This window comes from Phocoena sinus, chromosome 9, assembly GCF_008692025.1.
Source record: "Phocoena sinus isolate mPhoSin1 chromosome 9, mPhoSin1.pri, whole genome shotgun sequence".
NCBI classification, from domain to species: domain Eukaryota; kingdom Metazoa; phylum Chordata; class Mammalia; order Artiodactyla; family Phocoenidae; genus Phocoena; species Phocoena sinus.
The window spans coordinates 93,507,644-93,643,329 of record NC_045771.1 but is presented as its reverse complement, the minus strand read 5'-3'; the positions used below and the strand labels follow the sequence as shown (position 1 = coordinate 93,643,329).

At 40.0% G+C, this 135,686-nt stretch overlaps 3 protein-coding genes and 1 pseudogene across 4 annotated transcripts in view; all 4 read right to left on the bottom strand.

Moving 5' to 3' along the window:
- Positions 1–4,075, bottom strand: part of LOC116759074 (ATP synthase subunit a-like) — a 7,373-nt gene extending 3,298 nt beyond the window's left edge. Inside the window, 1 exon segment of the mRNA XM_032642411.1 lies at positions 1–4,075. This exon segment is cut by the window's left edge and continues 3,298 nt beyond it. Within this exon segment, the coding sequence (XP_032498302.1) occupies positions 3,364–4,044 (681 nt within the window). The 5' untranslated portion in view covers positions 4,045–4,075 and the 3' untranslated portion in view covers positions 1–3,363.
- Positions 2,583–4,983, bottom strand: LOC116759075 (annotated as a pseudogene).
- Positions 4,984–50,154: 45,171 nt separating this feature from the next.
- On the bottom strand, positions 50,155–127,127 carry RALA (RAS like proto-oncogene A). Of its 2 annotated transcripts, XM_032643303.1 has the most exons (6): positions 126,905–127,127; positions 81,579–81,653; positions 70,499–70,651; positions 67,859–68,067; positions 63,994–64,168; positions 50,155–52,113 (listed from the first exon to the last, which is right to left on the bottom strand). In XM_032643303.1, exons 3-6 carry the CDS (start codon positions 70,610–70,612, stop codon positions 51,991–51,993), a joined length of 621 nt encoding a protein of 206 aa, XP_032499194.1. In that variant the 5' UTR covers positions 70,613–70,651; positions 81,579–81,653; positions 126,905–127,127; the 3' UTR covers positions 50,155–51,990. The 2 variants fall into 2 exon arrangements, with proteins under 2 accessions (XP_032499194.1, XP_032499195.1); XM_032643304.1 differs by lacking the exon at positions 81,579–81,653.
- Positions 127,128–131,793: 4,666 nt separating this feature from the next.
- On the bottom strand, positions 131,794–132,650 carry LOC116759481 (translationally-controlled tumor protein-like). Its single transcript, XM_032643306.1, has one exon. It carries the CDS (start codon positions 132,538–132,540, stop codon positions 132,022–132,024), a length of 519 nt encoding a protein of 172 aa, XP_032499197.1. The 5' UTR covers positions 132,541–132,650; the 3' UTR covers positions 131,794–132,021.
- Positions 132,651–135,686: the final 3,036 nt, after the last annotated feature.

Below are 135,686 nucleotides of genomic sequence, written 5' to 3'. Positions count from 1 at the left end.
GGTTAGTTTAAAGGTGTGGATGGTAATTCAGTGTCAGTCTGAGATGAGTATTTCTTGATTTGTGTGGATGAATATAGTTATGGGGATTAGGCTAATGATGAAGGCAGATAGGGTTATATTTTTCACATAATATTGATAATTATTGTTTTTGTAGAGATTTGTACTAGATGCTATAACAGGGGTGACCAGTATAAGTAGTGCGAGTAAGGTGGAGGAGGTGAATAAGTTTATTACTTTTATTTGGAGTTGCACCAAGTTTTTGGTTCCTAAGACCAATGGATAACTACCATCCTTTAAAAGTTTGAAAAAGCCACATTGTTAGGTGTGGAGAGCATGAATTAGCAGTTCTTGCAGTACTTTTTCGGTAAGTAAGAAGTTTTGTCTTCTGTTTTTAGCTTCACGGACTAATGTTCTTTTTAAACTATACTTACAATAAAGGGGGCCTAGAATGATTTTAGGGTTTAGTGACAGGAGTAGAAGAGGGATGATGTGTAAGGCTATTAAGGTGTGTTCTCGTGTAAAAGAGGGGATAAGGTTGTTAATGGTGGGTATACTTGCCACGTTGTGTTATGATTAATATATATAAGGAATAGAGGGCTGTGATTACGATGTTTGTTCCCATGAGAATGATGGTGAGGTTTGATCATGAGAAGGTTGATATAATTACGAGTAGTTCTCCAATCAGGTTGATGGTAGGGGGTAGGGCGAGGTTTGTTAGAGACGCTAGCAGTCATCAAGTGGCTATTAGTGGAAGAAAGATTTGTAGGCCTCGTGCTAGGATTATGGTTCGGCTATGAATTCGTTCGTAATTTGAATTTGCTAGACAGAATAATATAGAGGATGTAAGACCGTGGGCAATTATTAGAGCGGTAGCTCCTATGTAGCTTCAAGGAGTTTGGATGAGGACAGCTGCGATGACGAGTGCTATATGACTAACTGAGGAATATGCGATTAATGACTTCAGGTCTGTTTGGCGTAAACAAATAGAGCTGGTTATAATTATTCCTCATAGGGATAGTACAAGGAAGGGGTAGGCTATATGTTCTGTTAGGGGGTTGAGGATTGATGTGATTCGTAGTATGCCATAGCCTCCGAGTTTTAATAATACGGCTGCAAGTACTGTTGAGCCTGCAATGGGGGCTTCTACATGTGCTTTTGGTAGTCAGAGATGTAGGCCGTATAGAGGTATTTTTACTAGGAAGGCTATTATGCAAGCTAGTCATATGAGAGTATTAGATCACGAGGTAGGTAGTGGTTGGGCTCAGTACTGTAGTAGTAGAAAGTTGAGGGAACCTAGTGTATTTTGTAAATATGTTAGTGCTACTAGCAGAGGGAGGGATCCTATGAGTGTGTAGAATAAGAAATAGAGTCCTGCATTGAGTCGTTCTGTTTGACTGCCTCGACGGGTGATGATGATGAGGGTAGGAATGAGAGTAGCTTCAAATATGATGTAAAATATGATTAATTCTATGGCAGTGAAAGTTATGATTAAAAGGGTTTGTAGTATAATTAACATTGTAATATAGAGTTTTTTTCGGGTAAGAGGTTCTTTTAGGAGGTGTGATTGGCTTGCTGTTAGTATTAATGGGAGAAGTCATATTGTTAATATTAAGAGCGGTGTAGAGAGGGAGTCAGAGAAAAATGTCGGAGTAGTTGAGGCTATTGTCGTTAAATTGGTTGAGTAGGAGCAGGCTTGTAAAGCTAATCAATAAGCTGTGAGTTGTGGTATTGATCCAAATGAAACTACTTTTTGATAGTCAAGTTAAAGGTATTAGTATAATGGTAGGGATAATAAATTTTAGCATTGGAGGAGGTTAAGGTTTTGTACGTAGTCAGTACCATATGTATTGGAGATTATAACTAGTAAGGCCAGTCCGATAGCTGCTTCACAGGCTGCAAATACTAAAAGGATGATTGGTACTATGTTGGCCAGGGTGAAGTGCGAGTTTAGGATTGTGAGGGCTGTTAGGATGGACAGTGATAGCACTATACCTTCTAAGCATAATAACGCAGATATCAGGTGGGATCGATATATTAGTAGACCCATGAGAGATATAGTAAAGGCTGTTAGAATATTAATATGGATTAAAGACATTTGGTACTTGTGAGTTTAAATCACAGTCTAGTGGGTCGAAATCACTTATTTTATTTTAAACTAAGTATCATATTTGTCTCACTCTAGGCCCTTTTGGGTTCATTCATAGGCCAGGCTAGCTGCTAGTAGGGAGATTAAGAACAGGGTTATAAGAAGTATTAGTTGTTAGGTTATTTGTTTGAATTGCTCAGGGCAAGGGGAGTAGGAGAGCAATTTCTAGGTCGAAGAGAAGAAAGGTAATTGCTACTAAGAAGAATTTTATGGAGAAGGGTAGACGAGCAGATCCTATCAGGTCAAAACCACATTCGTAAGGGCTGGTTTTTTCTGCATACGTATTTAGTTGGGGGAGTCAAAAAGCGATGAGTATAAGTAGTAAGGCTAGGGTTGTATTTGTCAGTAATGTTAGTAGGAAGTTTATTGTTCTTTTTCGGGGTGTACCGAAACTAACTGATTGGAAGTCAGTTGTACTAATTAATACTAAAAGGACTATGAACCTCATCAATAGATAGACACATAGAGGAATAATCATACAACGTCTACGAAATGTCAATATCAAGCAGCGGCTTCGAAGCCAAAGTGGTGGTTTGATGTGAAGTGAAATGTTAGTTGACGTATGAAGCAGATAATAAGGAAGGTTGATCTGATGATGACATGTAATCCGTGGAAGCCTGTGGCTACAAAGAATGTAGATCCGTAGACCCCATCTGAGATTGTGAATGGGGCTTCATAGTACTCTGATGCTTGAAGGAGGGTAAAATAGAGGCCGAGTATAATTGTGATGAGGAGGGCTTGGAGCGTATGTTTGCGGTTGCCTTCCATGAGACTATGGTGGGCTCAAGTAATAGACACACCGGAAGCTAGTAATACAGAGGTGTTGAGGAGTGGGACTTCTAGTGGATTTAGGGGGTGGATGCCTGTTGGTGGTCAGGAACCACCTAACTCAGGGGCAGGGGCAAAACTTGAGTGGTAAAAGGCTCAAAAGAAGCCTGTAAAAAATAGGACTTCTGATAGGATGAATAAGATTATGCCATATCAAAGTCCTTTTTGGACGGTTGGGGTATGGTGGCCTTGGAAAGTGCTTTCTTGAACAATATCTCGTCATCATTGGTACATTGTTAGGGTGTTTGTAAGTAGACCTAAAGTTAGAATTGTTGAGTTGAAGTGGAATCATATGATCAGGCCTGATGTTATAAGGAATGCTGAGAGAGCTCCTGTAAGGGGTCAAGGACTAGGATTTACTATATGGTATGAGTGAGTTTGGTGGGTCATTATGTATTGTCTTGCAAGTATAGGCTTACTAGTAAGGTAAATACGTAAGCTTGGATTAAGGCTACGGCGAATTCAAGGATGACTAGTAAAGTAAGAATAGTGAATGTGATGAGGGCCATGAGTAGACTGATGTTTGTCAATACAAGGGTTGCACTTCCAATTAGGTGTAATAATAGGTGGCCTGCTGTGATGTTGGCTGTTAGTCGTACTGCTAGGGCTAAAGGTTGAATAAATAGGCTGATAGTTTCAATTATTACTAGTATAGGGATTAGAAAGGTGGGGGTACCTAGTGGTAAAAGGTGAGCCAGGGATATTTTTATCTTGTTGCGGAAACTTATAACAACGGTGCCAGCTCATAGGGGGATAGCTATACCTAAGTTTATTGAGAGTTGAGTAGTAGGTGTAAATGAGTGGGGTATTATTCCAAGAAGGTTTGTAGAGGCAATAAATAGGAAAAGTGAAATAAGCATAAGAGACCAGGTTTGTCCTTTGAGGTTATGTGTAATTATTAGTTGTTTTGATGTGAGTTTGGTTAATCATTGTTGAATAGCGATTATTCGATTGTTGATTAGTCGACTTGGTGTTGGGAATAATAAGGTGGGGAATATAATAATTAGGGTGGTGATGGGAATACCCAGCATTATTGGGACTATAAAAGGGGCAAATAGATTTTCGTTCATGTGTGATTTCAAGGGGCTTGTTGTTCTTGTATTTTAGCAAGTGTTGGCTTAGGGGAGGGAGAGTAGAAGTGTTTTGAGATTTTTAGTTGGAGTAATGCGAAGAGGGTAAAGATCATGGAGAGAATTGTGAGAAGTGTTGTGGATGTGTCTAGTTGTGGCATGTCATTAAGAGGAGTGTGTGACTCTCAATCTTTAACTTAAAAGGTTAACGCTAGTTTAGCTTCTTAATGAGATTATAATATAGATGCAGATCATTTTTCAAAGTTCTCTAAGGGTACTAATTCGAGAACGATTGGTATAAAGCTATGATTTGAGCCACAGATTTCTGAACATTGTCCGTAAAACAGACCAGGTCGTGTTGATATTAGGGTTGTTTGGTTTAGGCATCCAGGAATCGCGTCTGTTTTTAAACCTAGAGAAGGGACAGCTCATGAGTGTAATACGTCTTCTGAGGAGACTAGTATTCGGATTGTTATTTGTATAGGTAAAACCATTCGATTATCTACTTCTAGTAGTCGCAGTTCCCCTGGTTTTAGGTCTGAGGTTGGGATCATGTAAGAATCAAAGTTTAGATCTTCATAGTCAGTATATTCATAGCTTCAGTATCATTGGTGTCCTATTGTTTTTACGGTTAAATAGGGGTTGTTAATTTCGTCTATTATGTAAAGAATGGGTAGAGAGGGCAGAGCGATTGTAATTAAGATAATGGCTGGGAGGATGGTCCAAATGGTTTCTACTTCTTGGGCGTCTATTGTGTTGGTATGAGTTAGTTTAGTTGTAAGTATTAGGGTAATAATATAGAGAACTAGGGAGCTGATTAGGAAAACAATTATTAATGCGTGGTCATGAAATTGCAGTAGTTCTTCTATGACAGGTGATGTAGCGTCTTGTAAGCCTAGTTGAAAAGGATATGCCATGGAGATATACAAGGTTTTCACTTGTGACTTAACTTTGACAAGGTTATGTAAGATTTTACTAATATCTCACTCGTAAAGAAAGACATAAAGGTTATGATGTTGGCTTGAAACCGATTAGAGGGGGTTCGATTCCTTCCTTTCTTGAATATTTTGGGTTAACATATACTGGCTCCTCAAATGTGTGGTATGGTGGAGGACATCCGTTCAATCATTCAAGGTTTGTAGAGGTGAGGTCCACTGCTGACACTTCCCGTTTAGATGCGAATGCTTCTCAAATAATGAAGATCATTAGTATGACTGCTGTCAGTGAGATGAAAGAGCCTATTGATGAAATGGTGTTTCATGTTGTGTAGGCGTCTGGGTAGTCGGAGTATCGACGAGGTATTCCAGATAGGCAAAGGAAGTGTTGTGGGAAGAATGTTATGTTTACACGTACGAATATGATCGCAAATTGAATTTTTGTTCATGTTGAGTTGAGTGTATAGCCTGAAAATAATGGGAATCAGTGAACGAAGCCTCCTATAATAGCGAAAACAGCCCCTATTGAAAGTACATAGTGGAAGTGGGCAACTACGTAATAGGTATCATGGAGGATAACATCTAGGGATGAGTTAGCTAGGATAATACCAGTTAAACCTCCTACTGTAAACAGGAAAATAAAGCCCAAGGCTCATATTAGAGCGGGAGATCATTTGATGTTTCCCCCGTGAAGTGTTGCCAGTCAACTGAAGACTTTTACTCCTGTGGGAATGGCAATAATTATAGTGGCCGATGTAAAGTATGCTCGTGTATCTACGTCTATTCCGACTGTAAATATGTGATGGGCTCATACAATAAAACCTAGGAAGCCAATAGAAACCATAGCCCATACCATTCCCATATATCCAAAGGGTTCTTTTTTCCCTGAATAGTAGGTTACGATATGTGAGAGTATTCCGAAACCAGGTAGAATTAGAATATATACTTCGGGGTGACCAAAAAATCAGAATAAGTGTTGATATAAGACAGGGTCGCCTCCTCCTGCGGGGTCGAAGAAGGTTGTATTTAGGTTTCGATCAGTTAATAGCATGGTAATTCCGGCTGCTAGGACGGGTAATGATAATAAGAGTAATACTGCTATAACTAGGACCGATCATATGAAGAGAGGTGTTTGGTATTGGGTCATAGCGGGTGGTTTTATATTAATGATAGTTGTAATGAAGTTAATAGCCCCAAGGATTGAAGACACGCCGGCTAAGTGTAGGGAGAAGATGGTAAGGTCTACTGAGGCTCCTGCGTGTGCTAGATTCCCTGCTAGAGGGGGATATACAGTCCAGCCTGTACCTGCGCCGGCTTCAACTATTGAGGATGCTATTAGTAACAGGAAAGAAGGGGGAAGCAGTCAGAGCTCATGTTGTATAGACGAGGGAAGGCCATGTCAGGGGCTCCAATTATTAAAGGAACTAGTCAGTTTCCGAATCCTCTGATTATGATGGGTATTACTATAAAGAAAATTATCACGAAGGCGTGGGCTGTTACTAGTACGTTGTAGATTTGGTCATCTCCGGGTTGACCTAATTCAGCACGAATCAATAAGCTTAGGCCAGGACCTACTATTCCTGCCCAGGCACCAAATAGTAGATATAAATTACCAATGTCTTTGTGATTGGTAGAGAATAGTCATCGGTTTATGAACATAGGTAAAATGGCCGAGTAGGCATTAGACTGTAAATCTAAAGACAGGGGTAAAAATCCTCTTTTTACCAGGTCCTGTGGTGAGTAATCATTTTGAATTGCAAATTCAAAGAAGCAGCTTCAATCCTGCCTGGACTTCTCCCGCCTTTTTTTTCTCGCGGCGGGAGAAGTAGATTGAAGCCAGTTGATTAGGGTATTTAGCTGTTAACTAAAAGTTCGTGGGAGATGTATCCCTCCAATCTAGTGAGGATTTAGCTTAATTAAAGTGTTTGATTTGCATTCAATTGATGTGAGATATGGTCTTGCAATCCTTATTAAGCAGGGGTTAAGTAAAATTATACTTGCTTAGGGCTTTGAAGGCTCTTGGTCTGATTTAACCTAAACCCCTATAGTAGAATAAAGTATGTTGGTGTGAGAGGTAGGAGTATGGTGGATAGTACAATTGCTGTTGGTAAGAGGGTTATTTGTTTTGTGGAGTGAAATTGTCATTTTATTTTTATGTTGTTAGTGGAGGGGAATAGGGTTAGTGCTGTGGAATAGGCAAGGCATATGTAGAAATATAGGTTGAGTAGAGCTGTGACAGCTATGAGGGTTGGTAGGATGAGGGTGTCATTTTTTGTTAGTTCTTGAATGATTATTCATTTGGGCATAAATCCTGTGAGTGGAGGGAGCCCTCCTATGGAGAGTAGGGTGAGTATGGTAAAGGTTGTTATAACAGGTATTATGTTTCATGTTTGGGATAGTAGTAGTGTAGCGGTGGTGGAATTTTGGATGAGTAGCATAAATATGGTGACGGTTATGATAATGTAAATTAATAGGTTTAGTAGGGTGAGGGCTGAGTTATATAATAGGATAGTGGTTATTCATCCTCTATGGGCAATTGATGAATAGGCTATAATTTTTCGGAGTTGTGTTTGGTTTAGTCCACCTCAGCCTCCGATGAGGATGGATAGGAAAGATATAGTAATTATTAGGTGTAGGTTGATTGATGGTGAGATTTGGTAGAGGATTGAAATGGGTGCAAGTTTTTGTCATGTGAGAAGGATTAGTCCTGTGGTTAGAGGGACGCCTTGTGTAACTTCTGGTACTCAAAAGTGGAAGGGGGATAATCCTAGTTTAATAGCTAGGGCTATTGTTATTAGGATGGATGCCGTTGGGTCGAATAGATTTCTGATAGTTCATTGACCAGAATGTATTAGGTTGATGACAACTGCCAGTATAAGTAGTGTGGATGCTGTAGCTTGTGTTAGAAAATATTCGGCTGAGGCTTCTGTGGCTCGAGGAGTTGGTTTTTTTATTATGATGGGAATGATGGCTATCATGTTTATTTCTAATCCAATTCAGGCGAATAGTCAGAGCTAATTATTACAATCATTGTGCTTAGGATAAGGGCTGTTAGTAGGATGATGGAGATGAATGGGTTAATTAGTATGGGAAGGATATGAACCAACATTTTCGGGGTATGGGCCCGATAGCTTATTTAGCTGACCTTACTATAGATTATGGTGTGATGTGGTAGCACGGAGAATTTTGAATTCTTAAGGGTAGGTTCGATTCCTATTATTCTAGAAATAAGAGGGCTTAAACCTCTATCATTTACTCTATCAAAGTAACTCTTTTGTCAGACATATTTCTCATGTTTATGTTTGAGGAGGGATGCCTGCTGTTATAATGGGTAGTGAGACATGTCATATACAGAGGGCTAGCGTTAGTGGAAGGAAATTTTTTCAGAGTAGGTGCTTTAGTTGGTCGTATCGAAATCGGGGGTAAGATGCTCGAATTCATAGGAAGGGTATTGTTAATAGTAGGGATTTGACGATTAGGTTTATTGTGCATAGTTCTGGCATGTGAGGATTATGGAATGCACCTAGGAATAAGATAGTTGTGAATATATTTATTATGATAATATTAGCATATTCTGCTAGGAAGAAGAGGGCGAAGTTTTGATTTGCGTTTCTCTGATAATTAGTGATATTGAGCATCTTTTCATGTGCCTATTGGCCATCTGTATGTCTTCTTTGGAGAAATGTCTATTTAGGTCTTCTGCCCGTTTTTTGATTGGGTTATTTGGTTTTTTGATGTTGAGCTGCATGAGCTGTTTGTATATTTTGGACATTAATCCCATGTCAGTTGCTTCATTGGCAAATATTTTCTCCCATTCTGAGGGTTGGCTTCTCATTTTGTTTATGGTTTTCTTTTCTGTGCAAAAGCTTCTAAGTTTGATTAAGTCCAATTTGTTTATTTTTGGTTTTACTTCCATTACTCTAGGAGACAGATGCAAAAAAATACTGCTGTGTACACCCAGAACCTTTAATATGCACTGTGCAGTAGATAGGGTGCAGTATCTGCTAAACGAATCTTGTACCTTTCTCCCCAGAACCCTTTACAAACACATTGAAGCACACGAGGGTCTGTCTTCTAAAACGCATCTCTACATGAGTAAATGCGTGTGTGTTGCCACAGAGTGTTCAGGAGGAAACATCAGCTGATACCAATGGTGGCCTCTAGGGAGCCAGGGTGGGAATTAGACTTTCTTTTCACGGGACAGCTTTTGGTGTTCTAGGCTTATGTTTACTCTGTTGCATGTGTTAAGATAGATACAATAAATTTGTGGAAGCTTAGATGAGCCCAAAGCTGGATGTGCAGTTGACATCATATTTAACTGACTCTTTCTTAGGAATGACAGCTGCCACCCTCCCCTTGAGAGCCAGAGTAAGAAATAGCCCTCAGAAACTCATCATCCAGCCTGACGTGAGAGTAACATTGAGGACGCTATAAAATAGAAAAGCAAAAGCGAAAACGAACACCCAAAACTGATTTAACTGCTTTAGTGTGGAACTGGATCCGCCACATTTTTAAAAGCTCTGATGTGCACCCAGAGTTGAGACCCACGGGGACTGAGTGATATTTAAGACATGCTCCTTTGCGAACCATTCCCCTGGGTTGGGCAAGGCACTTGGCACGGGGAATCCAAAAGTGAGTGAGACTCAGTCTCTAACTTCAAGTGGCTCCTGGAGCTGGAAGTTGCTTTTGATCTTAGAAAAGAATTTTCCAGAAAGAGCCTCCTCCCAATCCCCTTAGCTTCACTGCTTGTACTGGGGCTGGGTTTGCCCAGAGAGAGCTGAGCTGAGTGTATCAAGTCAGCATCGGAAGATAAAGAGCCTTGGGTCACCTGGAACCCTGAGGGCAGCTGGGCCCGTCCAGGCACTTCTGAGAGCCTCTGCATTCTAGATCCCATTCTCAGGCCTAAGAACTAAAGGGGGTGCCCTGGCTTGTATAACAGTCAGATCCAGATTTGGCTGTAGAAAAGAGCCAGCCCTCTACAGTTTTTAGCATCCCAGATGCAGATTCACCCAGTCCTTTTAAATTTTTAAAATTAATTTAGTGTAATTTAATTTTTTTATTGAAGTATAGTTGATTTACAGTGTTGTATTAGTTCCTGATGTACAGCAAAGAATCTATGTATTTTTTGTATTCTTTTTCATTATGGTTTATTACAGGGTATTGAATATAGTTCCCTGTACTATAGAGTAGGACCTTGTTTTTATCTATTTTATATGTAGTGGTCTGTATCTGTGAATCCCAAATTCCTAATTTATCCCTCCCCCAGCCCCTTTCCCATTTGGTAACCATAAGTTTCTTTTCTATGTCTATAAGTCTGTTTTTCTTTTGTAAATAACTTCATTTGTATCATATTTTAGATTCTGCATTATAAGTGGTATCACATGGTGTTTATTTTTCTCTAAGTGACTTACTTCACTTAGTATGATAATCTCTAGGTCCATTCATATTGCTGCAAATGGCATTATTTCATTCTTTTTTTTTTTTTTACATCTTTATTGGGGTATAATCGCCCCACAATGGTGTGTTGGTTTCCGCTTTACAACAAAGCGAATCAGCCATACACATACACATGTTCCCACATCTCCTCCCTCCCGTGTCTCCCTCCCTCCCACCCTCCCTATCCCACCCCTCCAGGTGGCCACAAAGCACCAAGCCGACCTCCCTGCGCCATGCGGCCGCCTCCCACCAGCTATCCACTTCACTCCTGGTAGTGTATATATGTCCATACCACCCTCCCACCCCGTCACAGCCTACCTCTCCCCCTCCCCACATCCCCAAGTCCATCCTGTAGTAGGTCTGCGTCCCTATTCCTGTCTTACCCCTAGGTTCTTCATGACATTTTTTTCTTCTTAAATTCCATATATATGTGTTAGCATATGGTATTTGTCTTTCTCTTTCTGACTTACTTCACTCTGTATGACAGACTCTAGATCCATCCACCTCATTACAAATAGCTCAATTTCATTCTTTTTTATGGCTGAGTAGTATTCCATTGTAGCAATATGCCACATCCTCTTTATCCATTTATCTGTCAATGGATAATTTAGGTTGTTTCCGTGTCTTGGCTATTGTAAATAGTGCTTCTATGAACATTAGGGTGCATGTATCTTTTTGAATTATGGTTTTGTCCAGATATATGCCCAAGAGTGGGATTGCTAGATCATATGACAACTCTATTTTTTGTTTTTTTAGGGAAACTCCGTACTGTTCTCCATAATGGCTGTACCAATTCTCATACCCACCAACAGTGTAGGAGGGTTCCCTCTTCTCCATACCCTCTCTAGCATATTTTAATTGTAAATTTTTAAATAATACCCAGTCTTTTTTTAAACTCTGGCAATGGAAAAATCATTTCATGGGTGAAAGCATTCCAGTTTTGGACAACACTAATTCTATCTTAAAATGTTTATCTTGAAATAATTGCAGGCTTATAGGAAACTGCAAAACTAGTCCAAAGAGCCTCCTGTACCCTTCACCTATCTTCCCCCAGTAGTGACATCTTATATGGGTGTAGTACAGTATCAAAGCCAGGTTACCATTCTGGACTACAGGTCTTATTCAGTTTTTATCACTTAAAAACCAAACCAAACCAAACACTGCATTCATTTTTGTGTGTGTATATTCTATGCACCTTGATCACCTGTAGAAACTCCCATCACCATCACCACAATTAAGATACAAAACTGTTCCATTGCTGAAAAAAACTCCCTCCTGCTGCCTTTTTGTATTCGCGCCCACCCCTCCCCCTCGCCTTCCTAGAAACCACTAATCCATTCTCCATCTCTAGATGGAGAATGTTATATAAATGGAATCATACAGTATGCAATCTTTATTTTAAAAGTAACACCTTTATTGACATATAATTCACATACCATGCAACTCATCCATTTACAGTGTTCAGTTCAATGGTTTTTAATACATTAAAAGAGTTGCACAGCCATCACCACAGTCAATTTTAGAAACTTTGCATCACACCCAAAAGAAACCTTATACACATTAGCAGTCATTCCCTATTTTTCCCAAACCCCCAGCCCCCCAACCACTTATCTACTTTCTGTCTCTGTAGATTTGCTTATTTGGGACATTTCATATAAATGGAATCATATAATGTGTGGTCTTTTGCAACTGACTTCTTAGCATAATAGTTTCAATGTTCATCCATGTTGTAGCAACTGCAGGACAAGCTTAAACTTGTCCCACTCTGTCAGTAACAAGATACTGAGTTGTTTTTTAGACAGCAGAGCAAAACCATAAATCATGCAAAGCATGCACAGAAAAAATTTTGACCTCAACACCTGGAACCAAAGTCCTCCCCTCCACCCCCCAGAACTAAACTGTGGGGACATGACTGGAACTTGAACACTGGACCCCTTTCGGAAATGAAGGGTCCATTGCCCAAGAAGATCCAGTGCCAAAGTCTCCTACCGTATCTTCCCATAAATGCCAAGTTCCAAAGCCCTCCAATCGAAACCTGCCCTGCCAGCGCTTCTGCTTACCAATCCATCCTCCCCTAGCTTATAAGAGTTTGACTGAATCCCAGATTGAGGAGATAAATTTGAACCATGGCTCCTGTCTCCTTGCAATAAAGCCTTTTCTTTCCTCAAAAGCCACTGCCACACTATTGGCCTCTATGCACATCCGACAGCAAGCCTTTTGCTCAGTAACACTGTAGCATGTACTTCATTCCTTTTTATTGCTGAATAATATTCCCTGTATGGATATAGCACTTTGTTTATCCATCACTTGATGGACGTTGGGTTGTTCCCACTTTCTGGCTGTGATGAATAATGCTGCTGTGAACCTTTATGTACAAGTCTTTGCATGGATATATGTTTCCAGTACTCTTGGGTATACACCTAAGAGTGAAATTGTTGGATCATACGATCACTGCATGTTTGACCTTTTCAAGAACTGCCAAACTGTCTTCCAAAGCAGCTATACTATTTTACATTTCCACTAGCAGTGTCTGAAGATTCTAATTTTTCCACATCCTCACGAATACTTATTATCTGTCGTTTGGATTATAGCCATCCTAGTGGGTGTGAAGTAGAATCTCACTGTGGGTTTGATTTGAATTTCCCTAATGACTAAATATATTGAGCATTGTTTTTTGGTTTTTTTGGCTTTTATAAAGTCTTTAATTTTATTTCCATCAGAAGTATATGTGACTTGTAGATTTGATATAACCTTGCCAAGCCTGCATATTATATATATGCATATATATGTATATATGTATATGTGTATATATATATTTTAGTATAGTTGATTTACAGTGTGGTTAGTTTCTGGTGTACAGCAAAGTGATCCAGTTATATAACTTTATTACAGGATATTGAATATAGTTCCCTGTGCTATACAGTAGGACCCTGTTGTTCATCCATACTATATATATAATACTTTGCAACTGCTAATCCCAAACTCCCAATCTATCCCTACCCCACCTGACCTCTTGGCAACCACAAGTCCGTTCTCTACGTCTGTGAATCTGTTTCTGTTTCGTAGATGTTTATTTATTTATTTATTTATTTGCTTGCCTGCTCGCTTGCTGCACTGGTGGCTTGTAGGATCTTAGTTTCCTGACCAGGGATCGACCCTCAGCCCATGGCAGTGGAAGCGTGGAGTCTTAACCACTGGACCACCAGGAAGTTTTGTATCATATTTTATTTTTTAATTTAATTTTATTTCTAATGATTATTTTCTGATAAGTCATTCATTTTTTCATCTTTATTGGAGTATAATGGCTTTACAATGGTGTGTTAGTTTCTGCTTTATAACAAAGTGATTCAGTTATACATATACATATGTTCCCATATCTCTGCCCGCTTGCGTCTCCCTCCCTCCCACCCTCCCTATCCCACCCCTCCAGGCTGTCACAAAGCACCGAGCGAATATCCCTGCGCCATGCGGCTGCTTCCCACTAGCTATCTATTTTACGTTTGGTAGTGTATATAAGTCCATGCCTCTATCTCGCTTTGTCACAGCTTCCCCTTCCCCATCCCCATATCCTGAAGTCCGTTCTCTAGTAGGTCTGTGTCTTTATTCATGTCTTACCCCTAGGTTCTTCATGACATTTTTTTTTCTTTAATTCCATATATATGTGTTAGCATACGGTATTTGTCTTTCTCTTTCTGACTTACTTCACTCTGTATGACAGACTCTAGGTCTATCCACCTCATTACAAATAGCTCAATTTCGTTTCTTTTTATGGCTGAGTAATATTCCATTGTATATATGTGCCACATCTTCTTTATCCATTCATCCGATGATGGACACTTAGGTTGTTTCCATCTCCGGGCTATTGTAAATAGAGGTGCGATGAACGTTTTGGTACATGACCCTTTTTGAATTATGGTTTTCTCAGGGTATATGCCCAGTAGTGAGATTGCTGGGTCACATGGTATTTCTATTTGTAGTTTTTTAAGGAACCTCCATACTGTTCTCCATAGTGGCTGTATCAATTCACATTCCCACCAGCAGTGCAAGAGTGTTCCCTTTTCTCCACACCCTCTCCAGCATTTATTGTTTCTAGATTTTTTGATAATGGCCATTCTGACTGGTGTGAGATGATATCTCATTGTAGTTTTGATTTGCATTTCTGTAATGATTAGTGATGTTCAGCATCCTTTCATGTGTTTCTTGGCAATCTGTATATATTCTTTGGAGAAATATCTATTTAGGTCTTCTGTCCATTTTTGGATTGAGTTTTTTTGTTATTGAGCTGCATGAGCTGCTTGTAAAGTTTGGAGATTAATCCTTTGTCAGTTGCTTCATTTGCAAATATTTTCTCCCATTCTGAGGGTTGTCTTTTGGTCTTATTTATGGTTTCTTTTGCTGTGCAAAAGCTTTGAAGTTTCATTAGGTCCCATTTGTTTATTTTTGTTTTTATTTCCATTTCTCTAGGAGGTGGGTCAAAAAGGATCTTGCTGTGATTTATGTCACAGAGTGTTCTGCCTGTGTTTTCCTCTAAGAGATTGATAGTTTCTGGCCTTACATTTAGGTCTTTAATACATTTTAAGCATATTTTTGTGTTTGGGGTTAGGGAATGATCTAATGTCATACTTTTATATGTGCCTGTCCAGTTTTCCCAGCACCATTTATTGAAGAGGCTGTCCTTTCTCCACTGTACATTCCTGCCACGTTTATCAAAGATAAGGTGTCCATATGTGTGTGGGTTTATCTCTGGGCTTTCTATCCTGTTCCATTGATCTATCTTTCTGTTTTTGTGCCAGTACCATACTGTCCTGATTACTGTAGCTTTGTAGTATAGTCTGAAGTAAGGAAGCCTGATTCCTCCAGCTCCTTTTTTCGTTCTCAAGATTGCTTTGACTATTCGGGGTCTTTTGTGTTTCCATACAAATTGTGAAATTTTTTGTTCTAGTTCTGTGAAAAATGCCAGTGGTAGTTTGATAGGGATTGCATTGAATCTGTAGATTGCTTTGGGTAGTAGAGTCATTTTCACAATGTTGATTCTTCCAATCCAAGAACATGGTATATCTCTCCATCTATTTGTATCATCTTTAATTTCTTTCATCAGTGTCTTATAATTTTCTGCGTACAGGTCTTTTGTCTCCTTAGGTAAGTTTATTCCTAGATATTTTATTCTTTTTGTTGCAGTGGTAAATGGGAGTGTTTTCTTGATTTCACTTTCAGATTTTTCATCATTAGTATATAGGAATGCCAGAGATTTCTGTGCATTAATTTTGTATCCTGCTACTTTACCAAATTCATTGATTAGCTCTAGTAGTTTTCTGGTAGCATCTTTAGGATTCTCTATGTATAGTATCATGTCATCTGCAAACAGTGACAGCTTTACTTCTTTTCCGATTTGGAATCCTTTTATTTCCTTTTCTTCTCTGATTGCTGTGGCTAAAACTTCCAAAACTATGTTGAATAAGAGTGGTGAGAGTGGGCAACCTTGTCTTGTTCCTGATCTGATTGGAAATGCTTTCGGTTTTTCATCATTGAGGATGAGGTTGGCTGTGGGTTTGTCATATATGGCCTTTATTATGTTGAGGAAAGTTCCCTCTGTGCCTACTCTCTGGAGGGTTTTTATCATAAATGGGTGTTGAATTTTGTCAAAAGCTTTCTCTGCATCTATTGAGATGATCATATGGTTCTTCTCCTTCAATTTGTTAATATGGTGTATCACATTGATTGATTTGCATATATTGAAGAATCCTTGCATTCCTGGAATAAACCCCACTTGATCATGGTGTATGATCCTTTTTTATTTTTATTTTTTTTAACATTTTTATTGGAGTATAATTGCTTTACAATGGTGTGTTAGTTTCTGCTTTATAACAAAGTGATTCAGTTATACATATACATATGTTCCCATATGTCTTCCCTCTTGCGTCTCCCTCCCTCCCACCCTCCCTATCCCACCCCTCCAGGCTGGCACAAAGCACTGAGTCAATATCCCTGTGCCATGCGGCTGCTTCCCACTAGCTATCTACCTTACATTTGTTAGTGTGTATATGTCCATGACTCGCTCTCGCCCTGTCACAGCTCACCCTTCCCCCTCTCCATATCCTCAAGTCCGTTCTCCAGTAGGTCTGCATCTTTATTCCTGTCTTACCCCTAGGTTCTTCATGACATTTTTTAAATCTTAAATTCCATATATATGTGTTAGAATACGGTATTTGTCTTTTTCTTTCTGACTTCACTCTGTATGACAGACTCCAGGTCTATCCACCTCATTACAAATAGCTCAATTTCGTTTCTTTTTATGGCTGAGTAATATTCCATTGTATATATGTGCCACATCTTCTTTATCCATTCATCTGATGATGGGCACTTAGGTTGTTTCCATCTCCGGGCTATTGTAAATAGAACTGCAATGAACATTCTGGTACATTACTCTTTGAATTTTGGTTCTCTCAGGGTATATGCTCGGTGGTGGGATTGCTGGGTCATATGGTAGTTCTATTTGTAGTTTTTTAAGGAACCTCCATACTGTTCTCCGTAGTGGCTGAACCAATTCATATTCCCACCAGCAGTGCAAGAGGGTTCCCTTTTCTCCACACCCTCTCCAGCATTTATTGTTTCTAGATTTTTTGATGATGGCCATTCTGACTGGTGTGAGATGATATCTCATTGTAGTTTTGATTTGCATTTCGCTAATGATTAATGATGTTGAGCATTCTTTCATGTGTTTGTTGGCAGTCTGTATATCTTCTTTGGAGAAATGTCTATTTAGGTCTTCTGCCCGTTTTTGGATTGGGTTTTTTGTTTTTTTGTTATTGAGCTGCATGAGCTGCTTGTAAAGTTTGGAGATTAATCCTTTGTCAGTTGCTTCATTTGCAAATATTTTCTCCCATTCTGAGGGTTGTCTTTTGGTCTTGTTTATGGTTTCCTTTGCTGTGCAAAAGCTTGGAAGTTTCATTAGGTCCCATTTGTTTTTGTTTTTATATCCATTATTCTAGGAGGTGGGTCAGAAAGGACCTTGCTGTGATTTATGTCATAGAGTGTTCTGCCTGTGTTTTCCTCTAAGAGATTGATAGTTTCTGGCCTTACTTTTAGGTCTTTAATCCATTTTGAGCTTATTTTTGTGTATGGTGTTAGAGAGTGATCTAATCTCATACTTTTACATGTACCTGTCCAGTTTTCCCAGCACCATTTATTGAAGAGGCTGTCCTTTCTCCACTGTACATTCCTGCCACGTTTATCAAAGATAAGGTGTCCATATGTGTGTGGGTTTATCTCTGGGCTTTCTATCCTGTTCCATTGATCTATCTTTCTGTTTTTGTGCCAGTACCATACTGTCCTGATTACTGTAGCTTTGTAGTATAGTCTGAAGTAAGGAAGCCTGATTCCTCCAGCTCCTTTTTTCGTTCTCAAGATTGCTTTGACTATTCGGGGTCTTTTGTGTTTCCATACAAATTGTGAAATTTTTTGTTCTAGTTCTGTGAAAAATGCCAGTGGTAGTTTGATAGGGATTGCATTGAATCTGTAGATTGCTTTGGGTAGTAGAGTCATTTTCACAATGTTGATTCTTCCAATCCAAGAACATGGTATATCTCTCCATCTATTTGTATCATCTTTAATTTCTTTCATCAGTGTCTTATAATTTTCTGTGTACAGGTCTTTTGTCTCCTTAGGTAGGTTTATTCCTAGATACTTTATTCTTTTTGTTGCAGTGGTAAATAGGAGTGTTTTCTTGATTTCACTTTCAGATTTTTCATCGTTAGTATATAGGAATGCCAGAGATTTCTGTGCATTAATTTTGTATCCTGCTACTTTACCAAATTCATTGATTAGCTCTAGTAGTTTTCTGGTAGCATCTTTAGGATTCTCTATGTACAGTATCATGTCATCTGCAAACAGTGACAGCTTTACTTCTCCTTTTCCGATTTGGATTCCTTTTATTTCCTTTTCTTCTCTGATTGCTGTGGCTGAAACTTCCAAAACTATGTTGAATAAGAGTGGTGAGAGTGGGCAACCTTGTCTTGTTCCTGATCTTAGTGGAAATGCTTTCAGTTTTTCACCATTGAGGGTGATGTTTGCTGTGGGCTTGTCGTATATGGCCTTTATTATGTTAAGGCAAGTTCCCTCTATGCCTACTTTCTGCAGGGTTTTTATCATAAATGGATGTTGAATTTTGTCAAAAGCTTTCTCTGCATCTATTGAGATGTTCATATGGTTTTTCTCCTTCAGTTTGTTAGTATGGTTTATCACATTGATAGATTTGCCTATATTGAAGAATCCTTACATTCCTGGAGTAAACCCCACTTGATCATGGTGTATGATCCATTTAATGTGCTGTTGGCTTCTGTTTGCTAGTATTTTGTTGAGGATTTTTGCATCTATGTTCATCAGTGATAGTGGCCTGTAGTTTTCTTTCTTTGTGACATCCTTGTCTGGTTTTGGTATCAAGGTGATGGTGGCCTCGTAGAAGGAATTTGGGAGTGTTCCTCCCTCTGCTATATTTTGGAAGAGTTTGAGAAGGATAGGTGTTAGCTCTTCTCTAAATGTTTGATAGAATTCACCTGTGAAGCCATCTGGTCCTGGGCTTTTGTTTGTTGGAAGATTTTTAATCACAGTTTCAATTTCAGTGCTTGTGATTGGTCTGTTCATATTTTCTATTTCTTCCTGATTCAGTCTTGGCAGGTTGTGCATTTCTAAGAATTTGTCCATTTCTTCCAGGTTGTCCATTTTATTGGCATGGAGTTGCTTGTAGTAATCTCTCATGATCTTTTGTATTTCTGCAGTGTCAGTTGTTACTTCTCCTTTTTCATTTCTAATTCTATTGATTTGAGTCTTCTCCCTTTTTTTCTTGATGAGTCTGGCTAGTGGTTTATCAATTTTGTTTATCTTCTCAAAGAACCAGCTTTTAGTTTTAGTGATCTTTGCTATCGTTTCCTTCATTTCTTTTTCATTTATTTCTGATCTGATTTTTATGATATCTTACCCTCTGCTAACTTTGGGTTTTTTTTGTTTTCTTTCTCTAATTGCTTTAGGTGCAAGGTTAGGTTGTTCGAGATGTTTCCTCGTTCTTAAGCAAGGATTGTATTGCTGTAAACTTCCCTCTTAGAACCGTTTTTGCTGCATCCCATAGATTTTGGGTCGTCATGTCTCCATTGTCATTTGTTTCTAGGTATTTTTTGATTTCCTCTTTGATTTCTTCAGTGATCACTTTGTTATTAAGTAATGTATTGTTTAGCCTCCATGTGTTTGTATTTTTTATAGATCTTTTCGTGTAATTGATATCTAGTCTCATAGCGTTGTGGTCGGAAAAGATACTTGATAAAATTTCAATTTCCTTAAATTTACCAAGGCTTGGTTTGTGACCCAAGATATGATCTATCCTGGAGAATGTTCCATGAGCACTTGAGAAAAGTGTGTTTTCTGTTGTTTTTGGATGGAGTGTCCTATAAATATCCATTACGTCCATCTTGTTTAATGTATCATTTAAAGCTTGTGTTTCCTTATGTATTTTCATTTTAGATGATCTGTCCATTGTGAAAGTAGAGTGTTAAAGTCCCCTACTATGAATGTGTTACTGTCGATTTCCCCTTTTATGGCTGTTAGTATTTGCCTTATGTATTGAGGTGCTCCTATGTTGGGTGCATAAATATTTACAATTGTTATATCTACTTCTTGGATCGATCCCTTGATCATTATGTAGTGTCCTTCTTTGTCTCTTCTAATAGTCTTTATTTTAAAGTCTATTTTGTCTGCTATGAGAATTGCTACTCCAGCTTTCTTTTGGTTTCCATTTGCATGGAATATGTTTTTCCATCCCCTTACTTTCAGTCTGTATGTGTCTCTAGGTCTGAAGTGGGTGTATTGTAGACAGCATATATATGGGTCTTGTTTTTGTGTCCATTCAGCCAATCTGTGTCTTTTGGTGGGAGCATTTAGTCCATTTACATTAAAAAAAATTTTTTTTACATCTGTATTGGAGTATAATTGCTTTACAACGGTGTGTTAGTTTCTGCTTTATAACAAAGTGAATCAGTTATACATATGTTCCCATATCTCGTCCCTCGTGCGTCTCCCTCCCTCCCACCCTCCCTATCCCACCCCTCCAGGCGGTCACAAAGCACCGAGCTGCTCTCCCTGTGCTATACAGCTGCTTCCCACTAGCTATCTGTTTTACGTTTGGTAGTGTATATATGTCCATGCCTCTCTTTCGCTTTGTCACAGCTTACCTTTCCCCCTCCCCATATCCTCAAGTCCATTCTCTAGTAAGTCTGTGTCTTTATTCCTGTCTTACCCCTGGGTTCTTCATGAGATTTTTTTTCTTTAATTCCATATATATGTGTTAGCATACGGTATTTGTCTTTCTCTTTCTGACTTACTTCACTCTGTATGACAGACTCTAGGTCTATCCACCTCATTACAAATAGCTCAATTTCGTTTCCTTTTATGGCTGAGTAATATTCCATTGTATATATGTGCCACATCTTCTTTATCCATTCATCCAATGGTGGACACTTAGGTTGTTTCCATCTCCGGGCTATTGTAAATAGAGCTGCGATGAACGTTTTGGTACATGACCCTTATTGAATTATCGTTTTCTCAGGGTATATGCCCAGTAGTGGGATTGCTGGGTCATATGGTAGTTCTATTTGTAGTTTTTTAAGGAACCTCCATACTGTTTTCCATAGTGGCTGTATCAATTCACATTCCCACCAGCAGTGCAAGAGTGTTCCCTTTTCTCCACACCCTCTCCAGCATTTATTGTTTCTAGATTTTTTGATGATGGACATTCTGACCGGTGTGAGATGATACCTCATTGTAGCTTTTTTTTTTTTAACGTGCCAGACCCTGGTCCAAGTGCTTTTATTTTTTATTTATTTATTTTTTATTGGAGTGTAATTGTTTTACAATGGTGTGTTAGTTTCTGCTTTATAACAAAGTGAATCAATTATACATATACATATGTTCGCATATCTCTTATCTCTTGCGTCTCCCTCCCTCCCTCCCTCCGTATCCAACCCCTCCAGGCGGTCACAAAGCACCGAGCTGATCTCCCTGTGCTATGCGGCCGCTTCCCACTAGCTGTCTACCTTACATTTGGTAGTGTATATATGTCCCTGCCTCTCTCTTGCTTTGTTACAGCTTCCCCTTCCCCCTCCCCATATCCTCAAGTCCATTCTCTAGTAGGTCTGTGTCTTTATTCCTGTCTTACTCCTAGGTTCTTCATGACATTTTTTTTTCTTAAATTCCATATATATGTGTTGGCATAAGGTATTTGTCTCTCTCTTTCTGACTTAATTTACTCTGTATGACAGACTCTAGGTCTATCCACCTCATTACAAATAGCTGAATTTCATTTCTTTTTATGGCTGAGTAATATTCCATTGTATATATGTGCCACATCTTCTTTATCCATTCATCCGATGATGGACACTTAGGTTGTTTCCATCTCCGGGCTATTGTAAATAGAGCTGCAATGAACATTTTGGTACATGACCCTTTTGGAATTATGGTTTTCTCAGGGTATATGCCCAGTAGTGGGATTGCTGGGTCATATGGTAGTTCTATTTGTAGTTTTTTAAGGAACCTCCATACTGTTCTCCATAGTGGCTGTATCAATTCACATTCCCACCAGCAGTGCAAGAGTGTTCCCATTTCTCCACACCCTCTCCAGCATTTATTGTTTCTAGATTTTTTGATAATGGCCATTCTGACTGGTGTGAGATGATATCTCATTGTAGTTTTGATTTACATTTCTCTAATTATGAATGATGTTGAGCATTCTTTCATGTGTTTGTTGGCAATCTGTATATCTTCTTTGGAGAAATGTCTGTTTAGGTCTTCTGCCCATTTTTGGATTGGGTTGTTTGCTTTTTTGTTATTGAGCTGCATGAGCTGCTTGTAAAGTTTGGAGATTAATCCTTTGTCAGTTGCTTCATTTGCAAATATTTTCTCCCATTCTGAGGGTTGTCTTTTGGTCTTGTTTATGGTTTCTTTTGCTGTGCAGAAGCTTTTAAGTTTCATTAGGTCCCATTTGTTTATTTTTGTTTTTATTTCCATTTCTCTAGGGGTTGGGTCAAAAAGGACCTTGCTGTGATTCATGTCATAGAGTGTTCTGCCTATGTTTTCCTCTAAGGGTTTGATAGTTTCTGGCCTTACTTTTAGGTCTTTAATCCGTTTTAAGCGTTTTTTTGTGTTTGGTGTTAGGGTATGATCTAATGTCATACTTTTACATGTGCTTGTCCAGTTTTCCCAGCACCAGTTATTGAAGAGGCTGTCCTTTCTCTACTGTACATTCCTGCCTCCTTTATCAAAGGTGACCATATGTGCATGGGTTTATCTCTGGGCTTTCTATCCTGTTCCATTCATCTATCTTTCTGTTTTTGTGCCAGTACCATACTGTCCTGATTACTGTAGCTTTGTAGTATAGTCTGAAGTAAGGAAGCCTGATTCCTCCAGCTCCTTTTTTCGTTCTCAAGATTGCTTTGACTATTCGGGGTCTTTTGTGTTTCCATACAAATTGTGAAATTTTTTGTTCTAGTTCTGTGAAAAATGCCAGTGGTAGTTTGATAGGGATTGCATTGAATCTGTAGATTGCTTTGGGTAGTAGAGTCATTTTCACAATGTTGATTCTTCCAATCCAAGAACATGGTATATCTCTCCATCTATTTGTATCATCTTTAATTTCTTTCATCAGTGTCTTATAATTTTCTGTGTACAGGTCTTTTGTCTCCTTAGGTAGGTTTATTCCTAGATACTTTATTCTTTTTGTTGCAGTGGTAAATGAGAGTGTTTTCATGATTTCACTTTCAGATTTTTCATCATTAGTATATAGGAATGGCAGAGATTTCTGTGCATTAATTTTGTATCCTGCTACTTTACCAAATTCATTGATTAGCTCTAGTAGTTTTCTGGTAGCATCTTTAGGATTCTCTATGTATAGTATCATGTTATCTGCAAACAGTGACAGCTTTACTTCTTTTCCGATTTGGATTCCTCTTATTTCCTTTTCTTCTCTGATTGCTGTGGCTAAAACTTCCAAAATTATGTTGAATAAGAGTGGTGAGAGTGGACAACCTTGTCTTGTTCCTGATCTGATTGGAAATGCTTTCAATTTTTCACCATTGAGGAGGATGTTGGCTGTGGGTTTGTCGTATATGGCCTTTATTATGTTGAGGAAAGTTCCCTCTATGCCTACTCTCTGGAGGGTTTTTATCATAAATGGGTGTTGAATTTTGTCAAAAGCTTTCTCTGCATCTATTGAGATGATCATATGGTTTTCCTCCTTCAGTTTGTTAATATGGTGTATCACATTGATTGATTTGCATATATTGAAGAATCCTTGCATTCCTGGAATAAACCCCACTTGATCATGGTGTATGATCCTTTTAATGTGCTGTTGTATTCTGTTTGCTAGTATTTTGTTGAGGATTTTTGCATCTATGTTCATCAGTGATATTGGCCTGTAGTTTTCTTTCTTTGTGACATCTTTGTCTGGTTTTGGTATCAGGGTTATGGTGGCCTCGTAGAATGAGTTTGGGAGTGTTCCTCCCTCTGCTATACTTTTGAAGAGTTTGAGGAGGATAGGTGTTGGCTCTTCTCTAATGTAGGATTGTATTGCTATAAACCTCCCTCTTAGAACTGCTTTTGCTGCATCCCATAGATTTTGGGTCGTCATGTCTCCATTGTCATTTGTTTCTAGGTATTTTTTGATTTCCTCTTTGATTTCATCAGTGATCACTTCGTTATTAAGTAATGTATTGTTTAGCCTCCATGTGTTTATTTTTTACAGATCTTTTCATGTAATTGATATCTAGTCTCATAGCGCTGTGGTCGGAAAAGATACTTGATAAAATTTCAGTTTCCTTATATTTACCAGGGCTTGATTTGTGACCGAAGATATGATCTATCCTGGAGAATGTTCCATGAGCACTTGAGAAAAATGTGTATTCTGTTGTTTTTGGATGGAATGTCCTATAAATATCAATTAAGTGCATCTTGTTTAATGTATCATTTAAAGCTTGTGTTTCCTTATGTATTTTCATTTTGGATGACCTGTCCATTGGTGAAAGTGGCGTGTTAAAGTCCCCTACTATGAATGTGTTACTGTCGATTTCCCCTTTTATGGCTGTTAGTATTTGCCTTATGTATTGAGGTGCTCCTATGTTGGGTGCATAAATATTTACAATTGTTATATCTATTTCTTGGATCGATCCCTTGATCATTATGTAGTGTCCTTCTTTGTCTCTTTTAATAGTTTTTATTTTAAAGTCTATTTTGTCTGATACGAGAATTGCTACTCTAGCTTTCTTTTGGTTTCCATTTGCATGGAATATCTTTTTCCATTCACTTACTTTCAATTTGTATGTATATCTAGGTCTGAAGTGGGTCTGTTGTAGACAGCAAATATATGGGTCTTGTTTTTGTATCCATTCAGCCAATTTGTGTGTTTTGGTGGGAGCATTTAGTCCTTTTTCATTTAAGGCAGTTATTGATATGTATGTGCCTGTTCCCATTTTCTTAATTGTTTTGGGTTCGTTATTGTAGGTCTTTTCCTTCTCTTGTGTTTCTTGCCTAGAGAAGTTCCTTTAGCATTTGTTGTAAAGCTGGTTTGGTGGTGCTGAACTCTCTCAGGTTTTGCTTGTCTGTAAAGGTTTTAATTTCTCCATCAAATCTGAATGAGATCCTTGCTGGGTAGGGTAGTCTTGGTTGCAGGTTTTTCTCCTTCATCACTTTAAATATGTACTGCCAGTCCCTTCTGGCTTGCAGAGTTTCTGCTGAAAGATCAGCTGTTAACCTTATGGGAATTCCCTTGTGTGTTATTTTTTTTCCCTTGCTGCTTTTAATATATTTTCTTTGCATTTAATTTTTGACAGTTTGATTAATATGTGTCTTGGCATATTTCTCCTTGGATTTATCCTGTATAGGACTGTCTGTGCTTACTGGACTTGATTAACTATTTCCTTGATTAACTATTCAAGTTATTAATCAATTTCCTTGATTAACTAATCAAGTTTCCTTGATTAACTATTAGGGAAGTTTTCAGCTATAGTCTCTTCATATATTTTCTCAGTCCCTTTCTTTTTCTCTTCTTCACGAGCCCCTATAATTTGAATGTTGGTGCGTTTAATGTTGTGCAGAGGTCTCTGAGACTGTCCTCAGTTCTTTTCATTCTTTTTTCTTTATTCTGCTCTGCAGTAGTTATTTCCACTATTTTATCTTCCAGGTCACTTATCCGGTCTTCTGCCTCAGTTCTGGTATCAATTCTGGTATTGATCCCATCTAGAGTATTTTTAATGTCATTTATTGTGTTGTTCATTCTTGTTTGTTTCATCTTTAGTTCTTTTAGGTCCTTCTTAAATGTTTCTTGCATTTTGTCTCTTCTATTTCCAAGATTTTGGATCATCTTTGCTATCATTCTGAATTCTTTTTCAGGTAGACTGCCTGATTTTGGATCATCTTTGCTATCATTATTCTGAATTCTTTTTCAGGTAGACTGCGTATTTCCTCTTCATTTCTTAGGTCTGGTGGGTTTTTATCTTCTTCATCTACTGTGTGTTTTTCTGTCTTCTCATTTTGCTTTTCTTACTGTGTTTGGGGTCTCCTTTTTGCAGGCTGCAGGTTCGTAGTTCCCACTGTTATTGGTGTCTGTCCCCAGTGGCTAAGGTTGGTTCAGTGGGTTGCATAGGCTTCCTGGTAGAGGGGACTAGAGCCTGTGTTCTGGTGGATGAGGCTGGATCTTGTCTTTCTGGTGGACAGGTCCACGTCTTGTGGTGTGTTTGGGGGTGTCTGTGGACTTATTATGATTTTAGGCAGCCTCTCTGCTAATGGGTGGGGCTGTGTTCCTGTCTTGCTAGTTGTTTAGCATAGGGTGTCCAGCACTGTAGCTTGCTGGTCGTTGAGTGAAGCTGGATGCTGTTGTTGAGATGGAGATCTCTGAGAGATTTTTGCCGTTTGATATTATGTGGAGCTGGGAGGTCTCTTGTGGACCAGTGTCCTGAAGTTGGCTCTCCCACCTCAGAGGCACAGCACTGACTCCTGACTGCAGCACCTAGAGCCTTTCATCCACACGGCTCAGACTTTTGGGAGGTCTGAGGTCTTCTGCCAGCTTTCAGTAGATATTCTGTAGGAGTTGTTCCATGTGTAGATGTATTTCTGGTGTATCTCTGGGGAGGAAAATGATCTCCGCATCTTACTCTTCCACCATCTTCCCCTCGTCTCTCAGTCATCCATTTTATGCACATCAGTGTATACATGTGAATCCCAATCTCCCAATTCATCCCACCCCCACCCCCTGCCGCTTTCCCTCCTTGGTGTCCATACGTTTGTTCTCTACATCTGTGTCTCAATTTCTGCCTTGCAAACTTGTTCATCTGTACCATTTTCTAGGTTCCACATATTATATGCGTTAATATACGATATTTGTTTATCTCTTTCTGACTTACTTCACTCTGTATGACAGTCTCTGGGTCCATCCATGTCTCTACAAATGACCCAATTTCATTCCTTTTTATGGCTGAGTAATATTCCATTGTATATACGTATCACATCTTCTTTATCCATTCATCTGTTGATGGGCTTTTATGTTGCTTCCATGACCTGGCTATTGGAAATAGTGCTGCAATGAACATTGGGGTGCATGTGTCTTTTTTTTTTTTTGCGGTACGTGGGTCTCTCACTGTTGTGGCCTCTCCTGTTGTGGAGCACAGTCTCCGGTCACGCAGGCTCAGCGGCAATGGCTAACGGGCCCAGCCGCTCTGCGGCATGTGGGATCTTCCCGGACTGGGGCATGAACCCGTGTCCCCTGCATCGGCAGGCGGATTCTCAACCACTGCGCCACCAGGGAAGCCCACATGTGTCTTTTTGAATTATGATTTTCTCTGGGTATGTGCCCAGTAGTGGGATTGTTGGATCATATGGTAATTTTATTTTTAGTTCTTTAAGGAACCTCCATATTGTTCTCCATAGTAGCTGTATCAATTTACATTCCCACCAACAGTGCAAGAGGATTCCCTTTTCTCCACACCCTCTCCAGCATTTGTTGTTTGTAGATTTTCTGATCATGCCGATTCTAACTGGTGTGAGGTGATACCTCATTGTAGTTTTGATTTGCCTTTCTCTAATAATTAGTGATGTTGATCAGCTTTTTATGTGCCTCTTGGCCATCTGTATGTCTGCTTTGGAGAAATGTCTATTTAGATCTTCTGCCCATTTTTGGATTGGGTTGTTTGTTTGTTTTTGCAGTACACGGGCCTCTCACCATTGTGGCCTCTCCCGTAGTGGAGCACAGGCTCCGGACGCACAGGCTCAGCGGCCATGGCTCACAGGCGTAGCTGCTCCGGGGCATGTGGGATGTTCCCGGACCGGGGCACGAACCCGTGTCCCCTGCATCAGCAGGCGGATTCTCAACCACTGTGCCAGCAGGGAAGCCCTGTTTGTTTTTTGAATATTGAGCTGCATAAGCTGTTTATATATTTTGGAGATTAATCTTTTGTCTGATGATTCATTTGCAAATATTTTCTCCCATTCCGAGGGTTGTCTTTTCGTCTTGTTTATGGTTTCCTTTGCTGTGCAAAAGCTTTCAGTTGGTCCCATTTGTTTATTTTTGTTTTTTATTTCCATTACTCTACAGGTGGATAAAAAAATATTTTGCTGTGATTTATGTCAAAGAGTGTTCTTCCTATGTTTTCCTCTTAAGAGTTTTATAGTGCCTGGTCTTACATTTAGGTCTCTAATACATTTTGAGTTTATTTTTGTGTGTGGTGTTAGGGAGTGTTCTAATTTCATTCTTTTACGTGTAGCTGTCAAGTTTTCCCAGCACCATTTATTGAAGAGACTGTCTTTTCTCCATTGTATATCCTTGCCTCCTTTGTCATAGATTAGTTAAACGTAGGTGTGTGGGTTTATCTCTGGGCTTTCTATCCAGTTCCAGTGATCTGCATTTCTGTTTTTTGCCAGTACCATATTGTCTTTATTACTGTAACTTTGTAGTATAGTCTGAAGTCAGGGAGTCTGACTCCTCCAGCTCTGTTTTTTTCCCTCAAGACTGCTTTGGCTATTCGGGGTCTTTTGTGTCTCCATACAAATTTTAAGATTTTTTGTTCTAGTTCTGTAAAAAAAATGCCATTGGTAATTTGATAGGAATTACATTGAATCTATAGATTGCTTTGGGTAGTATAGTCATTTTCACAGTATTGATTCTTCCAATCCAAGAACATGGTATATCTCTCCATCTGTTGGTATCATCTTTAATTTCTTTCATCAGTGTCTTATGGTTTTCTCCATACTGGTTTTTTGTCTCCCTACATAGGTTTATTTTTATTCTTTTTGTTGCAGTGGTAAATCGGAGTGTTTCCTTAATTTCTCTTTCAGATTTTTCTTCATTAGTGTATAGGAATGCAAGAGATTTCTGTGCATTAATTTTGTATCCTGCAAGTTTACCAAATTCATTGATTAGTTGTAGTAGTTTTCTGGTGGCATCTTTAGTATTCTCTATGTATAGTATCATGTCATCTGCAAACAGTGACAGCTTTACTTCTTTTCTGATTTGGATTCCTTTTATTTCCTTTTCTTCTCTGATTGCTGTGGCTAAAACTTCCAAAATTATGTTGAATAAGAGTGGTGAGAGTGGACATCCTTGTCTTGTTCCTGATCTTAGAGGTAATGCTTTCAGTTTTTCACCATTGAGAATGATGTTTGCTGTGTGTTTGTAGTATATGGCCTTTATTATGTTGAAGTAGGTTCCCTCTGTGCCCACTTTCTGGAGAGTTTTTATCATAAATTGGTATTGAGTTTTTTCAGAAGCTTTTTCTCCATCTACCGAGATGATCATATGGTTTTTATTCTTCAGTTTGTTAATATGGTGTATCACATTGATTTGCGTATATTGAAGAATCCTTGCATCTCTGGGATAAATCCCACTTGATCACGGTGTGTGATCCTTTTAATGTGTTGTTGGGTTCTGTTTGCTAGTATTTTGTTGAGGATTTTTGCATCTGTATTCATCAGTGATATTGGTCTGTAATTTTCTTTTTTTGTAGTGTCTTTGGTTTTGGTATCAGGGTGATGGTGGCCTCATAGAATGAGTTTGGGAGTGTTCCTTCCTCTGCAGTTTTTTGGAAGAGTTTGAGAAGGATGGGTGTAAGCTTTTCTCTAAATATTTCATAGAATTCACCTGTGAAGCCATCTGGTCCTGGACTTCTGTTTGTTGTAAGATTTTTAATCACAGTTTCAATTTCATTACTTGTGATTGGTCTGTTCATATTTTCTATTTCTTCCTGGTTCAGTCTTGGAAGGTTATACCTTTCTAAGAATTTGTCCATTTCTTCCAGGTTTTCCATTTTATTGGCATAGAGTTGCATAGAGTTGGCTTAGGATGCTTTGTATTTCTGCAGTGTCTGTTGTAACTTCTCCTTTTTTCTTTCTAATTTTATTGCTTTGAGTCTTCTCCCTCTTTCTCTTGATGAGTCTGGCTAATGGTTTATCAATTTTGTTTATCTTCTCAAAGATCCAGATTTTAGTTTTATTGATCTTTGCTGTTGTTTTCTTTGTTTCTATTTCTCCTCTGATCTTTATGATTTCTTTCCTTCTAACTTTGGGTTTTGTTTGTTCTTCTTTCTCTAGTTCCTTTAGGTGTACGTTTCGACTGTTTATTTGAGATTTTTCTTGTTTCTTGAGGTAGGCTTGTATAGCTATAAACTTTCCTCTTAGAACTGCTTTTGATGTATCCCATACATTTTAGATCGTCGTGTTTTCATTGTCATTTGTCTCTAGGTATTTTTTTATTTCCTCTTTGATTTCTTTAGTGATCTCTTGGTTATTTAGTAACGTATTGTGTAGCCTCCATGTGTTTGTGTTTTTTACGTTTATTTCCCTGTAATTGATTTCCAATCTCATAGCATTGTGGTCAGAAAAGATGTTTGATGTAATTTCAGTTTTCTTAAATTTACTGAGGCTTGATTTGCGACCCAAGATGTGATCTATCCTGGTGAATGTTCCGTGCGCACTTGAGAAGAAAGTGTAATCTTTTTTTTGGATGGAATGTCCTATAAATATCAATTAAATCTATCTGGTGTATTGTGTCATTTAAAGCTTGTGTTTCTTTATTAATTTTCTGTTTGGATGATCTGTACATTGGTTTAAGTAAGGTGTTAATGTCCCCCACTATTATTTTGTTCCTGTCGACTTCCTCTTTTAGGGCTGTTAGCAGTTCCCTTATGTATTGAGGTGCTCCTATGTTGGGTGCATATGTATTTATAATTGTTATATCTTATTGGATTGGTCCCTTGATCATTATGTAGTGTCCTTCCTTGTCTCTTGTAACATTCTTTATTTTAAAGTCTATTGTATCTAAGTATTGCTACTCCAGCTTTCTTTTGATTTCCATTTGCATGGAGTATCTTTTTCCATCCTCTCACTTTCAGTCTGTATGTGTCCCTAGGTCTGAAGTGGGTCTCTTGTAGACAGCGTATATATGGGCCTTGTCTTATATCCGTTCAGCAAGCCTGTGTCTTTTGGTTGGAGCATTTAATCCATTCACATTTAAGGTAATTATCAATATGTATGTTACTATTACCATTTTCTTAATTGTTTTGGGTTTGTTTTTGTAGGTCCCTTTCTTCTCTTGTGTTTCATAGAGAAGTTGCTTTGTTGTAGAGCTGGTTTGGTGGTGCTGAATTCTCTTAGCTTTTGTTTGTCTGTAAAGCTTTTGATTTCTCCATCGAATCTGAATGAGATCCTTGCTGGGTAGGGTAATCTTGGTTGTAGGTTCTTCCCTTTCATCACTTTAAGTATATCATGCCACTCCGTCTGGCTTTTGAATTTCTGCTGAGAAATCCGCTCTTAACCTTATGGGAGTTCCCTTGTATGTTATTTGTCATTTTACCTTGCTGCTTTCAATAATTTTTCTTTGTCTTTAATTTTTGCCAGTTTGATTACTATGTGTCTCGGCATGTTTCTCCTTGGGTTTATCCTGTATGGGACTCGCTGTGCTTCCTGGACTCGGGTGGCTATTTCCTCTCCCATGTTAGGGAAGTTTTCGACTATCATCTCTTCAAATATTTTCTCTGGTCCTTTCTCTCTTCTTCTGGGACCCCTATAATGTGAATGTTGTTGCGTTTAATGTTGTCCCAGAGGTCTCTTAGGCTGTCTTCATTTCTTTTAATTATTTTTTCTTTATTCTGTTCTGTGACAGTGAATTCCTCCATTCTGTCTTCCAGGTCACTTATCCATTATTCTGCCTCAGTTAATCTGCTTTTGATTCCTTCTAGTGTAGTTTTTTTTTTTTTTTTTTTTTTATTTATTTTTGGCTGTGTTGGGTCTTCGTTTCTGTGCGAGGGCTTTCTCCAATTGCGGCGAGTGGGGGCCACTCTTCATCGCGGTGCGCGGGCCTCTCACTGTCGCGGCCTCTCTTGTTGAGGAGCACAGGCTCCAGATGCGCAGGCTCAGTAGTTGTGGCTCACGGGCCTAGTTGCTCCGCGGCATGTGGGATCTTCCCAGACCAGGGCTCGAACCCGTGTCCCCTGCATCAGCAGGCAGATTCTCAACCACTGCGCCACCAGGGAAGCCCCTCTAGTGTAGTTTTCATTTCAGTTATTGTATTGTTCATCTCTGTTTGTTTCTTCTATAATTCTTCTAGGTCTTTGTTAAACAGTTTTTGCATCTTCTCAATCTTTGTGTGCATTCTTTTTCTGAGGTCCTGGATCATCTTCACTATCATTATTCTGGATTCTTTTTCTGGAAGGTTGCCTGTCTCCACTGCATGTAGTTGTTTTTCAGGGGATTTATCTTCTTCTTTCATCTGGTACATAGTCCTCTGCCTTTTTATCTTGTCTGTCTTTCTGTGAATGTATGTTTTGTTTCACAGGCTGCAGGATTGTAGTTCTTCTTGCTTCTGCTGTCTGCCCTCTGGTGGATGAGGCTATCTAAGAGGCTTGTGGAAGTTTCCTGATGGGAGGGACTGGTGGAGGGTAGAGCTGGCTGTTGCTCTGGTGGGCAGAGCTCAGTAAAACTTTAATCCAGTTGTCTGCTGATGGGTGGGGCTTCGTTCCGTCCCTGTTGGTTGTTTGGCCTGAGGCAACCCAACGCTGGAGCCTACCTGGGCTCTTTGGTGGGGCTGATGGCGGACTCTGGGAGGGCTCCTGCCCAGGAGTACTTCCCAGAACTTCTGCTGCCACAGAACTTCCTTGTCCCTTGGTGAGCCACAGCTTCCCCCCACCTCTGCAGGAGACCCTCCAACCCTAGCAGGTAGGTCTGGTTCAGTCTCCCCTGGGGTCACTGCTCCTTCCCCTGGTTCCCGATGAGCACACTACTTTGAGCATGCCCTCCAAGAGTGGAGTCTCTGTTTCCCCCAGTGCTGCCAAAGTCCTGCAATCAATTCCCAGTAGCCTTCAAAATCTGATTTTCTAGGAATTCCTCCTTCCGTTGCTGGACCCCCAGGTTGCGAAGCCTGACGTGGGGCTCAGAACCTTCACTCCAGTGGGTGGACTTCTGTGGTATAAGTGTTCTCCAGTTTGTGAGTCACCCACCCAGCAGTTATGGGATTTGATTTTATTGTGATGGCGCCCCTCCTACCGTCTCACTGTGGCTTCTCCTTTGTCTTTGCATGTGGGGTATCTTGTTTTGGTGAGTTCCAGTGTCTTCCTGTCGATGATCAGCTGTTAGTTGTGATTCTGGTGTTCTTGAAAGAGGAAGTGAGAGCATGTCCTCCTTCTCCGCCATCTTGAACCAATCTCTGTGTGTGTCGTATTTTCGATTGCACATATGAGTGATATCATATGCATTTGTCTTTCTCATTCTGACTTCACTTAGTATGATAATTTTCAGGTCCATCCATGTTGCTTCAAACCACATTATTTCATTCTTTTTTATGGCTGAGTAATACTCCATTGTATATACATACACCACATCTTCTTTACCTTTCATCTGTCCAGGGACGTTTCGGTTGTTTCCATGTCTTGGCTATTGTAAATAGTGCTGCTATGAACATAGGGGTGCATATCTTTTTGAATTATAGTTTTGTCTGGAGATATGCTCAGGAGTGGGATTGCTGGATCATATGGCAACTCTATTTTTAGTTTTCTTGAGGACCCTCTGTACTGTTTTCCACAGTGGCTGCACCAATTTACATTCCCACCAACAGTGTAGGAGGGTTCCCTTTTCTCCACACCCTCTCCAGTATTTGTTGTTTGTAGACTTTTTTTTTTTTTTTAACATCTTTATTGGGGTACAATTGCTCCACAATGGTGTGTTAGTTTCTGCTTTATAACAAAGTGAATCAGCTATACATACACATATGTTCCCACATGTCTTCCCTCTTGCGTCTCCCTCCCTCCCACTCTCCCCATCCCACCCCTCCAGGCTGCCACAAAGCACCGAGCTAATATCCCCGTGCCTTGCGGCTGCTTCCCCCCAGCTATCTACCTTACTACGTTTGTTAGTGTGTATATGTCCATGACTCTCTCTCGCCCTGTCAAAACTCACCCCTCCCCCTCCCCATACCCTCAAGTCCATTCTCCAGTAGGTCTGCGTCTTTATTCCTATCTTACCCCTAGGTTCTTCATGACATTTTTTTTCCCTTAAATTCCATATATATGTGTTAGCATACGGTATTTGTCTTTTTCTTTCTGACTTACTTCACTCTGTATGACAGACTCTAGGTCTATCCATCTCATTACAAATAGCTCAATTTCATTTCTTTTTAAGGCTGAGTAATATTCCATTGTGTATATGTGCCACATCTTCTTTATCCATTCATCTGATGATGGGCGCTTAGGTTGTTTCCATGTCCTGGCTATTGTAAATAGAGCTGCAATGAACATTTTGGTACATGACTCTTTTTGAATTTTGGTTTTCTCAGGGTATATGCCAAGTAGTGGGATTGCTGGGTCATATGGTAATTCTATTTGTAGTTTTTTAAGGAACCTCCATACTGTTCTCCACAGTGGCTGAACCAATTCACATTCCCACCAGCAGTGCAAGAGTGTCCCCTTTTCTCCACACCCTCTCCAGCATTTATTGTTTCTAGATTTTTTGATGATGGCCATTCTGACTGGTGTGAGATGATATCTCATTGTAGTTTTGATTTGCATTTCTCTAATGATTAATGATGTTGAGCATTCTTTCATGTGTTTGTTGGCATTCTGTATATCTTCTTTGGAGAAATGTCTATTTAGGTCTTCTGCCCATTTTTGGATGGGGTTGTTTGTTCTTTTGTTATTGAGCTGCATGAGCTGCTTGTAAATTTTGGCGATTAATCCTTTGTCAGTTGCTTCATTTGCAAATGTTTTCTCCCATTCTGAGGGTTGTCTTTTGGTCTTGGTTATGGTTTCCTTTGCTGTGCAAAAGCTTTGAAGTTTCATTAGGTCCCATTTGTTTATTTTTGTTTTTATTTCCATTACTCTAGGAGGTGGGTCAGAAAGGATCTTGCTGTGATTTATGTCATAGAGTGTTCTTCCTATGTTTTCTTCTAAGAGTTTGATAGTTTCTGGCCTTACATTTAGGTCTTTAATCCATTTTGAGCTTATTTTTGTGTATGGTGTTAGGGAGTGATCTAATCTCATACTTTTACATGTACCTGTCCAGTTTTCCCAGCACCATTTATTGAAGAGGCTGTCCTTTCTCCACTGTACATTCCTGCCTCCTTTATCAAAGATAAGGTGTCCATATGTGCGTGGGTTTATCTCTGGGCTTTCTATCCTGTTCCACTGATCTATCTTTCTGTTTTTGTGCCAGTACCATACTGTCTTGATTACTGTTGCTTTGTAATATAGTCTGAAGTCAGGGAGCCTTATTCCTCCAGCTCCTTTTTTCGTTCTCAAGATTGCTTTGGCTATTCGGGGTCTTTTGTGTTTCCATACAAATTGCGAAATTTTTTGTTCTAGTTCTGTGAAAAATGCCAGTGGTAGTTTGATAGGGATTGCATTGAATCTGTAGATTGCTTTGGGTAGTAGAGTCATTTTCACAATGTTGATTCTTCCCATCCAAGAACATGGTATATCTCTCCATCTATTTGTATCATCTTTAATTTCTTTCATCAGTGTCTTATAATTTTCTGCATACAGGTCTTTCGTATCCTTAGGTAGGTTTATTCCTAGATATTTTATTCTTTTTGTTGCAATGGTAAATGGGAGTGTTTTCTTGATTTCACTTTCAGATTTTTCATCATTAGTATATAGGAATGGCAGAGATTTCTGTGCATTAATTTTTTATCCTGCTACTTTACCAAATTCATTGATTAGCTCTAGTAGTTTTCTGGTAGCATCTTTAGGATTCTCTATGTATAGTATCATGTCATCTGCAAACAGTGACAGCTTTACTTCTTCTTTTCCGATTTGGATTCCTTTCATTTCCTTTTCTTCTCTGATTGCTGTGGCTAAAACTTCCAAAACTATGTTGAATAAGAGTGGTGAGAGTGGGCAACCTTGTCTTGTTCCTGATCTTAGTGGAAATGCTTTCAGTTTTTCACCATTGAGGATGATGTTTGCTGTGGGCTTGTCATATATGGCTTTTATTATGTTTAGGAAAGTTCCCTCTATGCCTACTTTCTGGAGGGTTTTTATCATAAATGGGTGTTGAATTTTGTCGAAAGCTTTCTCTGCATCTATTGAGATGATCATATGGTTTTTCTCCTTCAATTTGTTAATATGGTTTATCACATTGATAGATTTGCGTATATTGAAGAATCCTTGCATTCCTGGAATAAACCCCACTTGATCATGGTGTATGATCCTTTTAATGTGCTGTTGGATTCTGTTTGCTAGTATTTTGTTGAGGATTTTTGCATCTATGTTCATCAGTGATATTGGCCTGTAGTTTTCTTTCTTTGTGACATCCTTGTCTGGTTTTGGTATCAAGGTGATGGTGGCTTCGTAGAAGGAATTTGGGAGTGTTCCTCCCTCTGCTATATTTTGGAAGAGTTTGAGAAGGATAGGTGTTAGCTCTTCTCTAAACGTTTGATAGAATTCACCTGTGAAGCCATCTGGTCCTGGGCTTTTGTTTGTTGGAAGGTTTTTAATCACAGTTTCAATTTCAGTGCTTGTGATTGGTCTGTTCATATTTTCTATTTCTTCCTGATTCAGTCTTGGCAGGTTGTGCATTTCTAAGAATTTGTCCATTTCTTCCAGATTGTCCATTTTATTGGCATAGAGTTGCTTGTAGTAATCTCTCATGATTTTTTTTATTTCTGCAGTGTCAGTTGTTACTTCTCCTTTTTCATTTCTAATTCTATTGATTTGAGTCTTCTCCCTTTTTTTCTTGATGAGTCTGGCTAGTGGTTTATCTATTTTGTTTATCTTCTCAAAGAACCAGCTTTTAGTTTTATTGATCTTTGCTATTGTTTCCTTCATTTCTTTTTCATTTATTTTTGATCTGATTTTTATGATTTCTTTCCTTCTGCTAGCTTTGGGGTTTTTTTGTTCTTCTTTCTCTAATTGCTTGAGGTGCAAGGTTAGGTTGTTTATTCGAGATGTTTCCTGCTCCTTAAGGTGGGCTTGTATTGCTATAAACTTCCCCCTTAGAACTGCTTTTGCTGCATCCCATAGGTTTTGGGTCGTTGTGTCTCCATTGTCATTTGTTTCTAGGTATTTTTTGATTTCCCCTTTGATTTCTTCAGTGATCACTTCATTATTAAGTAATGTATTGTTTAGCCTCCATGTGTTTGTATTTTTTAAAGATCTTTTCCTGTAATTGATATCTAGTTTCATGGCGTTGTGGTCGGAAAAGATACTTGATACAATTTCAGTTTTCTTAAATTTACCAAGGCTTGATTTGTGACCCAAGATATGATCTATCCTGGAGAATGTTCCATGAGCACTTGAGAAAAATGTGTATTCTGTTGTTTTTGGATGGAGTGTCCTATAAATATCAATTAAGTCCATCTTGTTTAATGTATCATTTAAAGCTTGTGTTTCCTTATTTATTTTCATTTTGGATGATCTGTCCATGGGTGAAAGTGGGGTGTTAAAGTCCCCTACTATGAATGTGTTACTGTTGATCTCCCCTTTTATGGTTGTTAGTATTTGCCTTATGTATTGAGGTGCTCCTATGTTGGGTGCATAAATATTTACAATTGTTATATCTTCTTCTTGGATCGATCCCTTGATCATTATGTAGTGTCCTTCTTTGTCCCTTTTAATAGTCCTTATTTTAAAGTCTATTTTGTCTGATATGAGAATTGCTACTCCAGCTTTCTTTTGGTTTCCATTTGCATGGAATATCTTTTTCCATCCCCTTACTTTCAGTCTGTATGTGTCTCTAGTTCTGAAGTGGGTCTCTTGTAGACAACATATATAAGGGTCTTGTTTTTGTATCCATTCAGCCAATCTGTGTCTTTTGGTGGGAGCATTTAGTCCATTTACATTTAAGGTAATTATTGATATGTATGTTCCTATTTCCATTTTATATATTGTTTTGGGTTCGCTACTATAGGTCATTTCCTTCTCTTGTGTTTCGTGTCTAGAGAAGTTCCTTTAGCATTTGTTGTAAAGCTGGTTTGGTGGTGCTGAACTCTCTCAGCTTTTGCTTGTCTGTAAAGGTTTTAATTTCTCCATCAAATGTGAATGAGATCCTTGCTGGGTAGAGTAGTCTTGGTTGCAGGCTATTCTCCTTCATCACTTTCAGTATGTCCTGCCACTCCCTTCTGGCTTGTAGGGTTTCTGCTGAGAGATCAGCTGTTAACCTTATGGGGATTCCCTTGTGTGTTATTTGTTGTTTTTCCCTTGCTGCTTTTAATATGCTTTCTTTGTATTTAATTTTTGACAGTTTGATTAATATGTGTCTTGGCGTGTTTCTCCTTGTATTTATCCTGTATGGGACCCTCTGTGCTTCCTGGACTTGATTAACTATTTCCTTTCCCATATTAGGGAAGTTTTCAACTATAATCTCTTCAAATATTTTCTCAGTCCCTTTCTTTCTTTCTTCTTCTTCTGGAACCCCTATAATTCGAATGTTGGTGCGTTTCATGTTGTCCCAGAGGTCTCTGAGACTGTCCTCAGTTCTTTTCATTCTTTTTTCTTTATTCTGCTCTGCAGTAGTTATTTCCACTACTTTATCTTCCAGGTCACTTATCCGTTCTTCTGCCTCAGTTATTCTGCTATTGATCCTATCTAGAGTGATTTTAATTTCATTTATTGCATTGTTCATCGTTGCTTGTTTCATCTTTAGTTCTTGTAGGTCCTTGTTAACTGTTTCTTGCATTTTGTCCATTCTACTTCCAAGATTTCGGATCATCCTTACTATCATTATTCTGAATTCTTTTTCAGGTAGATTGCCTATTTCCTCTTCATTTGTTAGGTCTGGTGGGTTTTTATCTTGCTCCTTCATCTGCTGTGTGTTTTTCTGTCTTCTCATTTTGCTTATCTTACTGTGTTTGGGGTCTCCTTTTTGCAGGCTGCACTTTCGTAGTTCCCGTTGTTTTTGATGTCTGTCTCCAGTGGCTAAGGTTGTTTCAGTGGGTTGTGTAGGCTTCCTGGTGGAGGGGACTAGTGCCTGTGTTGTGCTGGATGAGGCTGGATCTTGTCTCTCTAGTGGGCAGGTTCACGTCTGGTGGTGTGTTTTGGGGTGTCTGTGGCCTTATTATGATTTTAGGCAGCCTCTCTGCTAATGGGTGGGGTTGTGTTCCTGTTTTGCTAGTTGTTTGGCATAGGTTGTCCAGCACTGTGGCTTGCTGGTCGTTGAGTGAAGCTGGGTGCTGGTGTTAAGATGGAGGTCTCTGGGATATTTCCACCGTTTAATATTATGTGGAGCTGGGAGGTCTCTTGTTGACCAGTGTCCTGAAGTTGGCTCTCCTACCTCAGAGGCAGAGCCCTGACTCCTGGCTGGAGCACCAAGAGCCTTTCACCCACACAGCTCAGAATAAAAGGGAGAAAAAGTAGGGAGAATTAGTAGAAGTATGAGTAAAGAAAGAAGGAAAGGAGGAAAGGAAGGAAGGAAGAAAGAAGCAAAGAAGGAAAGAAAGGAGGGAGGGAGGGAGGAAGGAAGGAAGGAGGGAAAGAAGGAAAAAAGACAGAAAGAAAGATGATACAGTAAAAATAAAATAAAGTATAATATAGTTATTGAATTAAAAAATATTTAGAAAAAAGGGACGGATAGAACCTTAGGACAAATGTTGGAAGCAAAGCTATACAGAGAAAATCTTACACAGAAGCATACACATACACCTTCACAAAAAGAGGTAAAGGGGGAAAAATCATAAATCCTGCTCCCTGAGACCACCTCCTCAATTTGGGGTGATTCGTTGTCTAAAGGAGGGAAGGAAGGAAGGAAGGAAAGAAAGAACGAAGGTAAAGTATAATAAAGTTATCACAATTAAACTTAATTATTAAGAAAAAGAATTTTTAAAAAAAAGTCATGGACGGATAGAGCCTTAGGACAAATGGTGGAAGCAAGAGTATACAGACAGGATCTCACACAGAAGCATACACGTACACATTCACAAAAAGAGGAAAAGGGAAAAAAATCATAGATCTCGCTCCTAAATTCCACCTCTTCAATTTGGGATCATTCCTTGTCTATTCAGGTATTCCACAGATGCAGGGTATATCAAGTTGATTGTGGAGCTTTAATCCGCTGCTTCTGTGGCTGCTGGGAGAGATTTCCCTTTCTCTTCTTTGTTCTCACAGCTCACAGGAGCTCAGCTTTTGATTTGGCCCTGCCTCTGCGTGTAGGTCGCTGGAGGGCGTCTGTTTTTTCGCTCAGACAGGACGGGGTTAAAGGAGCCGCTGATTCGGGGCCTCCGGCTCACTCAGGCCGGGGGTTGGGGGATGGGGGTAGGAGGGGCACTACGTGCGGGGCGGGCCTGCAGCTGCAGAGGCAGCGTGACGTTGCGGCAGAGGCCGGCGTGATGTTGCACCAGCCTGAGACCCGCCGTGCGTACTCCCGGGGAAGTTGTCCCTGGATCCCGGGAACCTGGCAGTGGCGGGCTGCACAGGCTCCGCGGAAGAGGGGTGTGGAGAGTGACCCGTGCTCGCACACAGGCCCTTGGTGGCGGCAGCAGCAGCCTTAGCGTCTCCCGCCCGTCTCTGGGGTCCGCGGTTTTAGCCGCGGCTCGCGCCCGTCTCTGGGGTTTGCGCTTTCAGCCGCGGCTCGCGCCCGTCTCTGGAGTTCGCGCTTTTAGCCGCGGCTCGCGCCCTTCTCTGGAGATCCTTTAAGCAGCGCTCTTAAACCCCTCTCCTCGCGCACCAGGAAACAAAGAGGGAAGAAAAAGTCTCTTGCCTCTTCGGCAGGTGCAGGCTTTTCCCCGAACTCCCTCCCGGCTAGTCGTGGTGCACTAACCCCTTCAGGCTATGTTCAAGCCGCCAACCCCAGTCCTCTCCCTGAGCTCCGTCCAAAACCAAAACCCGATCCTCAGCTCGCAGCCCCGCCCGTCCCGGCGGGTGAGCAGACAAGCCACTCGGGCTGGTGAGTGCCGGTCAGCACCGATCGTCTGTGCAGGAATCTCCCCGCTTTGCCCTCCGCACCCGTCGCTGTGCACTACTCCGCGGTCCCGAAACTCCCCCCTCCGCCTCCCGCAGTCTCCGCCCGCGGAGGGGCTTCCTAGTGTGTGGAAACTTTTCCTCCTTCACAGCTCCCTCCCACTGGTGCAGGTGCCGTCCTTATTCTTTTGTCTCTGTTTTTTCTTTTGCCCTACCCAGTTACGTGGGGAGTTTCTTGCCTTTTGGGAGGTCTGAGGTCTTCTGCCAGCCTTCAGTAGGAGTTCTGTAGGAGTTGTTCCACGTGTGGATGTATTTCTGGTGTATCCGTGGGGAGGAAGGCGATCTCCGCGTCTTATTCTTCCGCCATCTTCAAGGTCCCCCCTGTAGACTTTTTAATGATGGCCATTCTGACTGTTGTGAAGTGGTACCTCATTGTAGTTTTGATTTGCATTTCTCTGTTAATTTGTGATGTTGAGCATCTTTTCATGTGACTATTAGGCCGTCTGTTGTCTTATTTGGAGAAATGTCTATTTAGGTCTTCTGCCCTTTTTTTTGTTTGTTTTTTTGATTGGGTTAGTTGTTTTTTTAGTATTGAGCTGCATGAGCTATTTGTATATTTTGGAGATTAATCCCTTGTTGGTTGCTTCATTTGCAAATATTTTCTCCCTGTCTGTAGGTTGTCTTTTCATTTTCTTTATGGTTTCCTTTGGTGTGCAAAAGCTTATAAGTTTAAATCCCATTTGTTTATTTTTGCTTTTTAAAAAAATCTTTATATTGGAGTATAGTTGATTTATAATGTGTTAGTTTCAGATGCACAGCAAATTGATTCAGCCATACATATACATATGTATGGTTAAAGGACACTTAGATTGAAAGAGAGGAGATGGAAAAAGGTATTTCATGCAGATGGAAATGACAAAGTGGGGGTAGCAATACTCATATCAGACAAAATAGACTTTAAAACAAAGACCACTAAGAAAGATAAAGAAGGACAATGAAACAGAGGAGTCCCTTATAGGCAGCATACTGTAGGCTCTTGTTTTTCATCCAGTCTTCCACTCCTTCTTTTGACTGGAGCATGTAGTCCATTGACATTTAAGGTAATTATTGATAGATACGTATTTATTGCCATTTTAAACCTGTTTTCCAGCTGATTTTGTATTTCTTCTTCCTTTCTTTTTCATTTTGTTTCTCCTGTTGCGGCTTGATAGTTTTCTTTTGTATTATGCTTGTGTTCTTTTTGATTTTTGTGAATCTATTGTATGCTTTTGAGTTGTGGTTACCGTGTTTCTCAAGTATGTTAATCCCTTCCTATGGCTACTTGCTTTAGATTGATTGTCATATAGGCTCAAACACATTCTAAAAAAACAAAATCTACATTTTCTTACTCTCCTCCCCAGTGTTTTATGATTTTTGATGTCCTCTTTTACATCTTCATGTTTATCCTTTTGCTGTTCATTGTGGTTATCATTGCTTTCACAAAAGTATTTTTATTTTTAGTTTTTCAATTTGTGTACTGTCTTATTTGAGTGATTTAGTTTCCAATTGTGATTTTCTCTTTCCCATAGATTCTTGCTTCTTTTCTATTTAGAGAAGACCTTTCAATATTTCTTTTAGGGTAGGTTTAGTACTGCTTTATTTCTATAGTTTTTGCTTGTCTGAGAAATTTTTTCTCTCTCCTATTCTAAATTATATTCTTGCTGTGTAGAGTATCCTAGGTTGCATATTTTTCCCTTTTAGGACTTTGAATATGTCTTACCACTCCCTTCTGGCCTGCAACGTTTCTGTAAAGAAATCAGCTGATGTCCTTATGAGGGTTCCCTTGTAATTAACTCTTCTTCTCTTGCTGCCTTTAGAATCCTCTCTTTAACTTTTGCCATTTTAATTACAGTATGCCTTGGTGTAGGTCGGTTTGGGTTCATCTTGTTTGGGACCCTCTGTCCTTCCTGTGCTTGGACATCTGTTTCTTTCTTTAGGTTAGGGAAGTTTTCAGCCATAATTTCTTCAAATACCTTTTTGATCCCCTTTTCTCTTCTCCTTCTGGGCCCCCTATTATACATAGATTGACATGCTTTATATTATCCCATAGGACTCTTATATTGCTTTCATTTTTATTTGTCTTTCTTTCTGCTGTTCTGATTGGTTTATTTCCATTGTTTTATCTTCCAGATCACTTATTTATTCTGCATTATCCAATCTTCTATTCATTGCCTTTAGCATAGCTTTTGTCTTGGCAAATGAGTTCTCTAATTTTTCTAGGCTGTTCTTTATATTTTCTAGTTCCTACGGTAATCTGCATTTCTATGGTAACCTTTCTTAATTACTTCAGTATTTTCATTATCTCCTTTTTGAACTGAGTATGTATTAGACTGAATAGTTTTGTTTCATTGTTCTTTCAGGAGAATTCTCTTGATCTTTTAGTTGGGAGTGGTTCCTCTGCTTCTTCATTTTACTTATATTTCTCTTACTCTATGAATTTAGGAGAAACAGTGATCTACTGTGGTCTTAAAGTGCTGCTTATATGTGGGAGTGTCCCTGTGTGGCCTCCGTGCGTCTAATATTTTTGTCGCGAGGGCTGTTTTTAGTAGGGGTGTCTGCTGCACCTTTCCTCAGTGTGTGCTAGCCATTATCCCCTTGATAGGGGGTTTGACTGGTGTTTTGATGACCACAGCCTGCACTGGCTGTTGAGCAAGGCTGCCTCTTTGCTCTGTGGTTGTCACAGCCCTGTCAGGGGCAGGATCTGTTTCCCAGCTGTTGGAGTAGAAGCCTCCACATCTGTTTCTGAGCTTCGGTTTGAGGCAGGAAGGATTGGAGTGGTCCTGCTGGGACAGGAGCCCCAAGGATTCCTCCGCTGGAGATTTCCACCCGGGAGTATTTTCTGTGCTGTCACCTGACACCTGTTGTGTGGACTTACACAGGATACTGTTGTTCGCACTGTCCTCGGCCTCACCTCTACTGTGGGGATGCAGGCAGTTGGCCTGGGTGTCCCTCAGGTGCTGTGTTCCCAAAGCCACCAGCGCTGATCTGTAGGTGCAGATCCACTGAAGTCAGGTATCAGGACCACAGGAGCCATGCACCTGGATTTGCTGTGGGAGCTGTGGAAACAGCCCAGCACCCAGCCCAGCCTCCAAGTGTGCGCCCACAGAGCCCACAGCTGCTAAGGCCAGACCCGTCCCAGCCGAGGGAGCACCCGTAGTCCACTTGAATGCCCCACAGGCACTGAGCTTACAAAGCTGCTGGTGGTGGCATAAATCCATGGATGGCATGCTGTGGGGAGAGGGCTCAGATTTCAGCCCTGCTTCCTAAGTCATGCGGCCCCTCAGCTCTGATTTCAGCCCCACCTCCACGTGTGGGCCAGCCCCTGGTGCTTGAGTGATCCCAAAGCTCATAGAGGTGGCACCATGCCAGCTGAGAGCATGCTGAGACATAGGCTGCTGTGGAGGGCCCTGCCCCTCCCTGCGTGTGCCCCTTAATAACGGTGCTTCGCTTCTGCCGTGGGCCTGGTTGTCTTCCACCTAAGCCACCAGTTGTGGCCTGTGCCATGCTCTAGCCCCTTCAGGCTGCTTCCATGCAGTCAACCCTGTCCTCTCCCTGGGTCTGTCCTCTGAAGCCAGAGTTTCAGCATCCTGCCCCTGTATGCACCAGCTGATGTGAGTCTCAGGCTGGGGAGTGCAGAGAGGTGGCACAGGCCCTCTGTGCAGGTCTGGCTCTCCTCTGCCTGCCTCAAACCGGCTGTTGCACTCTCCTCCCAGCCTCAGAAGCTCCCTTTCTGTCCTGGCTGATTTGCCTTCCAGTGAAGGGCCTTCCCAGGGTGCAGGAGCATTTCCTCTTTCACACTTCCCTCCCAAGGGTGCACATCCTGTCCTGATTCCTTTTCTTTTCTTTTTCTTTCATTCCACCCCTTATTGTGGAGATTGCTTGCACTTTTGGGTGTCTGAGATATGTTGCCAGTGTTAAGTAGCTGTTCTGTGAGGATTGTTCCACATGTAGATGTGTTGGTTTTTTTCTATTTAACTTTTAAAAATATTTTAATTTATTTTTGGCTGCATTGGGTCTTCATTGCTGCACACGGGCTTTTCTGTAGTTGCAGTGAGCAGGGGCTACTCTTCATAGCCCTTCTCATTGCAGTGGCTTCTCTGGTTGTGGAGCACAGGCTCTAGGTGCACAGGCTTCAGTAGTTGTGGCTCGTGGGCTCTAGAGGGCAGGCTCAGTAGTTGTGGCTCGTGGGCTCTAGAGAGCAGGGTCAGTAGTTGTGGTGCATGGGCTTAGTTGCTTCATGGCATGTGGGGTCATCCCGGACCAGGGCTCGAACCCATGTCCCCTGCACTGGCAGCTGGATTCTTAACCACTGCGCCATCTACAGGGAAGTCCCTGTAGATGTGTTTTTGATGTATTTGTGGGAGGAGGTGAGCTCCACGTCCTTCTAGTCCACCATCTTGATTCTGTCTGTGAGCATCTTTTCATGTGCTTATTGGCCATTTACATTTTTTTTTAGGAAAAAAATGTTTTTGGATCTTCTGTCCATTTTAAATTGGGTTATTTGCCTTTTATTGTTGAGTTTTTAAAAATATAGCCTAGATGCAAGTTCCTTATCAGATATATTATTTGGAAATATTTTCTTCCATTCTGTGGGTTGTATTTATGTTTTCTTGGTGGTATTCTCTGAAGCACAAAACTTTTAAATTTTGATGGTTCAATTTTGGTTTTTTTGGTGTGTGTGTTATAGTGTAGAAGGCTTTGCCTAATCTAAGGTTATAAAGATTTACTTGTTTTCTTCTAAGAATTTTGTAGTTTAGTTCTCACGTTTTAGGTCAGTGATCCATTTTGAGTACAATTTCTTTCTCTTATTTGTGGCTATCCTGTTGTCCCAGAACCATTTTGTTGAAAAACTCTTCTTTCCCATTGAAGTGTCTTGGCACCCTTGTTCAAGAGGGATTGACTATAAATGTGAGGATTTGTTTTTGGACTCTCAGTTCTATTGTTATCTATTTGTCTGTTCTTATGCCAGTACCACAGACTTGATTACTCTAGCTTTGTAGTAAGTTTTGAAATCAGGACTTTTTTTTTTCAAGACTGTTTTGGCTATTCTGAATCCCTTGAATTTATATATAAATTGTTAAATTTTTATTTTTTTGGCTGCGTCAGGTCTTCGTTGCTGTGCACAACCTTCTATTGGTGGTGTGTGGGCTCTCTCTAGTTGTGGCGCACAGGCTCCAGGGCACGTGGGCTCTGTAATTGCGGCACACGGGCTCCAGGGCATGGGCTCCAGGGCACGTGGGCTCTGTAGTTGCGGCACACGGGCTCCAGGGCATGGGCTCCAGGGCACGTGGGCTCTGTAGTTGTGGTGCACGGGCTCCAGGGCACGTGGGCTCTGTAGTTTGCGGCACATGGGCTCTCTCATTGAGGCATGCGAGTTCAGTAGTTGTGGCGCACCAGCTTAGTTGCCCCGCGCCATGTGGGATCTTATTTCTCCGACCAGGGATCGAACCTGTGTCCCCTGCATTGGAAGGCAGATTCTTTACCACTGGACCACCAGCACCTACCAGGGAGGTCCCTGTCATCTGTTAATCTTTTTTCGTGAAGTGTCTGTTAGGGTCTTTGGCCCAGTTTTAAAATTGGCTTATTTTCTTATTGTTGAGATTGCAGAGTTCTTTGCATATTTTGGATAACAGTCCTCTAACAGGTGTGTCTTTTGCAAATATTTTCTCTTGGTGGGAGATTTGTCTTCTAACTCTCTTGATAGTTTATTTAACTTGGCATTTCCCTAATGGCTAATGATGATGAACATCTTTTCATGTGTTTATTTGCCATTTAATGAAATATTTGTTTATGTCTTTTGTCTATTTTCTAATAGTTTAATGTTGAGTTTTGAGAGTTCTCTGTATATTCTAGTTATATGGCCTTTTTTGGCTACATGTAATCATATATTTAAGAAAATTAATTTCAGTTATATGCATAATACATGATTGCATTCCTCATTTAAAAATGAAGATAAAGTTTAAACCCTCAAATCCTTTCCCTTTTCACCATCCTCTCATGGGTAACCATTATTACGTATTTCAGGTATATCCGTCTAGATTAAAAATAGCTTTCTCAAGATAAACTCAGAGCATGTACATGGTGTTGTTTGTATATGGGTTTTGCCAAAAAGTTGTAATGTTTGTATCGTGGTGCAAGATGCATTTTTGACCCAAGAATATTGTAGAGATCTCTCTGTGCTGATAAATATCTCTAGTCTGTTCCTTTGAACTGCTGTATAGCATTGATTGTCTAACTATGTTAGGTTTATTTAGCCATTCCTCAGTTCTTAGACATTTAGGTAGTTCTCAGTGTTCCTTAGTAAATAATGCTACAGTGAATCACCTTGTGCATGACTCTGGGCACATGTGCAATTGTTTCCTTAGAGAGAGAGAGAAAAAGGAAATTTTGTGAATATTGAGGTATGTGCTTTTTATATTTGAGTAGATCCTGCCATATTGCCCCCCCCAAGAATGTATTTTTCCCCCCACCTTGGCCAACAACCACATATCTTTTGACTATAAGACCCACCCACTACTTTGTATCCCAACTGTCTACCAGCTGCAAAGAGGAGGGATATCTGAGGTGGGCCTTGAACAGGAGTGGGATTTAGACATGTTGCTGGTGAGAGTCACACTTATTGAGTGCCTTCTATGTCACAGGGTGTGTACCCAACACACTTTCGGTCCATCTCTACTTATTAGGAATTGTCATGGACTGGAGGGGACTAAGGAGGCATGGAGACTAAGTTCAAAGCGAATTCTAAGGTCCCCTCTAAGCCGACTTCTAGGGTCCAGGAAAACTATCTAAGTAGCTTTCCGCCGAATTGGCGTCCTTCACAAAGATCAGTCCATAAACAACAAACAGATTTGGCATGTGACGGTGCAACACTCAGGGCAACAGCCTGCAATTCCTTGCGCTTCCTCCGTAGAGAAGCCCTCTCCCAGCAAAGGCCCAGAAGTTAGCTCTCATACCTGCTCCTTTCTCTTCCAATTCAACAAGGCTTGACTCTTACTTTTTTGGCTGTTGTGAACATTTTGCCCTTAGGAGCATTTCCTAATTGCTAGGAGCTTGTGAGCACCTAAACGCTTCAGCTGTTTGCTTTCCTTGGGGCTTTTGACAAAAGTGATCTTGTTTTTCTATCAGATTAGTTATGCAAGTTATCACAGGTCTCAGGGCCTCTCTTCAACAGATTGTTTTTGGCCGCGCGGCTGTTGGGATCTTAGTTCCCCGACCAGGGATCGAACCCACGCCCTCAGCAGTGAAGTGTGGAGTCCTAACCACTGGACTGTCATGGCTTCTCTTAAACAGACGTTTGATGCTCTCTGGGCCCCTCTCTCTCCCCATAAATGGTGCTTCTGTAAGGACTGAGAATACAGACGGCTGAATGTCCCTCCCCGCCCACCTCCTGTCTATAGGCAGTTGTCCACAACAGCTGCACTCAGGGCTGCTTGAGCAAAGGACTGGGAAATTATTTTGTAGTTAAAGAAATACGGGATGAAGGTTTCTGGCCTGCCAAAGAATGCTGCCTCTTTACTGATGTTATGGAAAAAGCACTGTAAGGCTGACTCCAGAGCTGAGCTCTGCACAAGGTTTTCCTTCCCACACTTGATCTTTCTCTCAGCAACCAGGCTGTAAGCGCAAGAGGCCTCTTTTGTTCATAGCAACCTCTGCAAACTCTGAAGGCAATCATTGACTAGGTGGTGCAGCCTTGGGGGAATCCTGGATGTTTCCCACAATAGTACGGGCCACTGAATAATTAATTCTAGTCTCCACTCTACTCCTCTGTGCGGTGATTCAGAGCATGGACTCGGGAGCCAGACTTCTTTGCTTCCAATCCCAGTTAATAATTTTACCAGCTTTGTGGCCCTGGGCAAGTTATTCAGCAGCTCTATGCCTCAGTTTTTCCCTCTGCAAAATAGGGGTTAAGGACAGCACCTACCTCACAGGGTTAATATTAGGTTAAAAAATACAGGGAATTCCCTGGCAGTCCAGTGGTTAGGGCTGTGCGCTTCCACTACAGGGGGCCCAGGTTTGATCCCTGGTCAGGGAACTAAGATCCTGCAGGCCGTGCATGGCGCATACAGAATACACACACTGTGTTTGCTATTATACGAATTTACAAACATAACAAATAGGGGGTCTAGCCCCGTGTAAGGAGACCTAGGCTTAATCTCTTATTCTTTAAAAACTTCTTTTCCTTTCCTTATGCATGGAACACATAGGTACTTTCTTCACTGTGAATGTCTGTCCTTCCATCTGTTGTATTCCCAGCAGTGCCCACAGTAGGTGGTCCATAAAAACCTATCAAAAACTAAGGTCATGAAGGAAGACCTCCATTGACCTGCCACTCTTCACTTCCAAAGTAATTTGCTAAAGGGGACTTTGGCTCTCCATTAGCTTCAGGTGCCATTCAGACTCCTTAGCCCATACCAACCCTTAGGACTTCATGAGCTATCTTCCCCTCCTGTGTGGGCAGCCAGGTGAATCTACTCCAACACTGGATTAAATAAAAAGGATTACTTTGAAAAGTTTAGAGGAAGTTTTGGTAAATAGTTTTACTCTTAGGGCAGTTAGATGAGGCTGCCGAATCTTTTTACATCCTTGTCACAGAATTTTGAAAATGACATTCCGATTCACTTTGAGACAACTTAATCTAAGCTTTGTTTGGTACCTAACATCTAACATCATGCCCATTATTGGTGTTAAAAATGGGTCCACACAGTGAGATTTAAAATGATGCCATTTGTAACTTAAATGTGTTCATTCTGGCACTGCTTATGAGTTAAGTAGGAAATTAAAATGAATTGGATTTTGAGGGGTTGTGTTCAGTATTGGGCCAGATCGTTTCTAACCCATAGGCTGTGTGATTAATAGGCCACAATTGCCCAGCAGACATCAAATGAGAGAGAATGGCCTGAAGTGTGATGAAATGGTAAGGGGGTGGTTTCTCCTGCCACAATTTGGAAATTCAAGCATCCCTGGCGCTCATTCTGATTTAGAAAATGAATATAAAGCTGCCACCTACCCACTCCAGCGTGGAGTAGTATTCTAAAAGCAGTGTATACATTTGTGACTTTCAAGACAGCAGAAGAGTGTCTTCCGTGCAATTCTGCACATGGGGCTCCTCCATTTCTGAGCCTTGATTAAACCTAAGCAATGATGATCCTGACTGAGGAAATCTGGCACAGAATTCTTCTCACACAGAAGTCCCTAAACTAATGGCTCAAAAGATTTAGTTGTAGTCAAGTCTCTGGTAAGGATGCCCAGGTTGATAAATCTGAATTTTACATGTTATATTGTAAACATCAAGTAACACCACAAACATTTAAAAAAAGAAAGTTTATTGGTCTTTAAATGGCTCAAATTGCAAATAAACCAATCGGGTAGTGGCATCAGCCTAAGACATGTGATGCATCTTTGTCATTTGGCTTCATAGCACCTCAGTACCCAGGAGAGGAAAGGTCTCAAAGCAAAGTCACAATGTTAGTCGTTAGGACCCCTGGTTAAATGAGACTGCAACAAGTACACACGGAGATCGCTGGGCCCACGGGGCCGCGCTTACATTGGTAACTTTAATTCTGCACATGGCACAGCCTATGAAAAATATGAAAGATGTACATCTCAAACCCTTTAAGGACAAATATTTAATATGACAAGCCGGATGTAATATCTAAAGAGTTCAGTTCCTAAATAGCCTATTTTTGTTAACTTTACCTACACATCTGTCACCTGGAATGCCTGAACACATCTTTGACTTGCTGAAATTAGGACTGAGCAAAAAGAAACAAAAACTTTGTTGAATCAAACTGTCCTAGTCCCATTACAAAGAAAAGAAAAATCTGACAGTGGTAAATCTCCCATTGAAATCATGGCCCTCCAGCGGGCACGCCATACAGTGGGGACACGGCCTACTGTTTGGTGCCAGACATCTTTTCTGCACTATCCTTGGGTTTGGTTGTTCGATGTTAACTTTAGGAAAACGTAGAGACAGTGTTATTCATTACGAACACAGCCTACAAATAATCCCAGTAACTCCCGTACAAACTGTAACCTCGGGAATACAAATTTAGAAGTTACCAGATGGCGAGCACGACTTTTCTGAAGTGTTCCAGTGCAAAACGCATTAGCACCGTCCACGCTTTTCCTGTGCTCTACTCCAAGGAGATCAGAGTCTTACCACATGCTCACCACTTGCAGAAAGGGACTTCCAGGGACCAGCATCTTAAAGAAAGAGGGTTCACTGAGACATAACTGGTACTGAATGCTCATAGTCTAAAATTATCTTACAAGTAGACGCTGGTCCTTTATTTTAAACTACCTTACACTTAATTAAATGCAATCAAGAAGCTCTGGAACCTTACTTTCAAGAACCAGAGTATGGCACACAGTTTAAATTTGGACAGACTCCTACCAGTTAATTTCTCGAGAATCTTCTACACAAACGTTGTCCTCCATCCTGACATATATTCTCTCACCAGGACACATGGGCAATGGGCCCACGGCACAGTGAGGACACACCCAGAATGATGTAAGTGGGTATCTTTAGGTTTCTAAATTAAGGCATATTAAAAAATTTCCATGTACAAGTTTACACCACTTTTCTAAGTTAATCACCGGGTAATTAATGCAGATTCACAGATGAATTTCTCAGTTGAACTATATGCAACAATCATGCCAGTAACTTTTTCTTCTATATTTTGCATAACAATGGTTAAAAAAAGTGGTACAGTTTAACTCTCATGTTCACAACTGTCATTTGTCAAGGCAGTAGAAGACCAAGACATTTTAAAATGATATAAAATTTAAGCTTTATAATAAACCAGAGGAAGTAGCCTTTCCTCCCATTGCCCACCCCCATCTCACCTCTTGAATAGTTCAAGAAAGACTGCCAGCAAAACACAAGTGCCCACGCCACATTCAGGACTGTGATACATGTAGGCAATTATGAAATAAGTTGGACTTTGCTTCTTGGTGAAGCCACATTAATTTCTTTTTTAAGTGAATTTGACTCTCAGTGCAGTTCCAATTCATGCTTTTAGAGACACAACAATTTCCAAAATGTTAAAGTAATTTCAGTCAATTGAGCCTTCAGTGGCAAAGCTTATAAATTATATTTCTTAGTATGGTCAAGATAAGAAAGGAGTTTGGGGCTTTGATTATAAAATGCAGCATCTTTCTCTTATTCTCTTGGCTAAACTTTTCCTCTTCTTTTTCCCATTCTTTTCTTTGCTGTCTTCCATCTTTCTGGCTCGAATTTCCCTCATTAAATCAAAAAATACCTAGAAAGAAGAAAATACGATAAATAAACCAAGTAGATCATATGTGCCTGGAATTTCTCTGAATCACAACAGTAAACCTTGGGAATATATATGAATATTTAGGAGCTCTTGTTTGGGGAGTACAGAGAGAGCAAAGCACCCAACTAATGCCTGCTTCTCCAAGTATACTGAGAAAATGGGAAAAAATGAATTTGGTAAAATGTGTTTAAATAATATAACCTAATCTTTCCGTCTGAATTTTCAAGATAAAAATGAAAAAAGCACTACAAGTGAGGCTAGCTCCAAAGATATAAAACTCAATGGATCACATCTGAGTAATTTATAGTTAGTAAATGTATTTTATCAATTAAATTTTAAAGTAATCTGTGTTTAATAAAATTCACATTTAATAACCTGGTTTTCTTCAACCCTGTTTTAAAAAACAGCTGTGGAAAATGACTGCTTCCTTTATCGTTCTGATACCAGGCACTAGAAAACAATTTTGTTTGTTGCACTATATTTGCGGATTTATCAATTCTTGTTTAATGTCTAGAAATTGGCAAATAATGGGAGATATTAGCATAATAATTTAAAAATTACTACTGTAACAAGTTCAATATCAATAACAAACGTCGAGTACACACTGAAGGGCCTAGAAGGATGTGGGCTCACTGTACACAGAGTGATGAGTGATGAATAGCTTTTATGCATCACACTTTTGCATTCTTCTGGATTAAAAAAATGATTACTTCTAGAATAAAACTTGCTAAGACTAAAAACAAGTTCAAGGAAACTGAAATCATATCAAGCATCTTTTCTGACCACAATGCTTAGAAATTAAGTACAAGAAAAAAACCTATAAAATAACAAACACGTGGAGGCTAAACAATATGCTACTAAAACAACCAATGGATCACTGAAGAAATCAAAGAGGAAAGCAAAAAATACCTAAAGACAAACCAAAATATATGGGGCACAGCATTCTAAGAGGGAAGTTCAGAGCTATGCAAAATATATCTTGTATACAAAATACAGAAAAATCTCAACCTAATCTTACACTTAGAGCAACTAGAGAAAGAAAAACAAACAAAACCCAGTTAGTAGAAGGAAAGAAATAAAGATCAGAACAGAAATGAAATAAAAACAAAAAAACAGAAAAGATCAATGAAACTAAAAGCTGGTTCTTTGAAAAGATAAAATTGATAAACCTTTAGCCAGACTCATCAAGAAAAAGAGGGAGAGGGTTCAAATCAATAAAAGTAGAGACGAAAAAGGAGAAGTTACAACTGATACCACAGAAATACAAAGGATTGTAAGAGACTACTACAAGCAACTATATGCCGGTAAAATGGACAACCTAGAAAAAAATGGACAAATGTCTAGAAAGGTACAATCTCCCAAGACTGAACCAGGAAGAAGCAGAAAATATGAACAGACCAATCACAAGTACTGAAATTGAAACTGTGATGAAAAAACTCCCAACAAAAAAGTACAGGACCAGATGGCTTCACAGGCAAATTCTATCAAACATTCAGAGAAGAGTTAACTCCTACCCTTCTGAAAGCATTCCAAAAAACTGTAGAGGAAGGAACACTCCCAAACTCATTCTATGAGGCCACCATCACCCTGATATCAAAACCAAAGATATCACCAAAAAAATTACAGGCCAATATCACTGATGAACATAGATGAAAAAATCCTCAACAAAATACTCAGCAAACTAAATCCAACAATACCTTAAAAAGGATCATATACTATAATCAAGTGGGATTTATCCCAGGGATGCAACGATTCTACAGTATCTGCAGATCAATCAGTGTGATACACCATATTAACAAACTAAAGAATAAAAACCATATGATCATCTCAATAGATGAATCTGATAAAAAGCTTTGTCTGCAACACTGATTTGTGATAAAAACTCTCCAGAAAGTGGGCCTAGAGGGAACATACCTCAACATATATGACAAACCCACAGCTAACATACTCAATGGTGAAAAGCTGAAAGCATTTCCTCTAAGACCAGGAATGAGACAAGGATACCCACTCTTGCCATTTTTATTCAACATAGTTTTGGAAGTCCTAGCCACAGCAATCAGAGAAGAAAAAGAAAGGGAATCCAAATTGGAAAAGAAGAAGTATCACTGTTTGCAGATGACATGATACTACACATAGAAAATCCTAAAGATGCTACCAGAAAATTACTAGAGCTCATCAGTGTTCAGTAAAGTTGCAGGATACAAAATACACAGAAATCTGCTGCATTTCTATACACTAACAACAAAAGATCAGAAAGAGAAATTAAAGAAACCCATTTACCATCACATCGAAAAGAATAAAATACCTAGGAATAAACCTAACTAAGGAGGCAAAAGACCACAACTGTAAGAGGCTGATGAACATAATCAAAGAGGACACAAACAGATGGAAAGATACCATTTTTCTTGGATTGGAAGCATCAATATAAACTCAAAATGGATTAAAGACCTAAATGCAAGACTGGATACTATACAATTCCTAGAGGAAAACCTAGGCAGAACACTCTGACATAAATCGCAGCAGTATCTTTTTCCATCCATCTCCTAGAGTAATGGAAATAAAAGTTTTTTCACAGCGAAAGAAGCCATAAACAAAATGAAAAGACAACCCACAGAATGGGAGAAAATAATTGCAAACCATGTCGCCAACAGGGGATTAATCTCTAAAATTTTAAAACAGCTCATGTGACTCAATATCAAAAAACCAAACAACCCAATGAAAAAATGGGCAGAAGACCTAAATAGGCATTTCTCCAAGAAGACATATAGATGGCTAAAAAGCACATGAAGAGATGCTCAACATTGCTAATTATTAGAGAAATGGAAATCAAAACTACAACGAGGTATCACCTCACACCAGTCAGAATGGCCATCATGAAAAAATTTACAACAAATGCTAGAGAGGGTGTGGAGATAGGGAACTCTCCTACACTGTTGGTGGGAATGTAAATTGGTGCAGCTACTATGGAGAACAATATGGTGGTTCCTTAAGAAACTACAAATAGAGGTACTATATGATTCAGCAATCCCACTCCTGGGCATATATCCAGAGAAAAACATGGTTCGAAAGGATACATGCACCCCATTGTTCACTGCAGCACTGTTTACAATACCCAAGACATGGAAGCAACCTAAATGTCCATCAACAGATGAATGGATAAAGATTTGGTACATATATACAACGGAATATTACTCAGCCATTAAGAAGAATGAAAGAGTGCCATTTGCAGCAACATGCATGGACCTGGAGATTATTATACTAAGTCAGACAGAGAAAGACAAATATCACATGATATTGCTTAATGTGGAATCTAAAAAAAATGATACAAATGAACTTATTTGCAAAAGAAACAGACTCACAGACTTAGAGGATGAACTTATGGTTACCAGTGGGGAAGGGTGGGGGGAGGGATAGATTGGGAGTTTGGGATTGGGATTGACATGTACACACTGCTACATTTAAAACAGGTAAACAACAAGGACCTCTGTATAGCACAGGGAACTCTGCTCAATACGATAAGCTAAATGGGAAAGGAATTGGAAAAAGAATAGACGCATGCATATGTGTAACTAAATCACTTTGCTGTACACCTGACACACAACACAGGTAATCAACTATAGTCCAATATAAAATAAAAATTAAAAAAGAAAACAAGGACTATCAGACTAATGGGTTGAGTTAAATGGACGCAGGACCAACAGAAAAGGACACGGATAATTAAAGAAGGGAAAGACTGAGCATAAAAGCTCAGAAAGAATGCAATGTACTGAAACACGCAGGTGACAGTTCAAACCCCATGAATTCTTGCCCCACTTGCTGCAGCTTGACAGCCTGGAGACTGGGGATTTTGCAACACCTCTGCTTCAAGTCCACAGCTGACCAGCCGGGGCAGGAAGCCTCCAAACTAACTACATGTGATTAGCAGAAAACTCCCAGTACTGCTTTCTGATGTGAATACATCACTGCAGAATGGATATTAGAAGATGTGATTTCTAATTTTAGATGAGTGTCTGCAATAAACTGCAAACGAATCCCTACTGGAAACCACCAAGGTCATCTTAACTAGCAAACCCAATGGAAAACTCTTACATCAGCTAACTTAATGAATTAAGGTAAAGGAGGCCTTGTTTCAACTGCCAAGTGGAAGGAAATAAGTAATTTGGAGTAAGAATGAAGAATTGGTTTTGACAAACTCAGACAAATGATAATCCCGAAAGTACAGAGCTTCTTCCAACTTTTTAAAAACACGCTTTCAAAATTTCTGCTCGCCCTCATTTCCTCCCACCCTCTTTCCTCCTGTCCCCTTCTTTCCCTTCCCCCCATTTCCCCCCCTGGCATGTACAGAATTTGACTCTTCTAATTCCAGAGTAGAGGTCACAGGAAATCCCTGTTCTCACGTAAAATGAAAGTGAAACGAAACTAGACACAGACTCAAAATGCTTAGCTCAGAATACTTACAGTTGAAAAAACATATAAAAATTATTAGAAATGACAAACATCTCTCTTAAAGCATCATAGACCGTTAGCTTTAAATGTAAACCTTTGCCTTCACCAGTTTCTTCATTTTATAAGTACTTAACAGCCCCTAGTTCACAACACAGACAATACTAAATTTTCAAAAGGATTAAAGATCTACTATAAAGGCCAACACGAAAAGGAAGCAAAAATTATACGTTAACTGTTTTTCTTTTTTTAATTAATTTTAATTTTTGGCTGCGTTGGCTCTTCGTTGCTTGCGTAGGCTTTCTCTAGTTGCAGCGAGCGGGGGCTACTCTTTGTTGCGGAGCGCAGGCTTCTCATTGCGGCGGCTTCTCATTGTGGAGCACGGGCTCTAGGTGCGCGAGCTTCAATAGTTGTGGCACGCGGGCTCAGTAGTTGTGGTGCACAGGCTTAGCTGCTCTGTGGCATGTGGGATCTTCCCGGGCCAGGGCTTGAACCTGTGTCCCCTGCATTGGCAGGTGGATTCTTAACCACTGCGTCACCAGGGAAGCCCTAGGGTAAGTGCTTTTTAAGTTTAGGATGGGAGAGCTTTTCTAATGAAGCCACAGAATCCAGAAGTCTCAAAGGAAAAACAACAAATTTGACAACATAATCTTTAATGTTTTTTCCATGGCAAAAGGTAAAAATCAGCAAAGTTAAAAGACATGGTATGGGGACTTGCCTGGTGGCACAGTGGTTAAAGAATCTGCCTGACAATGCAGGGGACACGGGTTCGAGCCCTGGTCCAGGAAGATCCCACATGCTGTGGGGCAGCTAAGCCTGTGCGCCACAACTACTGAGCCGGCGCTCTAGAGCCTGCGAGCCACAACTACTGAACCCACACTCTGCAACGAGAAGCCACCGCAGTGAGAAGCCTGCGTACCACAACGAACAGTGGCCCCCACTCGCTGCAACTAGAGAAAGCCCAGGTGCAGCAACAAAGACCCAACGCAGCCTAAATAAATAAATAAATAAATAAGACATAGTATGGAGCAAGTCAATCAGTGTGCTATACCACATCAACAAATTGAAGAATAAAAACCATATGACCATCTCAATAGATGCAGAAAAAACTTTTGATAAAATTCAGCACCCAAACTTATGATAAAAACTCTCCAGGAACTGGGCACAGAGGGAACATACCTCAACATAATAAAGGCTGTATATGACAAACCCACAGCTAACATCATATTCAACGGTGAAAAGCTGAAAGCATTTTCTCTAAGATCTGGAAAAAGACAAGGATGTCCCCTCTCACCACTTTTATTCAACATAGTTTTGGAAGACCTAGCCATGGCAATCAGACAAGAAAGAGAAAAGGGATCCAAATAGGAAAAGAAGAATTAAAACTGTCATTGTTTGCAGATGACATGATACTACACATAGAAAATCCTGAAGATGTTACCAGAAAACTACAAGAGCTCATCAATGAATTCGGTAAAGTTGCAGGATACAAAATTAATACACAGAAATCTGTTGCCTTTCTATACACTAACAACGAAAGATCAGACAGAGAAATTAAAGAAACAATCCCATTTACCATCGCATCAAAAGCAATAAAATACCTAGGAATACAACTACCTAAGGAGTCAAAAGACCTGTACTCCAAAAACTAAGATGCTGATAAAAGAAACTGAAGACAACACAAACAGATGTAAAGATATAACGTGTTTTTGGCTCAGAAGAATCAATATTGTCAAAATGACTACACTACCCAAGGCAATCTACAGATTCAGTGCAATCTCTATCAAATTACCAATGGCATTTTTCACAGAACTAGAACAAAAAATTTTTAAATTTGTATGGAAACACAAAAGACCCTGATAAAGCAACCTTGAGGAAGAAAAATGGAACTGGAGGAATCAGACTTCCTGACTTCAGACTATACTACAAAACTTCAGTAATCAAAACAGAAATATAGATCAATGAAACAGGACAGAAAGCCCAGAGATAAATTGACCATAGGTGCGTGGGTTTATCTGCAACAAAGGAGGCAAGACTATACAATGGAGAAAAGACAGTCTCTTCACAATAAGTGGTGCTGGGAAAACTGGGACAGCTACATGTAAAAGAATACAATTAGAACATTCTTTATCACCATACACAAAAATAAACTCAAAACCGATTAAAGATCTAAATGTAAGACTGGATACTATACAACTCCTAGAGGAAAACCTAGACAGAACACTCTTTGACATAAATTGCAGCAATATCTTTTTGGATCTGTCTCCTAGAGTAATGGAAATAAAAACAAAAATAAACAAATGAGACCTAATTAAACTCAAAAACTTTTGCACAGCAAAGGAAACCATAAGCAAAGAAAAGACAACCCACAGAATGGGAGAAAATAACTGCAAACCATGTGACCAACAGGGGATTAATCTCTAAAATTTACAAGCAGCTCATGTGACTCAGTATCAAAACAAACCCAATGAAAAAATGGGCAGATCTAAATACACATTTCTTCAAAGAAGACATACAGACGGCCAATGGGCACATGAAAAGATGCTCAACACCGCTAATTATTAGAGAAATGCAAACCAAAACTACAATGAGGTATCACCTCACACCAGTCAGAATGGCCATCATCAAAAAGTCTACAAACAGTAAATGCTGGAGAGGGTGTGGAGAAAAGGGAACCCTCCTACACTGTTGGTGGGAATGTAAATTGGTGCAGCTACTATGGAGAACAGTATGGAGGTTCCTTAAACTAAAAACAGAGTTACCATATGATCCTGTAATCCTACTCCTGGGTATATACCTGGAAAAAACCATAATTCAAAAAGATACGTGCACCCCAATGTTCATCGCAGCACTATTTACAATAGCCAAGTCATGGAAGCAACCTAAATGTTCATTGACAGGAGTGGATAAAGAAGATGTGATATATATGTGTATACACACACAGAGGAATGTTACTCAGCCATAAAGAAGAATGAAAGAATGCCATGTGCAGCAACATGGATGGACCTAGAGATTATCATACTAAATGAAGTATAAGCCAGAGAAACATAAATATCATATAATATCGCTTATATGTGGAATCTAAAAAAAAAAGATACAAATGAACTTATTTCCAAAAAAGAAAGAGACTCACAGACACAGAAAACAAACTTATGGTTACCAAAGGGGAAGGGGTGAGAGACAGCTAAATTAGGAGATTGGGATTAACATATACACACTAGTATATATAAAATAGATAACCGGGAACAGTGCTTAGAGCTTTGCTCTACGCAGTTATAATCCTCAAATTTGGCTTGAATAAAAATTTCTATTTCTCTTGTAGGAAAAAAAATAAAGACAACTAACAAGGACCTACTGGATAGCACAGGGAACTATACTCAATATTTTATAATAACCTATAAGGGAGAAGAATCTGGAAAAGAATATACATACGTATAACTGAATCATTCTGCTGTACACCTGAAACTAACATGATATTGTAAATCAATCAACTATACATTCAAAAAAAAAGATAAAAACAGATATGGTATGCATTAGGAGACACTGTCCCAAACGGATATAGTGGACAAAGGGTTAATGTCCTTAATATAAAGCAGGCTTATGAATCAAAAAGATAAACCCCCCATTAGATCAATGTAATTTCAGCGTTCACAGAAGATCTACAAATGGCCAATGAATCAACTACAAGCTGCCCAGCCTCAGTAGTAATCAGGAAACACAAAAGAAATGATTTCCCCATCTTGTTGGCGACATTTAAAGGCTCCTTTAATTGACACTGGCAAGTAGTGGGGAAAGGGTTTCCTCACACTGTTGGTGGGAGTGTAAGGCAGCCTCTCTGGAGGGTGACTTGTCATTAAAATTTAAAATGCACCCTTGCTTTCGGTCTTGTGTGGGTGCACGTTCACACAGTTCACTGTGTTATGTTTGTAATAGCACTGCAGACAACCTAAATGTCACTGGTAGGCTTTTTTCATAATTCAGCCATTTTCCTAACTATGGAACATTTTGTAGATTTTAAAAAGAATGTGGTACGTCTATATGCAACAACATGGAAAGAACTACGGGATCTATTTACTGTGAAATTTAAAAAGCAAACCACAGAAATACACTATACATACACATATACACACACACAAATCCTATTTATACAGGTAGAAAACAAGCAAATACAACCTTTCCCTAAGGTTCTTTTTTTTTCTCCCTTAGATTCTGTATGCCTGTCTTTAAAGGCAGGTAAATGTCTGGAAAGATATACACGTGTTAGCAGTGGTTACCTACAGGTAAAGGAGGTGAGTGGAATCTGGGTGGAGTGACAGACTCACTTTTCCCCCTTATACTTTTTCCTCTGTATCATGAATTTTTCTTTATACAATGAGCATATGTTCATGTATTATTTGTATAAAGAAAAAAATTAAGAACATTTTCAAAAACAAGATACTACATTTCTAACAAAATTCTTTCCCCAACATAAAATTGGCTCTCTTGACATAATAAATCATACTTTCATTTTGACATCTACTTGCCTAATTTCTTTCCATTTCCCCCAACATGTTCCTTAAAATTAAGAGCAACCTTGGAGTTGCGATTTAAAGAGCCAGAGCATTTAGCTAGAAGGGTACTACAAGGTCATCAGATGACCTGGCACCCAGGGGACCCAAGCAGGTTTCCCAGATGGTCCTCTAGCCTCTGAGTGATTCCTCTGAGACAGGCCAGGCCTCAGCTCAACAATTCTGATGGTCGTGAAGCTTTTTCACAGGGTAGTTTTAAAAATCTGCTTCTTTGAAACTTCTACGCAGTGGTCTATTTGGAATCCTGGTAAGGATAAGGCATGGGCGTTTAAAGTCTGGCGGGAGCTAGTATTTGTTTTCTGTGACAAGACACCTCTCAATTTAATAGAAGGAGACACTGTTAACACTTAATCCTGCAAAATCTGATCAGACTCCTGGGAGTGGATGACACACAACGTGGGAGATGCCACAGGTATTCCAACCATTGTTTTAAGTAAAATAGACAGGGAAGAACATTGGCTCCAGAGCTGGCCACACCCAGAGCCAGCAGATGCCACTACGACATGGTGACCTTGAGCCAGGTATGTAATCTCTTCGCACCTCAATTTCCTCACCTAAAAAGGTGTCATGAGAGGAGTATCTATGCTTCATAGGGTTAAAGATGAAACAGTGAGTGCTGGCCACAGCGCCTGGCTCTTCAAGCACTAAAGAGTATTATTAGCTCTTATAACTGTATTACATCATTGCCTCAGCAAACAAACCCAAAAAACAAATATAATCCCAACGTAACCAAATTTAAGAAACTGAAGAGTTGCTGCAAGTTACTTTTCCTTAGCCACTGAGGTACGTTATCTGGTAGCCACTCTTCAGGACACAGCAGTGAAACATGCATGTCTGTGACTTAGCTCTCTGGTGGCAACCACAGGTACTAGAATCGTACATATTCCCGATATATACATACATGTGCGCTTGTGTGTGTTTGTTTGAGTATGTTTCAAACACAGATGGCAGCAAACTAGACGCTGTTCTGTACTTTACTTTTTCATTTACTGATGTTGAAGATCATTCCATATCAGCACATAGCTCTACCTTCATTTCTTTTCAACAGCTGTACAGTATTCCATGATATGGACGCACCATCTGTTACTGGACACTTGGATATTTCCTGTCTTTTGCTTCTACAAATAATGCTTCAAGGACTACTGCTGAACATACACTTACGCATGGATGTATAATTTTATCTGTATAATAAATTTTTAGAACTTGAATTGCTGGGGTCATAATTTTGATAGATAATTGCCAGACTGCCCTTCCAAGAACATATGAGAGTTCCTTTTTTTCCCAACAGTATTATTATTATCAACCTTCTTGCCCTTCTCCAATTGACAGGTAAAAAAAATTTCTTTTTTATAAGTAAGACTCATAAGCCTCTTTGCAAGTTTAAACACGATTTGCATTTCTTTTCTGTGACAGGGCTATCTGTTTTTCGACCATTTTCCCATTGGGTTGTTGGTCTTTTTCTTACTGTCTGGTGATAGCTCTGATAATGCACACTACCGTATTTTCCCAGGGCCTCTGATGCCAGCAGGTGACACTACAGGACTGCTTCAAGCCTCAGAGCTTGGACAGTTATTGCTCCCCACTCCCCTTAGATCACGATGGTTTGTTCTATAACCTGCTCAAGACGTCAAACAGGAGGAAACAAAGTATACATATGCTATGACAATCTTCACTGGTGCCTTTCAAAACCCCAAACGTGCTGAACCTTAAACTGTATTTCATCAGTACTTTAAATTTGCCATAACTTTAGAGGAAACTGGTCTACTCAGTAGAAATCTTACAGCAATTTGTACAGATGTCTTGGACATAAAGGAATCTGACCGTGTGACTAAAAAAAAAAATTAGTTTAAGACAGTAATAACACTGTCTTAAAACCTACAGTAACGGGCAGAAAGAATCTCTAAATTTTTAACATCATGATTTCTGGACCAGGGCTGCGAATCTACAGCCACAGCAGACGAGCTCACAAGCACCTGCGGCCACCTAGGGCAGTTACTCCAAGTGTGCCGCACCGCCCGTTTGCACATCCAGGAGCTAGCTAGATAGGCAAATTCTCAGGCCTCACCCCAGACCAAGCGAATCAAAATCTCTGGCGAAGACCCAGGAATCTGTGTTTATCAGGCTCTATAGGCAATCCTCCTGCACGTTAGTTTTTGAGAGGCACTCAGTAGAGCCTAGATACGCGGGGGCTGAAAAGGCCCCTCAGAACCTGTGCTGCCCCAGCGCAACCGGCAGGCTTCCTAAATGCTGATGATGGCGTCCCGCAGCAGGATGAAAAGCACCTGGGAAGGCTTCTAGAAACGAGGTAAGGGTGTTCTGCACCTGGTCTCCAGGAAGGGCCAATCTGAACACAGTGTGAAGATGAGGGGAGAGGACACAGGAGCTCCCCTTCCACTTGGGGGAGAACAGAGGCTGAGGGTAGGGAAGGCAGCTGTGGTGACAGATTTCAAAATCCTCTCCCCCCGGGGTCTGGGAGAACTTAAGTGAGGCTGGGCAGATGTCAGCTCAGAGGACTTACACTGTTCCTTCTAGATTCTCCAGCCAATCAGGATAAGGAAAAGAAAAAAAAAAAAAAAAGCAGGGATTCAGGTCAGGAATCTTTCAGTGCTTTAAAAAAAAAAAAAGGTACATCTAGCTGCAGTGTCTCATGTTTTAACGCCTCTCGGGAACCTATAAGGACAAAGTGAAGTAAATGCCTAACGCGCTGTACTTGAGCATTCAGGGCCATAAAAAATCAACACGTATTAAACCTCTATTTGAAAGTCTCACAGAATCTCTAGACTAAACAGAGCCGAGTTAAAGCACATCAACTTATTTTTAACATGACGTAGCAGTAGAGCCACCTTTTTACCTTGTCAACATTAGCTCGCGTTTTAGCAGATGTTTCCACATAGTTAACATTCCACTGATCGGCTCTGGTTTTTGCCTCTTCTACAGAAACCTGCCTTTTATCTTCCAAATCTGATTTGTTTCCAACGAGCAGAAATGGAACATTCTCATCTTCTTTTACTCTTAAAATCTGCTCCCTGGATAAGAGAAAATGAGCAAGAAATATTAATGTTATCTCTACATGTTAAAATAACAAAACATGCAATTAGCATTTATGTTTCTAGACAGTAACAAAAAGCTCACTTATCACCCAGTAGGAAACAAGCAACACTTCTTCCTTTTTCTACCATCAATGATTTGAGCTCCACATTCACTTCATTCGGAAAAATACACCGAAGAAGAGTATAAATATGGCAGTAGACGTACGAAGTGAATATCAAATGCAACTTCCTCCGAAATGCTTTTTTAAAAATAAACTTTTTATGTTAGAATGATTTCAGATTTACAGAGAAGTTGTGAAGATAGGACAGAGAGTTCCCATATACCCCACATCCAGTTTCCCCTACTGTTAACATTAATGTGGTACGTTTATCACGGTTGATACAAGTATACCTTGTTCACTGCAATCTGCTTTACTGTGCTTTGTAGATACTTTTTTTTTTTTCTTAACAGACTGAAGGTTTGTAGTCACCCTGCATCAAGCAAGTCTATCAGTGCTATTTTTCCAACAGCATTTGCTCACTTTGTGTCTCTGTGTCACATTCTGGTAATTCTCGCAACATTTCAAACTTTTCCATTATTATTATATTTGTTATGGTGATCTGTGATCAGTGGTTTCTGATGTGACGATTGTAATCGTTATTGGCATTTTTGCTTAAAGTGATGCTCCCTTTAAATAGAGTTTGAGAGGCTACTACAGAATTTTAGAATAGGAAAGCACCTTTACAAACTGGTCCAACTTCATTCTTATCAGAAGGAAAGTGAGAATGAAAAAACGTAACAGAGCTTTCCAATATTTCTATCAAACACTTAATAAGCACTGCAAGTTACAGGCCAGCAACTGTGCCAAACAGGGGTACTAGAGACACTGAAATGGATAAGAAGAGTTTTTACCATATCAGGAAAAACACATATAAATCAATCTCACGTAAGAGTGCGGCGAGTGTGCTGCTGCAGCTGTGGTAAGCATACCGCACACACACATGAGGAAACGACGGATCCTGCCTGGGTGACGGGAGGCCCAGGAAGGCTAAAGGGAGGAGCTGACAATCGGAGAAATGCAAATCGAAACTGCAATGACGTACCACCTCTCACTGCTCAGAATGGCCATCATTTAAAAGTCTATAACAAATGCTGGAGAAGGTGTGGAGAAAAAGGAACCCTCCTACACTGTTGGTGGGAGTGTCAGTTGGTGCAGCCACTGTGGAGAACAGTCTGGAGGCTCCTTAGAAAACTAAAAAGAGAACTACCATATGACCCAGAAATCCCACTCCTGGGCATATATCTGGACAAAATTCTAATTCAAAAAGATACATGCACCCCTACATTCACAGCAGCACTATTCACGATATCCAAGACACAGAAGCAACCTAAGTGTCCATCGACAGATGAATGGATGAAGATGTGGTATATATAGAGACATGTATAGATATATATACACACAATGGAACACTACTCAGCCATAAAAAAGAATGAAATAATGCCATTTGCAGCAACGTGGATGCAACCAGAGATTATCATACTAAGTGAAGTCAGAAACAGAAAGATAAATACCATATGATATCACTTATATGTGGAACCTAAAATATGACACAAATGAACTTATCTATGAAACAGACCCACAGACACAGAGAACAGACTTGTGGTTGCCAAGGAGGAGGGGGTTGGGATTGGCAGATGAAAGCTTTTATATACAGAACAGATAAACAACAAGGTCCCACTGAACAGCACAGAGATCTATACTCAATATCCTGTGATAAACCATAATGGAAAAGAATATGAAAAAATAATGTATATATATGTATAACTGAATCACTTCACTGTACAGCAGAAATTAACACAACATTGTACATCAAATTATACTTTAATAAAAAGAAATTAAAAAGAGAGGAACTGACATTGTGCTATACTTTGCAGGTCAGACCGTGTGGAATGCCTACTATAACCATTCAGATGATCTCAAAAATGGCTTTCCTATTGCTGGTCAGTTAGTAGGAACACTTTTTATTTATGGGAGGGGCAACACACTGGAGGTACAACAGACGAGTAATGAATGATTCGCTTATTTTCTGTAACAGCAACAGCCCGAGATTCTTTCTCTTGGCATAAAAATACCTCACTCCCTTGAGATACCACTTTGGCTTTGGTGGCTATGGTGACAAACTGTATTCCATTACTTAGTACAGAACCTGCTACATAATAAGCACTCAAAATGTTTTTTTGAATGAATGAATAATCACTGACACTTACATAACTTTCAACATGTCTCCCAAGATTACAAAACTCCCTTTGCACTTTATCACATACAAAACTCCTTCCTTATAGAAGCCAACAAACAATGTTACAAATAAATTTATATTTTTAAAGTTTCTCAATGACATGCTTTTTTGCAAAGGAGGTGCTTTTAGAATCTTTTAAGTTCTTGAGAGTTTCACCTATACATAAAAAGGAATGCTTTGTGTAACCCTTGCTTCAGTTTCTTGCTCAACCACCAGGAATGACCTCCTTCCTCATCTGTGGAAATCCTTCTTATTCTTCAGGGTTATCTATCTCTTGAAGGCCTCCCAGCTCCTCTCCTCTCCTCTCCTGGATCCTCTGTAACCATCACTGGCCACATCTTCTACTTTGTCGCTAACTTCCACTTGGTTTCATGACTTATTCGACTCAGCTGCGTGAATCTTGAAAACAGAGGATATATCACATGCTGCCTTGGTGTGCCCCACGCCAAAGCAGACAACGCAGAAATAAAAATATACAAGTAAAGAATGCTTGTGATTAAGCATGCCGTCTTTTTTTTTTTTTTTTTTTTTGCGGTACGTGGGCCTCTCACTGTTGTGGCCTCTCCCGTTGTGGAGCATAGGCTCTGGACGCGCAGGCTCAGCAGCCATGGCTCACGGGCCCAGCCGCTCCGCGGCATGTGGGATCTTCCCGGACCGGGGCATGAACCCGTGTCCCCTGCATCGGCAGGCGGACTCTCAACCACTGCACCATCAGGGAAGCCCTAAGCATGCCGTCTTTACGAGACGACTCAAGAACTTATTTATGCTACATTTCTCTCAAGTACGGAGAGAACCCCTCTCCCCTTTACCAGGCCCCCGGCCCCCCTGTCCCAAACCAAATGGAGGACAGATTTTGATTACACAAACAGTAAATAAGATGTAAAAAAAATACTGTATGACAAAACCTAGTGTGCCAATCTATGGTGGTATTATTTCTACTAAAAGTTCAGTCCGTGCTGTCAGTGAGGTGGATGGCAATGTGCCTCCTGGGCACGACACAGGTGCTGAGACACCAGTGACTAACACAGAGCATTACAATCTGGGCCAGAGATCCATTACGCAATGCAAGCGTCTACTCTTATGGCAGCAGTAGTACTGTACTTCAAAGGGAAATACTTCAGAAACGCATGCGGAGAGTCTGGGTACGGATGCTGCCACAAACTCAGGCTCCAGTGCAGCTAGCACCGGCAGAGCTGGCTGTGGGATTACGCAGGGTGCGCCGAGGATGTGAGTGCAAGCATGCAGCGGACAGAGTCACACTGATGTCACAGAGGGAACAAACACGACTAGACGCAGAGGGAAAGGCGATCAGGTAAGAGCCTCCAGTGGTCTGCTTGTTTCTGGGGAGCAAGCTGTTCTGCGGTGTAACGGCACGACTCCCTGACATACCTGAAGTCGGCTGTGGCCGCGAAGGACTCCATTTCCGTAATGGAGAAGACACAGAGGAAGCCCTCGCCGCTCCGGAAGTAGTTGTCCCTGATGGCGGCGTAGTCCTCCTGCCCGGCTGTGTCCAAGATGTCGATCTGTACTTCCTCCCCGTCCAGCACCACCTTCTTCCGGTAGCTGTCGGCCTTGGTAGGCTCGTAGTCCTCCACAAACTGCAAGAGGTGAAAGCGCATCCCCTTGAGGATTATCCTTACTTTTCAGAGCCTCTTATTTTGAAATATAGATCCACATGAGGTTGCCAAAATAGTACTGAGAGGTCACATGTAGCCGTCATTCAGTTTTCCCCAGTGGTAAACACTACATTCACTTAAATTTCCATTTCAGGCAATTTGGTGGTGGGGACTGAACAGCTGACGGCTTGAAAACCGTGCCTTTTTTCTCACTTAGAACACTACACCTGCAGAAACTACTACACAGACATTTTATCAAATGTTTAAGAACCCTTTCTGACTCTAAATATAAATTTTCATGTCAGAATTGTGGAAATAACTTGAAAGTAAGTTAATATTTAGGTAAGCATTGAAAGCACAGTTAAATCTTTTCTTTCTCCAAAATGAACCATGTCAAGAAAGTGGCTTATACTACCCTGTAAAATGCCAAATCTTGAACTTTGAAATTTCTCCCCAAACTTCCAATTTCTTAAAATAGTACAGTTAAACAACTTTGCAGTCGTACTTCTATCTTTTACCCCCTAAATCTCACCTCAATATTTTTGATCAGTGTATCATTGTTGGCATATGGGTATGTATACACACATACTTCAGTGGGTTTTTTTATTAGTTCCTGTAAATATTTTCATTATCTGATATTTTCTTATTTATATGCTCAATGTCTAAATCCCCCTATTAGAATTCAACCCCTGGGGGCAGGGACCTTGATTAGTCTACTCATCACTGTATCTCCAAAGCCTGGAATATGCCTGGTACATGGAAGACACTCAACAAATATTAAAAAATCAAGCACAGTGTATTTGTAACTGTAAAAGCCATAGAACATTCTGTGACAATTACATGCTAATATTTTACAAATATTAAATATTTATAAATATTTATGAATATTTAATAGAAATATTCAGATAGCATATCTGATATTATGAATATTAAATATTTATAAATATTAAATGAAAGTGTAACCATTCCTCAAATGTCAGACATGAACATTCTTACTTTTGACCTCCTATTGTCAAGAAGGGAACTGATTTGAGGATTAGTTTAAAGAAAAGCAGCTATTAAGGTGAATAGCATGAAAAACAGAACTGAACAGATAAATTAGCAATTTCAGTGAAAGTACCATTTCAATTTCCCCCTCTCTGAATTATAAGCAACACAACTGATGGATGTAAGAGTTCTGTGTGTGTGAAAGAAATGCTGATGAGCAGGCAATGAAAAGAGACCTTAGGTGGTAAAAGTCCACAGGATTTTTTTCTTAGAAGACTAGGTTTAATACTTAGTTACTCATCAGAGATCACTCCTCTTGGGCAGGTTGGGAAACCTCTCTGAGGTTCTGTTTCCTCATCTGTAAGATGGGGAAACCACTGCCTACCACACAGGATTTTTTTGAGGATTAAGAAAGAGTAACCATAAATCTTTGCTTCTATTTGGGAGGAAGAAGAATTGAGGATCAATGCCTAAATTTGATTACCAACTCTTACATCATTTAGCCTTATTAATAGTCCTCTAGGGAAAGAATGTATTGCTGTATATAGGCTGAGACCTTACCTCTGGGACAATAAAGTCTGATACAAATACATGCACAGAAATCTGTAACCTGTCTAGTAATTTTATTTTAGGGACAAAGCCTCTTCCTGCTTAGTGTTGAGTGTGGTGCCATGCCAGTACACAATAACTGACTTTTTCACTGAAGTTATTAAAGGACAACTTATGTATATTAATGTCAAGTTTCAATTAGGTACTATATCCACCAGTTCTATTAGTTCAAGGTGGGACTCACCATTAAAAACACTAAAAATAAAAAAGCCAGTTAGATTGCTCAAAAATAGGTACTGTTTCCAGGGTTTTTTAAAAAAATTAATTTTTGGCTGCATTGGGTCTTTGCTGCTGCATGCGGACTTTCCCTAGTTACGGCGAGCGAGGGCTACTCTTCATTGTGATGCATGGGCTTCTCACTGCGGTGGCTTCTCTTGTTGCAGAGCATGGGCTCTGGGTGTGCGGGCTTCAGTACTTGTGGCACGTGGGCTCAGCAGTTGTGGCTCGCGGGCTCTAGAGCGCAGGCTCAGTGGTTGTGCTGTGCGGGCCCAGGTGCTCCGTGGCATGTGGGATCTTCCTGGACCAGGGCTCGAACCTGCGTCCCCTGCACTGGCAGGCAGATTCTTAACCACTGCGCCACCAGGGAAGTCCCTGTTTTGTTTTTTAAAAGCATAAGAATTTTAAGGACCTTGAGTTCTTGCCTTGTTAAATCGTATACAAATGTTGACTCTGAACAGGAAAAAAATGATCAGTAGCTTTCAAGAATTCAAGGAATCCATCCAAAACAGCACCACATCCAAAACAGCACCAAAACGAAGCTAGAGAAATATTCTCTGAAAGCCCCAACTTTGATATCCATGATAAAATCAGCACTTACCTCATCGTACATGAACTGCAGGGTCAGAGCAGACTTGCCCACACCACCACTGCCTACCATGATGACTTTGTGTAAGGCCAAAGAATTCTGACCCTTCGGCTTATTTGCAGCCATGCTGTGTCACCGAGTTTTCACCAAAGGATTAAGAAGAATCTGGAAAGAATGAAAGAACAAGTAATGCTCGATACATTCTTCTGCAGAATTCCAGTGTAGGAAAGAGAGATGATGTCCTTAGGCGTCAAGGTATTAGTTTTCATTCTGCGGTGATTTTAAACAGATGGCAAATGAAGTATGCTTATTTGGGGGAAGAACCACTTATCAGAGAACACCGTGGCAATAAGACAAGTACATGACTCAAGGGCATTTCTCTTACAGTAGTTTTCAGTAAGGAGCTTGCTGGCCGAAAGTGAAAACTTCCCAGTGCAACCACACGCTGACAATAACGGAATATTAGTTGTATTAAAATACGGTCACACAGATTACAAAGCAGGGTGAACGATCACTCTGTTTTCCTATTAACCTCTATTGGCAATAATTAAAGAGATGTTTCTTCTAATTTCAGTAAGAAACAACTGATGAAAGAAAGAAAGTGGGGGGGGGAGAGGAAGAGAAGAGAAGAGAAGATGGAGGGAAGAAGGAAAGGAAGGACGGAAGGAAGGAAGGAAGGAAAAACCCATCCCAACTACTTGCTGGTAGAAATATAAATAGAACCGAACACCGTATACCCCAACTCCCAAGTATCGTAGTACTGGAACATCTGTATATTTTGGGGTGGATGGCTAATCTAACTTAAACACCTGAATCTAGTGTGCCCTCACTTTCGTTTACTACATTTATGTGCTCAGCGTGGAAAGACCAGGTTCCCCCAGAGGTTGTAGTGGTGATGCACACTAATGGCACCCGGTTACCTTGGCCATGGTGCCAGGCCTTAGAAAAAGAGGCGGGAGGTCACAGCAAGCACTGCGTCTGTGTGGAGGCCCAGGAGAGGAGACTTGTTTTTAGAGGCTCAAGGGGGCTGCACCTTCCTTCTCAGCATCTCTGACCTGTCTCAGTCACAGCACACCTTTCTCAAGCTGCAACTTACAGAACACCCCCGCCCTGCCTACTTCTGTATTTCAGGCCATCTCTCCCAGCCTGGCCGCATCAGCCCACACTGGTCTCCTGTGACTTTTCACACGCTCTTCTCTGCCTCTTGGCCTTTCCCATGCAGCTTCCTCCGTTTGGCATATTCTTAATTTGGCTAACTCCTCTCAGTGTTGGGGTTTCAGCCTCACCTGAAACACTCAACCTGAATTAGGCTCTCCCCTGCCCTGTGCTCACATAGTACGTGATACTTTTCTTTCATAACCATTATCACAAGTCGGAATTGCCTGAGAGTGTTAGTTGTTTAATATGGGTCTTCTTCCTAATATACCAGAAGCAACTTGGGTACAGGCGCCATATCTATTGGTTTACTTCATGCTTAATGTAACTAATATGCCTTGGCAAAAATCAGCCATTCAGTACGTGTGTGTGGAATGAACAAATAAATGTTCGAGTCTGACTTAACCCTGGGAGTGCCTTAGAGTGTACTGGTGTAAAGCAGCTATTGCTACTAGAGGTTCCATCACAAGCTTATTAGGCAAGGACAGTCTGCTGTGGGCTTGTGCACCACACACTGGCTATGCAGGGCACCCAAGAGCTGGGCACTGCTCAGGCCGCCCCAGAACTCATGCCCATAAGCCTATTTGCCCAATACAGAAAAGTCATAAGAAAAAAAAAAATCCCATAATCTTGCTATCCATTTAACAACACGAATACATTATACTTTGTTTGTGACAGCTTCAATCTGCATGGAGCATAACTGAGATCACACCATATATGTGACTTTTGATCCTGTTATTCTTACATTATGTCAAACACTGTGGTAGAGGCAGCTTAAGCTGTGCAGCATATGGTAAAGAATCCACATTTGGAGGCTAGATGTTCAGTGTAATTCAATAAACAAGGATTGAGCCCCTCTTTTTCCTGGATACCAAGGAGATGATCATTGGATTCTGATGATTACCACTGCTGAGGAAAGTAATAGTGTACTTCAGATAAGTAACTAAAAGTCGAAAAGATACCTCGTCTACGCGTTTATGGAGCATGCTGTTGCTGGCGTCCCTAAGTAAGGCAGGAAATGACTTCTTTCTCACCATTATGACCCTTACTTGTTGGCAGCTGTAATCACTTCACGGCTACCCAACTACTGTTTTATATATATATATATATATATATATATATATACACACACATATATATATATATGTATACATACACACACACATACATATATACATACATACATATATACATATACATATATATATATATATTTTTTTTTTTTTTCTGCAGTACGCGGGCCTCTCACTGTTGTGGCCTCTCCCGTTGCGGAGCACAGGCTCCAGACCCACAGGTTCAGCGTCCATGGCTCACGGGCTCAGCCGCTCCGCGGCATGTGAGATCCTCCCGGACCGGGACATGAACCCGTGTCCCCTGCATCGGCAGGCGGACTCTCAACCACTGCGCCACCAGGGAAGCCCTACTGTTATATTTTTAAAACAGTTAATACCACAGGAGCTCAGGGTGTTAACATATCAATTAATACTCTAAGAGTTCAATGTGTGCGTTTTTAAAGCAAAACATTTAGCAGTTACACCAACTGGGTTAAAACACTTTCCCTTCCAGAACCATTTACAATATAGTCTGTGACTTAGAAAAGGCAGAGATTCCCAGAGACATTTTTCCAAAGTGCAGACTTTCTTCAATAACTATTAGCTGCACATCCCATACTTTAAAGAGGCTCTCCAGGAAAAGAAGCTCCCGCCAAGGAGACACTCACTCCTCTGCCCCACTGCAAAAACTTGGCTTTCCATAACTGAGGTCCCAATTCCTAGTCTAGATGTTGGAACTTAAGACAACATACATGTAAATAAGAAAATTCCATTAGTGCTAAGTGCAATGAAGAAACTAAGGGGCACCGGGATAAAGAGTGGGGAGGGGCTACTTCAACCAGATGGTCAAGGGTGACTCCTTTGAAGAGGCAGCATTTGAGCTGAGACCTGAATTTTATAAAGGAACCAGCCAGCTCTGAGGGAAGAACGTTCTAGACACAGGGAAGAGCAAGTGCAGAGGCCTAAGATGGGTGGTTTGCCACGTTCTAGGGGCCAGAGGAAGGCCAGAGTGGATGGAGGCTACGAGTATCAGGGAGCGTTAACAGGAGGTGAGACTGAGAAGCAGGAGAGGCCAAATCATAAAAAGCCTTGAAGGCCGTGGAAAGGTGCTCGAATTTTATTATCATTGTAATGGGAAGCCTCTGGAGAGTGTGTAAGCAGGACTGTGACATAATTTCATTTATGTTTTTAAAAAGATTACCATGGCCAGTGTGTGCAGAATGAATGGTAGAGGTGCAAGAGCTGAAAGCAAAGGAGTCCATCCCATAGTCCATGACTAGGTTTGGCAGATGGAGGCTGCCAGTGACCTTGGGAAGAGTCACCTCACCAACGAGGTAGGAACCACAGCCTGAATGGGGTGGGTTGAGGAGAAAACAGAAGGTGTAGAAATGGACTTGACTCTGAAGACGAATGGAGAAATGGGGCCATAGATGGACACAGTTTTTTGTTTGGGTCGCTTTTTAATTATTCTTAAGGGATGTTTGTATGGTAAGCATCTAAAAGAGGCAGAAATTAATGATGAAGAAGAGAAGGTGCCTCTAGGAGGAGACCAGGGAAGAAGAGACCCAGGGCACACAGGAGCAGGGACAGCTCTTTCTTTGTAACAGGAGGTGAGGTAAAGCAAAGCACAAGGTACAGGTGCAGGCTGCAGACAGATCTGGCTATTTCTTTATTTAACTGCATCTATTATTTCCTCCATGAAATATGATTCACACAGCAGTTTAGTGAGGAGTTGGAATTCAAAAGCACGCCTGTCTAGATCAATGGAACAGGATATACAGAAATAGATCCAAATACATACTATAGTTTAGTGTGTAATAAACGTGGCATTTCAAATGGAGGGTCGGGGAGGGAAGCATAGAGGATAATTCAGTAAATGGTTCTGGGACAACTGGTGAGCTATCTGGGAAAAAATTAAGTTGGACCCATTCTCCTCACACCAATACAAATTGTAAATTTATAAAATAAATTTATATAAATCTTTGAAAGTGGATCAAAGATTTAAATGATAAAATGAAATCACAAAAGCACCAGAAAAACCCACAAAATTTTTGTTTTATAATCTTAGAATGGGAAAGGCATAAAGTACTATCTAAAACTCAAGTCATAAAATAACTTTGATAAATTTTACTACTCAAAACAATTTCTACATGGCAAAATCTTCTATAAGCAAAATAAAAAGATAAAACTGAGGACAATATTTGTGATTCATTTCAAAGAGAAGAGGTAATTTCCCTATATGAAAAGTTACTATAAATAAAATCAACAACTCTAAGAAAATGGGCAGGGCTTCCCTGGTGGTGCAGTGATTGAGAGTCCGACTGCCGATGCAGGAGACATGGGTTCGTGCCCTTGTCCGGAAGATCCCACATGCCACGGAGCGGCTGGGCCTGTGAGCCATGGCCGCTGAGCCTGTGCGTCCGGAGCCTGTGTGGAGGCCACAGCAGTGAGAGGCCCGCGTACCGCAAAAAAAAAAAAAAAAAAAAAAAAAAGAAAGAAAGAAAATGGGCAAAAAATACAAATAGTCACAGAAAAGGAAATACAAAGGGCTCTAATATGCTCAACCTTGCTGATAAGAGAAATACAAATAATATTAGATTGGATCTCAATTGTTTTACCCATCAGATTGGTATGAGTATGTTTGCGAGGACCAGTAAACTATAGCCCCCTTGGCCTGCTTTTTGTATGGCCTGTGGCTAGGAACGGTTTTGTGTATTTGAAGGGTTGTAAACAAAACAAAACAAAACAAAACCAAGAATAAGATGCAACAGAGAATGTACATGGCTCACAAGTCTAAATAATGATTTCTTCCCACCCTCTACAGAAAAAGCTTGTCCCTCCCTGGTAGACAAACAGGCACATTCCTTCACCACAGTGGAAGTGTAAATTGGAAACATGGACTAATTAGCGACCATAAAACAACAGATGTTCTTTACCCATTGATATGGAGGGAGGTAAAACATATTGTTTTTTTTAATTAATTAATTAATTGGCTGCCTTGGGTCTTCGTTGCTGCGTGTGGGCTTTCTCTACTTGTGGCGAGCGGGGGCTACTCTTCGTTGAGGTGCAAGAGCTTCTCATTGTGGTGGCTTCTCTTGCTGCAGAGCATGGGCTCTAGGCGCGTGGGCTTCAGTAGTTGTGGCATACGGGCTCTAGAGCACAGGCTCAGTAGTTGTGGTGCACGGGCTTAGTTGCTCCGTGGCATGTGGGATCTTCCCAGACCAGGGCTCGAACCCGTGTCCCCTGCATTGGCAGGCGGGTTCTTAACCGCTGCGCCACCACATATTGTTAAAGTGAAAAAAGTAAGCTATAGAGCAATATAACTTGTATGTTATGAACTGCATAAAAAGATGAGAAAAAGGGGATTTAGAGGTTTATTTGTTTATATACCAGAAACGATATAAAAAATGGTAACACAGGGTTGCCTGTGAGGATGGAAACTAAGTCACTGGTGGACAGAAGCGGGATGATGGCTTTTTGCTAACTACCAGTTTGATTTTTGTATAATGTGAACATATAACTTGTTTTTAAAATTAAAATTAGTCATAAATAACGTTACCCTGTTTATTTCCTGCACTCACTTGGTAAAAATACAATTAACTACTTTCCTGGCACTTATACAAACTAGGAACTGGAGGACTGAACCTGAATTTTAATTGAAATACTTCTCTATGTATGTGTATGCATTTGTGTTTTCAAGTAATGAGATAGGGATCCTTGAACTTCAAATTGTTTGGTTTGTAGGGTTCCTCAGTTATTTTCTATCTTCTGCTGTTCAAACAAATATTTTTTAATTACACAATGGCCTCCTCCCCCCTCCCCCCCACCTTTTGGGTAACATTACATCCCTGTGACTTACTTATTTTATAGCTGGAAGTGTATGTGACCCCCTTCACCCATTTTGCTGCCTCATCCCCAACCTGGCAACCACCAGTCTGTCCTCTGTATCTATAAGCTTGGTTTTCTTTCCTTTTTTTTAGATTGCACATATAAGTGAAATCATATGGTATTTATTGTTCTCTGTCTGACTTATTTCTCTTAGGATAATTCCCTCAAAGTCCATCCATGTCACAAAGGGCAAGATTTCATTTTTTAATGGCCGAATAATATTCCATTGTACATATATGCCACATTTTCTTCAACCATTAACATGCTGATGGACACTTAGGTTGTCTCCATGTCTTGGCCACTATAAATACTGCTACAATGACATGGGGGTACATATATCTTTTTGAGTTAGTGTGGATCATATGGGAGTTCTATTTTTAAAAAGTGATGTCCTAGAACAATACTATAAAATCTATTTGGTCATGGGTGGGCTTCAAGTTTTCAACCTTACTGTTTTTCTCCGCTTCACCCAGAAGCTAGACACCTACACCATGCTCACCATGTTGATTTAATCAAGTTATGCATTACCTGATATATTCTCCCTCTTTCCCTCCCATCCTCCATTAACAAATATACTGTGCCTTATTATGTAAGGCACAGTTCTAGGCACTGGGGTATGGAGTTGAATTCCATAGGCCTAGGTCCCTGCCCTCATATGTTTAGTTAACATGTACCCATACTGTACGGTTTCCTGTTGCCGCTATAACAAACACTATAAATTTACAGGGGCTTAAAACAACACAAAATTTATCATCCTGTTGTCAGAAGTCCAAAATGAATCTTAAGAGGCTAAAGTCAAGATGTCAGCAGGGTGGGTTCCTTCTGGACACCCCAGAGGAGAATCTGTTCCCTACCTGTCCCCCTTCTAGAGACTGGCTTTCCTTGGCCCCTGGTTGCAACACTATCATCTCTGCTTCCGTAGTCAGACCTCTCTCTGCCTCCCTCTTATAAGGAGACTTGTGATGAGGAGACTTGTGATTACATTTAAGGCCCACAAGGATAATCCAGAAAATCATCCCCCAATCCTTAATCACACCTGCACAGTCCCTTTTGCAATAGGAAGTAACATTCAAAGTTATGGGCATGAGGACATGGTTATCTTGCCGTCGGGGCGTTAATCGGCCTACCACACACGGGAGGAAGTGGGCCAAGGAGCTTCAGACCACAAATCTCCAACCCAAACTCTAGGCTCTCTATTTTAAACTTTATGAAAATTTCTAAGAAGTGATCAATCTAGCTCTCCAGTACTTAATAAGGAATACTCTACCAAGTAAGATCTCAAACACTCCCTGTCCACTAAAAACAATAAACCCAATGATCTTTATATTTCCAGAGTTCATTATTAACTTTTTTAGACTTTCATAATAAAGACACTTACTATTAGGCTGTAGTTTAATAAAACTAATAGCTGGCAGAAGTTCCTACTGAGAGATTCCTTGTTAATAAGGAGATAAATGGAGCATGCCTCTCCCCTCCAATTTGAATAGCGCATTAAAGGCTAGGATCACTGAAGTTCAGTTTCTGTCAAAGCATTATAAACCACTACTAAGCACAAGCAGGTAGAGGCCACAGTAGTGACTCATCCTTCAAAATGAAAAACAGTTCATATGGACAACGCTCAAATGACACTCCCTATCTGCATGAAGAATACCTGCTCAATAAAGGAACTTAGTATAAAATGAACAATTTTAGAAGAGTCAGAATATACCTGACCAAGAAAGCAAGATACACAATTCTATTCTGAAAGGGATTTGAGATATTTCAGTTTATTACTAGGCTCAGATACAGATAATATCACTGGCATATTTTTCCAACCATTTAAAGAACAGGTATTATTAATACTATTTAATGTTTTGCAACATAGAGAAAGCCTCCAAATTCTTTCTTGAGAGCTAGCTTAACATTGATGCAAAGTTCCTAACAAAGAGAGACTAAAGGGAAAACAGACTGACTGACCTATCATGTAAATATGGTGCAAAAATTCTAAATAAAAAATGTTAGAATCCAGCACATTAAAAGAATAAACCAAAGTAACCAGATGGGATTCAACCAGATATGCAAGAATGTCTTTATATTTTAGGAAGTCAATGTAATTCTTCATATTAATAGAAGAGAAAAGTCATAGATTACATGATCTGGAATGATATTTGATAAAATTCAAAGTCCACTGCTTATACCAATAATGATTTCATACTTAGGCCAAAGGAATCAACTGAAAAATTACTATAAACAAGAGAGTTCAAAGATAATGGTTATATAATCAACATATTATATAAAAAATAAATTTCTTTTCAAATAACCAGTTAGAATATATAATGGAAGGAAAGACTCAATTTACAACAAGACTCACAAAGAATACATAATTAAGAATAAAATTAACACGAACTGTAAGATATTCATGAAGACAATTCAATAATGATTGAAAGGGTGACTTTATGAAGATAAATGAAGGTAGATCCTGTTCTTGGGGACAAGAAGGTTGTATACTGGTAAAGGCACAAAACTCTGATAATAAGAAAGACTATTAATTTCTAACATATAAAAATCTCTTCACAATAAAAAAAATTTTTGACCACTGAGCCAAAAGACAAAGGACTTGACTTTGGAGTCATCTGATCTATTATCGCCTAGTTTTCTCTACCCTTAAATTTGTGAAGATAATTTCTGATGTTGAAAACTGGCTTTAACTTTTTCTTTAAAAGCAGGTTGATTTATATACAATAAAATCACCCTTATAATGAGTTTTGATAAAGGTATACAGTCATATAACACCACCACAATCAAGACACAGAATAGTTCCATCACCTCCAAAGGTTTCCCCTTACTCTTTGCAGTCAATCTCCTCCCATCACCCCATCCCATGGCAGCCACTGATCTGATTTCAGTGCCTATTGTTTTGCCTTTTCCAGAATGTTATATAAATGGATCATATTGTACATAGCCTTTGTGCCTGTTTCTTTTCACCTAGCTAAGGCTTTTGAGATATATTCATATAGTTACATGTATCAGTGGCACGTGCTTTTTTTTTTTTTTTTTTTTTACTGTTCACTAGTATTCCGTTGTCTGGAAATAGCATAATTTGTTTATCCATTCACATTTATTTGGGGTGTTTCCATTTTTACAATTTTATAAAGAAGCTATAAAGAGTCGTGTACTGGTCTTTCTATATATATATATATATATATATATATATATATATATATATATATGTTTTCATTTCTCTTGGATAAATACCTAAGGGTGAGACTGCTAAACTGTACAATAAGTGTGTGTTGAAATGTTTTTCGAAGTGGCTATACCTTTCTGTATTTCCACAATGAATGCGATTACCAGTCGCTCCACATCCTGGTACAGTCACAGCCACAGTCTTTTCATGCTAAGCGGTCTACTGGATGTGTAGTGGTATTACACTGTGGCTTTAATTTGCATTTTCCTAATGACTAATCACATTGGGCATCTTTTAGTGTGGTCATTTACCATCTATGTGTCTTGGAGTTCAAATCTTTTACCCATTTTTAAAAATTGGGTTTTTAAAAGTGAGTTTTAAGAGTTCTTTAGGTATTCTGGAATCAAATCCTTTATCAGAGACATACCTTGAAAATATTTTCCCCCAGTCTGTGGCTTATCTGTCCATTTTCTTAACAAGTTTTGTGAAGAGTAGAAGCTTTTGATTTTGATGAAGTGCAATTTATCAATTTTTTTTTTTATGTTTCAATGCTTTTGGGGGTCCTAATCTTTGACAAATTTTAAATGACGAAGAAGCTACTGTAATTTGAATATTTATAAACAAAACCTTACTATTTAGTTATTAATTATTAAAAATAGAAAATGGAAGGAAGTCCAGGTGAAACATAACTTGTAACTAACATCCTGAACTCTTAGAAGGTCCTCCTTTATTTCAAGATATGCAATCAGCTCAAAAGGATGAACAGTCAAAGCCAGAAAGTCCCCGAGGCAATGTTTTACTTCTAAAATGTAATAACTTAATATTTTCCAATTACCCAGACTTCACTGAATAAGGACAACACAAAATTATAACAGAGACTGAGCTAAAGAAAATAATGTTCTGTTTTAAGGGTACAATAGTTGAAAGCTGCTTAAAGATGGCTTAACAATTTGCCTGGTCTGCATAATAAAATTTATTTATATGACTTGCCAGACATGTTGTCAGACATCAAAGCACAGACTTTTAAAATCATGGGAAGGCTCAAATTACTTTTCCTCTTTGGGTCTCGGCTTGTTTGTAAAACTAAGTTTAAGATGAATAATTTAGCACATGGAAGATGTCTAAATACACATAGTAAGTACGGGTAATGTAAACATTCAGGCATCTTTTTAGAAGACCCTACCTTTATATGCAGCATATATGCAGTCCCCAGTCAGTGCAAAATTATTGATATTACCAGCAGCACAAAAGTAAAGCCCTCACCACAGTTAAAACTAGCAAAACATTTCTAGAACTCAGGAGGAAGTCATGACTAAACTGAGACTTGAAAGACAAAGCATTTTAACAGACCAGGTGAACCTGGGGGTGTTGGTGAGAGATGAAGGTGTAAGAAGTAAAAAGGGCCAGAAACAGACGTTTACATGCCAGCAATTGAGATTTTTTTTATCCTTAGAGCAAAGAGAATTACCAGGAGTTTTTAAGTGAGAGATTATGACTCAGAAGGCAGGAAGAGCAGCCGCAGGTTACAGAGCAATGGTGACTAGGGAGAAGATGGGGATGGATTTGAGACATTAAGAAAAAAGCATCAACCAAATCTGGGGACAGATTAGATATGAGGGGTGAAGGGACAATTCAAGCCAAAGTACCCAACTTCCTGGCTTGAGTGGATATGGGTTAGGAAAGGAAGAGGAACAAGCAGCATTTTTAGGACGGGTGGTGGTGAAAAGAGTTGGTGCAAGGAAATGATGGAAATCTACACCGATTTTTTAATGGATCAAAATATTTTAAAAGAAGAATCTAAGTATAGCCTAAGTATAAGCAGTTTTCTTACCCCAGTCACAGAGGTTCTGCTACCACACTATGACTTGACTTCAGCAGTGTTGAGAAATAAGCAACAGGGCGGAACCTGAAAGGTGGAAGATAAAAAGACTGATAAACTACTATTTATAGCTATTTTAACATTTTTCTTTGAACTCCTAAATGTGCTTTTAAAATAAGATTATATAGAAAAATATTTAATAATTATTAATTATAAAGAATATACATTTTGCTTCTGTATTCCTATGCTAACTATGGCAAGACACATAACAATAATCTTTTGAATTTTGAACCATGTGAGTCTTTTACCTATTTGAAAATTCAATACATGTTATTTACTGAACATACCAGCTACAAAATTGGATGAAGTAATATTCAAGCCTGAATTTAACAGTACTAAAAAAGTATGATTTATGTAATTTATACCTGCTTTAGAGTCTACTGCATCCAAGCTATAAATTAGGTGTATAAATACTGTTATTTTGAGTTTCTCTTATTGATATATTTATAAATCTGATATTGCCTGTGAAAACTCTGCTGATTTAAGAAGCAGAACCAGAAAAAAATAATTGAATTAACCATGCCTGGGGCTTCCTTGGTGGCGCAGTGGTTAAGAATCCGCCTGCCAGTGCAGGGGACATGGGTTCGAGCCCTGGTCTGGGAAAAGCCAACATGCCGCGGAGCAACTAAGCCCATGCGCCACAACTACTGAGCCTGCGCTCTAGAGCCCACGAGCCACAACTACTGAGCCTGCGCTCTAGAGCCCATGAGCCACAACTACTGAGCCCACGTGCCTAGACCCCATGCTCTGCAACAAGAGAAGCCACTGCAACGAAAAGCCCGCGCACCGCAAGGAAGACCCAACACAGCCAAAAATAAATAAAATAAAAAACAAACAAACAAAAAAAACCCATGCCTGAATGATCCAACTTAAAAATGAACAGGGCATTTCATTAACTGAATAAGACATATCAAACTACATATTAGAAGAAATACTGACAAAAAGTTTAACAGTAAACAGTCATTAGCAAATGAAATATTTTAAAAGAATCTAAGTATGGCCTCTGGTTTACATGAAGACATCTGTTAAATCCCATTTTGGGATGCACGTTTCATTTAAGTTAGCTCTCTCTTTGTATAGTGGCTTCCCTGATCTTTTGGTCTGCTTTTGGATTTCCTTTGTTTGTTTCTTATGCCCATATTCTGAGTCAACATATATTCATTAAGAGTCAGATACTGTGCTAGGCATTGGGGGGGGAGGGGGAGGGAAAAGGGTGGGTACACAGATGAGCAAGTCAAAATCCCTGACTTTGAGATCTTACAACAAAGTAAGAGAGATGTGGGGGAGGACGGTATTAAGTTGTAACACGCAAGTCTGCCTCCTGCATCCCTTTCCACTTAAGTCATGCTCTTTCTATGTTGTTTTGTTGATGTCATAGCTTCAATTTTTATTTTTTAATTTAATTTTAATTTAATCATCCTGTAGATGTAGAGCAGTCTATTTACCAACTCTTGTAATAAAAGACATCATAGCTGTTTGGAGTTCTTCTAAATTCTAAATGGATAACCATCTGTTTCTATATTTAAAATGCTTTTCATGAGGTAGATTTTAAGGAATTGTAATGAATGAACGGATTGTTTAAGGTTTATTAGACATATTGTCTGATGCTTTTCAAAAGTGCTATACAACTGTTCACGACATTCCTATTAGCAATGGGCATTCTTTTAAAAAATCTAATTATATGTTGGGGAAAAGATCTCATTTTTTCTAACTACGTCTTTGATTACATGATGAGGGTGACCATTTTTTCCATGTATTTATTTTGTGAATTGTTAATTCACATCCTTTACTAATCTGGCAATAGTATCTCATATTATACTTTTTATACTTTCATGTCACCATTGGCTAGGCTTTCTTTCCTCTTGCTTTCCCAGTCCACTGTAGCAGGTTTCTTCTGTTGCTGGGTAGATCTACTTCCCATGACAGATCTGGAGAGGTAACAGACTATGCTCACTGGCATTTTAGTGGATGGGCTTTACTTCAGGGTTCATGGGCAAGGAACAGGTTGACAAGGTAGGATCTTTCTCCAGATATCAAAATAAGGAGTGTACTCGCTGGAACACTAACTCTTGCATTAGGACGCCTAGTCCTCCTCAGGCTGAGAGTTTAAAAACAAGGTTGTTTTGAAAGTAGATTTCCAAAATTAGCATGGTAACCAATGTAGTGTAATCTTTGTATGGGCTGAGTGAGGGCAGCATATCCAGTGAGCTCTTGATATGTCCTCCTTTAATTACTACCATGTCCTATCATCTCTTCTGTTCTCTGTTGCTACTGACTCAAGCTTAGAGTATCTTCAGGACTCTAAGGGGAAAAATAGATGCCACGTGCAGTTTCCCTCGTGGGTATGCTGGGCTGGGGCTTCCTCCACCCTGGTTCAGCCATCAACGCCATCTGTTTTCAGTCTTCTGGAACCTGGAAGTGTCTGCTTTGCTGATGGTCACCCCATCTGTTCCCATTCTCAGTTATGGATTTACAAATTTCCGCCTCTAAGTTTTTTTCCTCTCTGTCATTTCACAGGGAGTCGGGGCTACAGAGGAGTAGGACACATTAATTTAGTCTATTGGCTTTCCCTGTAGACGAGTTAAAATCCAGAGCTGACTTGATTTGGAATGCCAAAATATTTCAGACTTAGAAACTATGAAAATCTCTATTAAAGAGATCTAATTTTAAAATTAGCCTCAGCTTTTTTGCACAGCAAAGGAAACCATTGACAAAATTAAAAGACAACCTACTGAATAGCAGAAAATATTTGCAAATGATATGACCGATAAGGGATTAATATCCAATATATATAAATAGCTCATACAACTCAATATAAACAGCTCATACAACTCAACATCAAAAAAAGCAAACAACCCAATTGAAAAAATGAGAAGAACTGAATAGACATTTTCCCAAAGATGAAATGCAGATGGCCAGGCACAGGCACATGAAAAGATGCTTCACATTGCTAATCATCAAGGAAATGCAAAACAAAACCATAATGACATCACCTCACACCTGTTAGAATGGCCATCATCAAAAAGACAACAAATAGAGGGACGAGAGGAAAATGGCTGAAGAGTAAGACGCGGAGATCACCTTCCTCCCCAGATACACCAGAAATACATCTACACGTGGAACAACTCCTACAGAACACCTACTGAACGCTGGCAGAAGACCTCAGACCTCCCAAAGGCAAGAAACTCCCCACGTACCTGGGTAGGGCAAAAGAAAAAATAAACAGAGACAAAAGGATAGGGATGGGACCCGCACCAGTGGGAGGGAGCTGTGAAGGAGGAAAGGTTTCCACACACTAGGAAGCCCCTTCGCGAGCGGAGACTGTGGGTGGCGGAGGGGGGGGAGCTTCGGAGCCGCGGAGGAGAGCACAGCAACAGCGGTGCGGAGGGCAAAGCGGAGAGATTCCCGCACAGAGGATCAGGGCCGACCGGCACTCACCAGCCCGAGAGGCATGTCTGCTCCCCCGCCGGGGCGGGCGGGGCTGGGAGCTGAGGCTCAGGCTTCGGTCGGAGCGCAGGGAGAGAACTGGGGTTGGCGGCGTGAACACTGCCTGCAGGGGGTTAGTGCGCCACGGCTAGCAGGGAGGGAGTCCGGGGAAAAGTCTGGAGCTGCCGAAGAGGCAAGAGACTGTTTCTTCCCTCTTTGTTTCCTGGTGCGCGAGGAGAGGGGATTAAGAGCGCTGCTTAAAGGAGCTCCAGAGACAGGCGCAAGCCGCGGCTAACAGCGTGGACACCAGAGATGAGCATGGGACGCTAAGGCTGCTGCTGCCGCCACCAAGAAGCCTGTGTGCGAGCACAGGTCACTCTCCACACCTGCCCTCCAGGGAGCCTGTGCAGCCCGCCACTGCCAGGGTCCCGGGATCCAGGAACAGCTTCCCCGGAAGAACGCACGGTGCGCCTCAGGCTCGTGCAACGTCACGCTGGCCTCTGCCGCCGCAGGCCCGCCCCGCACTCTGTGCCCCTCCCTCCCCGCGGCCTGAGTGAGCCGAAGCCCCCGAATCAGCGGCTCCTTTAACCCCGTCCTGTCTGAGCGAAGAACTGACGCCGTCCGGCGACCTACACGCAGAGGCGGGGCCAAATCCAAAGCTGAGCCCCGGCAGCTGTGAGAACAAGAGAAAGGGAAATCTCTCCCAGCAGCCTCAGAAGCAGCGGATTAAAGCTCCACAATCAACTTGATGTACCTGCATCTGTGGAATACATGAATAGACAACCAATCATCCCAAATTGAGGAGGTGGGCTTTGAGAGCAAGATTTATTATTTTTTCCCCTTTTCCTCTTTTTGTGAGTGTGTATGCGTATGCTTCTGTGTCAGATTTTGTCTGTATAGTTTGCTTCCACCATTTGTCCTCGGGTTCTATCCGTACGTTTTTGGTTTTTTAAAAAAATTTTTTTCTTAATAATTAATTTTAATTATTTTATTTTACTTTATCTTCTTTCTTTTCTTCCTTCCTTCCTTCCTTCCTTCCTTCTTCTAATTCATTCTACTTGTTCTCCCTTTTATTCTGAGCCATGTGGATGAAAGGCTCTTGGTGCTGCAGCCAGGAGTCAGTGCTGTGCCTCTGAGGTGGAAGAGCCAACTTCAGAACACTGGTCCCCAAGAGACCTCCCAGCTTCACATAATATCAAACAGCGAAAATCTCCCAGAGATCTCCATCTCAACACCAGCACCCAGCTTCACTCAACGACCAGCAAGCTACAGTGCTGGACACCCTATGCTAAACAACTAGCAAGACAGGAACACAACCACACCCATTAGCAGAGAGGCTGCCTAAAATCATAAGTCCACAGACACCCCAAAACACACCACCAGACGTGGACCTGCCCACCAGAAATACAAGATCCAGCCTCATCCACCAGAACACAAGCACTAGTCCCCTCCACCAGGAAGCCTACACAACCCACTGAACCAACCTTAGCCACTGGGGACAGACAACAGGAACTACAAACCTGCAGCCTGCAAAGAGGAGACCCCAAACACAGTAAGATAAGCAAAATGAGAAGACAGAAAAACACACAGCAGATGAAGGAGCAAGATAAAAACCCACCAGACCTAACAAATGAAGAGGAAATAGGCAGTCTACCTGAAAAAGAATTCAGAATAATGATAGTAAAGATGATCCAAAATCGTGGAAATAGAACAGACAAAATGCAAGAAACATTTAACAAGGACCTAGAAGAACTAAAGATGAAACAAACAATGATGAACAACACAATAAATGAAATGAAAAATACTCTAGATGGGATCAATAGCAGAATAACTGAGGCAGAAGAATGGATAAGTGACCTGTAACATAAAATAGTGGAAATAACTACTGCAGAGCAGAATAAAGAAGAAAGAATGAAAAGAACTGAGGACAGTCTCAGAGACCTCTGGGACAACATTAAATGCACCAACATTCAAATTATAGGGGTTCCAGAAGAAGAGAAAAAGAAAGGGACTGAGAAAATATTTGAAGAGATTATAGTTGAAAACTTCCCTAATATGGGAAGGGAAATAGCTAATCAAGTCCAAGAAGAACAGAGTCCCGTACAGGATAAATCCAAGGAGAAATACGCCAAGACACATATTAATCAAACTGTCAAAAATTAAATACAAAGAAAACATATTAAAAGCAGCAAGGGAAAAACAACAAATAACACACAAGGGAATCCCCATAAGGGTAACAGCTGATCTTTCAGCAGAAACTCTGCAAGCCAGAAGGGACTGGCAGGACATATCTAAAGTGATGAAGGAGAAAAACCCGCAACCAAGATTACTCTACCCAGCAAGGATCTCATTCAGATTTGATGGAGAAATTAAAACCTTTACAGACAAGCAAAAGCTGAGAGAGTTCAGCACGACCACACCAGCTTTACAACAAACGCTAAAGGAACTTCTCTAGGCAAGAAACACAAAAGAAGGAAAAGACCTACAATAACGAACCCAAAACAATTAAGAAAATGGGAATAGGAACATACATATCGATAATTACCTTAAATGTGAATGGACTAAATGCTCCCACCAAAAGACACAGATGACTGAATGGATACAAAAACACGACCCATATATATGCTGTCTACAAGAGACCCACTTCAGACCTAGAGACACATACAGACTGAAAGTAAGGGGATGGAAAAAGATATTCCATGCAAATGGAAATCAAAAGAAAGCTGGAGTAGCAATTCTCATAGCAGACAAAATAGACTTTAAAATAAAGACTATTAGAAGAGACAAAGAAGGACACTACATAATGATCAAGGGATTGATCCAAGAAGAAGATATAACAATTGTAAATATTTATGCACCCAACACAGGAGCACCTCAATACATAAGGCAAATACTAACAGCCATAAAAGGGGAAATCGAGAGTAACACGTTCATAGTAGGGGACTTTAACACCCCACTTTCACCAATGGACAGATCATCCAAAATGAAAATACATAAGGAAACACAAGCTTTAAATGATACATTAAACAAGATGACTTAATTGATATTTATAGGACATTCCATCCAAAAACAACAGAATACACATTTTTCTCAAGTGCTCATGGAATATTCTCCAGGATAGATCATATCTTGGGTCACGAATCAAACCTTGGTAAATTTAAGAAAATTGAAATTTTATCAAGTATCTTTTCTGACCACAACGCTATGAGACTAGATATCAATTACAGGAAAAGATCTGTAAAAAATACAAACACATGGAGGCTAAACAATACACTACTTAATAACGAAGTGATCACTGAAGAAATCAAAGAATACCTAGAAACAAATGACAATGGAGCCACGATGGCCCAAAACCTATGGGATGCAGCAAAAGCAGTTCTAAGAGGGAAGTTTATAGCAATACAATCCTACCTTAAGAAACAGGAATCATCTCAAATAAACAACCTAAACTTGCACCTAAAGCAATTAGAGAAAGAAGAACAAAAAACCCCCAAAGTTAGCAGAAGTAAAGAAATCATAAACATGAGATCAGAAATAAATGAAAAAGAAATGAAGGAAATGATAGCAAAGATCAATAAAAGTAAAAGCTGGTTCTTTGAGATGATAAACAAAATTGATAAACCACTAGCCAGACTCATAAAGAAAAAAAGGGAGAAGACTCAAATCAATAGAATTAGAAATGAAAAAGGAGAAGTAACAACTGACACTGCAGAAATACAAAAGATCATGAGATTACTACAAGCAACTCTATGCCAATAAAATGGACAACCTAAAGAAATGGACAAATTCTTAGAAATGCACAACCCGCCAAGACTGAATCAGGAAGAAATAGAAAATATGAACAGACCAATCACAAGCACTGAAATTGAGATTAAAAATCTTCCAACAAACAAAAGCCCAGGACCAGATGGCTTCACAGACCAATTCTATCAAACATTTAGAGAAGAGCTAACACCCATCCTTCTCAAACTCTTCCAAAATATAGCAGAGGAAGGAACACTCCCAAACTCATTCTACAAGGCCACCATCACCCTGACACCAAAAGCAGATAAAGATGTCACAAAGAAAGAAAACTACAGGCCAGTATCACTGATGAACATAGATGCAAACTTCCTCAACAAAATACTAGCAAACAGAATCCAACAGCACATTAAAAGGATCATACACCATGATCAAGTGGGGCTTATTCCAGGAATGCAAGAATTCTTCAATATACGCAAATCAATCAATGTGATACACCATATTAACAAATTGAAGGAGAAAAACCATATGATCATCTCAATAGATGCAGAGAAAGCTTTCGACAAAATTCAACCCCCATTTATGATAAAAACCCTGCAGAAAGTAGGCGTAGAGGGAACTTTCCTCAACATAATAAAGGCCATATATGACAAACCCACAGCCAACATCATCCTCAATGGTGAAAAACTGAAAGCATTTCCACTAAGATCAGGAACAAGACAAGGTTGCCCACTCTCACCACTCTTATTCAACATAGTTTTGGAAGTTTTAGCCACAGCAATCAGAGAAGAAAAGGAAATAAAAGGAATCTAAATCGCAAAAGAAGAAGTAAAGCTGTCACTGTTTGCAGATGACATGATACTATACATAGAGAATCCTAAAGATGCTACCAGAAAACTACTAGAGTTAATCAATGAATTTGGTAAAGTAGCAGGATACAAAATTAATGCACAGAAATCTCTGGCATTCCTATACACTAATGATGAAAAATCTGAAAGTGAAATCAAGAAAACACTCCCATTTACCATTGCAACAAAAAGAATAAAATATCTAGGAATAAACCTACCTAAAGAGACAAAAGACCTGTACGCAGAAAATTATAAGACACTGATGAAAGAAATTAAAGATGATACAAATAGATGGAGAGATATACCATGTTCTTGGATTGGAAGAATCAACATTGTGAAAATGACTCTACTACCCAAAGCAATCTACAGATTCAATGCAATCCCTATCAAACTACCACTGGCATTTTTCACAGAACTAGAACAAAAAATTTCACAATTTGTATGGAAACACAAAAGACCCCGAATAGCCAAAGCAATCTTGAGAACGAAAAACGGAGCTGGAGGAATCAGGCTCCCTGACTTCAGACTATACTACAAAGCTACAGTAATCAAGACAGTATGGTACTGGCACAAAAACAGATAGATCAATGGAACAGGATAGAAAGCCCAGAGATAAACCCATGCACATATGGTCACCTTATCTTTGATAAAGGAGGCAGGAATGTACAGTGGAGAAAGGACAGCCTCTTCAATAAGTGGTGCTGGGAAACCTGGACAGGTACCTGTAAAAGTATGAGATTAGATCACTCCCTAACACCATACACAAAAATAAGCTCAAAATGGATTAAAGACCTAAATGTAAGGCCAGACACTATCAAACTCTTAGAGGAAAACATAGGCAGAACACTCTATGACATAAATCACAGCAAGATCCTTTTTGACGCACCTCCTAGAGAAATGGAAATAAAAACAAAAATAAACAAATGGAACCTAATGAAACTTTGAAGCTTTTGCACAGCAAAGGAAACCATAAACAAGACCAAAAGACAACCCTCAGAATGGGAGAAAATATTTGCAAATGAAGCAACTGACAAAGGATTAATCTCCAAAATTTATAAGCAGCTCATGCAGCTCAATAACAAAAAAACAAAAAACCCAATCCAAAAATGGGCAGAAGACCTAAATAGACATTTCTCCAAAGAAGATATACAGACTGCCAACAAACACATGAAAGAATGCTCAACATCATTAATCGTTAGAGAAATGCAAATCAAAACTACAATGAGATATCATATCACACCAGTCAGAATGGCCATCATCAAAAAATCTAGAAACAATACATGCTGGAGAGGGTGTGGAAAAAAGGGAACACTCTTGCACTCCTGGTGGGAATGTGAATAGGTACAGCCACTATGGAGAACAGTATGGAGGTTCCTTAAAAAACTACAAATAGAACTACCATATGACCCAGCAATCCCACTACTGGGCATATACCCTGAGAAAACCATAATTAAAAAAGAGTCATGTACCAAAATGTTCATTGCAGCTCTATTTACAGTAGCCCGGAGATGGAAACAACCTAAGTGTCCATCATTGGATGAATGGATAAAGAAGATGTGGCACATATATACAATGGAATATTACTCAGCCATAAAAAGAAACAAAATTGAGCTATTTGTAATGAGGTGGCTGGACCTAGAGTGAAGTAAGTCAGAAAGAGAAATACTGTATGCTAACACATATATATGGAATTTAAGAAAAAAAATGTGTCATGAAGAACCTAGGGGTAAGACAGGAATAAAGACACAGACCTAGTAGAGAATAGACTTGAGGATATGGGGAGGGGGAAGGGTAAGCTGTGACAAAGCGAGACAGAGGCATGGACATATATACACTACGAAACGTAAGGTAGATAGCTAGTGGGAAGCAGCCGCATAGCACAGGGAGATCAGCTCAGTGCTTTGTGACCGCCTGTAGGGGTGGGATAGGGAGGGTGGGAGAGAGGGAGATCCAAGAGGGAAGAGATATGGGAACATATGTATATATATAACTGATTCACTTTGTTATAAAGCAGAAACTAACACACCATTGTAAAGCAATTATACTCCAATAAAGATGTAAAAAGGAAAGACAACAAATAAATGTTAGTGAGGATGTGGAGAAAAGGAAACCCTTGTACCTTGTTGGTGAGAATGTAAACTGGTGCAGCTACTATGGAAAACAGTACAAAGGTTTCTCAAAAAAACTAAAAATAGAACTACCATATGACCAAACAATTCCACTCCTGGGTATATATCCAAATAAAAACAAAATACTAATTTGAAAAGATACATGCACCCCAATATTCATAGCAACATTATTTACAATCGCCAACATACAGAAGCAACCTACACACACATTGGAATATTACTCAACCATAAAAAAGAACGAAATCTTGCCATTGCAGCAACATGGATCGACGTGGGGAGCATTATGCTAAGTGAAGTCAGACAGAGAAAGATAAATACTGTAAAAACAAAACAAAACAAAAACAACGAACTAGTGAATATAACAAAAAGAAGCAGACTCACAGATATAGAGAAGTAGTGGTTACCAGTGGGGAGAGGGAAGGGGGAGGGGTAATATAGGGGTAGGGGAATAAGAGATAGAAGTATTAGGTATAAAGTAAGCTATAAGGACATATTGTACAACACAGGGAATATAGTATTTTAGAATAACTATAAATGGAGTATGACCTTTAAAAATTGTGAATCACTACATTGTATACTTGTAACTTATTTAATACTGTACAGCAACTATACTTCAATTTAAAAAAACAGCCTGAGTTTTAAAGAATACAATTTATTCAGTACCAGTTATGAGAATAAATCCGTTTCCTGATGTCAACCGAAGGAAAATGCACAACCTTAAAGTTGCATGTTATGTTTTATTTGGGGACCTTCCTGAGGATGACAGCCCAGGAGACAGCCTCTTAGCTCTGAGGAACTGTTCCAAAGAGGCAAGGGAGGATATACAGGAGTTTTTGCTGGGGGGAAAAAACAACAACTGCTAATCACAAAAACCAGACATCTCAAGTTAATGATTTTGGTGCTTTTCTATGTATGGGAAGATGCAAGAGTCTGGGCTCACTGAAATTATTCCTTAGACATGCACCTTAGCTATCTAGGGCCAGTATCGTGTTTTTCTCCACCCTGAATTCCTCTCAGGGCGCACCGTCGGGGTGGCCACAGCGGCTGACAGCTTGATGGTGGGCAACTGTCTACCAGGATGGCAATCTTTGTTTACTGAAATGACAGGCAACTCTTTTCTGTCCCCACTGATACGGGTGACCAAAGAATCACAAATAAGGAAGCAGCTAGGACTAGGCAATATCTGGCATAAAAAGGAGTTAAGAGTGAGGCACAAGTGGGAGAGAAGAGAAAGGAGAGCCAGTAGTGTTCGTTGCTATAGAGAAGGGTTGAAATGATTTATCTTTAATGTTTTCTTTACAGCATTGGGACTGGTTAGCTAAAACTCAATTTATAAGGGAACATATTGATCAGTCATGGCCCTGCAAATTAAGCACTGAAACCACTTTAACAAACCAGGAATTTAAGGCTAAAGTTTAACTCCACAGCAACAAAGAAAAATTCCCTTTGTACCAATTAAGCTTTACTACAGCTCTTTCACAGACGACCTGCTGAGTTTCTACTTTGTGGAATTGTGGCTGAACAGCCAATCCTTTTTTTTTTTTTTAACATCTTTATTGGGGTATAATTGCTTTACAATGGTGTGTTAGTTTCTGCTTTATAACAAAGTGAATCAGTTATACATACACATATGTTTCCATATCTCTTCCCTCTTGCATCTCCCTCCCTCCCACTCCCACTAATTTTCCTATCCCACCCCTACAGGCGGTCACAAAGCACCGAGCTGATATCCCTGTGCTATGGCGGCTGCTTCCCACTAGCTATCTACCTTACGTTTGGTAGCCAATTCTTTTTAAAGGAATAAAAAGGAGCTCCTCCAGAAAGAAAATATAAACTAGTAACCTTTGAAATTGTGACTTGCTATGCATGGCACCCCGTACCACTCCAGTCAGGTTAACCTGTTATGTACTGTAAGATGCTCACTGTTAAGTATGGCATAGCAAATATACAGAAAATATCATTTTAAATTAAAAACCTCCTCTGACAATGAATATATTATCTGAACTTACATTTAATGACAACTTGAATATTATCAATTAAACTCTCCATTGCAAACTTGTTTACCAAGGGTTCACTTCCAAGGGCTATGCTGAATGCTGCTGAATAGTCCGAATCTTACGGTTAGTGTTGATCACCACGCCATGCACGCATGCATGGGACTTGAGCTCCCTCCCCCCTCAACAAGTTTTCATGATCCTAAAAGTAACATGTGCTCATCGTATATAATGTGGAGAGTAAGGAGAAGAGGGGAAAAGTCACCTGTGTCGTCCTATCAACCACTGTTAATATTTTTGAATTTTTATCTTCTTCTAGGACTAACTTATACAAAGCATTCAACCAGTCATATGGTTCAAGAAACTGGAGAAAAATTCTGAGGAGAGCAGAAAAGAAGAGAAAAAAGGAGATTTAAAAAATCATAATACCTGGAGATGGGACAAAAACATTGGAGGAAAATAAATAATATTTTCATTTATTGAGATACTTTTTCAACTACTGATTATCTCATGAAACTCTCAAGGCTTCTCTATAACTATTATCCACATTTTACAGGTGAAAAAATTGAGCCACACAGAGCTTTTTAAAAGGTGCCCCAAATCACACTGCTGACGTGGAGCCAGGATTTTAAAAAATCCAGATCCTAAGTGTTTACCACCTAAACTTTACTACCACTATGGAAGAAAATGGTTAAGAATGAGCTTTTTTACAAGGCTTAGGGCACAGATGGCTTTAGACGCAATTTCTTTTAAACATAAAAAGATAATTCTCAAGGGTGGCACAGAAAGGCTACACAAATCATTTTATTTAAGTAATAACACCCTAAATGGGAAAAGAATTTGAAAAAATAAGAAAAAAGAATAGATACATGTATATGTGTAACTGAATCACCTGAAACTAACACCCTAAATGGGAAAAGAATTTGAAAAAAGAATTTGAAAAAAGAATAGATACGTGTATGTGTATAACTGAATCACCTGAAACTAATACAACATTGTTAATCAACAATACTCCAATATAAAATAAAAAGTTAAAAAAACAGTCAGTGGTACTGAAAGAGCAATAGTCATACCAAAAGAAGCCATATTATAATTGCATTTATGAACACAGAAATTTCATAAAATACAAACACCTGAATCTTACTTCTTAATAAAAGAATAATTCATTAGAGTTAAATGTGTTTTATCCCAGGAATACAGTAATAACTTAATATTAAGAATGCTATAAAATAGGGCTTCCCTGGTGGCGCAGTGGTTGAGAGTCCGCCTGCCGATGCAGGGGACACGGGTTCGTGCCCCGGTCCGGGAAGATCCCACATGCCGCGGAATGGCTGGGCCCATGAGCCATGGCCGCTGAGCCTGCGCGTCCGGAGCCTGTGCTCCGCAACGGGAGAGGCCACAGCAGTGAGAGGCCCGCGTACCCCCCAAAAAAAAAAAAAAGAATGTTATAAAATAATACAATCACATGATTAGGCCCAATGAGAAAAGCGATATAATCAACAAAAGAGAAAAGAAAAAGGCATCAGAAAAATTCAATACTCCCTCCTGATAAAAATCTAAGTTAGACACCAGAGGCTGCCTGCTGTTCGTGTATATACGTACTTCTAATGAAATGCTTCACAGATTTGAGAGCCATTCTTGTACACGAGCCACACTAAACTTCTCTGTGTTTTAAAAAAGTATATATGCCACTAAAGCAAGCGCATTTCATGTGTAGGGAATGCAAATTAGAGAGACGGTGATAGCGGGAGGAAGAAAAATAGCTCTGAATTCTCTTTTCTGGGTTTTAATATTCTTGTCCATGGCTGCCAATGAATGAAGCGAAAAATTCTGCTCATAATTTTGGGCTTATCTAGCACCTACTTACCCAGAGATTTCAAAACACTGGTTAATAATAAAAGCACAACACACAAGTTAACATCAGCAAAGGGAGATAGCTACTGTTCAAAGAAACTGCTCCCATTTTCTCTCGGCTACATTAAAATTATGAATCATGTAGGTAAGCTGCATTGTGAGTCATGGTAAGTTAATACTGAACTGTAGCCAGCTTACTACTGTTCATTCTCTTCTTCATGAAAAGGCAAAAGTGTATTTAAGAAGTACAAAATTCTAAGTTTAAGTTATGTGAAACATAATGTGAAGTTACAAACTAGGAGAGGAAAAAAAGACTGGAATTCCGTAAAAATCATGAAAACATCTTGTAGCACCTAGATTTTTCTTCCCAAGATTGAGTACTGATAAATCTTAATATGAGATTTGATCATATCTTAAAGTTAAAAATGACAGTAATTTGTAGAGTCATAAAACTAAAGTTTCAGTTCATGACCAGACAACGGACTACACAGAAAACATACAAGTCTGTATTAAAAACAAAACAAAACTTCTACGGTAAAAGAAAAATGACCTGAAGGGAAGATCTTCTCCACAGGTGGTTTTAAGCAGGAATTCCGATTCATTGGTCTAAGACGGGGACAGTGTCTATGTATTTTGTAAAAAGCTGCCTAGATAATCCTAATTGCATCCTGGTTAGGAATCATCACTCTGTATGTATATCTATAAAGTTGAACCATATCAAACTGCCAACATGAGATTTCCTTTTTTACATACAAAAAAAGCAATTTCATATGATTCACCTAATAGAAAGTGGCCAAGGATTAAAAACAGCGAACACTTACTGAATGCTGCATGACTTTGTACCAGGCACTAAGTTCTTTATACCTGTTGTTGAAAGTCTGATAACACCAGGCAACAGGTGGGCAGAAATAAACCTAGACTCTGTATGGGGAGGTGAGGGGGACAGAGAGGCAGCTGAGAAAGAGGAGGAGCTGAATCAGGGGTGATGCCATAGGGCAAATTATTGTTATGCTTGGGATAAAGACCACTGGGGGTCACAGATGGATTGATGGTGGCAGAAGAGATTGGAGAACGTTAATTTAAAACAAGTTCCGCATTTAGCAATTTATGCGGTCAAGGAAGGGACCACCCTTCTGAGTAATTTCCAACAAGTCTTTAACTGCAGGAAAACGGATTAGAACGCAAGTCCTATTCCTCTGAGAGGGGGAGGTGTTGGGGGTGGGGGTGGAGAGAAAGGGAGTGCGCTCTCTCTTTAAGGAGCTTTCTGAGTACAGTCATGGCTCGTCAGGAATGGTCAGGAATCGTAGGCTGGGCAGCAGCCCCATGCACGAGGAAACCTCCAATCTTCTCAAACTGTATCACTAAACACCCCAATCATACCTCTAAAATTAAAACATTAAACATGCGTACCTAAATTCAAACCAGTGGTTAGAAGCACAGTTGTAATATCTCAATATCATTTAAGGTTACAGGCTTCAGCTAATATAGAGGACAACTTCATGATCAAAGAGAGAACATTTGGAAGGTCCAGGCCCCAGAGAAAGTGAGATTTTCCTCGAGACCTCATCCAATACAATATCCTTTGGTATACTAGTCTATTTCTTCCAATTTTACATGTGATACGATTTTAACAAGTTACTTTCATTTTTACCTAAAAGTTTTACCGCAAGATATTTTTTAAAGTCAGGTAAATATAATGCAACTGAAGAACCACAGAAGTCTTAATAATAACCCAGCCCTCTTATTTTTCAGATGAGGAAACAAGGGCTTGAGAAGAGTTAAGTCATTTGCCAGAAATTCAACAGAAACTTGTGGTAGAGTTAAAACTGGAACTGACCCAGGATGGTATGATCCAGCAGATTCTACGTATCTGTGCCAGTGTAGTTAGACCAGATGTGAAATCACAGTGTACTAGCAAATGACTTTTGAAGCAAATACCCCTTACCCACTCTGTTTTGCTCTATCCCCAAATCCAGGGTTCAGTTCAAGGGATGGGCTGAGCATGTTTGCTCTCCTTACTAACTGGTACCCACTTGTCAGTCTCCACACCCACCAACCCACCATACTGGAGGGCCGTTCAACTAATGGAGTCAGTTTAACTTCAGTGTGATCAAGTAGTTTTATGTTACGCCAGGTGTTCAAAAATGTGGTCTTGGTTACGCAGTGACAGGTGCTGAATGAAGACAAAGAGACCTGTTACAACAGACTCTCTGTAACAACAAAGCATTCATAAATCACCTTCTTTCCTTTTTGGGTTCTTGCTGTCATCAAGAATCAGTAGTGGCCTCACAGAGGTTATATATACAGTTATGGTTATAACTAACCAAATTAGTGAACCTTAACTCTAAAGGTTTGAAAGGAAAAGAAAAAAAAATTAAAGCTCTTACATGCTATTTTATAAGATTTCTTATTGAGAAACAGCCAGCATGAACAGATGAGGCCTGTATTTGTTTAATTCCAGCAGACTAAATTCTTAGGCCTAAATATAGTTGTCATTCTCATAAAGCCAAGAAATACAGGCAAGAAAATTCAAGTAGTTCTGAACTATGAATTGCTAGTTATATTTTGGTTGACAGGATGCAGCTATAATGTACAAAGCATGAGAACAAATTTAAGATATCAGAATAGAGGTTTTGATATTGCCGTGCCCCCCCAAAGCTATATACATACGAACTAAAATACCAAAGGGACTGACATGAATCCCCTTATTATTAACACTGCCTGCCTTTTATATAAGCACCACCTACCACAATAAAAAGTAAAATCAGTTTGACATGGCTTACTTAAAATTCTTCAGACTCCATATTGCTCTTGGGTTAAAATTTAAATTCCTTAATACTGTCTACCTATGTTATCTGCCCCTTTACTACGCTTGTCCCTTAAACCTTATATACCTCAATCCTGATGCATTTTTCAAACTCCACTAACGAAATATGTGTAGACAATTTGGGGAAGTTTGGATTAAATGATAACAGGTAAAGTGGATTTGTGGGTAGTTGAACAACGTGGTACCAAGGAAGGTTAATAGACTCTATAGGAACTGGCATAACATATTAATGACTTGAATATAGAAATAAAAGCTATGGTTGAAATGAGTTTAGTCATCACAACATTTTCTGGATGCTATGTTCAGACCCACACATCTGTTTTCAAATAGGAATAATAAACTGCAATTACAACATGAAGAAAAGATTAAGGAATGGGAAAAGAAAAACTCTGGCTATCAAAAGTTTATCTAACTACTGTGTTAGTCTATATACTTTTTAGAATTTTATTTGTAACAGCTTTGAGGTATAACGTAATAAACCGCACATATTCAAAAGTCTGCCCCATTATAATCCCCTCTCTTCCACTCCCTCGCCAATACATCAGTCTGCTTTCTGTATCTATAAATAAGTTAGCATTTTCTAGAGTTTCTAGAATTATGTAATATGTACTCTATCTGGCTTCTTTCTCAGCATAATTTCGAGATGCATCCCTGTTGCTGCTGTATCAAGAGCTCATTTCTTGCACTGTTGCACAGTATTCCATTGTATGGATACACTACACTGTTTATCCATTCACCTGCTGATGGACATGTGAATTTAGTTTTTGACATCTGTTGACAAAGGTGCAAAAGGCAATGCAGAAAAGAAGTGTCTGTCAACAATGATACTGGGACAACTAGATATCCATATGCTAAAAAAATGAACTTAGATCCATAACTTGCACCATATACGAAAATTAAGTCAAAATGGACCATTCTTATATATAAAACCTAAAACTACAAAACTTCAAGAAGAAAGCATAGAGTTAGGCATATGATCTTGAGTTAGACAATTTTCTTAGATATAATACCAGAAGCAAAATCCAGAAGAACTGGTACTAAACTACACTACCTCAAGTACTAGTTTTTTTGTTTTTTTTCTGTCTGGGTAATTTGGATCAGTACCAGTTTAGTTCTGTTGTTTAAATTTTTTTTCTTGTGTGTTTAAAAGCAAGGCATGCTTGTGATGACTGTAAACCGACTAATTTGGATTGCTGAAGCTGGTTCTGCTCTGGAGAGGAGTGGGGTTTTTCTTCCTTTTCTTGATTTTGGGGGGAAGGAGGAGTATGGGGTTTGTTTTTATTTATTTATTTATTTTTTAAACGATTGGACATGGGCTTCCCTGGTGGCGCAGTGGTTGAAAATCTGCCTGCTAATGCAGGGGACACGGGTTCGAGCCCTGGTCTGGGAAGATCCCATATGCCGCGGAGCAACTAGGCCCGTGAGCCACAACTACTGAGCCTGCGCATCTGGAGCCTGTGCTCCGCAACAAGAGAGGCCGCTATAGTGAAGAGGCCCGCGCATCATGATGAAGAGTGGCCCCCGCCTTCCGCAACTAGAGAAAGCCCTCACACAGAAACGAAAACCCAACACAACCAAAAATAAATATAAAAATAAATAAAGATTACTATAAAAAAACCCAAAAACGATTGGACAGCCTTTAAGAGGAGGACAGATAGATTCCACATTCCACATCCTAGATCTACTTTAGAAAACGTGTTCTCCACCTGGCGCTCTTAGAAAGAAGTATAGGAAACGTTGTATGTAACACCGTCCTTTTTTTTTTTTTTTTTTTGCGGTACGCGGGCCTCTCACTGTTGTGGCCTCTCCCATTGCGGAGCACAGGCTCCGGACGCGCAGGCTCAGCGGCCATGGCTCACGGGCGCAGCTGCTCCGCGGCATGTCTTCCCGGACCGGGGCACGAACCCGTGTCCCCTGCATTGGCAGGCGGACTCTCAACCACGGCGCCACCGGGGAAGCCCACACTGTCTTTTTTGAAAGTTGCCTCTTCTCCCCACCCTCGAGTAGGTCCAATATTTGATGAAACTCATGAAAACTGGTGAAACTTGACTAGCCTCTTTTCTAGGACGCATTCTCTATGTGACTTTCAAGAAAATGTCTGCCATTTGATGATTTTTTTAAGTTAATTTCTAACTTCTTCCACCAATAAATGAAGAAAAATATTGCGCCTTTTGAAATACATCAAATCGATTAAGTTAATAATTTTTAAAATTTTCCCTGTCAAAAAGAAAATGGAAGGTAAGCCACAGACTGGGAGAAAATTTTTAGAATTTAAGACTAAAATTACTGAGGAAAAGAGAAAGACGATTTTGGCTCACTGGCAGGATCTCAAAAATGAAATAAACTGTCTGCAAGCTCCCATCAAACAACTGAAACAGAGAAAGAAAGGGAGGTGGTAGAGACTGAGCTGATTAAATTTAAATTCCTTCTTAATCTATAAATACACATTTTAGCTATTTCTAGGATGACCGATTTAATCATATGTGATATCATATTAAATCAATGGTGAAAGAAGTTCTTGATCCATACAACTCAATAAAAACGTCTTCAGTTAAAACATTTTGGCTTAATAGGGTGACGTAAACGTGTAAGGAAAGAATGCTACCTAAACAGAACCTTTTTTTGGGGGGGGGGCACGCCACTCTGCATGTTCCACTGACCAGGGATCAAACCTGCGTCCCCTGCATTGGAAGCACAGTCTTAACCACTGGACCGCCAGGGAAGTCCCTAAACAGAACCTCTTCTGTGTAGCATTCCCAGCCTTCCGACTGCTATCCAGGCCTGGGTAGGTAACTCCTCGTTGGTTCCAGAGCATTTTGGACAAAACTTCTTCCAGTGCTTCTCATCACATTAATTATTGGGAGCTTTTCAGTAGCGAAGAGCTTCCCCCCTCCCCCAATTCTATAATCCCACCATTTAGCACAGGATCTAGCAGATAACTAGTATATACCTACACATTTGAAAAAGAAATTAAACTCTTCAAAATGACTTTGGAGAACAGGTAATCGGTATTGATAAAATTCTGAGGCATTCCTGGAGGAAGAATAGGAACCCCAGTTAAGAATTGTTGATTGGGCTTCCCTGGTGGTGCAGTGGTTCAGAGTCTGCCTGCCAATGCAGGGGACACGGGTTCGTGCCCCGGTCCGGGAGGATCCCACATGCCACGGAGCGGCTGGGCCCGTGAGCCATGGCCGCTGAGCCTGCGCGTCCGGAGCCTGAGGCCACAACGGTGAGAGGCCCGCATACCACAAAAAAAAAAAAACAAAACTGTGGATTGAGGGGATGGGCAGGGAAAGGAGAGACAGCAAAGGAGACAGGCAGACTGCTCCCATATCTGATAACGCTTTGTTGTATTACCTGGAATTACAATGTATTATGCATTATGGACAAATTGAACACTGGTCTCAGAGGCTAAGTTAACTTTTACGAGACTAATGTTGAAAAAGAAACCCTGAAAAAAATAAAATGGAGTTGTCAGAGATAATTCTGCTGAGCTGAGCTGATACTTCATGCAATTTTCTTAATAAATTAATGCGACCATGTCAATGTTATATAACATTTGGCTACAAAGAAATTTAATCTTCTGATAATAGGGTCATTTACTAAAATCACTATAGCAAGTTGCAAATCTCTACAAAACTTTTTGCTTCTTACCGTATGTATTAAAAGGTTATATATGTATTAGACGTGCTCTGTTCTTATACCCAGCCCAGTAGGTTTATTTATGTAAGCTATGTTTATAGTGACTGAACTATTCTCACAAATTAACCAAGGACATAAATATCCCAGTCCACTTTGAGAACCTGATAAAGTCCATGGACCCTCAGTACAGAAGCCCCACCATGGTTCTAGTTAAAAACTAATATAGGGCTTCCCTGGTGGCGCAGTGGTTGAGAGTCCGCCTGCCGATGCTGGGGAGGCGGGTTCGTGCCCCGGTCCGGGAGGATCCCGCATGCTGCGGAGTGGCTGGGCCCGTGAGCCATGGCCGCTGAGCCTGTGCGTCCGGAGCCTGTGCTCCACAGCAGGAGAGGCCCACGTACCGCCAAAAAAAAAAAAAAAAAAACTAATATAAATGCTATAAAGCTATACCTACAGTTATTGCTTTTGCTGGGTTTTTTTTTTGTGAATTATTAGTAAAAACCGATATTTGTTTTAAAAAATGGTTAACATAACCATGGTTGTCATAGAGAATTAATGACAAGGATATTTACTGTCACATCCATAATAATAAAAAATGAAGGATTAAATTATGAATAACCATATAATGGAATTACAAAGCAATCATTAAAAAGTGACACTGAGTACTGAATGACACTGAAAAATGTTCACAAAATATGCGAAGTAGCTTACACACAGTATTTATGTATGAACTTTTTAAACAGATATGTATTAGTACAAACAGGAAAAACGTAAGATAGCAATACAATTGAATAAGAGTAATCTAAACAGGGGAACATGAAAAATTAATTTCCAGGGCTTTTCATTTATCTCTATTCGTAGTATTTTATTATGAAGATTACTCTTGTAATCAGAAATGAAAAGCTTAGTAAAAAATAAAAAATATTTAAAACAGTGTGGATGGGCTTTAATAGAATCAAACTGTTGAAAATTGCTGTGGGCAATCGGGAAGACACTGGTCACACACAGCCAAGCTGGAAGTACACAGCATAGTGCACAGGGTTCTGTAGACACTCAAGTGGGTCTGTGGTAGTCAGCCTCCAGGCTGAGTCCCAACAGCCCCCTCCCCCCATATTCACACCCCCGTGTTGTCTTCCTGTATTGTACCAGCCTTGATCTGTGTGATCAATGTAATCAGCAGAAATGAAGGCCTGTTCCTTCCTAGAAAAGGTAATGAAAGACTGAGAACTGCACCCTGGACAGACGCTCTCATTACTGTCTAAATGGAAAACCATGCCGTGAGCAGTCCTATGTGAGAAGCCCACGTGGCAAGGAACTGAAGCCACCTACCAACAACCATGTAAGCAGGATAAGGAAGCTGACCCTCTAGCCCTAGACAAGCCTCAGGTGCCCGCAGTCCTGGCTGACACCTTGATTACAGCCTCATGACAGACTCTGAGTCAGAACCATCCAGCTAAGCTACTTCTGATTCCTGTCCCACAGAAACTGTGAGATAATAAATGTTTGTTGTTTTAAGGTTGCAGTGATTTGCAACGCAGCAATAGCTGACTATGTACAGCTTACAGCTTTGGAGACTAGAGCCCTTTTAAGAACCTACCTTAGGGAAAAAGCACCTAGGCTATAACTCATTTTGCTCAAATTCAAGATTCTGATTTCCTTCTTGGTCTGACCCAAATGAGAAAAGATATTTGAATACCTTTGCAAAACATTCAGTTCCTTAGATATGCCTTCTACTTCTTCCCCCCTCCCACTCATATTTCATCCCATCTTCTCTTTCAGTCATTGTAAAGCTAGGGTCAGCAAACTCCTGTAAAGAGCCAGATAGTAAATATTCTAGGCTTCTCTGGAGCAACTACTCAACCCTGCTGCTGTAGTTTGAAAGCAGCCATAGACAATATCTAAATAATTGGGCATGGCTGTGTTCCAATAAAACTTTATTTCAAAAACAGGCAGTAGACTGAATTTGGCTCCAGAACTGTGGCTTGCCAACCCCTGCTATAAATGAAACTGATCAAGACGCTAGTAAGCTCGTGCAGTATATCCCATTCCCTCTAGCTGACTCAACAGATACTGTTCCAGAAATCCCCCACCCTTCCATGCATCAATTTGTCCCTCTCTACTGGATGCAAACATGTTATTCTCCTATCTTAAAAAACAAAACAAAAATTCTCAACCCTGCTGCCATTTCTTGAGCTCTCTGTATCAAACTCTGCTTCTTTCCTCTCCTAAGCCTGCTCTTATCAGGCTTTTGTTAAGGTCACCAATGATCTTCAAATCACTAAATTTAACCATCAATTCTCAATCTTCATTATACTTCACTTAGCAGCAGCAGTTGACCCAGATGATCACTCCCTCTTTCTTAAAATAATTTTTTTTTTTGACTTCCAAGATACCTTGATCACTTTTGGGTTTTTTTTTTTTTTCTCTTTATCAGTAAATGGCAACCCATTCTTCGAGTTGCTCAGGCCAAAACCACTGGAATCATTCGACTCCTCTTTCACAGGCCACATCTGATCTGCTGGCAAATTTGTAGGCTCTACCCTCAAAATATATCCACTCCTGAGAATACTCCCCATGTTACTCGGAATAAAATTCTTACAATGGTCGATAAGGTCCTAAATTATCTTGCTATTCCTTCTACTAGAAGATAAACACATGGCTCACTCCCTCATATCCATTAGGACTCCCCTCTGTAGAATATAAGATCCATGAAGACAGGGAATTTTTCTTTGTTTACTGTTACATCTCCATTAACTTAGTACCTGACACATAGTAAGTCCTTAAGAAATATTTGTTGAATGAATGAGTTAACTGTGAAAAGAGACCAAAAACAAACCCCCCCAAAACAAACAAAAAACCCCCAAACCAAGAAACAAACCATTTTCAAAGTTGATGGGAAACTTATTAGCAAAACAAATTGTGTATATTAACATTTTCCTCAATTTCCATTTTCATAGTGTTTGTAAAACATAATCAAAGCCCCTGATAACTTACAGCAGAAAGACTGGAATACAAGTCAATGCACCTGGATTTTGCCACATACTAGCCTCTAAAGACTTTAGTTTTTTTTTTTTTTTTTTTTTTTTTTTAAGACTTTAGTTTTTCTGACACTTACTAACCTCTGACGACCATGGTTTTCAGATCTGTAAAATGAGGACGGAACCAGGAGTCTTGGACCCCTTTAAAATCTACAAACTTCCAAAATTTTACATATAATTTCAGAGGCTTACGAGATGACAGATGCTCCCCAAACCCACAGGGATCTGACCACAGCTTCCATAAAGGTGTGTTGATAGGGAAGTACAAGTTTGACTTCCTGGAAAAAATCACGCTTTATAGAAGTGTCATACCAGCTGATAAGCTGGTGACACAGAAGTGAAACAAACACTTATTTAAGGGCTTAAAATGTCCAAGGTGTTATGTTAGATATGGAAAAAGTTATCTTCTGGTCTCCAACAATAACAATAGAAACTAAGTAGGAATTTTCATCTTTTCAGATTTTTGTAGAAGACTATGTAAATGAGTCCCTAAAAGTTATGTAACATGTATAAGGTCACACAGCTAATAAATGGCTGAGCAAGAATTCAAATATACATCTATGAAACCCCAAACCTACACTATTTCCAATGTACCATATACCACAAGTTTTAGTTCAAGGACACAACATCTGAGATTGCCACAGAAACTGAAGGAATCTTAATTAGACAGACAACTAGCTGTACTCTACCTCTAGTACAGTTATAAAAAATCATCTTAATAGCTGAGTCATAGGTCGTTATGAAGGATATTTCCAGAATTCACAGGTAAGTCCCATAAAAGCAGAAGCTATGTAGACTTCCTACTAGAAAGAATCTGCTCATAAGCTAATAGGAATACTCAGTTATATTTCTGAATATAAACTAATAGCTATTCCTGCATATTTTTTAAAGGAAAAGATGCTAAAATTTGTGGATGAATGCCTACTGTATTCTAATATTTTATGGTATTTATCAAAATGATTCTATAAGGCAGGCATCAGATAGATTAAGAAAAACAAGACTCGGGCTTCCCTGGTGGCGCAGTGGTTGAGAGTCCGCCTGCCAATGCAGGGGACACGGGTTCGTGCCCCGGTCCGGGAAGATCCCACATGCCGCGGAGCGGCTGGGCCCGTGAGCCATGGCCGCTGAGCCTGCGCGTCCGGAGGCTGTGCTCCGCAACGGGAGAGGCCACAACAGTGAGAGGCCCGCGTACCACAAAAAAAAAAAAAAAAACAAGACTCAAGACTGAGCAAGGCATTATGCATCTTGAATATTAACCAGCTGAGTAGAGATGTGAATAGAGCCCATCTGCTTCCAACTGCTGCCGCTCATATCCACTTGGATATTCAAAGAGAACCCAAACTCAAAATGATTAAAATAACCTGTTCTTTCTCCTATGTTCCTCATTTCAGTGAATGGCATCATCATCCACTTGGGCTCAAGAATAACTGATTAACTTCATACCTATTAGGATGGCTGCTACTACAATCCCCCCTCCCCCAAAACGAAAAAACAAAAACAGAAAATAACAAGTGTTGGTGAGGATGTGGAGAGACTGGAACCCTGTGCACTCTTCTTGGGAATGTAAAATGGCACAGCTACTATGGAAAACAGTATGGTGGTTCCTAAAAGAATTAAAGATAGAATTAGCATATGATCCAGCAATGCTACTTGTGGGTATATATACCCCAAAGAATTGAAAGCAGGGTCTTACTCCCTGCCACCTCTGCCAAAAAAAAAGAAAAAAAAAAATAGAAAAAAAGAAAGCAGGGTCTCAAAGAGGTATCTGTACACCCATGTTCATAGCAGCATTGTTCATAATAGCTAAAGCATGGAAGGAACCCAAGTGTTTATCAACGGATGAACGGATAAGCAAAATGTGGTATATACATACAATGGAATAATATTCAACATGAAAAGCAAGGAAATTCTGCAGTCTGTTACAACATGGATGAACCTTGAGGACACTGGGCTAAGTGAAATAAGCTAGTCACAAAAAGACAAATACTGTACGATTCCACTTGTATGAGATACTTAGAATAGTCAAAATCATAAAGACAGAAGGTAGAATGGTTGTTACCAGGGGCTAGGGGGAGGGGAGAATGGAGAGTTATTGTTTAAGGAATACACACTTTCAGTTTTACAAGATGAAAAGAGTTATAAGGATGGACAGTTCGTGGTGATGACTGCACAACAATGTGAATGTATTTAATACCACTAAACTGTACACTTAAAGACGGTCAAGATGGTAAATGTTATGTTAGTGTATTTTACCTCAAAAATAGTGGGAACAAACAAAACGGTAATTACATAGAATTTAAAAATTAAAAAACAATGTACATATCTATACTAGTTATCTATTGCTCCATAAAAATTACTCTAAAACTTAGTGGTGTAAAATAACAAACCTTCATTATCTTAGAGTTTGAGCAGCTTAGCTTAGCTAGGTGGTGCTAGCTCAGGGACCCTCATGAGGTTGCAGTCAGGATGCTGGCAGACTGCAGTTATCTGAAGGCTTAAACAGAGCTGGAGGCTCTGCTCCCAAGAGGGCTCACTCACGAGGCTGTTGGCGGGAGGCCTCGGAGCTCCTCACCAGCTGGGCCTCTTCACTGGGCTGCTTGAATGTCCTCATAATATGATAGCTGGCTTCCTCCAGATGGATGACCCCAAGACAGCAAGGCTGAAGCTGCAGTGTCTTTTATGATCTAGTCTTGGAAGTCACACACTGTCATTTGGTCAGTCTTATTCAATGTGAAAGAGAACCATATACAAAGGGTGTGTGTGAATACCAAGAGGCAAAAATCTCTGGTGGGCATTTTAGAGGATGACAACCACAAAGAACTCTGCATAGAAAACTACGAAACATTGCTAAGAAAATTTAAAGACGACCTAAATACTGCTTTAGGTCATATTTATGCACTGGAACTCTCATTACTGCAAGAATGTCAATCCTCCCCAAATTTATCTATAGAGTCAATGCAATTCCAATAAAAATCCAAGCAGGGTTTTTTGTGGAAATTGATAAACTTATTCTAAAATTTGTATGGAGACAGGCACACCAAGAACATACAAAACAGCATCAAAGTATGCAGGAGCCTGTCAAACTAGATTGCCTGTTTTGTTTTTTTTTTCCTGGAACAAATCTATTTTATTTACTTTTAATGATATATATATATATTTTAAAATGTCGAAACAGTCTCAAATTTATAGAAAAGTTGCAAGTTCAATACAAAAACATTTTTTCCCTGAGCCATTTGAGAGTAAGCTGCTGATAGTGATACTCGGTCTCACCTGAACACCTTTGCATTTATTTCCAACAAACAAGGACAATCTCCTACAAACCATAATATAGCCATCAACATTGGGAAATAAGCTTTAACACATTTCTACCATAGAATCCTCAGACCCTATCCAAGATTCTGCATTGGGTTAAAATCACGTGTTGCATTTAGTTGTCACATCTCTTTGGTCACCTTCAGTTTAGAACAATTCCTCAGACTTTCTTTGACTTCCATGAACTTGACAGTTTTGAAGATTACTGGCCAATTATTTCGTACGTCCCTTAATTGAGTTGCCTGATGATTAGATTCAGGTTACACATTTTCAGCAGGAAGAACAAAAAAGTGATGCTGTTTCTTCTGCTTTTGTTTCTTTTTAATAGATTTTATTTTTTTAGAGCAGTTTAGGCTCACAGCAAAATGCCTCTTTTTGTAAATAAAGTTTTACTGGGACATAGTCACTCCAAATTATTTATGTATTGTCTATAGCTGCTTTCTATTTACAATAGCTGAGGTGCGTAGTTGTAACAGACCATCTGGCCTGCAAAGCCTGTAACATTTAATGTTTGGCCCTTTAAGAAAATGTTTGTTGACTCCTACTTAACTGACTAGGAAGACTTATTAGAGAGCTACAGTAATTAAGACAGTGTGGTATTAGTGAATGGATACACAAGGAGTTGGCAAGCTTTTACTGTTATAAATGTAAATGTGCCCACCTTAAAAAGATAATCTCACCTGAACACCAATTTGAAAATTAATTCCTAACCTGTTTAAAACTGCAATTTCACTGGATTTTGAAAACATTTATTAAAAATACACACACAAGGGCTTCCCTGGTGGCACAGTGGTTGAGAATCTGCCTGCTAATGCAGGGGACACGGGTTCGAGCCCTGGTCTGGGAGGATCCCACATGCCGCGGAACAACTAGGCCCATGAGCCACAACTACTGAGCCTGCGCATCTGGCACTTGTGCTCCACAACAAGAGAGGCCGCGATAGTGAGAGGCCGGCGCACCGCGATGAACAGTGGCCCCCGCTTGCCACAACTAGAGAAAGCCCTCGCACAGAAACGAAGACCCAACACAGCAAAAATAGATTAATTAATTAATAAAACTCCTACCCCCAACATCTTCTAAAAAAAAAATACACACACAAAAGAAGGGAAGACATTTTGATGAGTTTCAAGAACTGACATCAGGGAAAAAGAAAATTAGCAAGACGTATTTCATAAAAAATCTGTTTTAATTAACTGCTGGATAAAATTGAAAACTGAGGACAATTATTAAGAAAACACAACCAACAACATAATTCTCCCATTTTGATCTATATACTTTATAAGGCATTTATTTCAACTATGACAGCCATTAAAACAAATATAAAACAAACTCAACCCTAAAACCAGGCCTTTGAAACCCCATATCACAAAGTGTTAACCTATGCTAGAAAGAAGACTCCATGTGTGCAGGGAGTTTTGTATATATTATGGTCTGGCAGCATCTGGAAGAGGGCCTAGATAATTTATTCTTTATTTAATTTTTCCAGCTTTATTGAAGTATAATTGACAAACAGAAATTGTATGTAGTTAAAATATTATATATATGATGATTTAATATACTAATTATTTGTTTTACTGAATGAACCAAGAAAAGCTGTAACGAAGCATATTCAACTACACTGCTCTCACTAAACAATATTTTGGTACAAAGTATATTTTTACTAGTAAAAATAAAACTTTTTAATTTAAAGTAGCTCATACAATCCCTTTGTATCTTTGCATTTATGTACAGTGTACAGTGCATATCATATAACTGCACAGTAGTACATTATATGATTTAAAAGTAAATACACACACGGGAGTTTCTAGAATTCTGTACTGATGGGGTACATGATCAAACACAGATTACTCCTCTGCAGGAGAGGCGCTCAAAGCATAACCAGTTCATGCATAGGAAAGAAAAAATTTGAGAGTATACATTTAGAAACTTATAGAGGAACTTGACAGAGTAATTTTATGCTTGCTCAATTTACTTTTTAAAATGGGCTTGTTTTCTCTTTTTAAAATTTCATTTTTCTAGTGATTTATTTTATTTTTTGGCGGTACACGGGCCTCCCACTGTTGTGGCCTCTCCCTTTGTGGAGCACAGGCTCAGCAGCCATAGCTCACGGGCCCAGCCGCTCCACGGCATGTAGGACCTTTCCGGACCAGGGCACGAACCCATGTCCCCTACATCGGCAGGCGGACTCTCAACCACTGCGCCACCAGGGAAGCTCGGACGTGTTAAGTTTTATCACAACTTGACTAGCACATTCTGGTTCACTTCCCCTGCCATCAGTTAAGTATTTAAAGAATATTGTTATTAGGCTAAGTGAAACATAATTTAAATTTTCATATAAAAATATATGTGAGGGCGTTACTTCCTTATTCTTAATGGGTAGCCGTAAGTTTCCTCATCTTCTACCTCATAGGGTTGTGTTTGGATGATTAAATGGAAATAATGAATCAAATTGTTTGGGTCAGGGCCTGGCCATGGAAGGAAATCTACAGATTCTAGTCATTTCCTCCTCCCTCTTTAAGTGCATTTCATATTTCAAGCTGTAAAATTTGACCTCCAAATAAGTGAATGTTACTGTATTATTTTTAGAAGCTTGTGATCAAGATGGTTAGGGAACTAACTAAAGACATGAAGGATGTGTCTGAACAGGCAGACACTGGGGAAGCTGGCAAGGGAGTTGTCTGACTGCCATCTACAATTATTTGAAGAAAGGTATATGTAAAAATGACTATTTGTAATTCTGTCAACAGATGCACTGTTTAACAAGGGCTCAAAAACATATTTGTGCTCGCATAAGTGCTTCTCCAGAGAAAACAGGAATAAAGAGAAGTCACAGGATAATAGACTGCAGTTCAAAAGAAGGATGGAATTTTAATTTAAAACATCCAAAAATAACACAGATTTCCACACTATCACTACAAGTTTTTAAGCAACGGCTAGTGGCCAGGTAGTTTTGAGGGGATTTTTGTGAAAGGTGGAAGAATATATTAGCTGCCCTTTGAAGGCCCGTTCTAACTCTATAAGAGATGATATATTTTATACAGATAGTCCAAAACCAGAAGTTCTTGTTTCTGCATTTAATTTTCACACTAAAAAATAAATCCTGGGGCTTCCCTGGTGGCGCAGTGGTTGAGAGTCCGCCTGCCGATGCAGGGGACACGGGTTCGTGCCCCGGTCTGGGAAGATCCCACATGCCGCGGAGCGGCTGGGCCCGTGAGCCATGGCCGCTGAGCCTGCGTGTCCGGAGCCTGTCCTCCGCAGCGAGAGAGGCCGCAACAGTGAGAGGCCCGCGTAACGCATAAAAAAAATAAAATAAAAAATAAAAAAATAAATCCTGAAGAATACTGGAAGAGTATGGAAGCAACCCAAGAGCCACGCAGTATCCAAAGTTCTTTGTTCAACTTAATTATACAGTAGTACTTACATATCAGTTGTATCTGTCTACAAAGAGTTTAGATTAGAAACACTCCAGGTGATTAAAAGTATTTTCTTTTTTGTGCAGGAAAATCACAACTACATCAATAGCATCGTCACCATCACCATACACACTTGATGTCATGAAAAGGAACTGGGAACTAGCCTTACTTTTTAAAAAAATCACTTCAAAGATGAATCATATAACATATGGACACTGACAGAGCTTGAGAATCCAAGTAAATGAAAGAAGAGAGGAAGGAAACTAGTTATAAAAATGGGTTTCAGCAATCTGCAGGAATGTAGGAACTCCAAGACAGCTGGCTATGACCCCCACTCACAGAGCTAAAGAAAACTACATAAAAGAAAGCTCAAGAGGAGTACAGAAAAATCGGCCAAATTACCAAGTTGTTACCATTGTTAATGTCGGTCCGCCCCTCACTTGCATGGGAGGTAGGAAGAGGTACGTGGAACGTTTTAGCTTAAACCAAATATCACCTGTGTTTGTTTAGGTAAGAAAAGTGCTACTAGTAAAGGCTAATTTAGAGTTAAAATTAATCATAAAACAAATGTGATCTCCCCCCCCAAAACTCCAGATATTAATCTCCTATTACTTTTGGTTTAATTTCATAAAAGTGGGCAAAAAATGACCCAGTGCCCCTAAAGAGGTATACATATGATTTGTCTGCCAAACTTCTTCTTCTAGTGGGAAGCACCCTCTCCTACTGCATTACAACAGGACTATAAATCAGGGCCCGACTATAAAGCAGGACAAGAGACCCAGGCTGGCCAGAGTACTCTATTCCTTAAACTAGTGGGGAAGATTGGCTCTGATGAATCTGGAGATGAAAGTGGCCACCACACAAACAGTCTGCCAGTTTAAAAAAAGAAGCAGAGCTGGGGAAGGAGAGAAAGCCAGCACGTTTCTGTTTCACTTAAGGTAGCCTCAACTGGATTTCTGACTCCTATAATTGAAAGAACCCTAATACCTATAGGTTCTCTATTTGCTTGTTGTGGTTCAGAAAGGAAGAGCTTCTCACTGCTTAACCGCAGAATGAAGATGAAGGTGACTACACGGTCTTTAATTAATTAGTCTTTAATTAATCTAGTACTTCAGTACTAGACATGTGAAAGAATTACGAACAGAAGATTTAGCTTTTATTCCAACCCTCCAAAAAAGCCCCATATGGCAAATTAGAGAAATTAAGCAAAGCTCATGGTTAACATCACTACCAAAAAAATAGCACTCTGAGAGAAAATCTCTGCAAATCACACATCTCATTGACTTGTATCCAGAACACACAAAGAACTCTTATGACTCAATGAGAAGAAAAATAACCCAATTTTTAAAAGATGGGCAAAAGATTTCAGTAGACATTTCAAGAGAGAAAACAAGTCAAAGACTTATTAATAAGCACATGAAAAGGTGCTCAACACCATTATTCATTAGAGAAATACAAATTAAAACCACGAGATACTTATTTATATCCACCAGAATAGATATAAATTTTTTTTTAAAAGACTCTAACAACTGCTGGTAAAGATGCAGAGAAATGAGAATCCCCAAACATTGCCATTGGGAATGCAAAATAACGTATAGCCACTTAGGAAAAGTTTGACAGTTTCTTAAAAGATTACACATAAATCTACCATAAAACCTGGAGATTTCACTCCATGATACTCACGAGAAATGAAAACATGCGTCCATGCAAAGACTTGCACATGAATGTTCATAACAGGATTATTCATAATAACCAAAAAGGGGAAGCAATCCAGATGTCCATCAATTGTAAAAGGAGATGCAAAATGTGGTATATCCATAGAATGGAGTACGGGGCTACTGTCCATCCATAAAAAGGAAAGAACTACTGACACATGCCACAACATGATAACCAAAAAATATTATGCTAAGTAAAAGAAACTCAAAAGGAATACATATTGTATATTTCTATTTATACATAATGTCCAGAAAAGGGAAATCTATAGAGACAGAATATAAACTAACGGCTGCCTGGGGATGGGAATGGGAATTAACTAAGAAGGGGAATAAGAGATTTTCTACTGAGGTGATGAAAATGTTTTAAAACTGGATTATGGTAATGATTTACACAAGTCAGTAAAGTTACTAAAAATCACTGTAAACCTAAAATGGGTGAATTTTATGATATGTAAATTATGCCTCAAAAAAGTTAATTAGAAAAAGTGAAATAAAAGAGACTAGAGAAGACATAATAAGCAAGCAGAGATTATGAACCTTGATTGGATCCTGGATTGGGGGAAAAAACTGCTATTAAAGACAACAGGCGACAACTAACGAAATCTGAATTTGGACTAGATATTAAATGATATTATGAAACTATTGCTGATTTTCTTAGGTGTTACAATAGTATTATGGTTATACAGGAGAATGTCTTCATTCTCAGAAGATGTCAGCTCAGGTACACAGAGGTGAAGTTTCATGACTCCAACCTTCTTTCAAATAACTCAGAGAAATAAAAGCATCTGTACTTAGAAAGTTAAAGCAGGGACTTCCCTGGTGGTCCAGTGGTTAAGAATCCACCTTCCAATGCAGGGGAGGCGGGTTTCATCCCTGGTCTGGGAACTAAGATCCCACATGCTGCAGGGAGCCCCGTGCGCTGCAACTAGAGAGCCCGCACGCCACAACGAAGACCTGACGCAGCCAAAAATAATAAACAAAACAAAACAAAAAAAAGATAAAGCAAACATGGCAAAACAATAATTGGTAATTGGTTAATTTAGGGTGATTAGTAACTACCGGCATTTGATATAATACTCTTTTTAAGTTTTTTGTAGGTTTGAAACATTTCAAGGCAACAAGGACATACTGTATAGCAGAGGAAACTATAGTCAACGTCCTGGGATAAACCATAATGGAAAAATATATATATATAAGAATATATATATGTATAACTGAGTCACTTTGCTGTACAGCAGAAATTAAAACAACGTTGTAAATCAACTATACTTCAATTTTTAAAAAATGTTTCAAAACACAAAGTTACGGGGAAAAGAGCACTCCTTTTATTGTCTCAAAAATGTTTTAATTGAGGTAAATATTGGTTTACAACATAAGTTTCATGTGTACAACTTTATACTCCTACTTCTGTACCTACAATATGCTCACCAAAAATTTACTTTTTATCTGTCACCATACAGTTGATCCCCTTTATCCATTTTGCCCTCCCCTCTGCCCCTTCCCCTCTGATAACTACTACTCTGTTCTCTGTATGTATGTATTGTTTGGTTTCTTCATTTTTTCTTTCTATATTCCACATATGAGTAAAATCAAAAGGTATTTATCTTTCTCTGACTTAATTTCACTTAGCATTAATACCCTCAAGGTCCATGTTGTCACAAATGGCAAGATTTCATCTTTTTTATGGCTGAGTAGTATCCTGTTGTGTGTGTGTGTGTATGTGCGTATGTGCGCGTGTGCGTGTGTGTGTGTGTGTATACCACATCTTCTTTACCCATTCATCTGCTGATGGGCACTAAGGCTGTTTCCAAATCTTGACTCTCATAAATAAGGCTGTGATGAACACAGGGGTGCGTATGCGTTTTCAAATCAGTGTTTTCACTTTCTTTGGATAAATACCCTGAAGTGCAATGGCTAGATCATAGGGTAGTTCTATTCTAGACTATTTAAGAAGCCTCCATACCGTTTCTCCACAGCGGCTGCACCAACTTACATTCCCACCCACAGTGCAGGAGGGCCCCTTTCTCCACACCTCGACAACACTTGTTGTTTCTTTGCCTTTTTGATAACAGCCATTCTAACGGGTGTGTGAGGTGATACCTAATTGCAGTTTTGATTTGCATTTCCCTAAAAATTGGTGACGTTGAACATCTTTACATGGCGCACACTCATTTTAAAGTGTAACCAAATGTGAAAGGACTCACCAATGTAGTTCTCAGCACATTTCAGAAAGAGGCACACAATTGAGGTTTAAAGGCTGTCATGTCTTTGGTCTATGACTGTTAATACACAGCAAATAATGGAGGGAAGAAACAAAAACTCAAAGTATGAAATAATTATGTACAGACTCAGCAAATTAGAGCTTTCTAGAAATGCTACTGCCAACTAATACTTTTTGAAGTAGTCATTTAAGACAAAGCAACATAGTTATTAGTTGGTGCAGAAATCTTTAGTTATATAGCAGTGCCTGAGAAAGCATTTTTGAATGAAGGTCAATAAATTTTCCCACCTGAAAGAGCACCCATTCCCACCTATATCTCTTGGCTGATATAAAGATCAAATGAAACCATATACACAAAAGTGCTAAATTTTGATTTAAAAAAATTTATTCATTTATGGGCTTCCCTGGTGGCACAGTGGTTGAGAGTCCGCCTGCCGACACATGCCGCGGAGCGGCTGGGCCCATGAGCCATGGCCTCTGAGCCTGTGCATCCGGAGCCAGTGCTCCGCAACGGGAGAGGCCACAACAGTGAGAGGTCCGCGTACCACAAAAAAAAAAAAAAAAAAAAAATTATTCATTTATATTTTGTACCTTCCTAGTAAGAATAGGAATAAAACAAAGATTAAGCCTAGCATCATATTTGGTTACTCTTGTCTATAACTGGATTTCCTCAATTTTGTAGTCAACACTGCACTAACAATTCTTCAAAGCATTGCCAGTGTTCATTATGAATAATTCTCTTTCACTACTCTAACTTGGGCACTTTGTCTTACTACTTAACTATGCCATAATTTGTTAACAGTGTACTTTTGCTGTTGGTGGTGGGTGTTTTTGTTTTCGTTTTTACATATACATGTATGTATTCTTTTTCAAATTCTTTTCCCATTTAGGTTGTTACATAATATTGAGCAGAGTTCCCTGTGCTATACAGTAGGTTCTCGTTGGTTATCCATTTTAAATATAGCAGTGTGCACATGTCAATCCCAAACTGCCCAACTATCCCTTTCCCCCAGCTAACTCAACGGTGTACTTTTGTTGTTGTTGCTTTTGGCCATGATCCTAGTTCCCCAACCAGGGATCGAACCCGTGCCCCCTGCAGTGGGAGTGTGGAGTCAACCACTGGACTACCAGGGAAATCCCTTTAATAGTGTACTTTTTTAAAAAATAAATTTATTTATTTTATTTTTGGCTGCGTTGGGTCTTCACTGCTGCGCGCGGGCCTTCTCTAGTTGAGTCGAACGGGGGCTACGCTTCATTGCAGTGCGCAGGCTTCTCATTGCGGTGGCTTCTCTTGTTGCAGAGCATGGGCTCTAGGCACACGGGCTTCAGTTGTGGCGTGTGGGCTCAGTAGTTGTGGCTCGCAGGTTCTAGAGCGCAGGCTCAGTAGCTGTGGCACACGGGCTTAAGTTGCTCCACTGTATGTGGGATCTTCCCGGACCAGGGCTCGAACCCATGTCCTCTTCATTGGCAAGTGGATTCTTAACCACTGCGCCACCAGCGAAGCCCAACAAGTGTACTTTGAGCAATTTATAGTTTTAACAGCTTAAACTCATCAGACACACTAATGTAAAACAGGAATCTTGTTATGAATCAAAAGGAACGTTCACCTGGAAGTTCAAACAAAACGTCACATTTATAGTTTTTACAATAAAGAAAACATTCTTGGAATTGGACCTTGAAACAAAATATCTAAGAAGAAAAAAAGATATGCTAAGATGTACATAGGACAGCTTAGACAAAGTATTCTAGCAGATGGCAGAAGACAGAAATTGTACCCACTATGATAGCTATAATCAAAAAGAGGGACAGTAACATACACTGGTGAGGGTGTGGAGAAACTGTAAACTGACCGTGGGGATGTAAAATGGCACAAGTACCTCCGAAAACAGTTTGGCAGTTACTCAAAATGTTAAACATGGAGTTATCACGTGACCTAGTAATTTCACTCCTAGATATATACCCAAGAGGAATGAAAACACATGTCCATGCAAAAACATGTACATCAACGTTTATGGCAGCATTACCCAATATAAGCCAAAAAGTAGAAACATCCAAATGTCCATCAACTGACGAAAGGATAAACAAAATGTGATATATCCACTGAATGGAACATTATTCAGCCATGAGAAGGAATGAAGAACTGATACATGCTAGAACATGGATGAACCTTGAGGCATTATGTTAAATGAAAGAAGCCAGAAACAGAAGACCACATATTGTATGATCCGTTTATGGTATCCAGGAATGACCAGAATGGGCAAATCTCCACAGATGGGAAGTAGATTTATAGCTGCCTGGGGCTGGGGGGTGGAGGGAATCAGGAGTGATGTTAATGAGCGTGGGGTTTCTTCTGGGGGTAATGAAGACGTTCTCAAGCTAGATAGAGGTGATGGTTGCACAACTCTGCGACTATACTAAGAACCACTGAATTAATACACTTTAAAAGTAAATTTTATGGTATGTGAATTATATCTCAACAAATCCGTCATTTAAAAAAAAATCCAGAGGGGCTTCCCTGGTGGTGCAGTGGTTGAGAGTCCGCCTGCCGATGCAGGGGACTCGGGTTCGTGCCCCGGTACGGGAAGATCCCACATGCCGCGGAGCGGCTGGGCCCGCGAGCCATGGCCGCTGAGCCTGCGCGTCCAGAGCCTGTGCTCCGCAACGGGAGAGGCCGCGGCGGTGAGAGGCCCGCGTACCGTCAAAAAAAAAAAAAAAGGCAACATGGGTCCCAGGAAAAGTGGAGATGAACAACTGGCCACAGACCAAGAGTACTACCTGGTGAGTGAGAGTTCCTCAACCTAGAGACCTACCAGCATTTATGGGACAATGGAGAGGGACTATAGTTATAGACTGGGAGTTGTACGACTTCTAGGGAGGAGCTCCTTGGCATAAGGGACAAGAAATTAATACATATCATACCACCCAGCACTCCTGGGAAAGGAAATATTTAGAATGACTGAGACAGAAAACGGGGTGTGGACTGGGAATTTACAAAATGGACCTAGATAACCTTGAAATTATAAGAATCTACAGAAAATATGCTACTTGAACTTTCTGGGTGAATTAGATGGCAGTGAAATGAAAATACTCTGCAGAACATGGGAGACTGAGCACAGGTGAGTGTCTGTAATTGCCGTGTGGAGGGAATGTGTGCAGGATGCTGGGCTACAGCTGATTCCACACCAACATATACCACCAGCCAGAGGACTAAATCTTTATAAATGAATTCTGGAGAAAGAACTGCCTCAAGGCCAGATGGACCCAGGCCCTACAAACTTGTCTAGAACTATCCCATATCTGTGTACCACGGGCCACCCCATCGATAAACTCATCTAATTACAAGCCTGACTTGCTACGTGACCTACAGACACAAGGACTCAAGCCATGATCGCATCAATACAAGGTGAGCCTAATTTACCTGCAAAGCACAGAAACCACTTAAAGACTATGAAAGCCTAGAAGGAAATAGATTTTCATAGACCTATGGCTGCTTTAGCCTAGAGGAGAAATGGAGGTCACCCCGTGGCACCCACGTCTGGCTGAGTAAAGATTACAATGAAGTTTGGGAGAGGCAGGAACAAAATTCAGGAATGGTTGTATGAACTGGGAAACTACGGATCAATACCCTATCTTGATTATCATTATATCAATACTTTGCTGCTGCCCAATAGGAAATTCAACCTTCCTGCCTCTTACCATATCTATCTCTTACAGAAATAGTGAAGGGCTTCAGTCTTTGAAAGGTATTTCCCCCGTTAAATTAATATCTAGTACAATGTATATCCACAGAGAAGATAATACAATAAAACAATCAGCATCTCTATTAAAGATACTGTTATATTACTATTTAACATTGTTCTGGAGATAGTAATCCATGCAATTAGATAAGACAAACAGATGCAAAAACACTGGAAAAGAAGACGATAAAATCTCTATTTACAGGTGACATAACTGTATATCTGGGCCACAGAGAAGCAATGATAAAAGTACTGAAATAATAAAAGTACTTAAACAATAACAATAATTCAGCAAGGGGGACATCCCTGGTGGTGCAGTGGTTAAGAGTCCGCCTACCAATGCAGGGGACATGGGTTCGAGCCCTGGTCCGGGAAGATCTCACATGCCGCAGGGCAACTAAGCCCATGCACCACAACTACTGAGCCTGCTCTCTAGAGCCCGCGAGCCACAACTACTGAGCTCACGCACCACAACTACTGAAGCCCGCATGCCTAGAGCTCTGCAACAAGAGAAGCCACCTCAGTGAGAAACCCGCACACCGCAATGAAGAGTAGCCCCTGCTCAACACCACCACTAGAGAAAGCCCATGCGCAGCAAAGACGACTCAACGCAGCCAAAAATAAATAAATATTTTTTAAAACATGCAGAAATTAGCAACATACATGAATAATAATCAGTTGGTAAATATAACTAATAAGAAAATTCATTTTATAATAGTAACAACAAAGGATAAAATACACAGGAATAAACAAGAAATGTTCAAAACTTATATGAAGTAGATATAAACCATTCTGCAGAGACACAAAAGTAGATTTAAGAAAATGAAAAGACATCGCTTGTTCTAGATTAAGATGTTCCAACGCCATCAAGAGATCCGCCATCAAGAGATCAGTTCTAAGTTATACAGTAAGTTTAATGCGACCTCAATAAAAATAATAGTGAGCCTTCTAATGGACTTGGACAAACTGATGCTAGAATTCATACGGAAAAATGAAACACGCAAGACTAGTACGGAAAACACTGAAGAAGAGGAGCAATAATGGGGAACCAGCTCTACCAGATATTAAATCATATACAAAGCCTCTATGATTAGAACAGTGTAGTACTGGTACATGAATAGTCAGACCATCCAAAAGTATAAAACATACCCAACTACATATAGAAATCTAGTATATGATAAAGGGGGCCAAGATTTCTTTTTAATTAAATGGTATCAGGACAACTGGACAGCCATGTGGAAAACATAAAATTAGACCCATTCACACCATATATAGAAATGTACTCCAAATGGATCAGAGGACTGAATGTGCTCTATATTATAAATGAAACTGTATTAGTACTAGAAGAAAGCATGGCTGAATTCCTCTATAACCTGTGGGAAGTGAAAGGCTCTCTAGGACTAAAAATCCAGATGCAATAAACTTAAGATTAATATACTTGACTACACAGAAACAAACTTCTGCAAGTCAAAAAAACACACACCACAATGCCAAAAGATAACTGGGCAAAGTATTTGCAATATATATCAAAGTTAAATGACTAATATTCTTAAATATAAAGAACTTTTAAACTCTGAGAGGAAAAGACCAAAATTTATTTAGAAAGTGACCAAATAACATGAACACTTTAAAAAATGTAAAAAATGGCCCTGAAACATAGGAAAAAAATGTTCAATTCACTTGTGATAAGAGCAATACAAATTAAAACTAGGCTGAGATACAATTTCTCACCTATTAGATTAGCAGGAATTCAGCAGCTTGACAACATGCTCTGCTGCTGAAGCTGCAGCACGCATACACCACTGGTGGGAATTCAAAATAGTGCAACCCCACAGGAAGAAAAATGTGGCAGATCTAACAAATCTTCTATATACGTTTATCCTGAAGATATACTTCCAACAATACAAAGAAACAAAGATTTGCATTGCAACACCACTTGTAATTGAAAAATATTGGGTATTACTTAAGTGTCCAAACACAGGAGAAATGGTTGAATAAACCGTGGAGTACTATGTAGTTAAAAATTAAAGTTACTCAATTTGTGTATTACTTTTTTCAAGTAGTTACTAAATTGTCAGTACATAAATACGTATTAAGTTGTTTGGACCTAAACTAATAAATTAAACCATCAGGTGTTTCTCCTGACCTAGGGATGCTGTGAAAAAATTACTGATATAATAAGGATGTAATGAACTGAGAAAGTTTGGGAACTTCTGATAAAGTCCTGTGAAGACTTTTAAGAGCGCATGTGTACCTAGAGATACGCAGTTACTATAGACTGTGGTCAACAAAATTTACAATAGGCTAATGAAGTAACTGTCCATAGTAGTAAGTGCTATCGTAGATTTTATGGCAGCTCACAAGGGGAGCAACTAGCTCAGTCTTTTTTTTTAATTTATTTATTTTTGGCTGCGTTGGGTCTTCGTTGCTGCACGCGGGCTTTCTCTAGCTGCAGCGAGCGGGGACTACTCTTCATTGGGGTGCCCAGGCTTCTCATTGTAGTGGCTTCTCTTGTTGCAGAGCACGGGCTCTAGGCGCATAGGCTCAGTAGTTGTGGCTCATGGGCTCAGCAGTTGTGGCTCGGGGGCTCTAGACCGCAGGCTCAGTAGTTGTGGCACACAGGCTTAGCTGCTCCGCGGCATGTGGGATCTTCCTGGACCAGGGCTCGAACCCGTGTCCCCTGCACTGGCAGGCGGATTCTTAACCACTACGCCACCAGGGAAGCCCTAGCCCAGTCTTGAAAGTTGTTTTTCTTGTTGTTGTTTTGTTTTTTTGAAAGGATGGAGTTGAGAGAAAAAATCAAATCAAGATACAATTTTTGGAGAGTTATAAGCTAAACTGAGTTCTGAAGGGCAAGTAGGGATATATTAGGCTAGGGGAAGGAGGAGTGGTTAAAAATCACAGGAAGAGGAAATGAGGGACTGAAAAAACGCTAGCATTCCAGAAGCCTGGATTGCTGGAACTGAAGACCCTGGAAAAAAAGAAATGAGGCTACAGAGTTAGGTAAGGAGCAGACTTTAAAAGTTTTTTTTATATATGAAATTAAGAATAAAAGGAATTTGGGGCTTCCCTGGTGGCACAGTGGTTGAGAGTCCACCTGCCGATACAGGGGACACGGGTTCATGCGCTGGTCCGGGAAGATCCCACATGCCACGGAGCGGCTGGGCCCGTGAGCCATGGCCGCTGAGCCTGCGCGTCTGGAGCCTGTGCTCCGCAACGGGAGAGACCACAACAGTGAGAGGCCCGCGTACCGCAAAAAAAAAAAAAAAAAAAAGAATAAAAGGAATTTGGATTGTATTAATTAGCAAGAAGGAGCTGTGAAAGGGTTTTAAGCAGAGGAGTATGGTGAATACTCTAACCAAGTGTGGAAAAAAGATTGGGTGGGGGGGACCCAACCAGAGGCTAAAAAGCTGCTACAATAATCCAGAATAGATCTAGACAGGGCAGCTGAACTAAAGTGTCTGCAATCACTCAGTAGTGGGGCAACCTCACTTTCAAGGGATTACTATGCTAGCTTCTCAACCGCAAAAGAAAGCAACAGATCCCGTGGCTTCGAAGACGGCAGTCATGATCTTTGTGGAAACTGGGGATCTTTGCCCCATCTTCACAATGTGTCTGGGAGTACAAGTCGTTTCATAATCTTGCTGTGTTTTATTCTCCAAGATGACATTGACAAACCCTGATATTTAGTTTCAATAAGTGAATTCTGCGATGAAATTAGATCCCAGACTTCAAGGAGATTATGTGTGTCAAGCGTTATGTCTGTCTACTGAACCTAATACAGGCCTCTAGCTGTGAGGGCCTCTAAGAATACTAACATGTTTTCTGGAAGCTTGCTTCTTGGCTTGTACAGAATGCCCTCTTGATGTCGAGGAATAAGTTTTCACCTTCAGGTATAATTAAATCAAAGATGCAAATTCTCTTCTAAAACTTACTCAAACATCTTTTAAGAACTCACAGAGCTTTAACTGAATTTTTTCTATATTGTAACCAAATCCTTATGAGTGCAATAGGGTAGTAAGAAAGGTGTTTTAGAGCTAAAAAACAAACAAACAGAAAAACACAAAGAATAACTGTTACTAATAGGGGCTGGAGAATAAGCTATGTTTAACTTGAGCTCTACACTTCTTTTTTAAACCAAGAGATGAACACATCCTTAGAATTAGGCCCACTGAAAAGAGCATTTTTTTAAAAAATAGTGCACAGCCTTGGGAAGAGTGAAGAGAATTCTACTGGAACCGAAGAGCAGTTAGACCCTTACAAGAATTCTGCCACCTTTAAGCCTCCATACTAAACCCAAAGAGAAAATAATATATGGTCTGAAATGGTAAAAACAGACCCATGTCTACACCTCTCCTTTTTTTCCACTCTCCCACAACCTCTCCCCCATGTCCTTCAGTCCAAGAAAGAACTAAAAAAACAACAAGATTGCAGGAAGAGTCACTACAAACAGGTGGCCAACAGTCCTCTCAAATAGGGACTATTCAGGTACTTGAAAGGTAAAAAGTAATAATCAAACACCAAAGTTGAGTTCCTTATACTCTACTCTCCCAGGACACTTATACGAACAATGCCCATGCATTTTTCATCGTGGCACATGCAGAAGGTGATAACATGTGGAAGGAAGGTCATAAACGGAAGACTGGCTGCTATCTGAGGCCACCTGGCCAGGGTCACTGGTTACCCCAGGCCCCATGTGATGGCCAAGAGTACTGAGGAGATCAGTATCTTTGCTTTCTTAAAGCTCAGCTCAATCAGAATTGAATTCTTTTCTCAGTCTTTTAGGATTAATTGCAATAGCCAATGTTCTCAGAAATTGTTACTTTAAAATCCAGACCCTATTACGTACTAGTGGCCCAGCTTCCAGCAAATAACTTCCCTTAGCCTTAGTAAAGTATGGAAAAACTACCTATCTTGCAGCAGTAGTGTGGAGATTAAAAATTATAAGCTCTTATCACAGTGCTTGGCAGGAAATCAATGTAGGAGGACTGTTATTACCAAGAGAGTTGTTGAAATAAGGGAAATCTGACCTCTGTATAGTGGTTACGTCACTGAGATAAGAAATTACAGGCTTTACTCTCCCTAGTGTCTAAAATTAAAAATTTTATAAAACAGTGAAAACCATGAACTGTCTCCCTACTTCCTCAAAATCATAATCTTTTTCCCCATTAATATTCACAGTCTCTTATTCCAGTATTTTAAAAGTGATTGTCTTCGCAACCCATGTACAAATGCATATTACACTGACACATACATACACAAGAAGTGATACTGGTACATTTATCTATGTTCTGTAGAAGCTGAGCTTGGAAAACCAGTGTAGGACCAGACATTCGGAGACGAAAGAAGATATCAGCACTTTTTTATTTGAACCTCACTAAAGTGAAAATAACCCAACCATCTATAGACAAAAATTATCTCCCCACAAAAATGGTAGACAAGTTTCTTTCCTGTAATTAGCCCCTTTTCCCTGAAAAAGAGTTGTATGAAGAATTAACTGCAAAGAAAGTGTTGTATGAAGAACTACTTCAAAATAATTGGTACAGATGACTGCACACTCAGCAGACACACTGGAGAACAGCACCTGGATCTCTGGAAAAAAGTGTTAAAGTGGCTACTGGTAAATCACGTCAAGGTCATAAGAGGATGTCAAAGGACTTCATGTACCCGTGGAAAAAAATGAGTCACTATAAGCAATTCTGCAATGTACCACGTTATCTCAACAGTGGTAACTCCCAATTTCCTCTATTTGATTAAGATAGGGTATGGTTATCAACTCCAAACACAAACTTCCTATCACCAAGAAATCTCTTCTTGATAACCCTGGGCAAAAAAGCTCAAGTAGTAAACATTTAACACTGGAATATAAGTTATTATAATGCCCAATCACAATACCCCAAATATAATTTTAATCTTTCAGGGGAGGATAGTTTTGGAAGGATGGCAAAGGATTCTTCTTGATTTGTCCTTTGACCATGCTAAAGAACAGAAAGACAAAGCAAAATCTGCATCCAAACTGAAACAAAAACACAAACAAAAAAACCTTAGCCCCCCCCCCCCCCCCAAATAAATGACTACTGGAAGGCAACTATGAGATCACCTACACATTCATTCATTCACTGAAAAGCTGTGTGAATAACTTCTATGTTCTGGCCACATCGCATGGAAACACAGGGATGAGTAAGACATGGCTCCTGCCCTGAAGAAATTTATAATCTAAAAATAATGTTTTCAGAGTCACAGGAGTCATTTTATAATAATATTGCATTAATAGAGACAGAAACATAAGCGAATAAGACATATTTAAATACATTAGTAAACATAAGCTAAAAGGAATACCTTTGGTGAAAACTGAGTTCACTAACGACATTTAGTATATACTTTCTGAAGCATGATTAAACTTGTAATTTACTTCCAGGACAAGAATTAACTCATGACACATATTTTATAATGATCTCCCGCCCCGTCCCCCTCCCCGCGGCCCCCAAACACAATTCGTAAATTAGGTGCTTTTCAGCTTGACAGGCAGGGCGTGGCCCTGTAGTTCTCATACAACCTCAATGACACTTGGATGAGCTCTCGCAAGTCTGGACATTCAGGTTTCCGAGAAAAGGCCAGTCAACTCCCTAATTCTCTCTAAACCTTGAAACAACACTGCCACCTCTCTGCGCCGTTACCCCCGCCCACTTACACACATATCCCCTGCCTAAAGCACACAAATCACATCTTCCACTTCTGGAAAACCTTCAGGAACGAACCACGGAAGAAACACCTCCCTCACTCAAAATATCCATATTCTCGTCCGCGTTTCAGAGGCTTGATTCCCGATTATTGGCTAAACCTGTGCAAGAACCCAGGCCCGGCTATTCAGTTCAGTGCGGACAATCTAATGACTTCCACCTGAAACAGCTATTCCTTTAACTAGCACAAAACCCTACCGGAGACGCTAAAAAAGCAACTGCTCGCACACAGACAAGGAGTGAAAGAAAGGGAAGGAGGGGAGAGGGGCGGAGTGAGGCGCGGGGACTGCGGCGACCGGTCCCCCCAGGTTGCGGACACCGCCCAGGCGGGGACCTCGGCGCGGCGGGACAGAGATGCGAGGTGACCTTCCGACGAGGCCAGCTCGACGGGGTGCCGGGGTCGGGAGACCTCGCCGCAACTGTCCGCTCTCGGGAGTTCACTCGCTCGCACAGCGGTGAACACGGCGCCCCGGATTCCAGCCCGGGCTCGTCCCGCAGCTGGTTCCCGGGGAGAACGCAGGAGGTGCAATTTCGGCGTCCGGGCCCGGCGCCTGGGCCTCGTCCCGCCGCCGCCCAGACACACCCCCGCCGCCGCCCCGGCGGCCCCAGCCCCTCCCCGGGCAGCCCGGGCGGGCATAGCTCACCTGCACCGCAAGCCGGTCCACCGCCCCGCGGGCTCCGGAAGCCGCGGCTGAGCTGGCTCCAGCTGGAGAGTGCTCGGCCCTTGTCGTCCGGGAGGCTCCGCGCCGGGAGCAGCAGAAGGAGGAGTCCGACAAGAGGCGGTGGAGTCTGGGCGGCAGGAGGCGGCGGAGGAGGGCTCGGGACGCCCCGCTCTCGGGAGATCCACCCTCCTGCTGGCCGCTCTGCAGCAGCAGCCGCAGATCACTTCCGGGGCGCTGGGAGCGGGGCGGAGTCTGAGGGGAAGCAACTTCCTGTCCGCGGGCTGAGAGGAGGATGTGGGGGCCGGGGCTGGAGAACAATGGCCGGAGGGAGCGGGCCTGCTGGCGTCCACCCTCCGCGCGCTGAGGGCGGGCTGCACTGCCTCTCGGGCGACCCCACCCCCGGTCTCTGCGCCCGGCGAGGTGAAGTCACCTCCCCGGGGCCCGGGAGGGGCCGCGGGCCTCGCAGAGTTTCCCGGATCTCGGCGCCGGCGCCACGACATCCTTGTCTCTCTTCTGGGGACCAGGAGGGGGTTCTTGGGAAAGGAGGGGGAGAGCGGAGGCCGCCATCTTGCTTCCAGGGGGCGGCCTCTTCTCCCGGGGCGTCCTAGGCCACTCCGTCCTGTGGCCGGGATTTTCCCGAGTGGAACCGGCGACGTGGCTCGTCGCGGGCTGAATCCCTGGAGACGGGTCAGTCGCCTGCCCTGGCTGGAGGGTCTCGGTGGCCGCCCTGGGCCTCCTGTCTAACAGCTGATCCCGGGAGGACTCGCATCCGCGGATAGTCGGGGATCCTTTTCTGAGGATTCTCGAACCCACTACGACACAGCGGGTCTGATGTCTGGTGTGGCACTGAGATCATCCCGCGGCCCCATCCTGTGATTTGGGAGCCTAAATTGGAAGTAGTTCCACTAAATCGTTTGCTTTATTTAATCCTTCCACAGGTTCGAAATCGATCGTTAGACTAACATGCATTAACAGCTCCCCTCTTAACTCTAGACATTTATTCCCTTATCCTCCTCCTTCCCCACCTCGCACCTGAGAAGCAACACTCGTTGCTTGACACAGTCCATTCAAGGGATGCCCAGAGTAATGGAAGCAAATAATTACGGTTGGAAGTATGGCATATCAAGGTATACAGAGAAAGGAATGGATGAGTTTACTAAAACTGTCAGATTTTCAAGATAAACGGGTTTTACGGCACCAAAAAGGGATTTTACAGCACATCCAGATCCTGACAAAAAGGACATGAAACAAAGGAACAAATAAAAGAGTATTGAGAAGTCTGAGTAGTAATTACAGGACTTAAAAGTTCAAGGCTGGGCTGCTGAAAAAGATGAAGCTGAAGAAGCAGTCAGGAGTCAAACATGAACTGTCTTTCATGCCGTGGTGAGGCCATGAATAGAGGAATGACCCTGGACAGACTGACAATTTAAGCTGTTGGTGGAGGACAGGTTAGTTGAGGGGAGGAGCAGGGTAAGCAGAGAGCTTGCAGACAAGGAGCCATTACAGAAATCAAGAGAAAGGATAACCATAATGTGAGTGGCAGTGAGCATCCGAAGAAGATGGATTCCTAAAATGTTCAGGATGCCAAATCAACTAGTTATGATGATAGATTCTTGGGAAGCAGGTGCTTGCTGGATAAAAGAATGGAAGTGACAATACTGATGTCCTGCTTTTGGGGGAGGATAAAGGTGTATTTTACCAAATGAAATAAGGAAGGATTGGAATGGGGTTGGGGCAGAAAATGAGTACCATTTTGGACCTGATGTGTTTTAAGTACCGATGGTGGTGTCTAATGGCAGTTGCTGTGTGGGTCTACAGCTCTGGGTAGGATGGGATATGAAGTTACAAACACCACAGGCTTGTATTACCACACCCGAGCCAACTGCAGTCTCACTTTATTGAGCACAGATTCAAAGCCACTTCTCCTTTCTCCCTAATTTTTCTTGGGAAAAATGCTGAAATATCACATTGAAAAAAATCCCCATGTGGTGATATATGCATAATGGTCTTCTAAGGGCCGTAAAGTTTAGGCTTACAAGAAACTGAATATGACAAAAGTATAACTAGTATAGCATCATAAAATAATATCATTGTTACCTTAATTAAAATTTTTAAAATTTAATCATTGACAAGACAGGTTAGTTAAACTAGCCGCAGATGGAGGATTGAGGATGGTAGGTTACACAAATACCTGTTGAATGGAGAGCTAGGAGGAGGATAGCTTTAAGAGTGAGCAAGGGGAACGCAATGAAAGACAACCTCAAGCTCGTTAGCCAGCCTGTCTCAGCTGATTCTTGTTTGTTCACAGCTATGCTAACCTAGCTTAAAGCAGTCGGAAATAGAATGGATCATTTTCGAGAAGAAGCTTCAGAAAGCCACATATAGCAAAAGCCCTATAAATAATAGGTACAGTGGCAAACCAAAGACTAATTATTAGTTGTTATTCTATATTCCTGTATAGCAGGATTTTTTGAACACAAAAAATGAGGAACTCTCACCTTTAGTTCTTAGATTATTCAAATACATTTATTCTCAATTTTCCTAGAATAAAATTACATTTAGGTGTATTGACCAACCATGTAATGGATAATATACTGAACTAGAAATGAGAGCAATGATGTTGAGTCCCAAAGTTCTTTTCACCATATGACCCAAGCAAAGTCATTTAACCTCTCTATGCCCTAGTTTCTTTGACTATAAAATAGAGATTATAATAACTTTCTACCAGCCTGCCTCTCAGAGATAAGAAATAACAAATTAATGCTTTAAAAGCTCTTTGAGGTACTTGGATGAAAGGGCATAATTTTAAGTATATATTATTAATAATTAGCACCAGTAGAACTCATGAGCATTTCAAAATTTCCTGCCTGGGCACCTCAAAGAACATGAAAGTTTCTGGTTTAAAATATACTTAGATTTGGGAATTCACTGACAGTCCAGTGGTTAAAACGCACTTTCACTGCTATGGACCCAGGTTAGATCGCTTGTTGTGGCACTAAGATCCCACAAGCTGTGTGTTGTTGCCAAAAAAAATTTTTTTAATAATAATAAATACACACACACACACACACACACACACACACACACACACTTAGGTTTCTTATTGACCTTATTGTTAATTATTATTTATAAACCAACCTTATGTACTAACATGGTATGAGTAAAAAGTAAGAGGAGAAGAGTTTTAGTAACTACAATTCTTATGTTTGCTGCTACTTATAGCTAATATATACATTGGGGAGACGTATGAGATAGGTATGCTTTTGTCAGAATCATGTTTTAGAATTAATGATTAGTCTACTACAGTCATTTAACTGGAATTTTGCATTAAAGCATTACTCACGTCCCCATAGAATAATAAGACTTAGCATGCAGTTACATGTTTGTCTGTAGCATGAAGGTGAGCATTCCTATAAATCTTCTGTCATTCTCATCATTGTTTAATCAGAAATACAAAATAAAATACATAGTCCTCTGAGGTTTTGTCCAGTGTCTATCCCTGAAGTAGATGAAATTTTTCCTCTTAGATTGGTTTCTTCAGTATTTCTCTTTTGAAAGGTGTATGCATATATAAACACATTTAAATATATTCATGGCTATATAATGTACATATTTATTTTTATATATGTGCTTATCGTATACCAATTTATAAACATATCAGTGTACAAAAGCTACACATATAGTAGTAACTGGTAACAACAAAAGCCTCCTAGATGTATTGGGGGCCAGATGAGAAAGTAGTTGGTTATTAGCAATTTATCTCTAAACTACTTGAAATACATGTTTTATTACTAGTAGAGTTATAAGCATTGTCCGTAATACCCATGGTACGTTAACATTTGTATTATTTGATTTTATTTTCACAACAACTTTATAAGACATGCATTGTTCAAAAAAATAGGTTCAGAGGGCTTAAAGACTTGCCTAAGGGCTGAAAAGTCTTGCTACAAATTGTCAAGTAGCAGAGTCAAACTCACATCTCTTATCCTGAGGCTCTCAAATTACGGTTCCTTCTAGTTCTTTATATGATGGTTACCAGCTTGATATGACAGTTATGCCAGAACATATTTATAATATGAGCATTTCTGGCTTATGATTGATTGCCTGTAGAATCTGTAAAATTCAGCCAAACTTAAGTTTTTAAAACTTAAAGTGCTGTTCTTATGTTTATGGCTGTGTCTATCGCCTTGAAGACAGGCACTTACTTTTATTCATGTTCATGGTGTCAGGCATTAGTACTCAAAATATTTTAGGGATGAAAATAAAAAGTATATTGTGATGATTAGTTGAATACTTTAAGGGGGAAAAAAATCACCTTGGAAACTTTTAGGTGTGTGAATATGTGTGTGTGTGTGGCCATTTTCTGCACATTCAGGTAAAGATCATCTGTTTTGTTTTGTTTTATAATTTAAATCAGTGAGACCATTGCCTCCATTTCCTGCTTCATTTTATTGCCATCAGGCCTAAAGCGGTAGGTTTACATAGGTGCTGTATGTGACAGTCACCTGTATGATACCATTCCTAATGTTTCTGTTTGGACTTAAATATCCTAGATGGCCCTTTTGTTGTGGCCACTGTAGTGAGAACGTGTAAAGAATGGAGGTCTGACATTTAGGCTTTACAATCCTGCCCTTCATGTCCACTCTTGTGAACCACATATTTCCATACTTTTTCTGTTGGGATTAAAGGATAAGACTACTAGATCAATGGTTCCCAAGTATTGCTGCTCACCAGAATTTGTACAGACAGTCCCTGACTTTACGATGGTATGAAAGCAATACTCGTTCAGTGGAAACCATGCTTCGAGTTTTGAATTTTGAACTTTTCCTGGGCTAGCCATATGGGCACGATTCTCCCTCTCTCTCTCTCTCTTTTTTTTTTTTTTTTGAGTTTAAATGCATTTTATTTTTAGACAACCTACATGACACGTTTTTTTTTTTCCCTCAAAAACAATGCCTCTGCTCCAAACAAATCAACATCAAAACGAAGAGCTCCAGATGACCTCAGTCCCATTCATCTAAGTCCTGGTGTTGTGTGGATGAAAAGCAGCAGCCAGCCAGTTACGGCGAGCAGGTGATAGATCCAAACAGCCAAATTTGTTAACATTTTTCCATTTCTAGGCCATCCTTAAAGAAAATCATATATGGGGTCACACCATCCTCACGGTAATCCAGCAGAGCAACCATGCCATCTGGATTCATGTTTTCACCAATAAAGAACTGATAGTTTTTGAAATTAGCAAGGATATTCTTGATTCGTTCTGCAGCCCCTGTCATAAAAGGTTTTGCTCTTTCTGGTCTCTGTTCTTCAAGCTTCCCTTTGATTGACTTCATGTAATCTTTGATGTACTTCTTGTAGGCTTCTTTTGTGAAGCTGGTTTCCTGCAAGTGATGGTTCATGACAATATCCACACCAGTGATTACCGTGCTTTCGGTACCTTCGCCCTCGGGGCCATCAGCGGAGGCATTTCCACCAATGAGCGAGTCATCAATGTTACCCTCTGTCCTACTGACCATCTTCCCCTCCACCTCCAGACACAGCCCGTCCGCGACCTCCCGGATCTTGTAGATGTCGGAGAACATCTCATCATGGCTGATGAGGTCCCGGTAGATGATCATGATGGCGACTGGAGGGAGACAACGGTGGCACTAGCTTAGGAGCACGGAGCTCAGAGCGAGCGCGGTGCAGCCGGAGCGGCGTTCGGGGGAGGGGGGAGCGGGCGGAAAAGGCCGACTCTGCCGCTCCCCAACCTCATATAGAGGACACCTCTCTTTCTCTCTTGATGAAATGCCAGCGCCCAGTCCAATACACTTCCAACCACGCTGCACCCAGACAACCGTTCACTTGTGCATTTGTAGAACAGTATTCACTAAATTACATGAGATAGTCAGTACTTTATTACAAAGCAGTTTTTTGTGTTAGATGATTTTGTCCATCTGTAGGCTAGTGTAAGTGTTCTGAGCACATTTAAAGTAGGCTCGGCTCGGCTGTGATGTTCAGTAGGTTAGGTGTATTAAATGCATTTTTGACTTACAATATTTTCAATTTATGATGGATTTATTGAGACATAACCCCATTGTAAGTTGAGGAAGATGTGTAAAGCTTTAAAGGAAATTCAGATTCTTGAGTCCCACTCTAAACAAAGTCAATTAGAAAGTCTTGGGTGAAGCCTTATATGTATATAAATTTAAAAATATAACAAATATAAACAGTTATATTTGTAACTATAACACCGTCCTTCAAATTCTGATCATCAGTTAGGTTTGGGAGGTTCTGGTTTCAGTAACTTATCCAATGTCACACAGAACCCTAAATAGAGCCAGAAATGAACTCAAATCTTATAAGTCCAAGTTAAATGCTTTTCACTGGACTTTTGCTGTCTTTTTACTGATTACATATGATGGGGTAGGATGGAAAAGTGGAGAAAAACAGCAATTTCAATCAAAACTTTTTACCATGTTCTGTTTCATGGTTTTAAGATTAAAAGAGCTAATATCTTAGTGAACTTAGAACAATATCTGGCACATGGCAAGTACATGTAAGTGATAAATGTTAAATGAATAGGTTAAATGTTAAGTGAATGCTGTTGTCTAATTACAGCGTTCACTTTGCCCAGGGTTAAAGTGAAATTGAATTAGATATAAACATTTTCTGTGTAGAAAAAAAACTGTATGTAAATAACAGTGGCATCCTCAGTATTTTTTTTTTTTTTGTCTTGGAAACCCTGAATTTGTATAGCTGAAAATATTTCTATGTTGTTTCTTTTCATCTTTTTGACATTAAGAGAAGTGTTAATAATGTACTTATTAAATGAAGTTTTGGATTTGCAGCTGTGTAGTATTCTTATACTATTTTATTTAAGATATAGTTAAGGTGCATGGGATGATGTATTTTACATTGTCCTTCTATCACTGAACTAGCTCCAAAATTGATTTTTACTGCTATGAAATCAAGTATTCATTTTTCAGAAGCCATTGTCTGCCTGGATTGATCATCCAAATGAAATATTTCCCTTGAATGAGGTAATAGATATGCTTGGTTCTATCTAATTTCCCTACCTCTCTACAGGTTTCTTCAGAGTCTTTCAACCTTGAATAAGTTTTTATACTTATTAACTATAAATAAAATTGTACATTTTCATCACCAGTAAATGAAGAAGCCACTTTGATATTTTAAAGGGCTCTTTGATACATTTTGACAAAGTCTGTGAAAATATGCCTTTGGTCAGAATCTATCATTGTGAAAACTGATACCCATTTCAGTTTTGTTCATTTTATAAGTTGTATTATTTTTCAGAGGAATCACCACATACCCAGCATCGATTTCTAGTGGCTCCTGATTTTTGCGTGTGTGTGTACACATACACAGAATACCTGCATATCTTCATGTAGAATACAAATTTCGTCTTTAATATACTTCATTAAAATGAATTACTCTATCATAAATGAATTGATTTGTCCTGGAAAAGTGTAGAGGTAGGGATAGACTAGAACAGAAGGTACTTATAAAGTCAGGAGGACTCTGGTAGGTAGCGAGGATTAGACCAGAAAGTTCCAGATCTGAGAAACCAGAAGGAAGAATTAGATGCCATCAGTAGGGAAGCAGCTGACTATTTGAGTCCAGAGTCAGCCAAGGAAAGGGAATTAAATTAGCATTTATTAAATATTTACTATATTTCAAATGTTGTCCCAAGCACCTTACAAAATAAGGAATGTTTGGCTAGGTCCCATAAATCTAGATGTTTTGAGTCTTGGGGAGTTAGAGAAAATAATATTAATAAGTAATTGTTAATTGTATTATTGTCTAAATTTTATTTTTTATTTATTTATTTTAGATTATAAATCACATCTTTTTTTTTTTTTTTTGCGGTGCGCGGGCCTCTCACTGTTGTGGCCTCTCCCGTTGCAGAGCACAGGCTCCGGATGTGCAGGCTCAGTGGTCATGGCTCACAGGCCTAGCCGCTCCGCAGCATGTGGGATCCTCCCGGACCGGGGCATGAACCCGTGTCTCCTGCATCGGCAGGCGGACTCTCACCCACTGCAGGGAAGCCCTAAATCACATCTTGTTATTAAATAATATTAGTACTTAAACTTAGGCTTTTAATTAATTGATTTTAATAGCAATACTTAGATAGTCCCTGATTATTCTCACTACCTTTGAAAAATCTTACTGTCTACATTTTAAAATACTTATACTGTGTTGTAATAATTAAAAATTATGTGAGAACTATATATTAGTTATTATAATCAAACCTATAACTTTTGAACTACGACCATCCCTTCCTTCATTCTTTTCACAATAGAAAGCCATCGTTCCGTCTGGATTCTGGATCTCAGCTCCTCCTGTCTACTTGAGGACCTTGCTCCATCAATTACTCTCTTTTTGTTGTGTCTTCAACCTCTCACTCTACTGGTTCCTTGCCATTAGCATTCTCATTTGTTTAAAGTGTCTCCCTCATACGTATCCTCTCTCCCTCTGGCTTCTACCCTAATTCTCCTTCCTTTCACTAGAGAAAAATTTTCAAAGAATTTTCTGTGCTTGCTATCTCCACTTCCTCACCTCCAAGTTACTCCTCAGTCGTAGGTAGTCAGGCTTTCATTCCCAAAACTGCTGTGAAACGACACAATATCATCCCTATTATAAGATATCCCTTAGTTCTTAACATTTCAACAGCATTTGAAGTTGTTGACTGTTCGTTCCTTTTTGAAACAATCTCTTCTCTCAGCTTCTGGAAAACCACACTTCATGTTTGTATCCTTTCTGG

Coding starts and splice junctions, on each gene's coding strand:
- RALA (XM_032643303.1), bottom strand. CDS start 70,612: ATGGCTGCAAATAAGCCGAAGGGTCAGAATTCTTTGGCCTTACACAAA. Junction 68,068..70,498: donor TGCAGTTCATGTACGATGAG/GTAAGTGCTGAT, acceptor CACCTCTTGCAG/TTTGTGGAGGACTACGAGCC. Junction 64,169..67,858: donor GCGGCCACAGCCGACTTCAG/GTATGTCAGGGA, acceptor TCTCTTATCCAG/GGAGCAGATTTTAAGAGTAA.
- LOC116759481 (XM_032643306.1), bottom strand. CDS start 132,540: ATGATCATCTACCGGGACCTCATCAGCCATGATGAGATGTTCTCCGAC.